Source organism: Lissotriton vulgaris, chromosome 2_1, assembly GCF_964263255.1.
Source record: "Lissotriton vulgaris chromosome 2_1, aLisVul1.2, whole genome shotgun sequence".
Taxonomy (NCBI): Eukaryota; Metazoa; Chordata; class Amphibia; order Caudata; family Salamandridae; genus Lissotriton; species Lissotriton vulgaris.
In genome coordinates, this window is record NC_141687.1 from 1,747,237,090 (window position 1) to 1,747,381,268 (window position 144,179).

At 45.5% G+C, this 144,179-nt stretch overlaps 1 protein-coding gene across 1 annotated transcript; it reads right to left on the reverse strand.

Moving 5' to 3' along the window:
- Positions 1-12,421: 12,421 nt before the first annotated feature.
- Positions 12,422-71,887, reverse strand: PNPLA2 (patatin like domain 2, triacylglycerol lipase). Its single transcript, XM_086957756.1, has 8 exons — positions 71,108-71,887; positions 42,964-43,262; positions 30,560-30,769; positions 28,414-28,474; positions 21,777-21,956; positions 20,510-20,642; positions 18,373-18,495; positions 12,422-17,495 (listed from the first exon to the last, which is right to left on the reverse strand). Exons 1-8 carry the CDS (start codon positions 71,292-71,294, stop codon positions 17,156-17,158), a joined length of 1,533 nt encoding a protein of 510 aa, XP_086813882.1. The 5' UTR covers positions 71,295-71,887; the 3' UTR covers positions 12,422-17,155.
- Between the last annotated feature and the right edge of the window lie 72,292 nt (positions 71,888-144,179).

Below are 144,179 nucleotides of genomic sequence, written 5' to 3' on the forward strand. Positions count from 1 at the left end.
CTTCCCAAGTCCACTACTGCCAATGTTTGTGAATCCCAAAAATAATTTACACTCATTCAAGGAGTATTTCGATGGATGCAGATTTACAATTTTTTGGGTAAACCAGTCACTATTCACAAAAGTAATTTACACTTTTGAGTATGTTTACTACTTTTAGGCTATTCTTGAAATCCTATTGTGAATTTACTCCAAAAGTGTAACTTACATGTCTCCACTAAGTTGAAGAGCCTGGGGACTATTAACAAACTGCATTTTGCAAGTATGTTTTGTAAAACTACAAGCATCTTACAAAAGCCTATTCAAAAACTGCAGTACTAAAATACTACTGTGAAAAACAGAAGAACTTTAGAAGGGCACTTTATTAATAGCATGTTGTAGTATGTTTGTACAGCTATTGCAGTACAATAAAATGTGCTGCACTATGCAGTTTGTGAATAGTCCTCAGGCCCTTCACGTATCCCCTAAAGTCATGTGAACCCTAAAAATGGCCTCGATTCTTTTTGTAGATGGAGCAACATTACAGTATATTAAATCAAAAATAAGAGGTGCATGTATGGTGGACATCCTGAACTTAAGTATATAAAAGTGCTCTCATGTTTGATAATAAAGTAAACTGAGGCTCTGAAATAAAATGTTTGCCTAGGATCACACAATTTAAACATGCAGGGGAGCCAGTATTGAATCCAAGTAATCTGGTTTCACATTTTGACATTCAGGAGCCATATTACAAACAGTGCCCTGGGGAACAACAGGTGTTTTCTCCCGCTTTGTGTGCATTCAGGTGACTTTGGTATTACAAAAGGAGTCGCATACGATTGTGCTGGCTCTTCTGTAATAGTGATTTCACAAGTGCACATGTAGCATCAAATGAGGGAATCTATTTACCTCTGCACCCTTGCCATACTATGGATGAGGGTGCAACGGCAAACAAGCTATCAGGAGACGCACTAACAGTGCACCATATAAAGGTGGCACACTGTCAAAGCACTCTCTGAGAGCAACCCTCTGGATGAGCAAAAGGAGTCCCATGGACCGACCAGACATCCCCTGCAAGAGAGTGCAGTCATACACTGCACCTGCCTGCCGGGAGATCTCTGTCCCTCCCTAAGTGCAGGTGGGTGCCTCCCGCACATTGAAACACTGAGTGGCTGATTAAAGCAGCCGCTCTGCATCCCACTTATTGTTCTGCCCCCAGGACAGACCCAAGTTCATTGTAATTGGGTGCACTTCACAGGTTTGCACCCTGTGCACCTGTTTAAAGGTGCATCATGGTGCAAACATTACCAGTGCGCATGACACATAATAAAGGCCCAGATGTATACCTGTCTCTCTTTCGTGTTTTCAGCAGAGGTCACTGTTTTGTATTTTATTCTTGACCCAGGGTGAAAAACCGAAACAGACATAGCAAACCTGATTCAGGGCCTCCCTACCCCCACTACAAGGCCAAAAACGCATTGTATGTTGGGTATGTATAGTTTTGGCTACTTTAGTACTTTTACCCTAATCTAAACATATATGCAGTAAGTATTTGGTACAGGGAGTTAGGAGCTAGTGGGAATGTTTTTAGTGAGATGTTTATGTATGTTCAGGGCCAGCTTTAACGCTGGTGGCGCCCTGCAGGACAATGTTTATTGGTGCCCCACATGGCACATTGACCCTCTGTGCTACCATAAAATGAATTAAAACTTACACTAGACAAACCTCCTCCTCTCTCCAGGAAGAACATTCATCACCAGAGTTATCCTGACATTTTATTGCTGTATGAAAATTGCCAGAGGCCAACAATGGAGTAGCAGGCGCTTTTAAAACCTTAAAATACTTCCAAACAGGTGCCCCCTGGAAAATTCAGCACCTGTTGCGGTGGCACCAGTCGCACAGCCCTGCGTATGTTAGATATTTTTATAGCAGGCGTTCCTGAATCATATTCTGCAATTATGTTTTTTCAGTCAATGTTTTTATGTGCTATCCTGGCGAAGCTGTCCTCTCCTGCTAAAACTTAGTAAGTGCTCAGTTGTTGCCACGCCTGAGCAAGCTTCTCTTTCAAAGTATTGTGGCAAAGAATCTGCATTTCTCACTACTTAATTGGGCAACTCACACCCGTGCAGAAACTAAAAGGGGTGCTGGACTTTAGAATAGTTTAAAGTATTATTTCAACTCCAGTCGTGTATTAGTATTGAAGGTGTTGGACTTAGAATCCAATACCTTATTGCCTAAACCAAGTCGTAATGACTTGCGTTGTAATGGAACTTGTGGTAATGTCGTTGTTCTGACTGCGTCGTATAGGCACTACGATGTAATGCCTGCATTGTAAGGAAACAACTACATACCCAGTAGGAGCGACCCCTGACCCTCCTGGTAGGTCGCTCCCCCTCCACGCAGCTCCGCCTGTGTGCCCCTGCTGCCGCTGCCGAGTACCCGCTGGTAAGTGTGCTCTACCCCCGTTTCTGTGACCCGTTTGTACCCTCTGTGCCAGTTTTTTCCCCCTCTGTGTGCTCCATTTTTGCTTCTGTGTCACTCGTTTTCCCCCTCTGTTGTGCCCCATTTTTGACCTCTGTGCCACTGTTTCCCCATCTGTGTGCCCCATTTTCACTTTCTGTGCCACTGTTTCTCCCCCTCTGTGTGCCCCGTTTTTACTTCTGTGCCACTCATTTTCCCTCTCGGTTGTGCCCCGTTCTTGACCTCTGTGCCACTGTTTTCCCCCTCTGCGCCACATTCTGCTTTCTGTCCCACTGTTTACTCACCCCCCTGCCCACTCGCTGGTCCCACCTCCCAGCTGCTCCTCCCTCCCACCTCACCATATATGCCGGACGCTGCGCGGTGAGATGAGCGACCCCTGACCCTCCTGGTAGGTCGCTCCCCCTCCACGCAGCTCCGCCTGTGTGCCCCTGCTGCCGCTGCCGAGTACCCGCTGGTAAGTGTGCTCTACCCCCGTTTCTGTGCCCCATTTGTGCCCTCTGTGCCAGTTTTTCCCCCTCTGTGTGCCCCATTTTTGCTTCTGTGCCACTCACTTTTCCCCTCTGTTGTGCCCCATTTTTGACCTCTGTGCCACTGTTTTCCCTCTCTGTGTGCCCCGTTTTCACTCTCTGTGCCACTGTTTCTCCCCCTCTGTGTGCCCCGTTTCTGCTTCTGTGCCACTCGTTTTTCCTCTTGGTTGTGCCTCGTTCTTGACCTCTGTGCCACTGTTTTCCCCCTCTTTGCGCCCCATTCTGCTTTCTGTCCCACTGTTTCCCCACCCCCCTGCCCACTCGCTGCTCCCGCCTCCCGCCTTCCCGCTGCTCCTTTCTCCTACCTCCCCATATATGCCGGATCCTGCGCGGCTGCGCGGCCGCGCGGAGCGGGTGCGCCTTTGGCGTGCCTAAGGCAAGCCCGTCTGCGCCCGTCCGTGCCTGGACCGCACCCAGCGCCAGAACCCCTGGACCCCACGAACGCCGCAACACCAGACTCCGCTACGACGCCAGCACCCTCCACGCACTCAACGCCGGCCAAAACCACACCTGCTTCCAGGCCGCCCTGAAACGGACCCACGGACCCTTCTTCTGCCGCACCTGCAGCTTCACCTGCGACAGAGCCACCAAACCTCCAAGGACTGGACCCAACCACCTCCGCTGCATACTCCTCAACACCCGCCCCGCACGCAAACACGTCGTCGAGCTCTGGGAACTGCTCGACACCTCCGCCCCAGACGTGGCCTTCCTAACCGAGACCTGGTGGAACGACTCCTCGGCACCCGATATCGCCATAGCCATCCCAGACGGCTACAAGATCACCTGCCGGGATCGCCCCAACAGAATCGGAGGAGGAATAGCCATCGTCCACAAGTTCACCCTCAAGGTCGCCACCCATGCAGACGACACCCTCAACACCGCCGAACACCTGCACATCCGGATCCACACCGACCCCAACACCACCCTCAGAGGAACACTCGTCTACAGACCCCCCCGGACCCCGGGCTCAGTTCAGCGACTCCTTCGCCGACCTCGCCAGCACCCACACACTCGCCTCCACGGACTACTTCCTCCTCGGGGACCTGAACTCCCACCTCGATAACAACAACAACACCAACTCCGCCACGATGACTGCCAACCTCGGCCTCAGACAACTCGTCACCGCACTCACCCATGCTGCCGGCCATACGCTGGAACCCATCTTCTCCACAAGCACCCACGTCGCCTTCGACCACACCACCGAACTCCACTGGACCGACCACCGCTGCATCCATTTCACCTTCAAGAAATCAACCACCGCACCCAACAGCTGCCTCACCGCTGCTGGAGCAAAGTCACCGAAGACCAGCTGATCACCACCCTCGCCCAGAACCCACCCACCGACCCTACCAACCCAGACGCCGCAGCCCCCAACCTCAGACAGTGGATCGACGACTGCGCCAACACCCTCGCCCCACTCAAGAAATCCTCCAACAGCCATGACAACAAGAGAGCCACCGACGAGCTCCAGACCTCCAAACAAACATGCCGGAAACTGGAGAAGAAATGGCTCCACGAACGCACACCGGATAACCACGCAGCCCACAAGGACGCCACCCACAGACATCACCACCTCATTAGATAAGCCAAGAGATCCTCCTTTAAAGACCGCCTAGATAACAACGCACACGACAGCAAAGAGCTCTTCAGCATCGTAAAAGAACTCTCCAACACCAGCGCCAACGCCAATGACATGCCACCCTCACAAGAACTGTGCGACTCACTGGCCCCCTTCTTCCACCGCAAGATCACTGACATCCACGACAGCTTCATCACCACGACTGCCCCGACTACGCCAGACTCTACTTCCCCTGCGAACATCACCAGCGCCAACCGCCTGACCTCCTGGTCCAACGCCAATGACGACGAGACACGCAAGGTCATGAACTCTATCCACTCAGGATCTCTGTCAGACCCGTGCCCACACCACGTATTAAACATGCAGCCATCGCACCCAAACTACGGAAGGTCATCAACATCTCCTTCGAAACAGCGACATTCCCAGAAAGCTGGAAGCCTGCCGAAATCAATGCCCTCCTCAAGAAGCCCAAGGCGGACCCAAAGGACCCCAAGAACTTCCGCCCCATCTCCCTGCTCCCATTCCCGGCGAAGGTCATCAAGAAAATCGTCAACATGCAATTGGCCCGCCACCTTGAAGACAACAACATCTTGGACCCGTCCCAGTCCGGATACAGACGAAACCACAGCACAGAGACAGCCCTCATTGCCGCCACAGACGACATCAGGCGTCAACGGGACAACGGCGAAACATCAGCCCTCATCCTCTTGGACCTCTCAGCCGCCTTCGACATGGTCTGTCATCGCACTCTAAAGACACGCCTCCATGAAGCCGGAATCCAAGAGAAGGCCCTTGACTGGACCACGTCCTTCCTCTCCGGCAGAACCCAGAGCGTCCGCCTCCCACCGTTCTGATCCGAAGCCACCAACATTATCAGCGGCGTCCCCCAGGGCTCATCCCTAAGCCCTCCGCTGTTCAATGTCTACATGGCCCCCCTTGCACAAGTGGCCCGTCATCACAACCTCAACATCATCTCCAACGCCGACGACACCCAGCTCATCTTCTCCCTCACCAAGAACCCACACACCGCCAAAACAAACCTCCATGAGAGAATGAAGGCCGTCGCCGACTGGATGAGGAGCAGCCGTCTGAAACTGAACTCGGACAAGACGGAGGTCCTCATCCTCTGACCCACCCCCTCAGCCTGGGACGACTCCTGGTGGCTGACCACACTGGGAACAGCACCGACACCCACCGATCATGCACGCAACCTAGGATTCATCCTCGACTCTTCCCTCTCCATGTCTAAGCAGGTGAACGCCATCTTCTCCTCCTGCTACAACACCCTCCGCACGCTCCGCAGGATCTACAAGTGGATCCCGACCGAAACAAGAAAAACTGTGACACAGGCCCTCGTCAGCAGCAGACTGGACTACGGCAACGCACTCTACGCAGGAATCCCAGCCAAACACCTACAACGACTACAATGCATCCAAAACGCCTCCGCCCGACTTATCGTTAATGTCCCCCACTACAGCAACATCACCCCCTACCTGAGAGACCTACACTGGCTCCCAGTCAACAAGAGGATCACCTTCAAGCACCTCACCCACGCACACAAAGCACTCCACGCCGGACCGGCCTACCTGAACAGCAGACTCAGCTTCTACACCACCACCCGCCAGCTCCGCTCCGCCAGACTCACCCTCGCCGCTGTCCCCCACATCCAACGAACGACCTCCGGCGGCAGATCCTTCTCCTACCTCGCTGCCAAGACCTGGAACACCCTCCCTACCCACCTACGGCAGACCCAAGACCTACTGGCCATCAGAAGACTCCTCAAGACCTGGCTCTTCAAGCAGTAGCGGCACCCCCTCCCCTCAGCGCCTAGAGACCCTCACAGGTGAGTAGTGCGCTTTACAAGTACTCTGATTGATTGATTGATTGATTGATTGATTGATTGATTGTTCTTGGCATGTAGAGCTGTTGAGTCACATGCTGTGCATAGTTCGCCATCTAGTGTTGGGCCCGGATGTTTACACTTTGTTTTTCTTCTAAGACGTCTGGCAAGTCACAAGATAGGTGACTCTTCCTTTCGGGGATAGTGCGCATGGGCATCAACACCATCTTCAGATTGTTTTCCCGGAGAGGGTGAGAATGGAGTAGTAGTAGGAAAGAATAGAGATGTCCATGCATCTGTATGTATAGTAAAGCGAGAACTACATCAGCTACAGGTACCCAGGGAGGTGAGTGGGCGCATGTGACTCTACAGCCCTACATGCCAAAAACACATGTATACTGGGTAAGTAGCATTTTCCGTTTGAGGCAAGTGAGATGCAGATCACATGCTGTGCAGACTATAGAGCAGTATCCCCCAACAGCGGTGGCTATCCTGTGGCTGTTGGAGTGGTGTGAAACAGTGTTTAAGTACTGCTTGGCCCACATTAGCTTGCTGTCTTGCTAACACATCTACACAATACTGCTTTGTGAATGTGTGCAGTGTAGACCATGTTGCAGCTTTGCAAATGTCAGCTATAGGAATGTTTCCTAAAAACGCCTTAATGGCCCCTAGCGTGCACGTGGAATTTGAATACATTTAACAATCCACCTTGCAATACCTGATTTAGAGATAGGATTACCCTTGTGAGGCAGTGCAAAAGCAACAAAGAGTTATTCAGTCTTAGGAAATGATTTTGTTCTTTCAAGTAGTACAAAAGGGCTCTTCTGACATCCAAGGTGCGTAGAGCTCGTTCTGCAACAGAATGAGGTTGAGGGAAGAATACAGGTAATTCTACTGACTGATTTATGTGAAATGCAGATACTAACTTAGGTAGAAATTTGGGATTGGTACGAAGAACCACTTTATCTTTGTGTAGTTGAAAAAAAGGTTCTTCTATGGTTAGTGCCTGTAGTTCACCCACTCTCCTCAATGAAGTGATCGCAATGAGCAAAGCTGTTTTCCAAGAGAGGAACTTTGGTTCACATTTGTGCCTGGGTTCAAAGGGTGGGCCCATTAATCTTGTGAGGAATATGTTAATATTGCACACTGGGGCAGTTGGAATTCTTGGTGGTATGACTTGTTTTAGTCCTTCCATAAAAGCTTTAATTACAGGCACTCTAAATAGCGATGAATGTTCTCTATTCAGAAGATACGCATCTATTGCAGCAATATGCAGTCTGATGGAGGTATAAGCCTATGCTGACTGCAACTGCTACAAGTGTAACAGATAACAGATAATATTTTGTATTGAAGCATCAAGAGGGTTGATATGATTATTGCAATAAGAAAATGCTTCCATTTAGCTGCAAAACAAGCTCTTGAGGTAGGTTTTCTAGCCTCTCTAATGATGTTCATAAAGTCTGGTGGAAGATTCAGATAACCAAACTCGATGACTTCAGGAGCCAGATCGCAAGTCAGTTGTTTGAGATCTGGGTGCTTGATTTATCCATGGCTCTGTGTGAGGAGACTGGAGGTTAAATGCAATTTTTTATGTGGGACCAGAGAGAGCTCCAACAGGTTTGGGAACCAAGGCTGACGTCCCCATGTAGGAGCTACTAGGATTAATGTGAGAGATACTTGTCTGAGTTTCCGAACCACTGATGGAATGAGTGGGAGAGATGGAAAAGCATAGGCAAATATCCCTGACCAGTTCATCCATAGTGCATTGTCCTTGGATAACGGGTGTAGGTACCTGGAGGCGAAGCTTGGCATTTAGCATTTTGGTGTGTGGCAAACAGATCTATCTGAGGGACTTCCCAAGCTTGGAAGTATGGGAGAACCTGAGGGTGAAGTACCCATTTGTGTATTTGGTGACTCTGCCTCATGAGGAGGTCCGCAATCTGGGAGGTGTTCCACTAGAAGATAGATCTTGTGGTGAATAGCCCACCTCCAGATGTCCTGGGTTAAGTGGGACAGTTCGAGAGAGTGTGTCCCCGCCCCCGTTTTTGTATGTAATGCATAGCTGTCATGTTGTCGGTACGAACCAAGACAGTTTTGCCTGCTAGATGGGTCTGAAAAGTCTTGATAGAAATATTGCCATCAACTCTAAATGGTTGATGTGGAATAACTTTTGTTGTTGGCTCCACAGGCCTTGTACAGTGTGTTTTACCGAAGATGAGATCCCCCCACCCCCCGACAGTTAGGGATGCGTCTGCTGTTAGTACTATCTGTGGAACCGGGTCTATAAAGGGCTGTCCTTTTGATACATTTTGTGTGTTCCATCACTACAGAGAGCGATGAGTACGGCTGCTTACCAACACTTGATCTGTTAATAGACCATATGACTGGTTACACTGACTGGCTAAGTATTCTTGAAGTTGACTCATGTGCAGACTGGCATGGGGAACGATCATGATGAAAGATGCCATCATTCCCAGCGGCTGCATATAAACCCGAGCTGGAAGTGATTGATTGGGTTGAAACTGGAGAACTAAAGCCTGAATGTTGCAAATTCTGGCTGTGTTGTGAAACGCGAGAGCCTTTTGAGTATCTAAGGTGGCTCCTAGATAGTTTTGAGTATTGGTTGGCTGAAGATGTGATTTTGTCACATTGATTGTAAACCCTAGTTGATGCAGTAACTGAATAGTTATGGAAGTATGCTTGAGACATTGTTGGTATGTGTTGGCTTTGAGGAGCCAGTCGTCCAAGTATGGGAAGGCATGGATGCTTTGTCTTCTTAGATGAGCAGCTACTACCGCCAGACACTTTGTGAAGACTCTAGGGGCAGTGGTGACTCCGAATAGGAGTACCTTGAATTGTTTATGTTGACCCGCTAACACAAACCTGAGAAATTTGCGATGAGCAGGGTGGATTGAATATGAAAGTAAGCGTCATGTAAATCTAGAGTAGACAGAAAGTCGTCTTTTTGCAAACGAGGTAGTACTTGTTGAAGTGTTACCATGTGGAAATGGTCTGACTGTATGTAAATATTTAGTTCCCCGAGATCTAATATTGGTCTGAGAGAATCGTCTTTTTTGGGTATTAGGAAGTAAAATGAGTACACGCCTGATCCTTGGTGTTGTAGCGGTACTAGTTCTATAGCTCCTTTTAGAAATAGAGACTGTACCTCTTGTTGGAGGAGGTGTAGGTGGTCCTGTGAAAGTTTGTCTGCCTTTAGAGGAATGTTTGGAGGAGTGTTGATGAACTCCAGGCAGTAACCAGAAAGGATAATCTATAGAACCCACTTATCTGTTGTTATTGACTGCCAAGTTCGTAAGAAATGTGACAGTCTTCCCCCGACAGGTGTTAAATGGTCGGGAGGAAGTTTAGGTAAGTCAGTCTTTTGTATTAGAGGGGGAGGTAAGTTTGTTTGACCCTCTACCTCTGCTGTTGTTCCCTCTGCAACCCCCTCTGGTTGGTTATTGCCCTTGTAGGTGGTTGTAGTCTCTGAGGAAGTATTTTTTTGGACCCTGCTCAATAGAATGAGCGCCGAAAGGAACCACGGCCTTCTGTTGACTGAAGGGCCACTTCAGTGTCTTTCTTCATCTTTTCCAGTGAAGAATCTACCATTGGACCAAAGAGGTGTTCCTTATCTAAGGGTGTGTTTAGTATGGAAGTCTGGACCTCAGGTATGAACCCAGATATGCGAAGACAGGCGTGCCTTCGTAACAGGACACTGGTGTTTACCGCTCTGGAAGCTGTGTCAGCAGCATCTAGTGAGCATCTGATTTGATTATTTGATATAAGTTGTTCCTATCTCACTAGGTCTTGAGCTTTAGCTCTATGTTCTTGGGGTAGAAACTGGAGTAATTGTTCCATTTCATCCCAGTGTGCACGGTCGTATCTAGCTAACAATGCTTGTGTGTTAGATATGCACCCGAAGTTTGCTGCCTGAGAGGCTACCCTTTTCACAGGAGCATCAAGAAGCTTAGATTCTTTATATGCGGGTGGAGGATCTCCTGTAGTTTGGGAGTTGGCCCTTTTGCGTGCATCGGACACGACCAATGAGTCCAATGGTAATTGTCCCTTTATGTAGACTGGGTCGGATGGTGCTGACTTATATTTCTTATCTACCCTAGGGGTAAGGATACGTGCCCTGACAGGATCATTAAAGATATTGTCTACATGCCTAATCATCCCTTTGATCATGGGTAACGTGTGTGATGATTTTTGTGTACTGCTAAGGGTTTCAAAGAGAAAATTCTCTTCGAGAGACTCTTTGTGGAGCTGCACCCCATGGTAATTAGCTGCCCTACCCATCAATTCAATGTGGCCTACACTTTCGTCCGGTGGAGAGGGCTTGGTGGGGTATAAGTCAGGATCATTGCCTGGGGGCGAGTTAGTGTTGTAGTCGTCCCATAGGTCTGTCGGTATATGCTGAGTTTCATCATCATCCCCATCATCCTGACTGTCAGGTGTAAGTGGTGAATTTTCAAGTGAAGTTTGCACAGGTAGAAACTGAGAAGGGGGTGATAGAAGAGTAGTAGGTAGAGGAGGTGGGGAAGGGTTAGTTCCAACAATTCTCTTCTTCAAGGGAATGTGATATTCCTCTTCTGCATCAGTCCTCCTATTTAGAGTCACTTTTGTAGTAATATGTCCAGTCTGAGGATTAATAAACAACACCATCTGTTTCGGGTCCGGTTTATCGAGTGGATCGTCAAAACAGTGCTTTTTTGGTGACTTCGGTGCATCAGTCGGCGCCGAAGGTTTCGATGCCGAAAATTTCAGAGTTGGTGTCTTTGAATCCGAAGTATGTTTCTGTACCAAATAATGTGTTTCGGAGACTGAATTTTTGGCTTCGATCCCGAAGGTTTTGGCTCTGTGCCCAATTTAGAGTGGGGCTTTTCGGATCCGGAAAGGTTTTTTGCAGGCTTCGGTGACGAGCCAGAAGGGGGGCTTCAGAAGCGTAATCTCGGGGCCGACGGGGCCAGAGGGCGTGGGTTGGTCCAGAGAATTATTTTCGGTTGAGATGAATGTCGGGCAAGGGAGATTCCGTGTTTACAGTACGCTGTCCATGCGGGATCCTGGCAGGAGCTGTACTCGGAAACTGAGATCGGTTTCTGTTCCTCCTCGGCCCTGATAGCGTTGCTGGCTTCTTCATCCGATTCTGGTCCGAAGAGGTCTGGAATAGAGCTTGTGTGTTGACTCTGTATGTCACGATGTCGAACCTGACGGTCGTGAAGCGTCTTCTTGGAGCAGAAAGCCTCGAACTCGTCGCAGTCTTGTTCTCTGTGCTCAGGCGAAAAGCACAGGTTACACACTTTGTGTGAGTCAGTGTGCAGTACTTCACGTGGCACCGAGGGCAGAATTAGAAGGGAGTTCCTTCCATCTACTGCGAGTCAACCCGACGCGGGTAGGCCCGACAGCCTACCACAAGCTCTCCAATCGAAAGAGGGGTTTTATAATTAAACACAACACACAAAGAATGGTATAAGCGATCGGAAACAATACCGCTGAGGGGGAGTGTCTTGCGTACCGCGGGAAACCGAACAAATGGCTTTGTACCGGAGCGCAGCGGCTAACATCCGAACCCGATGGCGGAAAAAATTAATCTGAAGATGGAGTTGATGCCCATGCGCACTATCACCAAAAGGAGGAGTCACCTATCTTGTGACTGGAAAGACTTCTTCGAAGAAAAACAAAGTGTAAACATCCTGACCCAACACTAGATGGCAATCCATGCACAGTATGTGATCTACAGCTCTCATGCCTCAAACTATAGGTTTCCCCTTCCTTGCTCAGCTGGGTTTTGCAAGTAATAAAAAAACTGCAAACTCGAGCACACACAGTATTTTGCTTAGCTTAAACCGAGATATCCACATTCAACCTACTTTCTAACAAAAGTGCGAAGAGAGTAGGAGGCAGAGGGACTAGTCCTAACTGCTAAGCAGCTTGCACTACATATTGGGAAGTATTTTTTCAGTGATCAACAAAATATGCATTTTTCATGACTCACTTTACATAAAATTAAAAGATAAATTGTATCACATAATTGTTTATTGGAAATTTTGATGTTTCTTTAGTCAATTACATTGACGCCGTTTTGTTGTGTCCTGTTAGGACGATCATGACATTCAATTTTGTTTCCCCCTTATTTATTTTATTGCACGTCATATTTTACTTTTTCGTTGCAGTGCCAGTAAATAGCCCTACCACTGCACAGGTACAGCATTCATAACATAGCACCCACAAACCACAAAAGGCTACTCAACCATCTCCACGCTTTTTTGGAAACACAAAGCTGTTGTCACTTTTGAGGTAAAACGCTGTTACACAGGCGCTCCATGTTTGAATGCGTACAGTAATTATTAAAACATAACTACTCTGCTGCAAGAAAGCCAAGTGTTATCTTGCATTTACAGACCTCTCACACAATGCAATGGGAACAGAGGGATGACACAAAGCAAATTACAAGTCATAACCAGGTCACCTGAAATTCAAGCCCCTTCCTTGAGGTATTTTACAGTTGATTACGGCTTTGAAAATAAAACGAAAGTCTAATTACACGTGGGATTTGGTAAACTATTCCTTTTAACTTAATGGTAACCCCGTTCAAACATAGGTGATCGTAAAGTAATTTGTGATAGATTGTTTTCATAAATTTGACCAGTAAGTGTGTAACTCATAATATTTACCATTTTGAAAGCAATTTCAAATGAAGATATGTTCTGGGAACTGGTGAATACAATGGGGATCTGTGAAGATCGCAACAACATCTGTGGCGGTTCAGTCTGACCCTGGTGGAAGATGGCACACTGGTCCTCACTTGCCAACATACAATTGTTGCATTGCACACAGCTTACAGACCTGCTTGTGCCAAGAAGCAAGACTCCGACCTCTGCCGTCTCCTTCGGTTGCCTTTACAAATATACAGTTCGCAATCAGAGGCTGCAAGTGGCCTCTGCCTGTTTCAGCAAGGGTCAGACAGGAAAGCATAAAGCACCCTTGGCAAAAACTTTCAAACCAGCCCTGCTCTTGATGTCTTCTCGCACAAGCTCCCTCTCTCTCTCACTCCCTCCTTTTCACCCTCTCTCACTCCCTCCCTTCGTCCATCATCCTTTCCCCTCTCTATGATCACTTTCTCTCTACCTTCCCCCTGCATCCCTCTCTCTTGATGCCTTTCCGTGTCTGCTGTGGGAAAGTGGCAGATACCAGGATGGCCCCTGGGCTTTCAAAGCCAGCCTCCAAATGCTCCAGCCCACCGGGGAAATGGCCAGTGGAATAAAAGGCCCGTCCAGCCCTGGTTTCAACATGACCCTAAATTCACATACTGTAAGCGCTCTATCAGATCTGAAACACAACCAATGTGTGACAAGCTCAGAGTTAACCAATCAACTGCAGTGCTAACCAGCCCACTGCATGTCTTTAAGGACTTATATGGGCTTATCACGTAAGCAATAAATAATATGTGACACAATGCAGTTAGAGCAATACTACAGGCCATTAATGGGGAAGCCTATTCGTCAAATAATGTACCCATATTCCCGGATACGTCTGCCCATGGTTCAGTCTGGATTTTTGGTCCACTTTCCACAGCTTTAATTTTTTTCATCTCAAATATTGTAATATTTGAGTTTGGGCTCAACGGCTACCAGTCTAAATATGCATAACAGGGCAAACTGGCTAGGTGATAATCGCAGGTGCTAGAAACACAATGGCAAAAGTCAAAGCAAACCATAATGAAAAACCTTCAAATTAAGCATATCAAAAGGTTTTTACAATGCCAGGCCAGACTCACTTAGGAGATATTGGCCCTATCCAATATGCCTCTCCAGCCATGAGGGCGCCAGACTACTCCCACCTCGTCACTGAAGAGGCCTGCATAATTCCATGTGGCAGTGACATTACATCTGGGGTTCCCAACCTTTTCTATGTACCGCGCCACTAGGAAATGTTTGATTAATGTTTGCACACCCTACAAAAGTCTCGCCAGATTCCTATTATGCATACAGTACACACTTTCCCTCTTTGTCGTACCCACTAGAATGACATCTCGCACCCCCTGGGTGTACAGGCACCCCAGGTTAGGAACCCCTCCATTACATACATCAACACCTATGAAGGTAACTCGTGTGCTGAACCTCAAAGCTGAAAAAGAAGAACCCAGGAAGATGGCTAGAGTAAGGCAGGTGATGAGAACCTTAACATCTTGACTCAGGTTAACTCTATAAGGATTTTGTTATTAAAGAGTAAAACTACAAGCATGGCATGTTCAATGGAGCTGGAGTTTGGTGTGTAGGAATCTTAAGTATTCACTGTGCCTGCATGCCCCACATAAATGTCAAGGGTTCTTGAACGGCCAGGCCCACAGTGTTTGCCCTAGAAGCATCTAAGAGTTTCAAAAACAGAGAAGTTTTGTTTCACAGTGGCATCGCCAATAAAAAAAGAGGTGCTATTCAACTCACAGCAGTTTTCCATGAGTACCGAATATACTCGGAACTGAAAATGTTTGCAGTGATTTTTTGTTATTTGCAGTGCTGTTGTAATTCACAGCAAAGCGTTGGCGGATATCCCTGGACACTGTGGCACACAAACGCAGCAAGTGGTGTGGAATGTTCCCACCCTGAATGCGGGAACTATTTCTGTCAACAACAGTCAAATGTGCCAGAAGACGTCAGCAAATTTACTGCATGAATCAACCAGATGAATTGGCTAATTTTGGCAGCAAAAACGCTGACATCTGACGACGAACAGAAGCTGGAGGCCTGTGATGAATCCTACTGATGAACAACACAGTTTGCAATTTTACCCCCAAAAAATTCTCCTTTATGGTGCTATTCTTTTATTAAAAGTTTTTTACATGTACAAAAACTGTACTTTAAGTAATCTCCTTGTTTGGTTCGACGGAGCACAGCTACTTACCAGTGGTGCCTGCCAAGAGTGAATCCAATTAGATTGTATGTTCAATGTTTTTTTTTTTCAATTAAAGAAAAATTCAGTACTACCTCTGAGTGATGGGTTTTCTTTAATATAGGGACTCTGAACATTTTAGAAGAATAATGTGTACATTTCGCATTCAATCAATAGATTTTTAGATTTGACTCCCCATCACCAATTCTGTATAGTTCTCTGGATGAGGTAGTCCATTTCTTTCAATGAGATCACTGCATAGCAATATAAGTTTGTCCTTCTCACCTGCAACCATGGTCTTTGGTTACGTGATGGGCAATTTAGGGAGGAAACACAAGTCCTGCTGTAAGAGGTCATCTCTTACTCAGATTAATATTAATGAAGAGGATCTGTTTTTACAAAGGCCACCTCTCAGCCTAATGCATGAGCTGAACACATTTAGTTTGCATTTTTAATCCATCTCATATAATCAATCCGTGGACTTGGTGGAAAAGTGCAGGTGGTAGGGGTCCATGATTGGCACTCTCACTATGATGTCCGATATATTATTCAGTCAACTGAAAACAAATACAGAGCTACAAGTGCACACTCATTGCAAAATTATACTTTCACTTCAGTATAGAGTGTAAAATCCTCATCCACTCTTCAAGAAAAACTATCAAGGGAAAATCCACTTACAAACGTGGTGTACTCTGCTGACCTTCACAAGGCTATGGGAGGATTTCACAATCGTAAAGGAAGAAATTGCATTTGCCATTAAGCCATGCTGGGTGGTTATTCACAGGTGAGCCACCCTATAAGAAGGTGACAAAAATCCAGCACAAAAAAGTGGGGAGGGTGTGCTACATTTTCAGAAAATACTGTAAAGTGAGACAATTTTGAAAAATGTTTCAAAATTTGAGCGCTATTATTCTCAAACTACTTCTATTGATGTGAACAATGTAGAAAAAATAAATTTGAAGACTAGCTCTATTTGTATATATATTTTTTTTTTAGAAACCCAACAGTGATTTTGTACTGGAATAATAGTTTCCTGATCCTTTAGGGCTCTGGGTCATAGTTGTGGGAAGTTAAGGGGAAGAGTAATATAGCTTTACTATATAATTAAAACACCTTTTTGATGATATATAAATACGCACACATAAATATTTAAACTATATTGGCAGCAATATTTTTGCCACGGTAGTCTGCAAAAGAATTTAACTGTCCCAGTTTGAAATGCTTTAACACATCGCTGCCTAGGAGTGCACCAGTCGGCGCAGTGATACGAGCATCATTTTCACAGTTGATGGATGTTCTGTCTGGAAGGGCATTTGCCCCCTCTCACTCAGGAGTGAGAACATTATTTGCTACAACACTGCCCACTCGTGCATATTTGAATATATGCGGTATAACATACATATATTTAGGTATATACACACAATAGAACAAGGAAATGAAAAGAAGTGCTTTTCCTATGAGACTTTTGCCATATTCTTAATATGGAGTCGCGAGGGACTCAAGTATAAAGATATGCAAGTATACGCATGTATTTGCACATATGCATATATATACACACATATATATATATATATATATATATATATACATATACATACACACACGCACACATACATACACACTATTAGAAGTAATAACCACCTGCAAAGTGCTTCCTGATAAAATAATGTAGCAAACACAGGCATAAGTACTTTCAATTCTAGTCGTCCTTACAAAAGACTTCTCTGCCCAGTCCACTGTAGATCAGCGTCATTACAAACAGACCAAACCCGTAGGGGTCTGTGAGCGGACGATGGCTGAGAAACAAGCTACTGAGATGTCTTTGGGTCTGTAGCATAGAGGCGGACTGCTCTCGCTGCATCCTCAGCAGGGCTCCAGACTCTCCAGCTGCTGGCCTTCCGCCTCCTGCCTGATCTGTAGGCACTCCTGCTCATTCAGCTGCCTCATCTGAAGGCACTCCTGCTCAGTCACTTGCCTCATCTGAAGGCCCTGCTGGTCCTGCTGGTGAAAGAGGGAGGCCTGCATGTCCAGGTTGATGCTGAAGAGTCCAGGCATGAGCTGCCTCTGGTAGTCCTCCCACTTGACCATCACGTCCATCAGGGAGGTGTTGCTCCTCACCCACTTGGGCAGCGCCTCGCTGTAGTTCAGAACCATGGGCACCGGCAGGCTCTGGGTTCTCCTCAGCTCCAGGTGGTAATAAAGCCTGGTAAACAAAAAGAGTAGATGTTAACACCAAGGCTAAATCAGCCTACCAGCTGGTCAGGGAATACTCTAGAGAGTCCCACAGGCCAGTCATCCTATATCAATGTAACTGCTTCATGCAAGGACACCGGCTTGTGGCGCTATCTTATGAGCTGGTATACGAGTTCAGCTCTATTAGGTATTGAGTAAGCATAAACCTCTTCGAAAGGACCAATAACTGTTGCATTCTATAATTCACTGCATAATATGGACCCTCCTACTCAGTCACCTTGACCACAAATGTTGTAACATGATCCCGCTGAGGGACTGTTTCTTTCTTTGTTCCAATTCTCCGCCTCCCACCGCTTTCCTCCACAGCGGCGGACTATGAATAACGATGTCTACTTCTAACATATACGGTTCTCTGTACCTCTGCCATCATTGTACTCCTTGATTGCTGTATTCTCTAGAACTATGCTTGGTTTGGAAATTAATAAACAGAATTTTAAAATAGGTATATTGTGTGGCGTCTTCAAAATCACTCATTTCAACAAAGTAATAGAGTTCTTTGTCTTCTCTTACACCACAGCCAACTGTTCCTTGTCATACTGTTGACAAATGGAAAACAGCAATCAAGCGCTATTGATTCAGCGCTGTCAATAAGCACCACAACCTCAAAGATGGGAGAAAAAAGGTGGAACGGCTCTTGGGAAGATCAGGAGTATTCCTGACCCACAGGAGCTGGGAAAAATCACAGCCTGTCTGATATCGATTACGCCTATTACATAATGGCCTGAGCCAAGCCCTAGCGGCATTTCAGTGAGACGATCCCTTAATCAAACCTCCCATTGACCCCCAAAGAGGAGTCAACTGCAGAAGGAAATAGGGGGAAGTCTTACCTGGCAGTGATCTGACTGCCCAGCTTATTCTTGGCTTTCGTCAGGACACAGTGGCAGATGTTCCTTGTTTGTTCCTTCATCCACCTGATGTCTTCAGGGACATCCGGCAGCCACTCAAGGAGCCTGATGTGGGGAATAGAGGTGGGAAGAAAAAAATCGAAATTGTAAGGGATCAGTGCACACACACAGAGAGAGAGCATGTCAATAGATAAGCAAACACATATAAATGATTCCACAACGGTGGACAATCCAGGTCGACTGGAAAACAGGAAAGCACTCACTGGAATTTAGTAAAGTGATGTTTTAATGTGCAGAACCTCCCCTGCACTAAATATAAATATATATGAATTTACATTGGGGAAGTGAAATGGAGATATATATATATATATATATACATATATATATACATACATATATATATATATACATATATATATATATATAATAAGGGAAAGTGTCCCGTAATAAATGCCTGCCACGTCGTCTACGCGGGTCTGGTGCGGTTTCACGGGTATGCGCTATTATTTAAAAATTCTGTCGTACTTATATTGAATTGACTAGGCTGAATGAAAGTAAGCCATCCAATCATATTCAAACGTACAAACTGAAGGGTGGACTCTACATTGGTCACTAAACTCAATAAGATACCTAACTGGAGATGGTTCGACCAGTTTTGAAACACAATAACAGAAACCATACTTTCTTGTTTTACTCATAGCTTTTACCACACCTGGCTTGTAGCAGCCACATTACATAAAGGCCGCAGATGCTAACTCTGAAGCTTCTCAAGAGTTTAACAAGGCCACCCAGCAATCTGTTACCACCCAACTGGCTAACACTCACCCTGGTCAGCTAGAAGTCTGCCAGATCACTGAGCATTCTCCTTACTCAAAGATAAAAAAAAGTCTCTGAATGGCTGAAAATATCCTAATTGTTAATAAGGCATTTTCCCAGGTGTACCAAGTTGCAGTTAAGACTGCTTGTATTCCCCACTAAGTGAATACTGGGAACTTGGTGGGAGATTTAAAGTTGATTTACCAAAGCCTTTCTGACTCCCTAAGCAGCGTGGACGAGCAGTCGAGATCAGTTTCACGGAGAAGGTGTGACGTCTGAATTAGAACAGAATACTACAAGAATAACTTACTCCATACCTATAAATGGTTAGTACTTAAAGTATATGTCACTTTAATAAACCTCCTAAAATAATAGTACAGGAAAAATGTTAATAATCTCATGTCTTTACCTCTGCCTTCATACAGCAGAGCTCACAATCCCCGTCAACAAGCTCTGATTTCAGGGTTCTGTGGTCAGCAGAGCACTAGACCTCTGCACAACCCTGCAGGTTCAGGGGGACCCCTTGTGGGGCTCAAGTAAACTTTCTCAGCAACAATGTCCCTACAAAGTGGATAAACCACCTTTCCTCATGGACATATCTGCCATATTCACACACAATCACGGAGTATCGTGCTCATCAGGGATAGCAAACACTATATAAATGGAAATACTTCACACTTCTATTCCTCCACTAACCTTTTTTAATCCGAATAACAGATTAACATGTCCACCGCTCAAATTAATTTCATATTTCTCTGTATTAAATCACCACTAATAATTTTTGGGTTCCGGAGTAGCGTGCTACCCGCTGAAAAGCGCTTCAACACCACATCAGTGGTAGCAAGCGCTATGTAAATGTAAACCCATCCCTCTTCTATCCCTCCATTATCCTTTTCAATCCAAGTAACAGACTAACATGTTCACAGCTCAAATTAATTTCGCCTTTCCCTATATTAATTCACCACTGATTCTTTTTGGGTTCCGGAGTAGCATGCTCCTTTACGAAAAAGAGCTTCAACGTCTCATCAGGGGTAGTAAGCACTATATAAATGCAATTACAATCAACATTCACAGTATTGCCACACATTTGGTATCAGCAGAAAAGATTGACAGTTACAGTGGGCCACTGAGCTTTGCATAGGGTATGCTAAGTAGATCTTGCCCTTGGGTTACAACCATGCAACACCGAAACAAATGTTACATTCACTGACACCCTGCAGTACGATGTACAATGGTTTTTTGTGTCTCTAATTGGCTGCCCTGCTGGTGTCAACTGTACAGGCTGACGAAGGCGCCGACTCACCTGACAGTGAAGGAGACAGCAGACTCCAGAGGCAGCGTGTATGGCAACATCATGGCGGAGGCCAGTCGCATCGGAAGAAGGTTAGAGATGGACCCCAGGATGCTTCTACGCTCCAAACAGGCTTCGGCCAGGGCTGAACGGCGTGAAGGAGAAAAAGGGAGTGGAAATAGGCTTAAAATATAGCATGGCATACAATCATAAAAGGAAATTCAATCAGGCCTAATAAGGTTTAAAAGTTGAAAAACAGAAAGACGGAATGAGAGAAAAGAAAGAGAGCAGTGTGACCAGTGCTTAATTTGAGCTGGTGCTTTCCGGTGCTCGGCACCAACACTCAATTATCAACACCGGCGCTTGCGACGGTCTGCCATAAGGTGGCGCTGTCTGGCTAATTTAGAGATGTCCACAACAGTTAATTATTAATTTAATATACATTAAAAATGGCTATTACCTAACGCCCAAGCCATTTTTCTAGCTTTGGAGGCCTTTAATAGTCCAAATTGTCACACTTGTAGGAGTGCGATGGTTAGTAGTCGTGTTGTTACTATCACTGGCAGCGATGGCAGTAGCAATGTGTAGTGCAAGCTGCAGTCGTCTCCGGACGAGAGCCCTGGCACTTCTTTTTTTTTTCTACTGGTGAGATGGTAAAGTGATCAAACAGTAAAAGGGATAACGAGTGGAAGACCAAATGAAGTTAGCACATATGATCTACAACACAAACCAGCCCATCTGGCTCGGCCTTAGGGTTCGCGTATTCTACACACGGCCAGTGAGTGCCTGGCCTGGAGAGAAACTGGGGTGCTTGCCCTAAGGGTAATTTGGCTAAAGAATAGTCAATTTTATCTAAGGCCTGTGTCTATCAAAGGCAAGATCATCTAAGGTTTGAACAACCCACCTCAACTCTACAGGTATATAAATGCAAGACTAGAGGGCTTTGGCGTTAGACAGATAGATAATGTTATGAGCAAGACAATTAGAAATGTGAAGCAGAAGAATATCAATGTGATAGTAGAGGATATGAAACAAAGACTAGAGAACATATATGCTGGACTAGAACTTCACATTCAATTTCTGGCCTTTCCCAGACAGTCATTTGGCAGTAAGGCTAGTAAAGAGGCGGCCAGGTCAAGAGCACAAGACTTCGCAAACAGGACTTCAGGCTAAAAGGAAACCTGTACCCTGCACCAAATCGTATTTTGCTTATCATGAATTTACGCTTGAGGCTGCTAAACTCTTACTACAGGAATCGTGTGCAGGCACAATGTTATACCTTGGTTCAGCCTCTGAGGGAGGTGCTCAAAGATGTGCTCTTCCGCAGCCACCAGGGCTGCATTATCCGCCTCGGCATCTTCAGCGACCACGTTCTTTTCTTCCTGGTTGTCTGCTCTGTCCGGGTCTTCTGGGGCTGGGAGGGCAACACCACTTGTGGGCCGGGGTGGGTGAAGGAGGCCTGGAGTAAAAAGAAGGAAAGGTGGGTAAGGAGGCGTTATCATACAATGGAAACAGGGTTTGTTCAAGCAACAGACAGTTTTCTAATTCACACCTTCTCTAAGCATAATTGTTCTGCTCTGGCCGAGACTGAATGCACCCCATTACACCAGGCCCCTTTGGATGAATGTTGGTCAAAAATGTATTTCAGAAAGGCGGTGTAGACTGCGCATCATGGGTGGTGACTAGCTTCCAGGGGGGTGTAGGGCAAAACAGCCTTTCTGTCATTCCGCTGATTCGATCTAGGGCACTGGGATGCTCTGGACACCAGACCTATGAACCCCAATACTATAGTTCGTCTGACCCATACCAAAGGCCTGAAGCATTCTGTGACTTTCAAAACAGTAATTTCTGCCAGCAACAGATTATTGCACGCTCTAGTGAAAAGTGACTGATGGGAATGAAAACTGGATACATGAATATCTTCCTCGGAATCCTGACTCCGTCCTGGAGGGCCATGTGAGGTCGGGGCTCTGGCCTCAAAGACCACAGGACGCTGCCTAAAGGGCACCACTGACACCAAGCTATCGGAAACCCCGCTAAACCTATTTTATTAACCAGCTGACGTCACGTAAACCGCAAACATTGACCTGCAACGGTAGGTAGAAAAACACTTGTGCCTTTTCCAATTCCTCCTATCAACGGGGTACACTCCTTTCACTCAGGGAGTGCCCTGGCAAATATTGTATCTCTACACACCCACATCAGAATAACAAACATAACTGCTTATATTTCTAAACTCTGCCCCCCACCACCACCCGTGCTGCTCACACAATAGTCTTTCAGCCTTGGGGACATGCTGGGTTGCTTCTGAGCAGGTATTGTTGTCGTAGCTCTCGGAGGTACCCGGTCCCGCTCCTTAGCATTGACCATCTCGCCTCCGTTGGCCAGTGCTTGTTAAGTGACTTCACGAGCCCTCTCTCTTGGCCTCTACCTCTCTCTGATCTTTGACTAAGACTGCATCCCCAACCTGATTGGCTGTCGTTTGGGCCCCTCTCTGTCTCCTGACCTGGGCATTCCGTTGCTTGCTCTGATGGAAGAAGGCGTGGTCGTCTATGTGGCCTGACTGTAGGGGATTGCATCTTGAACTACCCTGCTCATACACCTTGTCATGGCATGGGGCGTATGCCTGCACTCTCACAGAAATTAGTATATGTCCAGTTTGTGGGGTTGACCACTAGCCTGAGCGATTCAAACAAACTTACTCAATGTACGTATGCAGCATTCAACTTCCCCCAATAGTCTGGGGCCATCACGGAGGTTCTTTCTTGTAGTGTGCTTCTAGCGACTTGAGGTATCTTGACAGTTATTGGCTGGTTAATGGGGGACCACTGTATGGGGGACCACTGTCTGTCTCTAACTCTTGAATGATTCCATGGGTGGCAATGATCTTCTCTATACTACGTAGGTCATCACTCACTGCCAACATATCGATCAATACAACCTCTGGGTATTTTGGGACATCCTCGATCATTATTAATGTGTGGCATCCATCAGGATGGCTGCCGAAATTCAAAATGGCGCACACCAAATGCCGCCGGGGTTCCTTCTCTGTTATGATGGGGAATGGTGAATTTGATCGCCTAGAAGCCTGGCACAGGATGCAACCGCGAAGTTCCACCTCCAACAATCCATTAGCCCAGGAAGCAGACTTTACTCCAGAGCCTGCTCTTTGTCTTACTCATACCATGGAGGCGAGTTGCACCATGTGGGGAACAAGGCTGTCCAATACCACCAGTCGTCCTTCTCTCAAAAGACACCCTTCTGCTCCTTCAGCGAGCTCATGAGTTACATTGCAGAGAGCCTTCAGCATATGTTGGGCCGGAGGCATTCATCTGGCCCACTGCAAGTCCCACAACCGCCAGACGAGGAGCCGAGGCGGAACGCTACTACGTCCAGTGCCACTAAGAGCATCCTACTGCATACTTGTCCCCTAACTAAACTAATGACACCACAGGAACCGACGTGAGTGTTAGTTTTCAGGAATACCGGGAAATCAGGAGTCGCAACCCTTCAACTATTTCCTGCCCTAATAACGGCGGACCACAGTATCATAGTTTCAAACAGCCCTGAGGAAGTCGTGGGTTACACATCCCAGATGACGAACCACGTGTTGGCTGGATCTCCTATGGAAAGGAAATTAAAACCTAAAGAATGTGCATATCAAACTTTACTGTGCTATGTCTATTACTATGAATAATGTATACTGATAACTACTATGTGTGCTAGGACGTGCAAGTAACTGATGGACAGATCTCTAGGGATTTCAACTTTGGGGAATTGGATGATCACATGAGCACCATAACGATATAGCAGAATAGAAACTTTACCGGTACCAGTGAGTGCCACAACCACACAAGGCACGTTCCTCCAAGACAGTTTTTAGCATTGGCCCACTGCACCTTGATGACTACCTAGCACGCTGTGGAGATCCCTTGTAGTGCCAGTAGCTGGCCGTCATCATAACTGGTCGTTTCTCTGATGGCTTTCAGCGTAATTGGTAGTATCCGAGGCTTTCACCTCATACGGTCGTATTCCACTGTGTCTGCTGCATCCTGTTCCTCTCGCGGTGTGGCCAACCTGGGGTGTTACGACAGGTAGTCAGCTGGATTGGATGACCCCTGCCTGCACTCATGACACAAGTCAACCTGAAGCTGCAGCACCCACTCTTCAAGTACTTTATTATGCAGTGAAGCTTCGCACCTCTGAGGCATTCGTCGGGGCTGGTGCCATCTTTACGCCCTGCACCTTTCCAGGGGCAGGGCCAACTCCGGGTGACATGAATTGATATCAGAAGAAGCTGATGCCATTCCGCATGATCTCACATTTGACTCTGTGGAGTGTCACTCCTTCCTCCTTCAGGAGTTGTAGCACGCACCTCATGTGAGCGTGGTGTTCTTTAATGGTTTTGGCGTATACAAGGATGTAATTGCTGACATTGATAACACTGGCTAGGCCTGCTAGTACTTCCCTGATTGCATTCTGGATAACCTCCGCGAAGCTGATTATGCCGAAATTAAGTCTTTTGTAGTGGCAGAGTCTCAAATGAGTGGAAAATATTTGGACATGCCTTGAGTCAGGGTAGAGTAATAGTTGGTGGTATCCCAAACACAGGTCCTTTCCCTAATGATGTTTTAGACTGTGGCCTCGAGGTACCTCTCCCGTTTGATGGTAGCATTGGGGAGGCGCATGTCAATACACAATCTTACTTGCCTTGGCTGCTTTGACTTTCTGGTGATCACTAACAGGGAGACCCTGGGCCCTCCACCATTTCTATGATATCGACTGTTCTGGTTTGAGTGAGCTCAACTTCCATCTTGGGTGGGAGGTGAAACACAATGCGTCCGTGCCTAAGGGCAACTGGCTTGATCACGGGGTCGATATGGAGCTACACTATTTTGTCCTTCAAGCACCCAAAGGTCTCAAACAGGTCTTGGAAGTTGGCCAATAGGTCGTCAATGGCCGGTAGGTGCACTTGAAAGGTGATTTGTGACAGGGCTAGTTGCTCCACCATGCAGCAACTCAGTAGCATTCCGACCACATCCTGGGTGATGGAGACTGGGGTGGGCATCTGATGGGTCCCGTGGGAGTTGACAGTCGTAAATTATTTCTGTCTGTATGCAAACACCTTGACCTTGGCCGGGCTGAGTGCTGGTCGGTGTGTCAGCATCACATGCACCGCCTTGATCATTGTATTGATTGCCGCCTGTTTATTAAGCAGCTGACGTCACATCAGCAGCAACCACTGACCTGCAAAAGCAGGCAGAAAACACTTGTGTCTCTACCCAGTTCCTCCGGAGAAATTGGTGCAATCCCTTCACTCTGGGAGAGCCCTTGCAAATATTACAAGCCACAATGGTCCAAAACCTAGGAACAGTCCAGCAACATACCCCACAGAACACAGCACAGCCACAATGGCAGGCTCCAGAGGGATTCGCTGCAAAAGCCCGCAGGCAGCACAGCTCCCCCGCCTCTTCCCCGTCCCGAAGGAAGAAAAGAAATAAACTGCCCTGGTGAAAGAAAGGACTTCATTTCTGTTGGCGGTGCTTCAGAGTGGCCACAGGGTGGCGATACAGACCATCAAAAGAGCAAGCATCTTCTATACTGACAGCGTGTAGCGTTCCTTAATTCATTTTTCTTCTCGTTTTATATGCAGCATATTACTACAGTTGCTTGATGTTGGTTACTCTTAAGCTTCATTCACAGGCTTCAACAGTCGTTATTTAATATCCCCGTGCCATGTCCATCTTGGAACGACAGCCAGGTGACACCGCGTATATAAAAGAACACTTCTTTAATTTAAATTAATAATGATTTCCAAGCATTTGAAGTTGCGGTTATTGTTCCTATTTTAAGAAACGTAATGTAACTTATTGCGATAATCTAATTACAGAAACACGTTAACGTAATATTTACCACCATTTGCGTTCCTTTTTGGATTTCATTTAATACAACCGGTGTTAGGATTGGCGATAATGGTTGGGGTAGTTGTGAGCATTAGGATTAGGGATAGTTTTAGGCTCATCATTAAGGCAAATGACAGCGTTAGGGTGATATGTCACTGTGGGTTGAGGATTGGTCTCGGAGCACTGTGCAGCCCAGGCTGATGTGTGTGATGCACTAAAGTATACAAAAAGGGATGGACGGAATGCTTGAATTAATCTCAGCCACTGGTAATTACTCTGGGCCGCATACGAATCCATTGCTATTTTGCACATCTGGTCACGTCAGTTTGGACCCAGACAGGTCCTCCCTGACCGGGACACAGGCAACCCAGGGCCGGTTTCAACCTAATTATGGGCTCATCAGATGATACAGTGGTGCATCTTAATGTATCCGCAAAAATGCCATGGAGTGCAGGCTGTTTGATGCTAGAAAACACTGGTGAGCTGTGTCCTGATCCTCACCAGTGTTGTAAACGGAGTCTAAAAGCCATCGTGTAGGGTGTATGAAGGTATATCCCATCTCAGTTTCAAGTAGGTAAGCTGTTAAGTGTGCCCACCAGGAGAAGCCTCCTTGCTGTTCAGCCCATACCTTCAACTGACCCTCCTTCCCCCACAAGCACTCAACAATCTACGTGACCTCACACACTGGCTGAGCAGCAGGGCCTTGGAACGCTGAGGAGGATGCATTGATACAACACATCTCCCTTCTTTAAAAATATACAATAAAGAAAGTTTACAATAGACAATATAACAGGACCGAAGATGGTAAACAATGAAACAGATCCATGAAATTGGATACACTAAAAAATGAACGTACTTAAAAACCACAACAATATAATCCTGCAATTAAAATCACAACACTAGAACAGAGCACTATGGAAGAATGCATTGTAGCAGGGCCAAATCGGATTAGCATATAGCTGGGTCCAAACTGAGGAGGCATGGTATGCAAAATAACAATGGATTGGAAAGAGGCCCAAGTGATTACCAGCGGCTGCAAGTAATTCAAGCATTTCATTCATCGCTGTTCTGTATACTTGGTGTGCGCAGACGAGCATTCTAACAGGGAATAGAAATCTAAGTGATGGGGGATTAGTGATGGTCATTTCAATGTCTCTGTTAGGAAGTTGAGGTGCTGGGAGGATGCCATAAAGGGGTGTCAGTAATGATACGGTTTAGTAATGATGATCAAAGTAATGTCTTATCTGGTATCAATACCTCCGACCCAATTTTTTTAAATATTTTAACACAGCTCAAAAGTACCCAATTAATTCCTCCTCCCATCCCCCGCAGAGAGGCACGTGTTAGCAAAGACATCCGAGAAAGAGTCTACAGAGCCTTTGACCACCACCAGAGGCAGCCGAGGAGCACGCAGGCGTTAGATCCAGGGAAACGACATAGTAAAGGGATTTCTGCTTCTTCATTCTGGGAAATGTGCTGTACAAAGGACTCAAGCCTTACCAACCCCACCCCACCCCACTGCAACATTAGCTACTACATACAGAGCAGTAAGACCCTTCTTCCAGTGAACTGTGGAAGTTATTCGGCTCACCGACCTGCCAACTCACACCGTGCCACCATGTGGCACATAATATTGGCTCCCTTTACCCTTCACACAGTAACCCAGAGAGAAGCCGATAGCACACAGTGGCAGGGAAAACAAGCTGGAAACCAGGTTTTTCTTGTGGGGGGACAGGAGGGGGTTTGGTGGTAGGGAGGGGGCAAAAGTTTGGATCTCCTAGGTGCTTCTCTGCATGAGGCCACATTCCCCACCCCTTATACACAGATTGATTTTTTTAATTGGCAGGTCTGGGCTCACATCCTGCTGTAAGGGGCACGTATGCAACAGTAAGGCCACGGTCTCTACTCAGATCTTTGAAAGCTCTTGTGCTTAGACCAGGGTGCCGGGGGCGTAAGCGCAGTGCTAGAAGTCAGGTCGCTATGGACCATCGGATGGACCAGGCAAGCACATACCATTTCTCTTCAGGAAGTGTAGGGCGTCCCGATATCCTTGTCGGCACATATCCTTCATCACCTGTGGGAGGAAACAATACAAAAGAAAATCACTACTGAGATCAGTAAGCTAAGAAAGAACACACAGGAGGAGCACACGTCATCAGGGCTTCTGAGAAAGGCTTTCTTCTGGTGTGATTACAGACGCCACCCATCATCCATCCCAAAGCAACAAACTGACAAGGGACTCGCTGTAAACTCCGAGACTACTCAGACGTACCTTATCAACTTAGGGATCACACATTGAATAACTCCTGTAATGGATCATCTGGGCTATGCACGTGGCCTCCACCTCACTTTCACTACAAACCAACTAACTGGCAAGCTACAAAGAATCCAGAATTTGTCAGACACAGTCCTTAACTTAAACAGAATTGACAATGATATGACTATTTCAAAGACTTAACCTGGCTACCAGTGCCAATGAGAATATATTTCAAAACCCTATGCACAGCACACTGGAGGAGTGGTGTGGCTCACTGGTTAGAGGCGGCAGACCCTTAAGCAGAGAACGGCCCAGGACCAGGGTTCATTTCCCGACGCGGCAGGGGCGTGGACCAGGGTCAAAACTGACTCGATAATTCTCACCTCGGTGCCTACTCTAACCAGGGAACACAATCGGCAACTCTGGGCATTAAGCTTGCCTCATCTCTACAACGGCCCCTCACAGACGCCAGGGATGCCTGGTTTCACCTTGGAGATACCCAGAAAGGGACCATCTCACAGGGAAAACCAAGACGGGTTCCCCAGCGGTCTTCAGAGCCAGAATACTCCATGGAGTCGCAGTGCGCTTTACAAGTACACCCACATTTACATTTTACATTTACTAGGCAATTCATGGGATGGGGCCAAAGTTCACAATCCAAACTTCGGCTGTAAATCAAAGTGGAAACCTTGGGTAAAGAAAGGCCCCACAACGATTAATGTTGCCTTGCAAAATATCCACATTGATGGAAGTTCCTTCTCTGTACAGACATGCAAACTTTGGAATATGCTCCCAGAGAAGATAAGGCCCGTCAACAGCTACTGAGACTTAAGAGAAATAAAGGCTTGACTCTTCCCGAACTCTGGACCCAGCGGAGTTCGAGACCCAGCCCTGACTGGTGTGTATGTTCACCTTGCAATACTGAGCTCGCATTCCTATCACCTAAAGCAGCATGAATAAGACACATGTACATGCTGCCTGGCTAAGCCTTGAGCACACTCTCCATGCCTCATGCATAGCACCAAAACACAACATGAAGACTTCTTACTTCAACCACCACCCTTGGTCCACCCATGGACTACACTTGTAGTAATTAGTCATCTGACTGCCTCGACAGCGCTTTGAGTCCCTGTAGAGCTCATTAACAAGCCATCTTACATTCATAGTCCCAGACACACTGCCACGGACCTCTACCAACAGTATAGAATATATCTATTTACAAGTGAAATGGTCTCAGGTACATGGCAGCGTACACCATGGTAGTATTAAAAAATTCTATGGAAATGAACTTTACTGAACTGTCTTACTGTGCGCTCTCCTCTACACATCCTGGCTTTTCTATGCAAGCACCGAAAAGCCACTTTTAGCCCATTTGATGCCCCCACTGTACAGTACTTCTGCTTCAACAATTTACAAATAAACTAATCCTGAGGCATACTAAAAATTCTTTATAGGGGACTCAACGCACCTCTCAAACGACGTAAACCTCAGTGACTGCTGGCGCATCAAGGTGAATGGGACGGGGCTAAAGGTGGCAGGCACCGTTATTATAGATGCTTGCACCATGACAAGCACTCTTTCTATGGATACTAGCGGATCATGATGAACAGGACTGGGTTAAACGTGGCAAGCACCCTTTCTATAGATGCTGGCAGATCCCCTGCCTACAGAAATCCTATATAAATACCAAAATGATCCCCTAAAACTGTGCAAGCAAGGAATACAATATGGGGTGAGCTATAGGTACAGCCCGTAACTGTGACAACGAAAACACTGCAAGATTGGACTTGAGCAGGGCGAGGACAGGGTCACGAGGCAGCAGTACACCTTATTACTTTAGCCTCACACACAATGGGTATAGGAGTTCTGTTGAGGGATGAAGGCCCTGGCATGACTTGTTACCTGTGGCTCTGGTGGGAAGAGGGCTTTCGAGAGCCGGTACAAGTTGCTGAGGTTGAACTGGATACTCGTGTTGGTGACGCGCAGTTCATGGAGGTTGGTGCAGCTGTCCCGGGGGCAGATATCACTTTCCCCTGAGAATGGAGATACTGTGATGGTGTTCTTCAACTCATATTGAGGCAGATTGTCTGAAATTCCTCCATCGACGTACCTCTGGAAAGAGAATGGCAATGAATGGTCAGGGACTGAAAGCATTTCAACACCTTCTTTACAAAGCACTGGATCATTCTACCTTAGCCTTCTGCCCACTAAGGGGACTGAAGACATAAACCAATAAAACACAAATCCCATCATTGTATTTCACCCCAAAAAGAAACATGCAGGCCCCATGTACTATATATTAATTGTGGACTGTATTTGAGGTACACAGTATACGTCATGGGACCCGCGTTCATATACTCTGAAACGCCAGGGCAAGGGATATATCAGCACCATCACCTCCAAGGAGTCCCTAGATGTACACTGTATACCCAAAAACTGCAGTTCATATTTTATATATAAAACCCGACAATGAACACTTTCCAGGCCAAAATACTTTCACTTTAAAGTACAAGCATTATAGAATAGTAAATGCCGACTTCTTGAAAGTTAACAAGTGGTGAACATGAATAGGTGCTGGATGGAGTTGTTTGTTGTGTTGCTTGCTTCAGTTGTTATTTTGTGTTGGGTCTGTGTTGTAATATTTTTTCGTGTTGTGTTACTATGATCTTTTTTGTGCGTTGTAATGTTATGTTGTTGAGTTGGTGTCGGTATTTTGTGGTGTTTTTTTTCTCCATGAAGCAGGGGGTAGGGAGTGGGGAGGGGTCGCGAAAAAAGGAGGCAGTGGCCCAAAAATCTTTTTCCACATGCAATTTCCCATAGGAATTTTGAACAGTGCAACAATCAGATTTGTCAGAAAGCTAGATCTTTACCCAGAGAGCATGCTTTTTTGTGATTTGCTGTAAATCTGTTCAATAGTTTTTGTAAAATGAAGGTTCAAAATGTATTGACATTTAAGTCCACAGTACTTTCGCGGTATTACCGAGGAGTACCATGGCGCTGCGAGGTCAAACACATGGTCTGACTGGTTGGCCACAAAATGAAGAGAAATGTTCCAGTCCCCATTACCCATATCATCAAAAACACATACAAATAGAGCATACTGGGCAAGGAAGGAGTACCCAGACACTTTGGGTGTGGGTGGATCGCAGAGGGACCACTCCATTCCCCCAACCCCCCCCGTCAAATGAAGATTCTTTTTTTTGCATGTATTTTTCGCAGAGGTACGGTGGGGAACGTGTCCATGGGACTGTCTGTTGACCACACACACATTACACCTAACACCGTGAAACACAACTACACCCGCACATTGAACGCCCCCATACCCACAACCACAAACTTGAGCAGCAGGTGAATTCTCACCCTCCCCCCCTTCAAAACCTGTGCCGGCTTTACCCAACAGTTGGAAAGAATGTTTCACAGATTTGCTTCGCAAAGTTTCGATGTCTTTTCCATTCTACAACTGGTACAAAATTACTAAATCAGTGAGCCACACATTTTAGTCTTCTGTGCTCTTTAAGTAGCTCGGTTAACAACACCTATTCTCATATGTGCCTACAGGCATTTCAGTTTCTAGAGAAAAGGATATTCTTTTATGAACCACCATTTTATTCTAGGCCTCAAATCTATTCCGGCTGAAGAGGAAAAGTGCGGCAGAATGGAGTAAACAGAGTTAATTAAGGGCAGAATTCTCAGAAGAGGCTGCAACATTGATGTTTTGTTTTGTTTTACACCCTCGCCCGATTAAAGGAAACTCAAGTTACCACACTTGAAGGCCCGTTCTACCATGACTCTTACTTTGGGATAAGATACAGGGTAAAGTCTTATTTCATGTTTTACTAATGATACCCTTTTTTGTGATATTGTGACAATGTCCCCTTCCAGCTGCTGTATCTGAGAAGTGGTCTTCTGCTTGTGCCATCTTGTTGATAACTCATCTTGGGAAAATACAGTGTTATGGATATTGTGTTACCTGCTTAGCAGTTTTGCAAAGAAGTAGAGTTACTATATTTGATGATAATTAGTAGGAGGATTTCCACACTTGATTCCAATCAATTAACTTAATTGAAATATCTGTTCGATCTGTTACTGTAGGGTAGCATGAAAGTATGTCACCTGCAGAGGGAAGCAGACTGGTCTAAGCTGAAATCAAGAGGTTTCATTGAAAGGCCAATAGCCATTAACCTAATCACACCAAGTCCACCCAACGAGAGGGTGGCTCTGTCCCGGCGCGGGAGATTTTCAGAACCTCTCAAGTCACAGCCACCCCCCAGCTCTAAATGCAGTTTTAGATGAGCAGGCCTGCCAGCAAACCTCTGAATTTCCCATCACGTCAGCTTGTTGAAGAGACAGTCATTTTATCTGAAGCTGTATTGTACACATGTATGAACATTCTGTACGTACCTAGTTGTGAACAAGTCTCACTTCAGTGCCAGATCACATACTGTATCAGCTGTACACAGCCCGAAAAGATTTTATCAAGGATACAAAACGTTTTGGAGGCCAGCCGACAGCATGTACTCAAACAAGTTACAATGTAGTTTTAATTTGAAATTCCACGATATCTTTATTTAAATGCAATCTCCCCATTACGTTCAGCCCCTGTATGAGGCATCACCTAACCTGCACCCTGCCCAGGAGTTGAAGAGAAAAATGTAGTCCCACGCTACCGGGGGGCCTGGATGTTATGTAATGTTATGTTTAAATGATTTATAAAAGCGCACGTCTACATGAGGGTGTCTTGGCACTAGGTGTAACTGAGAACAAGGAGGGCTTGGAAGAGAGAGCCTAGGTGTTAAAAAGCCATGTTTTGAGCTCCTTTCTGAATGAGATCAGGGTGGGCAGAGCTCGAATGCGAGGGGGGAGTTAGTTCCAAACCTTGCAGGTGGAGATGGTGATGCTCCTACCTCCCCAATTGGACTTGCAGACTCTAGCAACCTTCACAAACTTGGCTCCAGAGGAGCAAATCTGTCGGCTGGGGACAAAGCACTCAAGAGTGTTTCCGAAAAGCAGGGAATGAGTTGTGCAGTAGCGCCTTGAACTTAATCCGGCTTTTCACTGGGAACCAGTGCAAACGTCTAATTTTCTAGGAGGCTGATATAAATTTGGCAAATTCTAGCAAGAGTCTAGCTGTGGCGTCTGAACCATTTGCAGTTGATTAAGAGTTTTTCATGCATATTGATATAGAGACCATTACAGTAATCTTATTTGAAGAGGATTAAACCTGCGACCAGGGTCTTTCTTGTATGTAACAGGATAAAGGGAGGATTTTCTTAATTACCCTGAGAAGAAAAAAGCAAGAGTAGACCTCCGCACTGACTTGTCGGTTAAAGGAAAGATTTGCGCCATTAAGGATACCCAGATTTCTGGCCTTAGTCACTGGTATCAGGGAATCCTACTTCGTCTGGCCACCATGTGGGGGATGAGTGGGGAGGGGAGGCGGGGTGGGGGGGGGAGAGATTTTCAAACAGTACAACCTCTGTCTCGTTAGAATTGAATTTCAGGCAGTGTCTGCTCTCAAGAGCTGATTGCTAGCATACAGTTGTGGAAATGAGCAGCTACCTCGGACCTGGATTAAAAACTGAACAATGTGTATGTCATCAGCGTAGAAGTAAAGGAGAGGCCAAAGGATTAGACTAGTGAAGCTAACTCTGTCACATAAATATTAAAAAGGATTTGGCTAATAGAGGATCCCTGTGTGACCCCGTCAGGGAAAGAGAAAGCAGAGGATTCAGACTGACTGAGAGCTACAGATTGAAGTCTGTCTGAAAGAAAAGAGAAGATTAAAGCCAGAGCATTTCCTCTGATTCCCAGTAGCCTGAGACAGTCGATCAATAACCAATGATCGACCGACCATATTGAATGCTGCCGACAGGTTCAAAAGGATGAGTTCAGCAGCCCCGCCTTTGTCCAGAGCAACTCTGATTCCCTCTGTGGCTTTAACTCCGTGCTATGATCAGACCTGAACCCAAACTGGGTCTCATCTAGCAAATGGGTTTCTAGGAGATACCTGAACCTGGGAACGTCCTTCGAAATTTCAGCAAAGGAGCATTGTCTCCAGCAGTACAGTCATGGTAACGCCAGACTAACTATTAAAGGAATGTTTCCAATCTCAGTCTAAATGTGCGGTGTCCCTTCATGCCCCAACAGGATTCATGACTGCCACAAGGGATTTTTCTTGGAGACTTTAAACCCTGGTCACTGGAGAGGTGGTGAGAGATTGGACACCCACCCTCAGGCTCCTATTTCTGGTCCACACTTCACTCCACACACACACTGTAGCCATGAAGAGTGTTATGAACCAATTTATGAAGGCCAACAAGAACACATTGCTTCAGCCACTGCCTAAGTTGGGGAAGAGATCAGAGAGGCAGGCAACCCGAAGACACACAAATTGCAGAGGCTCTGCCCAGACCTCTTTCACTGGCAGTCTGGCATACTCTAGAGCTTTTATCATAAACCATGTTGGTGACTGACAGGTCTATTTCAGTGCAAGGACCCCTGCGTCTCACGTATGTTAATGGCCAATACACATCAAGATCATAAACAGCCCATGTGACAGACAAGATTTACTTTAAAATCTTAATGTGTTAGTAATTTATGTTTTGAAAAATATAATCTCACCATCTACAACCAATATTTTAATATAGGTCAATGCACGTCATGTTTTTTGAACAGCAAGGTTCCCAGTACTGGAATCTCATCCGCCCCACACCCCATTGGGTTTACTGAAGTTATATGCCTCGAGCCTGCCAGATGGGATCTGCATATGGCAGGCTTATGAGACAAATCCTTCCTTTATTACTTTTTAATACCCTTGGCATTTCAGCTTTGAATGAAAAGCTGGTGCGCCAATAGCCTCAGCAGCCAGGCATCAGTAGAAAAGCTTCCAGAGAAGAAATACTAACATTTTAATAATTGCCTTCCCTGCCACAAAACAGGTACTTTGCTTCTAGAGTCAATCCAGTGTGGAGTTGGATCTGAAGTCATGCAGGCAGCGGTACCCATCAATTATCAACTTTTTGTGACGAAACAAATGGTATCCTGAGCTCTGCTCTCCAGCCATAGATCACATTGTGCGTGCCTTCGCCCCACTCCTTGTCAGCTGCATTTATATCCCAGTTATTTATTTATCTCTAATTATCTTCTCTCCATCCCTTTTCCCGTCCTATACAAGTAGAGGACCTTGTATTCGTCAACAAATGATTGCTGGTGCAGAATTTGCATCACCTTGCGAGCCTCTCCCCATACTTTGTTCAATGCTTTAAATGCATAATCTGGAACTGAACGCTGTACTCCCGATTACCCTCCAAAACTGGATGCAATGCTGCAGAGGATGCCTCGAAAGCAGGAAATGTACTGTAAAGGAATAGTCTAGAAGTGGCTACAATATTACTACCTAGAATAACGCTCCAGGTGAGGCTTGCCAAAAATCAGCAGCTGTATAAAACATTGTCCTTTGTAGGTTTTGCCTATTGTATTAAATACATCACAAAAGGGGCTTACACCCGCCTTCCCTTCTTATTGGTCTGTGTGCTTGTCAATTTTCTTTTCCTCCTTTCTATTGGTTGTAGTTGTAGGCGTTCTTTTCCTGTGTTCCTTGTGTGTTTTTCCACTTATCAGGCTCCGGGGCCCAGGTGGTCCAGGTCTCTTCCACACGCCTTGATGGGGACAATTTTATTAGGTTATGGCTGCACAGCATTTATTTGCTGGGTCTGCAAGTATTTGAAGCATTTGTTGTTGATTTCACCTTGTGTCAGCACGCATCTCAACGGTCCTTAACAGCTGTATTATTTTTTTCCTTCCTTCTTGATGTTCCATGATTAAGCATTTACAGTGCTGTGAAGCCGTAATCCTACCTGTGGTATTGCTGCATTTTCATCCCATTGCAATCCTATGACAGGGAGGCTAGTTTGTAGCAAACTGGGTTTAATCTGAGCGAGCTGATGCGTTTTTCCCAGACAAGCCGCTTGAAAATACAGCCATACCTTTTCTTTCCTTTGTTCTGCCTGGATGCGCAGGCCGTGAGTGTGCCAGTGATTCACGAGTGGCTCGCCAGCTGATCGCCGTCAGCTGGTAGCTTTACACACAAGCGAGAACAGAATCTACATGTTTCCAACTGGCCTCGTTATTTTTAAAGGTTGTGCTAGCACACTTTAAACTTGCTGCAAATATGCCACATTGTCGCTGCAAAAGCGGAGCCATCAGCCAGGTGTGAAAACTGCAGACTCGTACACTAGGCAAAAACACTGAATGTGCGTGCGTAGGGCGGGTGCCATGTCAAAGCTGGCACTGAACTGTCCTGGGCTGTTTTTTTTTTACAATATCACGGGCACCGTAATTACATGTTCCTTTTGTGAATTCATGCCACTGTTCTTATTTCCTACTATAGGGTTTTAACTCAATTGTCTTAAAGCTATTCCATTCATATTCCTGTCACTGATGCCAGCTGAGTGCCAGCCCACTGCCACTATTGGGTGGGACTACATCCGTCTTTCTTGGTGTTCAGGACCGGTCCCTGCAAGACCAAATACATTGTTTATGGTGCTTCTTAGTGTTCTTCAAGATTATTTTAATATTAAAGGATCTGTCCTGCTTCTCTTCTTTTCTCTGGTTTGGTAGCTGGGCAGCTATTGCTAACAGCTCTCTCTCTGTGAACCTCAGTCCTGACTTGCGGCAGGGCCCACCCTGCAAGGAACAGAGTGGGCCCTTCCCACTCTGCCAGGAAGAGAGTGGGCCCTGCCAACTAAGGCACCGCCATTCTGATCTGCAGCATCCGGAGCTGGGCGAGCCACCAGATTAACGCAGAGAGCTCATCCGTCGGCCTCACTTCGTCGTTTAGCGCTGGGACGCTCAAGGGCATCCATGCGCTTTATAAATCTAATTTCATTTCATTTCATTTCAAGCAACACAATACATGCAGAATTTCATGTAACAATCTAATAAAGTTTCTTCAACATTCAAATGTTTTACCTGCGGGTGGTTTCACTTCATTCAGTACATTGGACTGTTTCACCGCACTGAGTGACCTTTTACAATAAGTATATTTCTAAACATGAATGTGAAACCTTAATTGCGCCCCTTCCCCACCCACAAAGCTCTGAAGAGGAGGCCATCAATGAACCAAGTGACGAGACAGATGTCATGTACCTTACATGTAGTGTCTGTTGCTATTTCAAGTGGAGTAACACGAAAGTCTGTTAAAACATATTCTAGAGAGGGTGTGTACAGCGCACATCCTAAAATGATGTTTTCAGGACTCTCTCAAACGTGAACTTAAAGGAACAGAAGGTACATGAAATAAAGCACCTGCCTACAATCACACATTTTGGTCAGGCAGGGAAGCTGGGATCGATCCTAAGTTTCCTGATGTGAAATCATGGCAGATTGGCCTTACTGGTAACGGGCAATTTCCCGGTGGGCTGGTGTCGTTTTTTCCTTGATCTGGGGCAGCTTCTTTGGCTCTCTTGCTAAAGGCCCGCTTAGCATTTGGTGCAGACCGTTACTTTGTTGCTGTTGTTTAGTGGGTCGGACCTGGCAATGTGAAGGGCACAGTCTCAGCCCCTCTGAATATCCGCTTCAAGCAGAAATCCAAACAGAATCGGCCTGCGGGCCGAAATGTGCAGTTTGTACATTTATAGCGCTGACGGCAGAATGTTACGGGAGTATGTCCACGATGTCCCTCTTACGCTCTAGCCTTCTGCAGTGCCTCCTAAAATTTAGCCCTCAGCTGGCGTTCTATGTGCTTGTGTTAGTAATCAATACTGAAAACCTCAGCAGACGGAGCCGTTTACCTGTTGCTGCCAAGAGGGTAGGTTGTGCCTTTCAGCCATCCGCTGTCTATTGTTACTTGCCGCCTGTCTCAGCAGCACAGATCACTGTTGGCACTGGCCCCGAGGATGCCAGGGATTGTGGTAGAAATCAACATTATAGAATTATGTAAACTGCATTACATTGTTTTTTGGGTGACGGGGGATAGTTGACCCATCAAGCTCTGAGCCAGTTGCAATGAGGGTCGTGAAATCCTGATCCACATACTACTTTCTACTAAAATGTATTTTTAATATTGCTATATTTGACTACTAAACAGACAGTCACAATTGCAGTTACCTTGGAGTTCACAGGTGCATGATTTCAATAGTGCAGCAGGTGCAGTGACACCTGGTCCAAAAGCTCTAGGCACCCTACTAAACACATAATATTGCTATATTTTAATATTAAACAGGCAGGCATAAGTGCAGTTATCTTTCAGGCACAAGGGTCATAATTTGAATTGTGCAGCATGTGTAGTAGCAACGGGCCTAACAGTTGTCAGAACTCCTTTAAACACCTTATATTGCTATATTTTACTGCTATACAGGCAGTCACATTTGTAGTTACCTTGCAGTTAAAAGGAGCTTGCCTTGAATGATTCAGCAGGTGCAGTGGCACCGGGGCCAAAAGCTCTAGAGTCTTAACACAGAATATTGCTAAATTGTACTACTAAACAGGAAACTCACAAGTGCCGTTACCTAGGAGGCACAGTTGTCATGATTTCAATGGTGCTTCAGGTGCAGTGGCACCGGGGGTAAAAGTTGCAAGAACTCCTCTAAACAACACATTTTGTAATATTTTACTATTACACAGCCACTTACAAATGTAGTTATCTTGCAGGCACGAGGGGCATGATTTGAGTGGTGCAGCAGGTACGGAGGCACAAGGCCCAAAAGTTGTCAGACTCCTCAAACACATAATATTGCTATTACATCAATGAATTCTATTATTTCCCTCTTTGTTATTTCAAAATGTTGCTTTACTTACCCGCACATACCACTTCTAACAACACAAAACATTGCCTTTTGTACATAAAACAAGCCATAATACTTTACCAGACTGTATTTAAATTATATTGTACAATTAGTCATAAATCTACAACTTACAACAAAAAAACTGTTTATTATTAATCACAAGGGCGAAACCTAATGCATTTAGCAGTGCGTGTTCTCTTTTCTGCTGGCTGTACAACATGGCTCTCAGAAGTGCTCTGCTACACTCTTAAATCGCCACTTAGACTGAGAGGCTAATCGCTAGCCTCCAGTACACAACAGTCTTGTGAACCACTGCCATATTTCGGATGAAATGCACAACACAGTGAGAAAAAGAGATGGTGCCGAATTGTCCCATCAGGATTAGAACAATTAAAGGATTTATAAAAAGAGAAGCATGCTTTACTGCCTGAAATTGGACCACTCCAACCTGCAGGCCAAGGTTGCTATACATATCTGTACCCACAACACACCCTTGAACCAGGGAAGTCCGGGGTCAGGAACACGTCCAACAAACGTGTCCTCACGAGCAAGCCTCACTTGCTTTAACATCAATTACTTGAAGGTCTCCTCTCCCCGTGCACAAGCCTCTTGTGCAGCACGGTGTCCCCAAAGGGAGGGGCCAGTTCGGTGCCAATGGATCACCAAGGTGGTGCAGAACGAAAGGTGAAACATTTTAAAGAGGGCTTCATTCTCTTGTGTCAATTGGAAATTGGAATTGTCAACACTCCACAAAAAATGGTTTAGCATGTCTGCAATAGTCTGCCAACACGGTATAACCGCAGATACACCAAGGCGTAAACATTTTAATTTCACAAAAATGCCCAGCTGCGCCGAAGTGGCATGCAGCACTACAAAAACACTGAGTGACACAACACGCCTGGCTGCGTGTTGTGGAAGCAGCTGGAAGCATCCCGCCGTCATGAACTCCCCTGTCAGCACCCTGCTCTGCACTGTCTACATATTATTAACCAGGCGGTTCTGAAAATAACTCTCGCCCGGTGGCCTTTCACCTATTTCTACTCACACGAGGCTGCCATCCGCGTGGAAGGCACGTGAGCCTCTTACCGGGAAAGCTGTAAAACTCCATGCGCGCGACTCTCCCGCCTCCACCGCTGCCATTTTCAATTGTGTCTGCTCTCGGCCCCAGCAAACACAAGCCAGCACTCAAGGGGAAAGCTTGTACAAATTAAGACATTTTTTTCCGGATCGTTAGAGCAGCTAGCACCTAAGCTTACAATGCCGACTAAGTTTGATTAATGTCATTATTTTCAGCATGAAACAAATCGGTGAGGCAGCAGGCCCAAACACACATTTTGGATGCTGAAATGCAAGTACAGCTCACAGTTGAACATGACAAGTAAGGATGCAGTTTGTTGCACACTCCAACTGCCTACTGACTCGGTTTTAGCGGGAAAATCCACGATGTGCAGAACACAAAACAGGGTGCCCTGGAGTGTCCTAAGGAGCATTCGATTGGCCTTTGAATCAAGCAGGCTTAAGAGATCGCTGCTTACATTTTCAGGCATTTAAAAAAATGTTCTTCAAAAAGGCACCAAAGACGAAATGGCAATTGTGTGTTCAACTCAAGATAATGAGGTAAGAGACACCTATCAAGAGCCGAGCCCAGAGGACTCCATTGTTAGAATCAGGAGTTACCTCATGTGTCAAGCCCAGCAGAGGCAGGGGTACAAAGGACCACATGAGATGTGAGCAGAACTATTAAGCTCCAATGATTTACTCATCTCCCTCTGCACGTTGGGCATTACCCCTTCCACAACTCGTTCACCTAGCTGCACCTTTTTTTTTTGCAGTTTTTTTCTTTTTTGTAGATCAATATAGAGCGAACTCGACCCAAAGGAATCAGTGCGCTTTACATGACCACCAGTTGCATTACAGACAGACACATTCATTTTTAGGCACAAGGAGATTCAGTGATTTGCAGTAAATCACAGGATGTTTGAGCCTGCCGCCAGACTCGAACTTGGTTCCCCATTTGCCCTCTCTGACCGTTAAACCACATCCTCTCTCCAACTGCTTACCCAATTATACCACTCTCCACACTAGTTACCATTGAGGTTAGTTTTAGAATGATGTTTATTTAACATAAGGCACCTCACAAATGGACTGGCCTAAATGTGACAGATATCCACACTGTTCGGTTACAGTGGAAGGTTGGCAGGGCTGGTGGGCAGTCGCACCTCAGGAAATAAGATGGACTGTCCGAAGCCTTAGGGCTTTTTATGTTATGAGTACTTGTAAAGTGAGCTATCACCTGCGGGGGTATCCTGGTGCTAAGTAGGTGTAAGAGCCTCGCCTTGAAGGGTGGGATAAGGTAACTCGAAGAGCCAAGTCTTTCGCTTTTTGCAGAACTAAAAAGAGGAAGAGACTCTGATGGGCTGCGGGAAATCGTTCCACACTTTAGGAGCGATGTATGAGAAGGCTTGACCTCCGGCTTTGTCTCTGTGTACACATGGGATTTTTGTGTGAGTAGGAGTCCAGATGAGCGGAGGGGTCTCCGCTGTAAGGAGATGCAACTCTTTAGGCCGGTTGGGCCTGTGTTGTGTAGTGCTTTTCTGGGTGAGGAGCTTGAACAGAGCATGCTTGTGGCTTTCACTCATTCCTCAACTACAGCTGTGCTGTATGCACTCAATGGGTCTCAATGATCCAGCTATCAGTGACCTCACTTGCTTCAGTGGTTCTCATCTAGTCCCACCCCACTGTCAGCCGAATCCTGTCATCTTCCCCCGTGCGAAGCACACAATTCAGTGCGGTGTCACTAGCCTTGCATTTCCTTGTAACTGACTTTTCACAATCTCCCCCTCCACTTCGAACCCTTTCAGAGACACCCTATACAACATTAGGCTGAAGATTTGACCTATGAGGTTACTATCACGATATATCATAACTCAATAGAAGCATGATATGGGATGTATGACGTAGAGTTACAGGCACATGTTTTTCATTATCTTTCATGCAAATTAAATCATTACAGAATTAAGGACTTCGCCCTCCATCCATGGACTGTAATTCTCAAGTTTACATCAACTTGGCCTTTGGACTCTGACAACGATCTTGCCTTGTCCACGTTGACCTGCCTGGCACAGCTCTGCCCTTCCTTCCTGTCCCACTCATGCCAGCTGCGCCCAGCCACGGAATGTATGGTGTCATCTGGATTCCTGTCCAAACTCCATGTCCCCAGCGGAGTGGTGTTGTGGCGCAAGGCCTGAGTAATGGCAAGCAGCAGTGGGGGGAAGGGAGCAGGCAGCCTCCACAGCTCACATCAGGAAGCTAACCTAGGCCAAGCTGACAGCAGCCGTCAACTCGCATCAGCTCATGGGGTGCACTAAGCCCACGCGGGCGCATTCTGGGAAAGTAGTTCCACTTCACAGAGGCAAGAACTCCCTGGGGCCACTTCCTCGGCATGCTGCTGCCCTAGAAATAACCCACGCATGACCAAACATAGCATAACATACATTGGTAGCTCAACAAACGAGCACTTACCACTCCCTGTAGAGTTGGAGGAATCAGTCCACAGTACACAGGTATGAACGTGCTGCAGACACAGGCCTGTATCAGCTCCTCCTTGGTATTGAATTCTGACAGGAGCACGTTCTCGCCATCAGACACGCGGGTCAGTGAGATGCCCAAGCGCCCCGTGGCCAGTAGGTGGCTGTCGTCGGGCAGGGTCTTGTACATGCATTTGCGGATGATCTTGACCAGGTTGAAGGAGGGATGGAGGGGGCCGAGGAACCGCTTCCTGGCTTCCTTGGAAACATCTATGATGTTGGCACCAGCTTCACCTGAAACAAAAAGAAAATGTCACTTGTGTTACAGGATTGAATCTGTCCGGCCAAATGTGATGCAAGATAGGCCGTCAGGTCTTTTTACACCTCCGAGACCATCATTCATGAAGCACTGAATCTGCTGTCATAATTTTCTTCAAATCACATAGTGCCTATTCCAATGAAACCCTAACCCGGGTGCTTCTCCTTTAAGTTATGCAGATAGTGGACCAGAAGTTTCTGTACCATGCTAGAAGGCACCCCGTATCTGAGTTGGTGGCTCAACCTGGCCCAGTTAAAGAGTGTGCAAAATGTCATTTATATTTAATATTGTGCCGAGTGCTATTTATGGAACAGCTTGGAGGTTTCCATCAAGTTGTTGCTGTGAAGTGCTCCCCATAAAATTACTTTACACTTTAACTCTTGCTGGGAGATTCAGAAGAGGACAAACTATAGATGGGTATGGTGACTAACATCTGTCAATTCAGAGTCAGGCAGAAGAGAGCAGTTCAGTGCCTGGTTTTGGGATACACTGGTTCTGTTAAATTCCAGCATCGAGATCTACTAATATTATAAGTGTTGTAATAGTGACCACATTAAACAATATTACATTACTGGGCACTATATGCAAGATACCGGAAGTGATCCCCTCCGTGCAGCAGGTACGGTTGCCAGCTTTAATGTAAAAACAAGCACTGGCAATGCCAATAGGTCTAGCTTTAAAGAAATATTGTATGGTAACGTGAGGCACTACAATTGATAGCAAGGGAATGGATATGTATATGTGTGGAAGCAAAGTAATACTGGTGTGGGTTAAAAGGTCAGATGACAAGTCAATTGTCAATCCAGACCTAAACATCCACGTAAATTCTATGATTGTCCTTCTCCCACCTGTGGTGCTGCCAGAGAAAAACATCATCAATTCTATATCTACCTATCACCCTTAAATAGTATTACAATGTCACGTGTGTGTCCATGAAAGTTCAAGCTCAGGCAGCTGGATAAACAAACAAAATGATCACAGCTGCGTGGAGGGCAAGCACTTTTTTTGTAGAAGCACACAACTTCTGCCCAAATCAAAGACATGTACTCCTGGCTCCCAACATGTGGGCGGCACCTAAGTCCCTTTCTTGTGATGCTCACATAATTGTATGGCAACAGTTGTGCTGTAAAGCCAGACCATAAGATGGTAATAATACTAGTAATAAGTCTCCCCAACGCTGTATGATTTGTCACTCAAATATATATATTTTTTTTATTCTGCAGTTTTTTCAAAAAAATAGCTTATGATTTCTGCAAACATACACATTTTCATCTTGTATACACACTCGTCAATGTTGCCATACAAATATTAATTCAATCAATCAAAAGCTATTGATTTAGTAGGCTAGGCTGCACATAGAAGAGCTACTACAGGTAGCTGGAGAGTTACTGGTAGCTCACGAGCTACTCGTTGGAGAAACCTAGAGAAACGTGCAAAGCAAGTACCAATTGCTGGTGTCTCTGAAGACAACCAGGAAATAGATACCTCAGAGGGATGTATTAGGGCAGAGGGTGAGGGTGTGTTCTACTTCAAAAGGCCTATTATCACACATTGTGTCATAGTTTCTTCTTCTGATGTATCGTTGATCAAGTAATAAGACATGTATGGGCTTGTCCCACATACACCTCTATTTGCTCTCAGAGGCCCAACGCAGAGTCAGATCTTCGGCCTGTGGAGTTGCCGAAATAGTCTAAGGACAACCTCAAATTTAGCCACTGTATCCACTCTCAGCCCAGTACATACACAAATCCCTGGTCCAGTCTAGGTAGGTTTATGTTGTGACATGATTTCCTTAATGACCCAAGTGTAAAGTGAGATCAGGAAAAATGTGAGGTCCTGTTTCTTGCAGAAAGTCCTTAAACACGAATACTTAAATTAGGGTATAAGGTTCTTCATTTATATTTTACTTGATTTAACTTATAAGCAACATGATAAAGCAGCTTTATAAGGCCTTCCTGACTTGTTGCTGCCTTAGGTTGTTGATTCACATCCTGGAGGTCCCACCTTGCTTGGGTTGATTTGATTCATATTCCATAAGAAAAGAGTGGCTTTTAACACTCCAGTCCCCATGAAAGAGATGTTTCGTTCAGCAGAACATATCACGACTGGAAGAAATTGCTTCTATATTCGGTACCTCTGCAGAGGAGGCAGGTACTGAATGCTCGTGGACTATGAACTGCCCACTCACCCTCCTAAGCATGGAGTGCACTGGTGGGTATTTGGAGGGTCGCCCAGCTCACATCTGTTAATGACATTGGAAGAGAAACGTGCACCCCTGGAAATCTCCTGCACTTTGAAAGCTGTGCAATACCCAGGCCCATTTACAACCTACATCCACATCCATCCCATATCTGTACTGTCAGGACTGCCACTGCCTGCACTGCAAACAACGGAGAACATGTGAACACTCAGAGAAATGCATGGACTGAGGCCCTTCCAAGCACATGGACTATCTGCACTCACCTGACGGGCCAGATGAAGACTTCCCCGCAGACCTATCTGCCGAGTAAGAGCTGAGGTCCACACAAATGCATGGACTGTCAACAATGGGGCAGATGAGGACTGACCCAGAGTTCCCTGCGGTCAGAGCCGAGGCCCATCCAAGCACATGATGGGGCAGATGAACACTACCACAGCGATACCTGCATAGGAAGAGCGGAGGCCCATCCAAAAACATGAACTGCCTGCCCTCCGAACTATGGAGCACATCCAAGGTCGCCAGCAGAGATACATGCCGTGTTAGAGCGGGGACACGTGCTACTAAAATTACAAGCGCCAGCCTGCACTGGGCTGTGAAGAGAATATTCCACATCCAAACGCAGGAATTAGATTCCCACGGCAGCTCGCAACAAGCGTTCTTTGGACGAGCTCCAAGTGTGTGTAAAGGGCGACGCCGCCTTGTACTGCTTTCCTTAACCCTGTACTGGGCCCAGTGCTGCTCTGATATTGCTGCATAAAACAAACATAATCCCCCCCTGTAGCCCCAAAAATACAGCATACACCACATGTGGAGAAAACCTGCACCCTCATGGGCTGGGCTCACCCAGAGATACACCCCAAGATGACTGCACTACATGACGGGGCAGGCGGATATCCAAAGATATACATGGGCCGCCAGCATGTCCGACGGGTTCTTCCTTCCCAGCAACGTCACTCTTCCAAGAAGCCGAACTGCTTCCTGGTTGAGCCAAGAGCAATCCAACACCACCCTCCCGACAGATCGCACACTTCACTTCTATAAATCAGCCTCGCAGACTTCACCCAGATCAACCTCCCAGCATCACACTTCAAGCTGCTTGGAAGGTCAGCAGGTGGAGATGCCCTCTGAGTTGTGCCAGTGCCAAAACTAGGATCTCTGCACTTAAGCTTGTAAAGAGATACAGCAACACACCCCACAACGAGGTTTTAGATTGCTCTGGCAGTTCGCGAAGCATTTATTTGGGTGAGCGCCATGCCTGTACAGAGGGCAAGGGCCTGCTCCAGGGACATTCCCACTTCAATTCAAACCCTGAATTATGGAGCTAGAATTCCAAAGTGAAGTGACTCTTCAGCCAATAGAGTGAGGTTAGCGATGACACACCAGGGCGGTTACAGCTCACACAGGAGAATTCCTCTATGGGATTGGCTTTCCATAAACAAAATGCAGGCCTATGACTTGGCATGTTTATTTTTGTTCATGGCGATGCTCATTCTATTTTTAGTTCTGCACTTTTGTAGCCCTCATTTGCAGCAATATGAGGGACGCAACATACGGACAGCGTCTCACGCAGACATATTCTAGCCCCAGTGCAGGGTAAACCCTACCCTAGGCCTCCTAGTATTCTTCAGTTGATTTTTCTACCACTCCTGCTCCATCAATACTAGTGTCACTGAAGGATGGGTCAAAATAACATCAAACTAAAATCTAGCAACACAGATATACTAATTTGACTGGAAGCAGTGTCAATCAGGTGGAGCCCCAGGGCCTAATGGAATACCTAGTACATTGCGAAAAGCCAATCTAGACTACTGGGCAACTTGGACACTACCGTTGTACAAATAATTATTTCAACAAGCTTCCGTCCGAGAATACTGCCATGGCTCAGTCTTATGTTCCTCTTTAAAAAAGGCAATGACTCGGGTCAGACTTGTTACCGGCTCTTTTCACTACTGGATGTAGAAGGCAAAGCATAGGCAATAATTCTCCTTAAAGAACTAGAGGCATGGCTAGAGGAAAACTAAATCATGGGGAGAGGAATGGCCTAACGGCTAGGGCGCTCGACCTCGGACCTGGAGATCTGAGTTAGAGTCTCTGTAACGACACCAAACATCCTGTGATTCAGGGAAAATCACTTAATCTCCCCGTGCCTAACAAAAATGAATGTGTATCCTCATGTAACGTAACTGGTGCTATATAAAGCGCTCTGAATCCCGATTCGGTTCGGGTCAAGTTCGCGCTATATAAAACTCTGCTAAAAAAAAAATTATAATCACATTTTCCAAACTGGATTAAAGCACGATTGCAGAACAATAGACAATATTGTGAACATATCGTACTTGGCATGGCATGCACATCACACAAAATGGGGGTCCTCTTTGTGCCCGCTTTATTGATTAATCTACAGCCTTGAACAAAGTAGACAGACATATTTTGGGGAAAAAAACTATTCGCACTGGGAATTCCAACTGCTCTTCTGAGGGACATTAGGAGGATACTATATTCTGATACCTGGATAAAAGCTAAAACTGGTAAAGGTCATGGTGTCTCCAAATAATAGTCACTAGAGGCCTCAAACAAGTATTCGGCCTGGATCCAGTGGTTTTTAACTTGTACACTGCTGATAATGGTAAAGCAATATCATTCCCTCCCAGTACACAATCATTGGATCCAAATCCTGCTGTACATTGATGACATTGTAATAATGGATCCAACCTATATTGTCTTAAGCAAACTGCAAGTTCAACTTTGAGGATACGTTAAACCTCAATGAGTTAAAAAAAATCGTAGGTAGGGAAATATACGCACAAACCCAAGAAAAAAATGGCACTCTGGTCTATTGATTCTGTGCCACTTCCAATTATCTTAAGGGACACCAAGACGCCATCTGGTAAATATAGGACACAGAAGTGCTACTCTCACTTTAGGCTGAAGTATACTTCAGACCAAAGATATAGCCCGACAGCTAGTTCACTTTAATGTGCAACAAGAGCATAGCTCCTGCCAGCACTGGCCTACAGACGTCAAGGATTCTCTGACTGAACTGCATCCGCCTAGGATCTGATCCAATGTAGCACATACAGAAAACTTTTCCATTTGCCAGAGAGTACCACAAGAGTGCAATGGTGTCTCGAGTTTGGTATACTCAGACAAGATCATGCATGCATAGCCAACTTTCTAAAGGACTGCTACTTAGTCATTAACTCATAAAAGGCAGTCGGACCCACAGAAGGAGTAGAAAACAATATCAATCCATGGGCACGTTATCTAGGAGAGAAATTGGGAACACCTTGGACAACAAACCGTTAAGACTAACCCTCAAAACCACAATTAAAATCCCAAACAATGATTTTCATCCTTAATTATTGGGCTCTGAATCATACACAAACCAAAGTTGCAAGCTTTGCGGCTACGCATGAGTTGTTAGCGTATCCCTATGTAGCCAATTTATAAAAAACAGATCATGCTTGTTAACAAACTAACAGAGTTGTAATAATGCATTAAGAAAGTTCCTAAACACAAAGAGCATATCTGAGCATTGCTGCTACACAAACATTTTAGAAATTGATATCAATCTTCTATAAACTTTTAGGAAAGACTTAAACAAATGCTATTCGATTATGAGCATTTATAACTTTTTACTTTTACCATGCCCCCAGAAAACAAAACTAAGGATATTAGTCAAGCTTTTTGTAGTTCAATAGCCTTGTTTTTTTCAAGATAAGGTGAATTATAACAGTTTTTTCAGCCAATCACAGGCATACCAAGGCCTCTGCTGCGGAGGTCCTGCCAGTCGATCTAAGACTGCACATTGTTCTTGGACCATCAGGACTCATTGCCAATTCTACAGATTAGTCAATTGGACTCCAGCGCACTGTGAATGATGACCTGGTCACTATCCACATTCTCCTCACTCTCCCCAGTATATGTCTTGACCTTACTCACCCAAATTAAACCAGGCTTCCCTCTCGACCCCTGCCCCCACCCCAAATAAGAATTCATCTTGCACCCAAGATTATCTCTGTACATCTCACATACATTTTCAATCAGATGTTTGGCACATGATACTTCCTAATGAAGTGGAAGATGGCATCCATCCTCCCCCTTTCTCAAGAAGCAAAATTTAGACCCTTCGAATCCTAATAACTACCGCCCATCTCATGTCTCCCATTTACCTGCAAAAATCACTGAGAAAGCCATTAATTCTCAACTACCATCCTTTATTGAGGAGCAAGGTCACCTTGACAACTCCCAGTTTGGCTTTAGACGCCTTCACAGCATGGAACTGGTTCCAATTACTGCATCAGACCAAATTAGACAGAGAATAATGCAGGAGGCAATGTTGCCTTGATCCTTTTAGGATGACAACATACTTCTTGGCCGTCTTTCATCTAAAGGCATCAAGGGTCAAGCACTTACTCTTATTAAATCTTTTGTCACTAACTGGAAACAATTTGTCGCTCATCGTTAAACCTGACCCTTTTTAATATTCATGTCACCCCACTGGTCAAACTGATCACGTCGTTTACGGCAGTATCTTACTTCGATGATACCCAAATTTTGGTCTCAGTGACCCTGTACACACGGCCATGCGTTTCCACAACTTCATGCTTCAGGTTGGAAAATGGATGTCCCACAATTGTCTGAAGCTAAACTCTGGTAAAATTAAGGTTCTGCTTTTCGGAAGTAACACCTCCTTTTGGTCCCCCAAGTGGCGGCCTCCAGAATGTGGCACAATACGCACCACAGTAACAAAGGTCAAAAACCTTGGAGTTGTATTTGACAATAAACTTTCCTTTGGAGGCCACATCAATTCAGTCACTTCCGGCTCATTCTTTACAATGAAACCTTCCCCTTTATCCCGAGGGAATTACAGAAACTGTGATAGCATTCTTTATTCTTTCAAGAATCGATTATTGCAATGCCCTGTTTGTCAACATCTGCAAGAAATGCTTTAATAAATTACAGATCCTGCAAAACGCTGCCATCCGACTACGTCTGGGCATTGCCAAACGTAATCTGCTTCCTCCGCCCTTATTCACCTTGACTGGCTCCCCATCAAGAAGCACATAGATTCTAAAGCCCTCTGTGTTGCCTTTAGGACGCTTCATGTTAGTGGACGCCCTTACTTCAGGCAAAGTTTTTGTTGGTACATCCCATCGAGAATGCTCCGCTCTGCTGCGACCCACACTCTGGTTGCCCCTAAATGTAAAAAAGCTGAACGGGGTGGAAGGAGCTTGGTGGGCAGCACTACATGACTCTGGAACTCCCTACCCCTTGAACTGAAAAAGAAAAAGTATCTACTAGCTTTCCGGAAAGCCCTCAAGACCTGGCTTTGTAAGCATGGCTTTCTCTCTCGCATCCTGCTTCAGTTCAGCCGGCTATTCTTTCCCTGAGTCTAGCGCCTAGTCACCCCAGGATAGTAGTGCACTCTACAAATTTTATTTTCATTTCAGTATCTGTATCTCGACCGTAGTTACATATAAAGGGGTTTCTCTCAATCAGTATCTGCTCATCTCACGATGGTCCTGCTCCATCAACTGAAAGCCTTATAAGGTCACCTTGACTCAGTACAGGCCACTGCACTTTTAAAGTAAACCTCAATGTTAATTTCGCACCATATACAGACATCTGTCCTTCCAGGAATCCTACAAAACCTGAATTTTCCCCAGATGAACACCACAATACTATTACAGACTTTAAACACTCCCTATTCTTAGGTCCTATCCGCAGGTGCTGTCTTGTCGATTAGTGCCGGGACACTCTAGGGAGTAGGTGTGCGCTGTATAAATATATAGCATAAAATACTTCTCACGTGCTCAGTACTTCCCACTCAGTGTCAAACACTACACCCATCGGCCTCAGACTCACACCTCCTGTTACCACACCCAATAGAATATTGGCACATTAAATACTCATATCTCTGCCGCTTGAATCAGTGCATCCACTTTTCCTGCATGTCTTATCATAATACTGCCTTCACACTGGATTACATTTTCACAAATCTATTTACACCCAGATGCGAGTGAACCAACATGTGCAAAGTGGCAAGAGATCGCGCACAGCCCAGATTCAGGTAGAAGTGCACCCTTGAAACAGACCAGTCCTCCAGACAGTCTCCAGCACCAACAGGCTACACCAGTGGCACACGAGCAAGACTTAAATACAGGTAACATTGCAGAAGATGTGTTGAGTGCAGACAGATACTACAGTTTTTGCATCATGTGCTTACTGTTGGGTTACACAGACTGCAACCATTTTATTACGTTCATCATGTACTTAGTGCAAGCATTCTAACACACTGCACTGATTTTTATGAGGGCTGACACACAGCTTGTAAACAGTGCATAGGCTCCGCTTTTGGGCAGAAAGATACAAATTCACAGATGAAGATGCACTACATCCAAGCACCTGCATTTTGAGAAAACGCTGCCTTTCATAACTTCTCGCGAAGTGACCAGGCTTTCACTCTGAGTATAATTCCGTTTAAGAGGGTCCATGTGTGTCTAAGAGGGTCTTCGAGAAAACATTCTAAAACTTTGATAGTGTTCAGGCGTGCACATTTTCATGTGTGTTTCTCAAGCCCTTAGCCAGTGTTGCTGGTACGCTTGGATCCTACAGGTAGCTGCGTGTAATCTATTTCGTAACATTGCAAGGGCCTGGCACGCAAAGAGTTAAGGAAGCATAGGAAATGGGGAAGCAGCTAAAGGGGTTTCTTGCATCACTACCTTGCTGTGCATAAAAAGGAAGTGGAACTTGCTGAGCCCCGGGTACCACTCCTTGCTCTTCGCACGTGAACAAGGGGAGCCTAGAAGAAATAACGGAGAAACACCTAGCCTTGCAGCTGTTTACAAGCACAAAGGGTGGGCATTTCAAGAGAATCCATAAGGGGAGGTGTGGGGCCCAATGTTAAAAAAAGAACAAAATAGGATTTCTGGAAATGCTTTAGCATGCAGGATTGGGTTCTGGAGCATGGAAGCTCACGCAGGTTGCCTAGACTTAGGACATTAGGTACTCTCCCAAGCTACCAGTAGGCCAATAATCAGGATCTTTGTGAGACTTTGCGTAATTAAAGTCCCTTATGACCCCCTATTTGCAAGACATGCAGACGAAAGGACATACTTTCTCCCCTTACAACCTCTCAGAACTCTTTTCTGAAGAGGAAATAAAAAACGTTCTCCCAAAAAAAAAGACTTGCTTCTCTTTGTAACACTAATTCCCGCTCTTCCCATTCACACACTCCCCTTCAAGTTTTTGGTCTTGTTTTGGAACTGGGATTTTTATGTTTTTATCGCTATTGTTCTTGTATTAAATGTGTGAGAAACTGAAAGTGTAAAATGAAAACTATTGGGCTACATAACTCAACGAGCGTCGAGAAAACCAGTAGAATTGTCATGACTAATAGAACTTCCCATTCATTTCACATGTCGTCTCCGTGCGTGGGGTTCTGTTAAATGCAAGCAAGATGCCGTTATTATCATGTACTGCAGATTCGGCCTTCGCATTTCCGAGGTCAGACTGAATTGTGCAGCGGTACTTCCAGTGCTACGAAACCTGAACGGTTTGGCAAAAAGCCCATCATTGAAGTAAATAGTCTAAGTAAGAAGTCCGCGGTCAAGTTGCCAACCTTGCCAGTCCACCTTGGAGGGCACCTTCGGTCACCACCCCTACCTACACGCTCCTCTCTCGCGTGCAACTGGCACTGATTGCTTTTGCTGTTTTCTTCGGCTGGGGCCGCGCGAGCGCAGATATCGGACTGGCTGTGCAAACAATTCCTGGAACCCATGTTTCTTGAGAAGCACCTGGCGCCGCGCCAGGCCGCAACGTGCCCAGCATACCGTATCTTCCCTTACCGGGCCTCTGGGCAGCTGCCTGCATCCCAACTGTACTGAGGCCAAAATACGTCAATTAAAGGGGGCGCCAAGCTGCAGGGTTTTGTGTTTTTCTCTTGCTTGCTCCGGGTCAATGTCTGATGAGGTCTACAAAAACGAGTCCTCGTGGCCCCAGCTAAAACCACTGGCTTAAATTAAGTACTGCTTAAGCTCAAGTTCGATCATGAACAAATGGATGGAAAATATAATACAATGGATTGTGTGTTTTTCTTACTTTGTGGTTTTCGAAGGATTGGATGTTTTGACTTTTTTCAAAATAATATATTATATTTTCATTATGTATGCTATCAAGTATTGCATTCGCCTGTATTTGTTTACATTGCACAGCAAATATGGAGTCCCAGGCACTACCAATGTGCATGCGAAATACCTGTTACCGCAGGTTCTGCGAGGCAAACACAATCACATAAAATGTACCAGTTTAAAAAATGCCTGGGTACGCTGCATTGTGTGAAGACGGTATCATTCTGGCAAGACCGCTAACTAATAAAACACCAGATGCTAGTTTATTGTGGTGAGAAACCTAAACTCCAACCCTAAATTATAAAAAAGTAAATGAAAGGTTACTTCCTCCTTTTCTAGGTCAATCAAAGATTATGGAAAATGCGTCTAAGGCAAGGCTGCTGTTCTTTCTTCTATCTCTAAAAGGAGATGTCACAGTGAGCCTCGTGTTATAAAGACAAACCCAAAGGGCTGAAAATAAACGAAAAAGATAAATTGTAAGTTGAACAAAAATATAGGCCAACCCATCAGATACAGTGAAAAATGTAGCTTTTTCTCTCGCTGTAATCAATGGAAGTCCGACGTGTAAACGGAAAATATTCAAGAGGAATATGGACATTAATTATGCAGCAATGGCACTTGCTAGGGAGCAGGGCACACTCTGCAAACCTAATTCTCTTTTCGAATTTAAGTGATAGGTATTATTAGAAAAGCAACTCAACTATTATCGACCTCTCAATGATAAAAGGGTGAGCTGCCTCTCCGAGATTCGACTCGCCCTCTGCTGCACAGGCTCAACACTCACTGAGCTACGACATGGAAACGTGACAAACGTCAATGTCCCCGAACTTCTGTGCCCGTCTGCCCCAGACGGACCTTTCTGTGCAGGATATCACCAGGCTGTCCTAACCTGGTTTTAACATCACACTGCGGAATGTCCAACGATTTCCGTGTTCATGTACAAGAAGGAGGCCGCAACGCTGTTGTACACTGAGCACTGCAAACTGCTGCCTCCGACAACCTAACAGAAGCCCTGCAGACCCGCAATGGAGGGGACAGCTCCTAACCGATGCCAGTACACAGTAACGAGGACCCTGCAGGGCGGGTGGTGGGGGCTGGTCAGCCTAAGGCCTATGAAAGTCTGTAAATTTGGGGAGTGCCCTCTGCAGTGTACCCCCTCCCCTACATTCTGGAGGGGGGGGCGGGTTCATCAATTTGTGTATCGCCACTGGACAGATACAGTCCTCACTGGCCATGCTTGTATTCTGAGAGAAAAGTAGCAGAAAATGGGAGGGTGAACACTCTAGTAATGAGACAGATGCACACTTACACAATACACTGACATTTGGAGAATAAGTAAACGGAGACTGCTAGCGCTAGCACACTCACAGACTACACAAACAAGAGGCAAGGGAGAACACACTATTACCGAGGCACTGAATACACAGGCCCTTGGGCAATGAATGCACCAACGGGAATTCACAAACAATAGGCTAGGGAAACATGACACTGGACCCTGCACCACGTGTTTTGGGCGCACAGTTATTTTCTTCATTATTGGTGAGCAAGATTAACCAGAAAATTAAAGTAACCCCCACTTTGAACCAAACCTCTAATGAAACCGAACAAACACACAAAGTGAGCCTGGCCCTTCACATGATACTTCCTTTCACACTCACATCCGCTCATCTGTCCATCCATCCTGCCAGCCATCATCCTTTCAACTTTCCATCCACAGTTTCACTATTTTAAACAGCTACTGAAATTACATCCACCCATTCACATATTGATCAATCATGTTACATAACCGTCCATCCATCTTTTCGTCCATCCATCGCTGAACCATTCACTTCGCATGTAGAGCTATCATCCTTTTACACTTCCAGCCATTCATACTTTCACTCGTGTCCATCTTCGCCTATTCCACCATCCATCCATAGACAAACTGATCGCTTCTCTCTTCTATCCATCCTTTCAGCCATCCATCCTTGCTCTCATTCTTCCTTTTCGACCACCATTCCTTTCACTTTGCTAGTTCTTTCCTTCTTTGCAACTTTTATTACTTTCACCTTCTGACTTCTACTGTTTCTCCTGTCCAGTTTCCACCTGCCGCAATTCTTTTCTCAGGTTTATTTTTCTTACTTGCCTGTCTAAAACACATTTTTTGTTCACTTTATTACTTTTTTCTTTGTATAATTTAATGTCCTCTCTTTTGTTGCACGTGTCGCACAGCCTCCACTTTTTTAGTCATGCCTGGCTTTTGTCTACAGCCCCACAGAGGCCAATGTAAACTATAAAACTTTTAGTAGTTACCCCCCACTTAAGCTGCTAAATTGGAGGGGGTTCACGAGGCCCTGCAGCGCTGGTACCAGTGAAGGGTTCAACAAGGTCACCGTACCAGACTCCTGCTCCCTTCTCCAGCTGTACTCAGACCCCCCCCCCCCCCCCCCCCCCCACTACAGCGCCTACAATCGAACTGTGAAAAGGATGCTAATTACGTGTGGCCAGCAGAGGCCGTGGTTTTTCCTTTTCGGCATATAAACATTTAAAAGCAAACGCAAGGAAAAATCAGATAAGGTATATTTTAGACCGGTCTAAACGATTCCTAAACAATTATTAAATGACCAAGAAACAAAAGAGTATTGTCAAACACAACTGCATAGTATTTAATGCAAATTATGTACCAACCCATGGCCATTCTCAAATAAAAAAACATGGAAATATGACCAATATTTTGCTTTGAGATACACATCAACCCTAGGGACAGATACACTGGAACAGAGAGATGCCGAGACACACACTGCAAGTGAAATACAAGCCTTGCTCATCACACTGAGCAACTTTGGTAGACAGCTGCAAAACCTAGCATTCCCCACCTCCCCCTGGAGATCAACCATAGGGGCAAAACACAAGCAGCAGGCCAGGGTATCCATACAAAGATGGCTCGGAAGATTAGGATTAGATGCAAGTGGTGCGACACAGAAACAGCAGAGCAAAACCCCCTACAAGGGTTTTTAGGCTAGGCGCTCACAAAGACATTTTGCTTTCATTAAAATTATATATAGAATGCACGTGAAAGCCACTGCTCTGTCGTTGACATTTTACTTCTACTCACTACAGCAAAGAGCAAAGTGTCAGCCCACTGTGAGTGACCATATTCTAGACTACAGCAACACACTCTACTCCGGCATTACAAATCAACTCATACAGACGCCAGACCACAGAAGAGCTAGGGGCTCGATGTAACCAATATTCAATCATTGTATTTGTACTCCTGTTTCTCGTTCACAGTTTATTAAAATTGTGAGTAACCTTTTTTGGGAAAAAGTAGAACGTTTTAGTGTTAGGCGTAGTAGTAAGGAATAGACTCTATTAATTAGCACAAGAAAGTGTAGTTTAATGATACCGTGGGGTTGAATCCTGCAGACATCAGTTTACTGTGCACAAGCATACAGCTTGGATTGTAAAATCTCTTTCTCTGTACGTCCACTCCCACTGTCCGCCCATGCCCTTCCCTCTATTGGCCTAGTTCCCATGTCCACACTATGGTTGGAAAATGTGCTCCTTCTGGCGCCCTTTCTCTGTCCCTTGCCACAGGACTGGCTTGGCATGGGCAGCTGCCCAGGGACCCTCCCTCACCCCACCAACATGGCGATACAGCCATTCACAGAAGTCCTCTGGTGCTCCTTGCCAATCCAATTAAGAGGAAAAAAAAGTGTCTCGCCCATTCAGAGGCACCACCGGACACCCATTCTACATAACATGTGCTTGACGTAACGTGTATTGGTAAAGCACACCCAGAAGGGTATCTTGGCCTGAACAACAGAAGTTTATTGTTTCCCAACTCAATGGTACTCATTTTATCGACCACAGCAGGATGAAAGGCTGAGTGGACTCGACGGAATTAGAACCTACGACCATGTGGTTGAACACAGGCCCCTACAGTGGAAGCATTAGTCAACTAATCCATCAGACCCAGATAGCTCTCCTAGCTAGTAGCCCTTGCAGTTTAGCTCTCTTAGATGAAAAGCAACTCTCACGTCATCAGCCCTTTACGGCAAGGGAGGGGCTGCAGCCCAGGAAGGGCCTGCACCAAGCAGCTTCAGGACAGGCTCGTCGACCGAGGAGCAATCATCACAGAATATGCCACTTTGAATGCTAATTAGAGGAGCCTTGCACATTCCATATCTGTCCATGCCCCAAAAATAATAGATTCATGCCTGGCGTCCACAGGGTGTTCCAGCGGCCCACGAGCCATTGATGCAGACAAAGGCACCGCGCTGCCCATGCTTGGCTCCCGGGAAATGTCCGAGTTGGCTTTCCGTACACGGTGTACTGTAAACAATCGCGTTGGGAGGGGGAGCCGCCTCGTGACGACTCTGTCACCCCCCCCCCCCCTGTTCTTTGGAGCCGTCCCTTGACTTATGGAAAGAACTCGACCTTCAGCGGCAGAAGGACACCCCCGCTGCTGTACATGCAGCCGCAGTGCTGCGCGCCCCCCGACACACAAACCAGGGGGGACCTTGCGTACTGTATTTAACAACGACAGACAGTACCAACCAGCCGCAGCAGGGAAAGGTCCCCTCACCCACGGCGAGGCACATGAAGGCTGGCATTATAGCGTCAGGTGCAGCGGTGCAAGATCTCCTGGCGTGTGCAGCACGGCAAATGTTGCTGCAGAAACACTGAAAATATTCAGGACAAACAGCAGCGCCAAACGAAGGAAGTCAGCATTTCATTTGTTCAAAGGGACAGGGTTTGGTATAACAATAACAAACTGCCAATTTGGGTAATGGGATTTTATGATTGATTCTATTTACATTTGCCAATGAACTTCCGATGCTGGCTGATGTGCAATGTTATGGAGCTGGTTCTAACAATAAAAATAAATAAATAACGAACTGCACCCCAGGGCAACTCCTAAATTGCACAGCAGATGCGATTCTGCACACCATCTCATCCTTGTTTAAAACAGCAAACTCATGCTTGGCGCTTTCAGTTCTGAGCTTCCATTGAAGCCGTGGTACAAATAGCCATGAAGTTGCTAGGGTAGAAGTAATCTGCCAGCCCTGGTTTTCGGTTCGCATAATCTGCATCGCATAGCATCGCGGTACGAGCCTGACTGCATTTCTAGTGAGGAGGTAAAGGTACAAGTACCGAATACAAAGTGATGCGACTTAAAGGTCCAGGCTGGCAGAATGTGCGCGCCTCACAGGGGCACCTTGGAATCTCTCAATACAACACATTTGCAGGCTGTGGGTGCATTTTGTTGGTGAATGCAGGTATAGATCTGGGTATTTGATCTTACCTCACAGACACATACACGCGTGAGGGTGACTTAAATTGTGGCCTTTAATTCAACAGCACCACGAAACTGAGGACTTGCAATTTTTTTTGTGTTCCATTCAATCTCAAAAATCTTAGTGCTTTTGTCTGAAGGAACGAGACTGACATGAAGTCCACATAAATGAGGTGTTGCCACTTGACGTCTAGTTATGACATTTCGGTGACCTTTCGGAGCTATGTGCAAAGGTCGCAAAACGACACATTTAATAAAAAGATTAGAGACTTAGAACAGTCTGCCACCCGTTGAGGGTATCGATACGGCCTCGGTTAAGACGTACGGTTGAATGAATATATATGCCCTTTATTTCTGGAGCGGGCAGGGGCCCTGCAGAGGTGTGCGCTTGCTGAGTGCGCATGCGGGCGTTTCATCTACAGGGGCCTTCGGCTTGTTTGCTTAAAGTGCCTCCGAGCCGTGTGTGCACTGCACACCTCCGGCCCGGAGGAGGGGAGGGGACTTGGGTTCATTGACCGCCAGTACCCTCGGCGGAGACAGTCTTCGCGGCACATGTTCTTCAAAGCGCACACTGGAGACCTCACGCCTGAGGGGCGCACCCGACTCCCTGCCTATGGTCGAGGTAACGAATTAAAATGATAGACCACATAAACAAACAATGAACAGCTATATGCTAGCTACACATTCGCTTCAAGCACAGCCTGCCATAGCCGGCACCGTTATCTTGTTACTCGGGCCTTTTCCACGTCGGCTGCAGGCTAGGGCCTGGTTAACTTTTTGCGTTAAACACTAGTAAGCGTTTGGACATCCAAATGCTGTTGGGTAAAAAACTAGGACTGGCCGAATGGATCTACGCACTGGTGCTTAATTTGTTTTGTTTTTTTAAATGCCAGTGCCTCTCTCGGGAGCCCCCTGCAGCTTGCACCACTCCTTGCCCAGACCAGAGAACCCAAATCCAACATTCATTCATTCATTCAATGACAGTGCCAACATAACTAATAACAATCTCACGTCTACAGGTGTGACAATCCTTAGATCTCCAGGCCACACAAAGGTATAAGAATGCTTTGGTGGCAGATTTGATCAATTTTTAATATATATACACACATTATTAAACACAGCCTGTCCGCTCATCTCATAATTTGATAGAACCACCATGTAGACTTTCATTAGAGCCGGTGTTGAGAATAAAGTGCCAATGCTGAGCACATGAACCCACCGGCACAAATTGAGCACTGCAGGTACGCACACCATGGAACCACTTGGCAACTAAGCAGGTTGACCTTCATTTTGATACAGAGTGAAAGGTTTTATGCTCCCGCTCCCCAAAACATTCCCAGTACAATGCATTGCAATGGGAAGTTGGTGTGGAACCAGCATCTCAATGTCAGAGGACACTCCTTACAACCTCATCACATGTAGATGAGCAATGTGAATGACTGTCCTACCCCTTGTTTGTGTCTAGCTAGCTATCATGTAGTGGTACCAGGTGCCAGAGCTGTGACCCACTGTACCCCAATTATGCGGTCTTTTACTACAAAGCCATGGGTTGGCTGGAGTTCTTTTGCCTGTTCATGTTAGGGCCCATGGCACAGTCACTGCAACATTGGCCCTATCTTTAATAGCGTCTGCCTATGATTCCAGTAGAAAATATCACCATACACCATACTCCTGCAGTCCTTATCAAAGGATTTCACGTTTTATCTTGGTAGTAGGGCCTGGCCATAGGCAGGGCTGGATTTACCAAGTGCCACTTGGCCACCCAACTCAGAGCCATGTCCTCTTCTGGAGTCCCACCTCAGGCAGAATTATCACTGCTGGCCAGAGGGTAAACTGTGTGAAGAAAATGAAAAGAAGAGGGGGGCCTTTTTCAAATGATGTTAGGCCTTTAATGCATTTCTGCCATTTTTTTACTGCTGTTCTCTTTTGTTTTTCTGTTTTGAAAAAACATGAACAATTGTCCAGTTAATGAAACATTCATCTCACACCGTTGTCTGTTTTGGCTTCTATGCACCTTACACAAATGGAGTAGTAGTTGAGGCTTTAGACAGTACCGGGGTTATGTGTGCTAAGGACAGCACATGTTAATTAATTAATTGTGTGCTTATATAGCGCTGGAATCACTCCCGAAGCGGTACCTCCGCGCTTCGACCGCTGCGAAACCCTTCCTGGCTTCCCTGAGAGATGGTCCCTTAATGGGTATCTCCAGGGTGAGACCAGGCATCCCCGGCGGTCTGGTGGGGCCGTTAGTGAAGATGAGGCAAGCTAGTGCCCAGAGTTGCCGAGTGTGATCGCTGATCAGAGTGGGCACTGAGGCGAGAGAATTATCGAGTCCGCTGACCCTGGTCCAGAAACCTGCCGCGTCGGGAATCGAACCCTGGTCCCGGGCCGTCCTCTGCTCTCGGGTCTGCCGCCTCTAACCAGTGAGCCACACTACTTCAATTTGAGATGCCAAGTAGTCGAAAGTCGCATATGACAGATTCAGCCAGCACTGTCCATAATGTAGACCCCGTAGTTTGCCACCATGTAAAGCGCTGCGAGCCAGTGATGAAGTACTTGATGAAGAAGCCATGAGGGACACTTGTGAGTTGTGGACCTAATAAAAGCCGCAGGTGTGGGGGAGGAGGGTAAAAAAGGGTCCTAAAGAAGGCTGCGATGTGTAGGAACATCATTTGTCTAGGAATACAGCTGGGTAGAAATGTTCAGGCTCCTAGATGTCTTATGTCACAGGGAACCTAATAACTCAGTATAATTGGTTAAGTTTAATCGACTTCTACAGTTCAATTGCTTGTTAAACGAAAGCCCAGGATTTCCCCCCAAAAAGTGAAGGGTGCAGCTCAAGGAATAATCTGTTAAAGAAGTGATTTGATTTGCAAGAGGGGACTATGCACACTAACACACCACGCCTCTGATGGGTGTTCAGGACTTCCCCATTTCTAAGAACTCAACCCTTAGAAAAACACATTACTGAGGGCCCTGCAGCCCGATCTGGAACAAAGTTCAGGCCTTCCCGCTCTGCAGCATTCCTGAGGCTCCAGCGAAGTTCAGAGCCAGGGGGCACCTGCCGGGGTGTTACTCGGTAGCCATGGCTATCTTATCTGGAAGAACATAAAAGCTCAGGCTTCCGTGACTGCCTCAATCTCAACGATCAAAGATGGCAAGAAAAAACAGATTAGAGGCAGGCCTAGGTTGACCATTATACCTAGGGTAGAGGCCAGGCCAAGCAAGGCCTCAGAGGACAAACAGAAGAGAGGCCTGCAGATCAGACAGAAACGGGTTAGCAAGTTTCATTTCCTTCTGCACACTCTGGTACTTGCAGTTTTGATTTTCCTATGATGAACACACTACTACAGGTACCCGTTTTCTAAGAAATTACTAGTTTCTAATTTTACCTGGTGCTGGAAGAGACCAGAGCACTTTACAATGGAGTTATTATTAATTAAATTAAACACCTCCATCGCGCGACTCCCCCCGCCCATCGCACGACTACACCCTGCCCACAAGACATGCCAGCCGCGACTGTCACTCCTACTGGTCACTACATGATACGCTGCCACCACCGCACTCGTGCTGCTTTTATCCTGGTAAAAGGCAGTAGCCATCCACCACTTCGAGGTAAGCACTTTGGGCACCCTTCCCCGTCCAACAAGAACGGAATTCTTGAGACAGGCCTATGTCATGTCGCACACGCATGATCAGTGTTTACCTAGGACAACCAAAATCAGAATTAGGGATCCAGACATCAGTAAAGTTGGGGCACTCAGGGCGGGGGTACATGTCCATTACTTTACAGAGGACTTTTCGGTCCCGCCAGAAAGCAAGTGATGGAGCAAGGATTCGCATATGAAGCGACTTGCTCGTACTCATGAACCTCGAATAATCCTAACTGTATAACCAACCTGTTTGTCTTACAAATTTGTCCCATATTCTTATACCATTTGGGTGTCCGAGAGAAGCTTGCTTATGTGTTTTCTAATTCTAATACGCTTGCATATAAAATGGCTGCTGGTACGCGGGAATTTCTACTGCAATTACGTCTGTCATACCCACGTGACATGACGTACTCGCAGCTTTGGAGGGAAACTGTTGCTTCTGCGCACTAGTGCTAAAATGGCTGTTCTGTGTTCTCAGATGCGAGAAGCTTGCATTGCTGCCTTCGCTAAGCTGTTCGTTCTGCTTAATACTAATACTATAATTTATATTGAAGTAATGGCTGTAGTATAGAGATTCATGGTATACAGTGTATTCATTTTATTCTGTGTTCTAAAACTGTTTCCTTTACTTTTCATGAATCGTAATCTTTGGGTCTGGGAGGTGCTTACTACTTCATTTTGGAAGTCCCTTCTGCGCAAGTCGCCTTGTGGAGGAAAAGTGAACTCTGCAGTATTGGAACCCAGCCAGATGGCAGCCACAGCCAAGATGCGCCTGGGAACCCGACCTGCGACCTAGCAAGAAGGAGCTGAACTGTACTAGAAGTTGTTACAATAGTATTCAATGTTATATTCACTATTGTTAACCGAAAGCATATGTCATGAGAACCTGGATTTCAATGGGCGTTAACGGAATTTACATAAAGAGTCTGAGAAAGTCTAAAATTTAGGTGGTGGGATGACCTGTCCTCCTCCTTTGTCCAATCAAAATTGGGGATCCTTACACTTGCAACATTGGGGGTGGTACACCGACCTGAAAAACAGTATAACTAGCGTAGGTTTAGCTAGAGAAATTGTCAGACTTGTCCGAATAGCTGACCTGTCACTGACCCAACGCACTCAATAGGTGACTGAAAGCAGAGAGCTGCGATCACTCAGTTGGGAGGTTCGAGAACCCAATCGGGGTTTTGGGAAGTGAAAGCGCTGGCGAAGCACTTTGTCGATCAAAGTTATAACCCAATTGGGGTTCTGGCAGATTCCTTGCAGAGAGGGAGTAGCGCAGGCGTTGCAACCGAAGCTGCGGGTGTTGGTCTTAACCTTTGGTGAACCGGTCCTGGTCCAAATTCTGGGGTATCCTGTCCAGATTGTCTATGAGCTGCACCTGCTCGCCTACTGGCATTGAAGTCCTTGGGGTTCCTCCTGTCTTTTCCAACTGACCCGTGGCCAGGGTTGGTCTTCACTCTATCCTAGGTAAATATAAGTCTGTGTGGGTGATGGTAAATTACTTACCATTGCCAATACTGGTTATGGTCTGGTTTAACAGTACAGCTGTCCCCAGACAATTATATGTGAATCACCAAGAGAGTGGATTTGGCTCCACCCACATGTTGGGAGTCAGGAGAACATATATTACACGGTTTATATTCTACGTTTTATTCACTTTATCTATAATTGTATATAACATACAACACTACCACTAGCACTCTACACCTTGTTGTCCAGCAGTCATGCAAAAACTCATTGCAATTTACATACCCTCGGTCTGGTCGACTTTCCCCAACATAAACACACTTGTGCATAACGGTCTCAGGCCTGCCCTTTTCTAATCTCTAGAATCCATTTATATGAGGCCTGCAGTTTATTGTCCTTCAATATTTGCACACAGTAAGAACGATGAGGAAGACTGCCTGACTACAGAAAATGTTTGTTTCCAGAGTGAAGACTGTTCTATAAACACTTGAGTCATACGTGCTCAGTCCTAATGCGCTGTGGCATTCATTATTTATGTCACATGTTTTCAAAGGAAAAAAGATCACGGTTAGATTAACAACATTCAATACACCGATTCTCATCAATTTGACAACCATATTTGACCATTTGTTTGCGAAGACTATTTCTGGCGAGGTGCCAATGTGGAGTAAAGCAGGGAACTCATGTTCAGCTGGAGGAAAGGAGGCCTATGCGTACACTGGCACAGCTAACTTAAAGAGAGGAGAAGCCGGACCTGCAGATGAGAGCCATGTACCGGACGTGAAGGCGAAAGGAAGAAAAAACTTTTCAGTGTCTTGTCCAACCACATGAAAGGAGGTAGTTAGCAAGCAGAAAACCATTCACGCAATAATATATATGTCAAAAGAACATGAATTTCAGAATGCGATTTAACAGGCCCGGTCCGTGATTTATTATCACAGCGATTCTACACGGTTTACTTCAGAAAGTTGGGGATAGGGAGGGGTTGAAATGCACCAAGTAGGCCAAGCAGAACGACCCGGATTATGTAATAATATATAGAATGTATGGACAAGCTGAGTAGCGGTGCCATGCTCAGAGGAATATATGCGTTGACAGTGCTCTGGCACAGAATCCCTCCACAGGGACATGGAAGACATGCAGACAAGCCTGATGGGGAAGTCCAATGGGCGAACATAACGCAGAGACATTAAGTTCAACAAGGAGGAGAGGTGATGGTCTACTCACAATACCCAGATTGTTCCAAATCTTAAAACAGACAGACTACATTTCATTTAAAGTCTCAAACTTGCCAGTCCGCCTCAACATCTGGTATTTTGTTTCCCAGTGGAAGCCATTTATAAAGAAATTAAGCACATACAGGCCCATGGAAGGTGTTTGGCCCATGCACCTTAACTGCACAGAACAGAGCAATGGGGGAGGGAAGGGGCGAGACTAGGGTTAGGGCAGCCGCTACATTACCGAGTACGACTCAACCACGAAAGGGTTGCTTGAATAGCTGGATTCAAAATGGTCTTCAATTTAATCAGCTGCTCTCTGAATGACCAACGGAGCTCATATTTGGGCCTGTGCCGTACTTAAGGACCCTGCCCAAGTGTTTGATGTTCTCTGTTGCTGAACTGACTATTCCTCAAACAAAGATTCCTAGTCGGTAGGTAATGTACAAAGCTAGCCAGCTTCTGTAGGTATTGCAGCCTTTAGGCATGGTGCCAAGCATTTTCAACAATATACCGACTGTACCGGAAGTGAGGCGTGCTTCCAAGAGTTGCTCTTTGAGAGAGTGCCCGGACGGGCATTTGCTGTGCCCGGATGTCGTGTTTTTCGCCAAAGAGATGCTCGAAAGGCCTTTTGATACAATATATTTGTTCGAAAATGTAACCTTTACAAAACGGATGAGCACAGGGTCAGTTGCGCGTCACTTCTAAACCCGCAGGCGCGATGGCCGGGGGTATTCAGGTCAGCCTACCCTTGACCTCCCCTCTTCCATCCAGTCCATCGCGGAGGCGGCTTCCTTGCGCCGAGGACAGACAAGGAGACAGGCGGGCAGAGACAACCAGTGTGTCATAGGCCCCTCGTCTGAATGTATCCGAGACCCACTCGGTGCCTGCCTCGTGATAAGCTTTTAGCTCTGCAGGGTGACGGAACAATGAAGGACTCCTGTGCGTGCGTAGAGAAGCTTAGGAAGAAAGTAAAGCCCTCACATTTTTGCCCTATCAGAACTTTCAACAGTTTTATACTTTTCTTAGTATACTTTTGTGAACATTGTATTCCTGACACCAATAAATATGATTTATAATTATAACAAATAATAATAAGAAAGCCTATATTTTATTATACTTTAAATGTGAATGTTTGTTAACAAAGGTCCCTATTTTAAAGTGCCCAATTAATTATGTACTACAGCAGCCAATCACAGTACTCCAACACCAGTCTGCACTGAAGAGGATCAGTACACCAGGCTTTGAATGTAGAGGCAACATTTGAAGCATTCTGTACCTGCATTCCACCAGTCTTCTTGGGGAGCACCACAATGTAATTACATTTTGCATCTATAGCTCACTAGTTTTTAGGTTGAGCCTGGGCAGCACATGCCCTGCTCTGCGAGGCATGCTGTATTGAGGAATGGCATAGAAGCTCCACCCATTTGCTCCACCAATTGATGGCCACAAAAAGATCTCTGCAGCAGGTGTCTTAACCCTGTAAGATATTTTAAAATGCAGCTTTTTCGAGACCAATTAAGTAAACCAGAACAGATTGAATGTCCCATGTCTCCCTGTTGGCAATTTCATTCCATACATTGTTTTTAAAAAAATGTATAAATTGCCTGTCAGACTGATTTTCAAGCTCCACTGATGGTGACACCACCCCTTTTCCTCTGCCACACCTTGATCCCCAATTTATGGGCTCATTAAGTAAATGTTTTCCAATTACAGCATTGATTGCTAAGCCCTTGATGCCATCAGATAGCCTATCAATACTGCCACAAAGTGAATTGTCTTAGGTGGCACCACTAAACCCTCTGATCTAGTGGGCAATACAGATGGTCTTGCGTAATACACCAGTGTGTTTCATCTAAAGGGGTGGATAAACATGTGTACATCAGAGGACTCCATGTTCAACCTGACTGTAGCACCCATTTCTAGGGCTTCAATAATGGGTTGGATGATGGTTGTGGGCGCCCCGCCAAAAAACACCCTAGAAAGCGTGGAGCTAACAACAATGGATAGGTTATGTGATATAGCTTTCAGTGCTCGCAAACCGAAAAGGTTCCTTAGAACACACACCACCGAAAAGATAAAGGTAAGAGCCAAAACATTAAGTGTTATCCACCTACGCAGGACTCGAAGAGATGGCACAGCATCTTCGTATATTTCACAGGAGCTAATTCTTGACTTGCCATTGGGGCTCTATGTATTTGCTCTTCACCCATGTGTTTATGTAAAGAATGCTTGTCCCACAACAGCGATTCACAGGACATTCATGTGCCACGTATTTATAAATTCTCCAGCAAGACCAGGAGGCGGACAAAAGGACATGCTCTCGCTCCGGGGGAGGTCTTTTCTTCAGGGAGCAGGTTTTGCCCCTTTATTGAGGCCACGCTCAATAAAAGACATTGCATCTGGATGTTCTCTTGGGAGGAAAGAGGGCACAAAGCTCCTGAACAGACACCCTATAACGAGAATATGGGCCAAGAAAGGAGTTCAAGAACTCTCGCACCTGCGGGATAACGCTTTCGTCTTGATTTCTATTTTTTACAGCATGCATGCTGATTATTGCTTGTAAGATTTCCGCCGCATGCCAGGATGTGTGTAAATCTACATACAAAATAAAAGTGAAAGATAGTTGCCTTCAGCCAATAGCTGATGCTTGTGGACTGATCAAAATCTTAACGATGCTTAAAACAACCAATTGTTGAGGTGGGGTTGGCTGACCTTTCTCTGTTGTAAACACTCTTGTGACACTACTGAATCACTCTCTGCCAGACCTAAAAATACCTGCAACAGCAGGTTGGAAAAATTACCACGAAAGTGAAGGACTTACACAATGGGTCAGAGTACGACAGAATGATTAACAACAGACTGAACGGAGAGATGAGGATCCGACAGGGCGCACAGCGGTGGCACTTATCATTACAGGCTTCCATCTTATGGGGCCCATATATTGTCAAGCACTGGTCAAAGCCCCCCCCCCCCCATGAACGACCCAAACAATGGAGAATCCAGAATGAAGAGTACCTACTTCCGTAATGGACGAGCGAGTCTGGAAAACAGACCCTTGCCAGAGTGGAACAAGTCACAAGATGGGCAGCATTTTGGGTGGGACGTGCACAGGGGCATCTGGCAAGTCTTGACACTCTTCATTAAAGACTGGCCCACAACTTCTGTGCCACAAATCCAAAAATATATAGCACCAAGAAAGTAGCAGCATCTTGCTAGGACTAGACTGGTCAAGTCGCCAAACGGTTTTATACATGCAGATGAAACTGTACTGGTTACACACACTCAGCGTTCACCAGTCAGAGTGAAAAGGCCGCACCATCCCAGCTTATTAAACTGCTCTGAAAGATACAGAAATGTTGTCTAGAAAGTACTGTTGGCTAGGATGCCAAGACAAACTGAAGTGTCATTGATGCCATGGAACTACTTGGCATCTTTGAGACTACCCTGATGTACTCCTCTACGACAACCCACCAAACCCGCATCACCCATTAAGCTAAAAGGGCAACAGCCCCCCACGTTGTTCATAGCTTTAGCTTGTATCTTCACGGGTACTTGGCCCAGGTAAATAGCTGCATCGAAGACATTTAATTTTCTTTGAAAAGACAAGTTTGGCGTCTTCTGCTGCTACGGAATGTTTTATTTATTCCACTTTGAGAATGCACCTTGGTGACTCATCCTCATTTTGTGACAGGCAGATATAAGCCTCATAAATGTATTCATCCCAGAACATGATCCATATCATTAATGGGATTCATATAAATCTAGTTCTCTTTGTCTGTGGGAACACATTCGTGTGCTCATTGGGAGATCCTTCCAGAAAATCTTGTTCCTTGGAAGTAATTGTTTATTAAGTGCCTCATGTTGCTTATAGTAAGAAAATACACCTTTCCAAAAAGGATTCAGTGTTTTCATTTCTGTGTGTCAGACATGAAGACTGGACACTGGGCTCACCTGGTACCATCTTGCAGACATCTGATGCTCGCAGCTCTGGTGGGCACTCTTGAACTCCAGCAATGCTACATGTCTCAGGGGAAAGCATGGCAAAAGCCAATAGATCTGGCATAAGTGCCAGGGCCTTCGTCAGGAGGCCCCTGCGGCTTGCACTACCCACTTCCCCCACCAGTGTAGTCAGTAACATCACAACTATTAACCATCACATTCGCACAGGTGTAACTATTCCAGGCCCCCAAAGCGCTGAGATTGACTTGGGAGGCATGCATTAGTCCTTTTTAATGTATACTGAACTAATAAATAACTGTTGTTCTGCTCATCTCCAAATTACACAAAGAGCGCCACCATGTGGCAGGCTGTCACAGTGCCGGCGTTGACAAATAAGTGCCAGTGTTGAGCACTGCAAACTACCGACTCAAATTAAGCACTGGATCGGACTTTAAAGAAAAAACAGTCATGTAAAAATGCTTTAGGCATGTGTTAGCACATGAAAGGCAAACCTGTTGGCTTTGCTAATCTGTGTTCTCATTCTGGCTCTAAGGATGCCTCCGCCTTGATTGTGTGAAGTGGTAGCCCAACTACCATGGCTTGAACTACTAGCCCCCTCTCCCCAAAGTTCAAGTCAATTTGCGCACCTGCAACCCACCATGCACCTCAAAACACATATAATTAGGTTATTCAGCCATACACCTCTAAATACCCGAACATAAAACCCCAAAACCTCCTCAACCCTTCAGGTACCTGTTGTACATAAAGAAGTTCTTGAGTCAGGTATATAACAAGCTGAATTTAATAAAGCTTAGTTCCAAGTTAACAGTACCCCATAAACATATTAAGTGCACTCTGATATACACAGCCAGACGCTGCCATTACTGCCCCTCACAATATAAATAGCTAGTGCCAAATTTGAAGATAGATAGATAGATAGATAGATAGATAGATAGATAGATAGATAGATAGATAGATAGATAGATAGATAGATAGATAGATAGATAGATAGATAGATAGATAGATAGATAGATGTACAGGGGAGCAAAATTCTTCGGAGGCTCTCACTATTGGAGAAACCCAAGGTTGGCTGCCTTGATTCCACCTCCTACCCCTTTTTCCCACCTCTCAACGCTCTGTCACTGTTTTCCTATCTTTCTCTAACTCATTCCTCTTCTTCTGCTGCCTTTCCATCTCTAATAATGAGCCAGGGTCTGGTGATAGGAAACAAGTCCCTGTTCCACATCCCGCAACCACCAACACAAAAAAAGTTCAGCTGGCACATCAAAAAAAGCATTCTGCTGTGGTGAATGGAAACTCAGGAGAACAGTTTCCAAGGCACTCGTCTCAGGAACTACGCTTTCAGTAACGTGTGGCTCTGGGAGTGCGTCTATGTCCATAAAGTATCATTAAAACAAGTAATAGTTACACCTGTTATTGTCAGCGCTGAAATGGCAGAAGTGCGATGGTCAGCACTATATGCAAACGACTCATTAATATTATGGAAGGTAGAGTTCGTGAAATACACCTACAACCCTTAAGTACCACTAGATCACAGACCTGTTATTTAGAGTTCTTAGAACCGGCAGCAGTGCGCGGTGCAACACTATATGAAAACTCACGATTATAGAAATTAGGGCTCAAAGAGTACGCACAGAACCATTAAGTTCTATTAAACCTACAATAGTAACCGCTAATATTTACACTTAAAAATGGTTGAAGTGCATTGTGAAATTCTATATAAAATGTACTTACTATTTTATTGGTAGTAAAATTCGTGTTGTGCACGTATCATCAGACTGGACAATAGTGACACCTGTTATATGGTCCCCCTAGGGAACCGCGCATAGAAACTGCATTCATGCGTCATGTATAATAATGTAAAGTCACGACAGAAAGTTAAAAGACACATTGAGTAAAGTTAAGCTTACCCAGGCAGGCTCCGCTGACAAGGGCGGTGGCGGTCAGTGCGCCGGCCGATGCCCCGTAGATGTTCTTGGCATTGCCCACCAGGAAGGGGGCATGCTCTTGCAGGCAGCTTGCTACCCCTATGTGGTAAATGCCCAGGAAGCCGCAGCCGGCGAAGGAAATGTTCCAGGTTGAGTCAAGCGGGAACATCTCCCCACACTCACAAGAGAATCGCAGTGTCGCTCGGTGAGGAGGACCCAATCTGTGAGGCCGAATACACAATTATTTATCTGTGAAGCAGGAAGCAAGAGTCAGCAGGATCAGGGAATGTCTAGTGTGCGCTGATCACAGGCTCGGCACCTGCAGCCTTGACTAAGAATAAGCGGAGTGAAATCGACCAGTCTCTCAAATGAAACAGATCAGCTGGTCTTGGAGAAAAATGACCAGCTCTTCTTAAGTCAGCGGTGGGTTTCTTGGCGCTGTGTTTCCTTTCTGACTTCACGTGCTGAGGTAGCCTCATAAATGGCACTTGCTTCCAAAGCTGTCCTGGTCGGCTCCTCTCGTGTACTGTCGGATTCTCCCGCCCCTGCTCGACCAGGGAGTTTTATTGCTGAGAGAGATATTGAAATTCCTGCAGCACCCTGCCCTTCCTTCCTCTTTCTCCGCCTCCTCGCCCTCTGTCGGCCTGTGCTGTGGGTGTTGTTCGGGGGCGCTCTCCTGGGCTGGGTCAGATGTTCTGTGAGGTGCAAGAGGCCCCCCTTAACCCAGGCTTCCTCAGACCGTTTACCCCCAATCCTTTCTCTGGTGCTGAAGGGGGAGATTGAGAGTTGATAAGCTCTTCGGCGGACCAATGGCAGCGCTGCTTTGGACTACACCTCCAAACTGCGTCATAGGGCGGAGCCACGAAGGGCCGCAGGGAGCGTAGCTTGTCAACATCCTCCCGGGGAGAGCGCGCGGCGCGGCGCGGCGCTGTGTGTCAGAAACCAAAGGAGGGGCCGCGCGCGATCCCACCCAGCCCTGACTCCCAACCCAGCTCCCCTTAATAGAATATTAGCAAAGGGTAGCACCTCTCAGGCCTCTTTGCAGCTGTGTTCTGGTACGAAAATTATTAGAACTTGATAGATAGCTACTATAGAAATTGAGACCCATAGCTGTCACTCTCAATATAGATCAGATAATGCACACGTTTCATCACGAAACTACTTTAACTCGCCCATGTGAAAAATACGGTTGACACGCAACGAGGACACAAGGAATTTGGGTAGGAAAAGTAGAAGTGCGCCGTTCGAGGCAGCAAACAACAAAACTTGTTAAACCACCACCGCGACCCAATATCATATGTAACAGGTCAATGCGCCTGCTGTAGAGAGTTGTATGCATCCATAATACGGCGTGTTTCGTTTATGGTTTTATTGTTAATTCGGACTTGCAGAGAGAACGAGCTACCATTAGAATGGTTACGCAGTGCCCTATAATTTAATTCACAGATATGTTAGATTCGTTTTTTTCATATTTCTGTGTAAAAAAAAGCACCATATAGGTGGGTAACCGCATGGGCGTAGGAACTGTGGGGGACGCGGGGGACATATCCCCCCAGATTTTGGAGTGGGGGGGACACAGGGAACAAGGGTGGGGAAGACGAGGGGTCAAACTAATTTCCCCTCTACCTCCTGAGAGGGAGATTGGCAGGCCATCAGTGCTGAGAGAGTTCAAAAGGGCAGTGGCAGGGGGGCGAGTGGCCTCTGACGTCACCTTATGCTGTGACCTGGCGCCTCTCCAGTTACCTGTCATTGAGCCGCCAATGATCCGAAAGTCACAGCATGAGGTGACGTCAGAGGCCACTCGCCCCCCTGCCTCTGCCCTTTTGAACTCTTTGTGTGGCACAGCACCCCTGAATTCATTTTTATTTGTTCAACTCATTTGACGTCACATGCTAGCGTATCTAGCATCAGAATGTGAGATTTGAGGACTTTTCCATCCGTTTTATCATACGTTTGAACTAGCTCGCACAGATTTATTAGTGCATCACCCGCCATTCTTTTTTTTAGTACGTAATTGTCACACATTGTTATTGTCTTTTTTCATATTGAGAGGGGGCATTTTTTCGAACTATCTTCGTTTTGCTTTTTTCGATCGTCCTACCTGACAGGTGAGATTCATCACGTACTCACTTTGGTAACGGGTCAGGGTTAACATTGGATCATGTGTCAGTTTCAGACCGCACTTATTATTTTTGTGACAGGATATATCAGTACTGTTTCCGCCTTTCGATGGCTGACAGTGACTCATCTGGCCGTTTGACACATGCGAAGCTCTTTGTAAACACGGCAGGTGGGCCGAGTCTTGTTCAGCGAGGTTTTTCTTATCCAGCACTTAGTTCTATCCAGATTGTTACATCTCTGATATTTATTTCAGATTTTCCATTTAGATTCTCATAGGTATTGTTGGAATACTAGCATATGAGCCTCAACCTAGAGCAGAGGTCTTCAAACTTTTGGATGCCGAGACCCCCCTGTCAAACTTTCCAGGGGTGAGGACCCCCTCCTGAAAAAAAATTCTAGAACTTGGGACTCTTCATCACCGACAACCACAAACTCATCCAGTGCCCATGCCAAATCATTTTTACGGTGGGGAAATATTATTAAACTGTGTTTAGCAAATTTAAGGTTTTTGGGTGACTCAACTTTGGAGTCACAGGCTTACTACACATTTCAAACCAAAAATCTCTAAAAATTAATTTATCTCCGTTTAGCACTTCCTCCGTCACCCTTTCTCTGCGCCTGTTTATCTCTTTATACTCTTCCTCTCACCATTTCCCCTTGTCTCTTTGCTGCTCCTTTTTTATCTCTGTATCTAGTCTTCTGTCATCTCTCTTTCTTTGTCTAGCCATCATCCAGGCACTCATCCTCTATTTCTTTTCATCCCTCCTGTGGTCATTCTGTTCCTATCACGCGCTATCTATTCCCCTCTTCCACCCCTCCTCTCTCTCGTTTCTTCTATCGCTCTCTCTCTCTTACACACACGCACACACATACACACTCTTGTTCTTTCTCTCTCTCTCACACACTCACTCTCTCTCTCTATCTCTGGCTAAACACGTATAAGGTCCCAAAGTCGAGATCTATTGGCTATGCCAATGCTTGTTCAGGTATTCAAAGGCTAACAGACTACAGTCAATTAAAATACATACCCTGTAAGCCTACGGTAGATGGGGGAAGCAAAGGCTGCCCACTTTCCTAGGTGCTGCTCAACCTTATGGGCAGTAAAGGGCACCAGTGTTAATAGAAAGTTGTGCACAGGGTGCTGAAAAATCTAGCAGTGCAGCGTTGGCTAACCTTTTAGAGCCCAGGCACTCACACGAGGATGCCTCACCACCTGATGATAACAACACTCCATATTTATGGCACCTAAATCATCAAGCCAGTGTCAGTAAGCCCCCTGCAAACATTTTAATTTTATTGAAGTTTACTCCTATAAGTAATTTTGCCTCAAGCTTACTTCCAGAAGGGTACTTTATTTCATGTTGCTGTCGAAAGCAACAGGACGTCAGACACCAAACAAGCATTAGAAATGCAATAGGTCTCGCAGCATTAGAGTTAGTGCTTTTAGAATTGTTTATGGGTTTTTTTGTAAATCTTTAGCATTTTTGTTTCCTGTAGCCAATGCTAAAGAATTACAAATAAAAAAAGCCATAAACAATTGTAAAAGCTCTAACTCAAATGCTCCGAGACCTATTGCACTGGGTGAGGGGTTTGAGGGTGAGTGAGGGTGAGTGAGAGTGAGGGTGAGTGAGGGTGAGGGTGAGTGAGGGGTTGAGGGTGAGTCAGAGTGAGGGTGAGTGAGGGTGAGTGAGAGTGAGGGTGAGTGAGGGTGAGTGAGGGTGAGTGTGATTTAGGGTGAGTGTGAGTTAGGGTGAGTGAGTTAGGGTGAGGGGTTGAGGGTGGGTGAGGGTGAGGGGGTGAGTGAGAGTGAGGGTGAGTGAGGGTGGGTGAGGGTGAGTGAGGGTGGGTGAGGGTGAGGGGTTGAGGTGTTGAGGGTGAGTGAGGGTGAGGGCGAGTGAGGTGTTGAGGGTGAGTGAGGGTGAGGGTGAGGGGTTGAGGGTGAGGGTAGGTGAGGGGTTGAGGGTGCGTAGGAGTAAGTAGAAAGGAAAAATAAAAAGGAAATACAAGCTTTGCACTACAAGTGAAGTGCTTCAAGTAGCCAAAACCGCAGACCTCCCACCTACATCTCCCAATGGGACACGGTTGCCATCTTACCCCTGACAGGACAATATATTTCAAGTTCGGGGCTTTTCTATTACAAATCTTTACTGTCGAGTTATCTTAATTGGTCACTGTAATTGCCAAATAAAAATAACACAAATTGAACTAATAATACAAATTCGATAATGCAATAAATTACCAAATGTACGCCCGGGCCTGTAAGCTGTTTAGCAAGGTGTCAACATCAAGAGAAGATGTGCACAAGGAATTGTAAAATCCTCTGGAGTGTTCAGAATGACCAATAAACCAGCAAATAACCTCTAATGGAATGAACTGTCTGCGAATCGGCCTCATGCATATTCATAAGGAATATGCTTGAAACATGACTGGACCTCCCTATTCAGTGGCTGGCCAATCCTGGCCCTGTTTACGCTGGAGAGAAACATGCCTAACACATGGTGAACGAGTAAGAACCGGGGTGGCACAAGAGAGAAGTTACATCAACAGAAGGCCTAGCTAGGGCCCAGAGACATGCGACATTAAGCAAGCCCACAAGCTGGAAGCGGGTTCTACAAGCGACCCTGGTTCCTCACGGAGTCATGGACAAACTGATCCTGTTTATAAGAGAATTAAGGGGAGGGTGATCGTGTGTGTGACCATGTATTAGAAGGAATACAGTAGTCCTTACTGTACAATGCGCAATGATAACGCTGTGTATACAAGTCTCACACTACGGCACGTGACGCAGCACCATGACGAATGCATGCCTTCTGCTGAGTGCTGTGACGCAGTGTGATCCTTCAGTGTAAGTACATCCTATGACATGTGTGAGTCCATATGGGCATGATTACATGAAGTCAAGAGTGAGACGTCACCCAGCACTGTCGCGTCCATGAATTAATGCAGGATGCGGCTCAGCAGCAGCATGAGGTATTTGCGCATTGTCTGCATGATGTAATAAGGCGCTTATTCTACTGGTGACGGAACTAGGAACAAACATCTGTTGCACGTGCATCTTCCGCATGATGTGACGCAGCACGAATGGAGTCCATTAAGGGTTTTAAATGACTGACGCACTTCAGCACTCACATCATAAACGGGATTCTTTTGAAACAAGAAAAACCTTTCCCGTTAGGCAAAGCCTCATCTGCTGCACTTTTAAGAGGACGGAAGGGAAGGCACGCTTTCCTGAAAATCATGTTTTACTTACTTGACCGTCGGGTTGAATTGTGTGGGAAAGCTGCGCTGGCAAAGTTCCTTGCCGAAAACGTGCAGGCGAGGTGCGACACGGCAGGACGGAAGGAAGAGAGGGGAGGGGGAGGAGAAATGCGACACGGCGGGAGGGGGCGGGCAGGGGAGGGGGCGGAGAGGGGAGAGGTGCGACACGACGGAACGAAGAGAGGGGAGGGGGAGGAGAAATGCGACACGGCGGGAGGGGGCGGAGGGGTAAACAAAGACGGACGTGCACGCGCCCGTGACTTTTAAGGTCAATGCGCATGCGCATAAGCTTAATGCGCATGCGCATTGACCTTGAAAGTCACGGGCACTGCAAGGAATCGCCACGATTCCTTGCAGTGCAGATAAAGTGTGGATAACTCGCAATAGTCTCGCTTTGCTCGATGCGCATGCGCATCGGCAACAGGCGAGACCTAAAAACTATTGTGAAGACGTATGTGCAAACTTTATTATACTTATTGCATGAATCCAACATCTGTTAAAGGAGTTTACATACATTAACGCAACAGCGATACATGGTGACACTTAGGATATACAAACACATCAGACAATTCGCCCGTTCCAAGAAACCCAATTATCTTTTAATTATTTTTTTAGGAAAAAGGGCAAGGCTCAAACCCACGTTAGGTTGTGTTACCACTTCCAGCAGGCCCCTGCCTCCACGCCACCCCACCCCACCCCACCCCACCCCTCCCATCGCTCTCCGGCAGAACTCCGTACTCCAGTTTCTCTGTTCGGGACTCTCAGGCACTAACACTTCTCAGCTTGTCCCTTTAACCTACAATCTCTTGTCCCTAATTACTATCTCAGCCTTCTGTCAGCAACCCGGGAGTTTGGCTCCTCACCTCACGCCGCAGCTCGGCCTAAGAACTGAGTTTTTATTAATGAATGCGCTGGCTTTTACTGTATGAGCATCTCATCAAGGCAGAGTTGTGTATCCTGCTGGCCGGAGGTGCCCAAACGCTGTTCAGCATCTAAATAAGGCACAGTCCAATCATCACTCCCAAAAATGAAAAGTGGACAGGGTCAGAAAAATGCTCTGGGGCTGGTCCCAAACAAGAGGGGACATAAGTACTGCTGGGCGGTACTGGCTCGGAGGCATCCAGACAGAATCCGAGTTTAAATTACAATAAAGCCCCTCAGCTTGCACCTTTACGAACCACTGCTCCAGAACCTTCCACATTCCAAAGGTGCATATGTAAGGCGGAGGCCCCAGTTCCCGGTGTTCAGAGCATTCTGCAGTTTCTCTGATTGGAGGACAGTCGTCAATGACGTTATATTCTTGTACAACGTCCTCCAATCAGAGAGGTTCGTAACATGCACTGCTCGGAATCCAAAACGAAGAGTAAACGTTTTGGATTCCAGATTCAGGCAGAAGTGCGACAGGAATGCGCGACCCCCTTTCGGCGACTACACGCCCCCCTTGGGGGTCGCGCCCCACAGATTGAAGACCCCTGACCTAGAGTGACAAGGTGCTTTTGGGTCTGTTCCACCGTGTTTTTTTTAGGTCGAGGTATATCCGGTTTGCCGAAGGCAAAACCGGATGTACAGAGATCTTATGTTGTATAGTAGGGCAGTTTAGACCCGCCTCTCAGCTCCGTTCGCTTCCATTGGCTGGCTTCCTAAACAGAGGCCAGCCATTGGAAGAGAAGGGAGTCACTCAAAACAAGCCCCGTCTTTTTCGGATTTGGGGGCGTAAGTTTTGCTGTTCTTTAGCTCGTGACGTCGTCCGTCACTCAGGACAGCAAAACACGCCCCCAAATCCGAAAAATTTCGGAAGCTCTGAGGCAGCCATTGTTGCCCAGCAGGCGCTGAGTAAAGTGATGTTGCTGCTTTCCACCCACACTAGAGCCGCTTCCTCTGCTCTGACGAGGACACGGGCAGTCAGGTAAGTTTTCTTTTTTTTTTAAATGTATTTTTTAACCCCCCCCCGCGCCAGTCCCACACCCCCTGCGTCAGTCCCATCCCTCCCGCGTCAGTCCCGTCCACCCCAACCCCCCCGTCAGTCCCGTCCCACCCGCGTGTCCCGTCCCCCTGCGCGAGTCTTGTTTAAATACTTTTTAAAAATATGTTGTATCATATCCTATAAGTCCTTCCTTGTTTGAGGCTAGGCTGGGAGTGAAACAGAAAATCGTATTAGTTTTGATGAAGGAGGAAGCCGTTACTCTCAAGGGGACAGACGCCAGATGTAATTATTCTGAAACGGAGGTCGCTGCTGCCTGTTTTCTTTTTCGCCACCCGAAGCCCCTCTGAATATAAGGGGGGCGGGGGCCCTGGGGTAGTTGGGGCGGGAGGGCCGGCGTTGACGGCTAATGCAGAGCAGTGACGGTTGCTTTCTGCTCTCGGTGTGGAGGCAAAGGACTAGCACCAACACACACGCATTCATCAGCGGCTGGGTGTGATTTAAAAAAAAAAGGAATCCTTTATTTTATGTACAGTGTTTTCATACATGCAATTGAGAGCAGAGGTGAGGGCGCAGGCTTAATTTAGGTCCATAAAATAACGGGGCGGGGAAACAAAATGTTCCTTTCATGACCTTTTGAGTCAATATGGCAAGTTCATGAAGACGTCGGAGAATTCAGCGGAACCCGAGTCTGAGGGTGAGAGACGTGAAGAGAGTTTATATCTGGGAATCCGGGAGCGAGACACGCCGTCAGAATCACTTTTCGCCCTGGACGTGGTGCTTTTTAGCCCCCTTGGGGATTCTGTAAAAGAAAACTGAGCGTTTTACTTCTCTGGTGAATGAATCAGAAGCCGTGTGCTCCTGCCACTTAATGAAGGTTTACATCTGAATCTGCAGATGCGTACCAGACAAGCGGACAACTGGTACGACATCTCCGGGGTATCTGCGGGACCCTGAGCGGATCTGTCTCCTCTGGCACCTCTAGCGCTATATGAGGCGAGGCGGCACCCAGCTTTCGCTAATACTGCTCTCTTCTCTGCCCAGCAGTCCTTCTATCTGCCCCTACTTCTCGTTTTCCTCATTCTCTCCTTAGCTACCTCTTTTCTTCATTCCCCCATGTTTCATCTTCTGCCCGCTTCTTGCATTTCCTCCCTCTCTCTTTTCGTTCCGTTCCTACTTGTCCCCCTCTTCCTTCCCTCTCCCCTTCTTTCTCTCCCTTCCTTCTACTTTACGGTATTTCTCTTCCTTCCCTTCTCTCTCTGAATACTCCTGTTCTTTGTTATCTTCACCAGACACAGCTGAGACACAAGCGGTCCTGTGTCTTGCTGGATTCAGCCATTCATCCTTCTGAGGCCAATAGAATCAGCATACTGGGCTGGCTGATAGAGTGGCACATTGCCAGCCCATGTGGGCTGTTGGCTGTGAGAGCTGTGGGCTGTGTGTGTGTGTAGTCTGTGTGTGCGTGTAGTCTGTGTGTGCGTGTAGTCTGTGTGTGCGTGTAGTGTGCATGTAGTCTGTGTGTGCGTGTAGTCTGTGTGTGCGTGTAGTCTGTGTGTGCGTGTAGTGTGTGCATGTAGTCTGTGTGTGCGTGTAGTCTGTGTGTGCGTGTAGTCTGTGTGTAGCGTGTCTGTGTAGTCTGTGTGTGGGTGTGGGGGTGGGCGTAAATGCAATAGGTCATGCATTTGCGAGCTATTAAGCTATTGGCATTGTAAATGAAAATGCCATTTATTTAACGATTAAACTATTGGCAATGTAAATGACAATGCCATTTATTTATGATTAAAAAAAAGTCATGGGCAATGCCAATAGCTCTACATTTAATAATGCCGAGACCATTGCATTGTAAATGCTTGTTGTAATACCGGGCACGTCTTCACTTCTAATCAGCATGTTGTGACTTCCTTCGTACTAATGCACTGAAAGCTCCATTGACTTCACAAGAGGGATAATAAGGTCGAATACAACAGAAGTAGTGGAACGTGTCACGTGGGGGCACTTGGCAGCTATTAATAATGTTTTTAGGACAATAGGGAGTTTCGCTTTAATCCACCCCTTTTCCCAGATGTCTCTTCTAATATGGGCGGGACCACTGACTGCAGGGAAGGAATTGTTTTCCTGTGGCCATTGATGGCTGCCCTTAGGCCTGAGTGGCAGCCTTGAAAGACATTCGCAGGAACGTGGCAGCGCCTACTTCCCATTTCATCTGCCAAAAGTCCCGCCTGCAGACTTCCTGCAGCAGAGAATTCAAATTACATGGGGGAGTCAAAAGTTTGGAAAGCGGCCCTGATCGCCAGTGGAACGATTAATAGACCCTTGGCCTGGGCTGGGTGGCACGTGTGTCTAATCTGTGAGTTCCTGCACATTTAAAAGTATCCGAGGTGTGGCAAAGTACCCATTCAGAACCCAAGGCTAAGAAACCCTACTCAGAAAATGTGAATTTTACATACATGCCAACATTTCAGGAGAGCAAAGTGGGAGATTAAAAAAAAAAATCGTGAGAATGGGTCTTCGAATCGGGTTACTGGCATGTCTGGGCTTTAGAAGTGGCTGCTGTAGGATCGGACATTTGAAACGTAAATGCACGTTTTTAGGGCTCGCCTTTCCTATTCCTCAGGAATAGGAAAAGAGCCCTAATGCAGCTAAACCAAACTTCAGGCCCCAGAGGATTTTGAACTGTTCACGTGAATCATAATCACGTGACCTGCTCTCATGCACAAGCCTTCCCCCTGGCAGCAGCATTTGGCACATCAAAGGCTTCGCTGCCCCGCCGTCACTTATTCACGGCCGCAGGCCGTGCCTCCCTTCTACTTCCCCTGCTCTCTCCCCCCAGTGCTTGTTTTAAATGTTTTTCTTGGTTACATGTAACAGAAAAAAAGTGCAATTTCAGCCTCTTTAAAAGGACGTATTCATATACTGAGCACTCTTCGTCTGCTCCAGTATGTTAAGCAATACTCCATCTGCAGCGCACCTTTTGATCTGTGGGTGTGCAAAAGTTATGGATAATGTGCTGCATGTATTATTGTAAGGTGATACCTTACAAGCTATTCTTGCTGCCATTGTAAAAATAAATACACTGAAAATAGGGTGTCTTACTGGTGTCAGCACTACGCATTCATTAAGCACACTCTTCCCGCTCCGGCCCACAACTTCCCCCAGTGTGCGCTCTGCCTTAGCAGCACTTCAAAGGCCGCTCTCCCTGCTCCACCCCCTGCTGCGGCCGTGTCGCACTTCTCCTCCCCCTCCCCACAGCAATGCCCTCCGTCACTGTCTCCTGCCCTTGCCTCCTAATACTGTTGCTGTTGTCGTCTCATCTCGCTCTCCTCTGGGGGGTCTTGTATTGGCAGTCTGAAGCTTATATCTGCTTTCTTCCGGTCTTTCATAAAGATATTACACTTTCTGTCTCCTGTGCGTCTCGCCTGTGCTGTAGCATCCCTCTCTTGCAGGTAATGCAGCTCTAATCTCCTCCCAGACTCGTCGTTCGATGCTGCAGCTTTGCCCACCTTTCTTCCAGAAGCCCTCACTACAGGAACTTTGGACGTCTCTTCTCTAGCTACTGAGACCGCTTTAACACACCGTGGTACCCTGGCGTCTGTCTTCTGCAGTCGCTTTCTATGGCGCTTGCCTCAATGGGAGCGACGCTTTGATTGTGGACTAGATCATCTAACTTTTCGGTTTGTCTATTTCGGATTCTTCCTCGACTCTGCTACCTAAAATCGGAAGATTTGATGCTCCGCGGTCTCTGGACTCTCTCTTTCGAAAGCAGCCTGAAGTTAAATCGTTCAACTCTGTCTGTAGCTGCTGTAGTGCGCTCTTTCTGTAGTCGCAGTCTCGGCCAGGCTCCCCGCACTCTCTCCCCTGTCTCTTTTTCCCTCGCTGCCGGCGGACTCTGCCTCGGTTCAGACTGATCATCCACAGGGCTGATCTATATCAAAGGCTTTCACGGTCGGCCTGCCGTGCTTTCAGTTTCACGGCCGGCCGGCCGTGTCTCCTTTTCTTTTTACTTGTTTTTTGTAGGGGGTTAGCGGGTTCTTGACTTTTCTTGACTGGGCATTTTATGTGAAACGCGCTTCTTGAACGCTGAAGAATCTTCTATCTGTGGTTGCTGTTAAAGGCATTTCAGCTTTTTATCCGCAGTGCACTGCTCACATTTGGGGTACGCATGTGTCTGTATTCAGTATGAGAAATGGCTAGTGTGTGCGCGCCGGGGATAAAAGGGGGTGGGGTGAACGGGGGCTGCCTCGGATTAAACATGCTCTATCTTTTTATACTCTTCTCTCTCCGCCATGGGCTTGGTTTCTCGTCTCCCTGTCCCTCCTTTCATCCTATGCTCTGTCCCCTCATACTCTTCCTCTGTCCGTGGCGGGCTCGATCTCTCCTCTCCCTGTTTCCTCCCTTCATCACATGCGCTATCTTCTCATACTCTTCCTCTCTCCATAGCACCCTCTGTCTCTCAGCTTCCTATCCCTCCTTTCATCACATGCTCTGTCTCCTCGTACTCTTCCTCTCTCCGTCGTGGGATCTGTCTCCTCTAGCCCTGTCTCCTCCTTTCATCACATGCTCTATCTTCTCATGCTCTTCCTCTGTCCATAGGGCCCTCTGTCTCTTGTCCCTCATGTTCACGAGCTGTCTGTCGTGTCGCTCTCTGTCCAACCACTCCTCGCAGGATCTGTAATGCCTGGCTGTATAGCGCCTAGATAGCTCGAGCTATATTAGTGGCTCTCCACACCTACACACATTGTAGAAGGGTGAGAGGGGGGGGTCTGCAGCTCAGTGAGGAGCCTAATACATGTAGCAGACTGCGGGAGGGGGGATCATGTGACAGGCAGATAGGGGTTCCAGTGTGTAATTCTGCAAGGTGCTACAGAGCCAGTCCTCATCAGATGTCCAGACTGACTGCTGCGAACCGTCAGTAGGCTGGTGGGGCTTTTGGTATTGTAAATAACAATGCCTTTTCATTTTTGTAAAGTAAACATTGATCAGCATGAAGGGAACTATCATAGCATTTTCTACCCGTTCACAACTTTTTTTTTTCTTTTGGTTTTCGATTTTCATTAGGCTGATTTTGATATTTTTGCAGCAGATTACTAACTGCTTTTTGATGTATTTAATTGTGTACTACAGATCAAAATTTTAATCTTCATGCCTGCATCCATACTATCTCTTTATCTTTATCCGACAACACAAGACAACAAGGATGTATGCGGTTTATGGGAAGTGTGATGGTATGACTTTGTATTATCTATACTACTATTATAAAGAGAAAACTTGCACCTTTGAGCCAGGTAAACTCAAAAACTACACCACCAATCTGAACACCCAAGACATCTTAGAAAACCTCAGGGCAAGCAGAAGGACATAGGCTACATAAAAATAAAAAATAAACGTTGTTTAAAATATTTACAAATAAAAATAAAGTAGTCCCTTGCAAGTAGCGCCGGCCGCGACGTATGCGTGAGGGGAGTAGTGTCGTTCACGAGCAACAGGAAGAGCGAGACATGAGGAGCGTATGCGTGAGGGGAGGAGCGGAGTTCACCAGCAACAGCAATACGGGAGAAACATGAGCGCCGGGAGGAGCTGCGGAGCGTTGAGAAGCGGAGGAGCAGTGGCAGCTCGGGGAGGTAAGTCAGGAGGGGGGGGTTACAAAGCAGGGGCAGGAGGCGGGATGCGGGCGGGAGGCTCGAGGCGTGAGGTGCGAGGTGCGAGGCGGTAGGCGCTATGCTCAATGTCGGGGCGGCGGGCTCAAGGCGGGAGGCGGGAGGCGGTATAGCCAATGTCGGGGTGGAAGGCGGGATGCGGACTGGGCAATGTCGGAGGGGGGGGACAGAGGCTTAAAATGCTGCCCCCAGCCCCTTTCTGCCCCAGGCAACGCTGGGGCGGGCTGCTAGTAAGCTATAAAATACCTTCTGCCATACATTAAAAGGGTATTAAAAGTCACCTCTGAGTTTCATGCTCTTATAAAGGAACTTGGCCTTCCGTATCGCTCATATGCACAGAATATGCCTGAAACAAATGTCTGTATAAAAATTATAAATTATGGACAATACTAATTAGATTTTAGGTCAGCTTTTCGACATACTTCTGCTGTTTCTATGCCTTGTAATTGAAAGTTACTACCAAAACCAGTTTAATGGTACGGAACTCACTGACCTCAGAAGGATGAAAGGCTAAATTGGCCTTACCAGGATTCAAAAGTGTAAACTGCTTGCTATCTACAAGTCATGAATGGACATCTAGGGAGACACAAGCATACGTTTCATTTTTGCACACCATAATTCCACAAGTTTTTTTGTCCCTATGGTCCAAAGTTGTTTTTCTCATTAAGAACAAGGCAAGATATGCATTAACCACAGCAATGACATCTGCAAAGGAAGTCCATTTACTACCTTGAAAAGAGGAACTCCTAGGGTGAACATTCCAATTAACCAGTTACATACAGTCCCTACTGGGTCCAAATGCAGACCCATCGAGATTTGGACAGACACTGAACAGAAAGGGATAAAATTCCAAGTGATCTGACACAACCGATAGTTGGTGTCTAATTGTTCAGTTCTAATTCCAGCTGGGTGTTTGATTTAACCAGTAGAATTTAATGTTGTTTTTTCTGTGCATGAGAATTTCAGATCACCTTGTGGGTAACGAGTTTTGGAGTGTTCAAAACATTTTTGTGCGTTGTGATAATTTTGGCTGATTTTTGCCCGAGCTCTAACTGGCTTAGTTGTCACCCCTCAATCCAGGGCCTTAAACAACTAGGACAAGCATTTGCAATGCAATAGGTCTTGCATTTACGCAAGTTTAAGCTATTGGCATTGTAAAATGGTAATGCCGTTTATTTATGTTTTAAAAACCAAAACATAAAAAAAGGCGTTGTCATTTACAGTGCCAATAGCCAATAGCTTTTTTGTTACGGCTTTTTGGACAAGTGGCTCTCTTTCATCAGAAATGTGTCAGTCAGTCTCTTGGTCAACAGGATGTTATGGTTCCTATGTTTTCGAAATTTGAAAGAGAAGTCCGGTTCTCACAACTGTGACGATTTTAGAAAATGGACATGCGTTTCTGAGAAGCAACTTGCTGCGAATCTTTCAGTAGTTTGTCATGGAAGACAGATGGTCTTAAGGCAAATATGGGTGTCGCCTGTTGCTCAAACCTTGCATTCTATATCCAGAAGCTCCCCTACATTGTGTTTAAAGCCCAAAATTACCACCACCGGTGTTTGTCTTTAGACTGTCTCTTTATGAACAAAACACTATATAGTTGGGAACAAACTGTTTAGTTTAGTACTTTACTGAATAGGTTAGTAGTCTATATTGAAATCCTATCTTTCTTACTCGTTTGTGAGGCTCCATATTATTATTTCCTCTTGATAGAAGGTGGGGTCGAGGACATTCTGTGGGGGGGGGGTTGCTAAGGTCTCTTGAGATCACTTAATTGGGAATTCAGAATTGTTTGAACTTTATCAGTTGACTTATGGACTGTTATAACTCTGGATATTTGACTTTACGATATCAGGCTTCGATTCCTCTGAACAATTAGGTAAGGAACACACCATCTAATTGACCAGAAGATGCTTCCAAAGACATTGAAAATTAACAATGTTAAGTCAACCCTGCAAACACATATTCTATCCATCCCTTCGAAAATGCAGTCTACATGCGTTCTGCAGTGCCCTTGTTCTGGTTTGATTGATGTGAAATATAACCTGATTAGTTGTCTTTTGGTTACTTATTTTAAACTCATTGCTGTGCCAGCCCTGAAGTTTATATTGTTCTCCAGTCCATTTGCACATGCTCATAACAAACAGTATAGGGTATTTTCTCTAACTTATTACTTCCAATAAGAGCTGTTTATTCTACTCAGCACCACCACTGCACCACTCAGCGCCACCACAGCATCACTCAGCGCTACCACAGCATCACTCAGCTCCACTCCAGCACCACTCAGCATCACCACATTACTCAGCGCTACCCCAGCATCACTCAGCACCACCACATTATCAATCAGCACCACCACATTATCACTCAGCACCACCACAGAACCACTCAGCACCACCACAGCATCACTCAGCACCACCACAGCATCACTCAGCACCACCACAGCATCACTCAGCACCACCACAACATCACTCCGCGCCTTCACAGCATCAATCTGTGCAGCCACTCAACAACAACTGGTTCAAATATGTTCTCTCAATGTTTCAAGCTTTATTACAAATGTCACAAAAATATGTTAATATTTCACTTCTGTTCTTGGATTTTCATCGCAATTAAATACACTGAACATAATCTTCCCAAAAGTTATTTACAAAAGTTTAAGCTATTGCCATTATAAATTACAATCACTTTTATTTAAGTATTAATTATTAAAAAAATTAAAAGCCATTGTTATTTGTAATATCAATACATCTAAGTCACGTAAATACAAAACATGTAGCATTACAAATGCTATAGGTGTCACATTTGCGAAAGTTATAACTATTGGCATTGTAAATGACAAAGCTATTAATTTAGCTATTTTCAAAACCAACACATAAATAAAAAAATTGTCATTTACAAGACCAATAGCTCAAACTTTCATAATGCGAGACCTATTGCATTGCAAATGCCTGTTTTCTTACCTTTCAGAAGCATGGAGCATAATGGCAGAGAGGGTGATGCAAGTGTTGGGCACTGGCCTGGCAGGCTGTTGGAAGTGCATGCATCCCCCACCCCCCTGTGGCAGCCGGGCTGAAACAGCTTCGTCCCCCCTCCCCGCCCCCCCCCCCCCAGTACATCGCAGGTCTTTAAAAGACGATTCTCTTGTTAATTACGCTTTGTTGTTTTTTCACCCTTCGAGAGCCCCTGCATCGCCACTCTTTGCTGGAAGAATTAGCACTTTACACAATACCAAGCCCAGTCGCTGACACCCCAGAGGAATCGGGTTTTTGCTTGTAGGAATCGGGAGGCGGAAGACTATCCTTCAAATCGCTAGTCTCATGCCTGAATCAGGAGGGTTGGCATGTCTGATTTTAGGCGAGCTGCATTTGAAGCAGTGAATGGGCGCCTTTCTTTGGCGGTGGGGGAGCTTGAAAAAGCACCACTCGCTCCCCGCAACCATCTTCGCCTTTGTGCGGGCCTCTCCTGGGAGCCTCGGCCGGGCCCTGTGGCTGCTGGAGCAGAGCGCACATCACGAGGCAGGGGCTCTCCCTGGTGAACGGCGGTTAATGCTGCTCAAGCAGGAGTAGCGTTTGCCGCTGGATATTGAAAGCGCATGCGTGCAATCACACGCATGCGCACTAAACGGGCTGAAGAGTGGGTAGCTTAAAAACACATGCAGCCAAGACATGGGGTTTCCACGCATGCGCATAATTATGCGCTTGCGTGGAAACGCTGGGGGTGTAAAGACAAATGGGGTGGGTCTATTGATAGTACACTGGTTTGAAGACGTAAGGACTGCAGCAGCAGCGCGCTCCGATGAAGTGTGAGGTACCTTCTGCGTGAGTACCTATCCCATTGAAGTGACTGACGTAGGGGCAAGGGCTGTTACACTGCATTGCCTGAGGCGCCTGGTGACATTTGAAAGTGGTGGGGGTGTGGGGTGTACAGGGAGTGCACTATGGCGGGCGAGCACAGCAAGCGAACCTTACTTGCCCTGCTAATGGCTGAAGGGAATAACAAAATGTGCATATAACATTACCGTGCAAAAATAACTGCTCATTTTCCCCACGGGCTGCTTAATGCTGGATAGAGTCAAAACACAATTATCTTCATGTAAGCCCCGGAGTGCAATCATTTGGTAGGATGCACAGAAATGCTTTTCAGTACGCATTCATGAGGCCTGCCTTTTCATATAGAGTAGGCGAAACAGAGATTTGTCAGGAAAAGAGCACTATTGATTTATGGCTCAATCTTCAAAGTACCACAAGCCTGATCCCTCACCAGCACGCTAGTCCTTTTTTCACCTCCTCAGAGCCCAGTTGTGTTCTCTTCACACCTCCTTGTGATTTCTCTTTCTGAACGCAGCTACCCCACACTACTTTCCATCCTCTTGAATTCTGTCTCCAAACTCTGCTTGCCCTTTGATCTACAAAGATCCTTCGCTTGGTCCTCTAGTCTTTCTATTCAGCTATGCCTCGCTTCTTTCGGTGATGCGGATCCCTCGGCCCTTCTGTAACTCAAGAGTACCTATCCGTCTACACACATCTGTGCCCAACCTACGAGTCAAAAGCTGTGACCTTGGATTTCACAGAGGGTCAATGATTGTAAATATCCTTAAATCATTTTGCTAACAGCAGAAAAGGGGCTAGTGCTCTGTTTGCATCAGATCCCCCCATTCCAAATAGGCCTCACGAAAACCTTTGCCATCTGCCAAATTTCAGGGCTGCCATGACAGCCCTTTCGAAAAATATAAATGCACACACAGATACATGCATATACACGCAGAAACGAACGTCAATAGCATTTGTTTGCATATGTATTATTCATTCTAGGCCCGATTGCATTTTATTAATCAGTGGTCCGACAAGTGTAAATTATTAGTTAACACAAAGTTGTGATAATCGTAAAATGTCCCGTAATCATCCCTGGCCAATAATTTATTCCACACATTACAGACACCTCTCAAACACACGTTTAGCAAGGACTGGGGGTGGGTGGGACGAGGGGTAGCAGGGAAGGGTGGGGATTGGGGAATTACCAGTTATCACTAGTAATAATGACGACCATAATAAAGTAAGGTAATTCCAGACATTGCAGTACCGTCCGCGTGCCACCTCTCATTGGGGGACTGAGGCTGGTGCAGGCTTTGTGGTCACGTGCCTGGGTTGGTGAAATATTGTAGACGCGCAGCGGCCGCTTCAACTCTCCCCTCCGGTTCAGCAGCACCAATATTTTCACAATAATCACTCAGAGCCCATTTAAGTATTCCTGCTTTCAAAATATTCAGTGCAGACAATACCTTCAGAGTTCAGGATATCTTTAGCTTTGTTAAATCAGAACTTGGGATGCAGTTTAGAAAAGTATGCAGTCACGGCCGGCATTACGGGCGCAGGCGGGTGGGGGGATAGAGGTGGAAATGGGGTCTTCACAGGTGTATGGGGGGCTCCAGTGAGCTGTCCAGCAATGACATTACACAACATAACACAATAATGCAATGCAACCAGTACGCTGCTGAAAGGAGGAGCTGGGTCGGTTTAGATGTTCTCATCATGTCACAATCTCAGTGCTGTTTAACTGGGTGCGCACTCATGTATTATGGGCTTAAAATAAATGACAAAAGAATTACTGCTGCCATCTAAGTTATATATGTGCTGATGTACATATCACTGCTGACTCAGCATTTCATCCTTCTGAAGTCGCCATACTGAACACCAGGCGCTGGATGTTGTGCAATAAAATTCGATTCATAGTTTCTGGTGCCATTTACATATAATTTGGTATATTGATTTAAGAGATTAATAGACTCTATCCACAGACTGACATGCACAAGCATAACCTCTCCCCCCTCCCTCCAATCCCATAGGTTACAACATTACAGTTGCATCGAGGCCAGGTGGAGGGTGTAAATATCACCGGAACCCCAAGGCCGCTTCATTGGAGAGTAACACAAGTTATCCAATAGCCAGCTTTCTATTATTTGTTTGAAGCAAGTTGCACTCAAAAAATGTTTCCCCAGAAGAAAAGCATTTTTTTTTAAAACAATGCAACATACATAAAGAGATGATGGTTTCAGTTGACCTGCATAGAATAGCGAAATAATTTGTCCTCTGCAATGAACAGCGTAAGAAATGATTTGGCTTTTCAAAATAAAGTTCATGATTTTAAAACAGATTCCTGCAGCAAGAAAAACAATTTCTAATTTGTCCGATTGCATTTTGAGATGTAGGAATGTCGCTAAGAGCGTTTAGTTTATTATTTCTTTTTTTGTCCCGCCTTTGTTTTCTTGGTGCATAAAGATTCAAGATTCATATACATATTTTTTTCCCGTTTGGTCTTTATTGTGAATGTAAATAAAAATAAAGCATACTTGCAGACCGTGACTACTTGCCTGCCTTTCTCAATATTTCTCTTCATAACTATGCGATTGTATACGTTTAACACTCGTACGGTCTCCCACAATGGGCAATTTGTATAGGGTCACTGGAAAGTCCACAAGGTTGTCCCTGTCCCCCCCAGAAATGTAGTGTCTCCTACGCCCATGGGTAACCGCTTGGTTACCATGTGGAGTTTCTGAGCTATTAACTAGTAGAGAATAAAAAATGCTGCACTACACAGATTTTAATGTCTTTGCCCATGGGGGGCATGGGGGGGCAGCCGACCGAAGAGAGGCCCCCCCCCCGCCCCCCCCGCACTCCTCCCCCAGGCGATTTGGGAGGGGCTGTAGGGGCGGGCCGGAGGGGGGGGGTTACATGCAGGAGCATCGGCCATTTTAGGTTTGGCCTTTTCCTAGTAGGTAGCCCAAAAGGAGCCCAAGCATAAATGCTTTGGGCTCCTGCTCCCAGCCACCATTTTAGGTTCAGTGACCTGGTGGCTGGGAGCTTAGGCAGGATTTTTTTGGTGGTAGTCATTTATTGTTAATACAGTTAGGTTTAGATAGCTGATTTTTCGTTTCTTTACCTGAAGTATGGAGGATTATAGAGTTTTGGAGGCTCTTCGCTTGTTGAGCGAAGCTGGCAGAATGGATCTTGTTGTTGGTGGGGGGCCGGTGCGCCCTCCTCGTCAGGCCTCGGCTGGCGTCGCTGCTGCTGTAGCGGCTTGCACCACCCCTAAACGGAGGCGGGCGTCCCCGGTAAGTGAAAGGGGCCGGTCCCGTACTAGGAAACCGGCCCTTTCATGTGCGGTTCAGGGAGGGGGCGGGGATGCTGCTGATGCGTCGATCGGGCCTGCGCAGAGTTCGGGTGAGGCTTCTTCAGCGCGCCCGGTCAATGTTTTGAGCCTGGTGGAGGCGGCCCGGCCTCGTGCACAGGGAGAGTGGGCGGGCGCTTCTTTGGTTAATATTAAGAAGCACGGAGGTCGGCCGGGGAGTAGACAGCGTGCCGCTTCCCTCTCGGCCGTCCGGCTTGTGTCAGAGTCTGTTTCTGGTGGTACGAGTAGGAGCGCGCAGCGTAATTCATTATCGTTGGAGGGAGGGCGTGGTGAAGAGGAGGTGGGAGGGGAGCAGAGCCTTTCTTGTCGGCCTATTGTATTCGAGGAGCAAGGGGCTGCTTTGACCGAGACAGATAAAGGCATGCATTCTAGAAAGCTGGTAAATGTTTCGAATGTGATGCCGGCCCAGCCTTTGAATGTTGGGGAAGTTGTTTCTCTTGATATTGAAGGGGTTGGTAATCAATGGGAGGATGAGGGTAACTTGAACAGCCCTTTATTGTTTTCCCCAGCAGCATCTTTGAGGGGCGGTGTTTTGTCAGTTGGGGGGAGTTCTAGGGGAGATGGGGAGTTGGCTCAGGTAGTGGGGGGACGGATTGTTAAGAAGAGGTTTTCTGGTTTTGGTGCAGGCCAGGTTGGGGAGAGTTTTTCTTGTGGTTATGGTGCTTTTATGGTGTCACCTGTGAGGGCACGTGTAATGTCTCCTGTTGAGAGTGTTGGGAGTGTTATTCCTATTTCTTTGGTGGGGGTGCAAGGGGATTTGGAGCCAGCAGGTGGTGGGCAAGCTTGGGAGGGGCTGGATATTTTTCCTACTTGGTCAGCAGGCGTAAGGGGCCCTGGTGGGGTGGAACAGTATGACCGGGATTATTATATGGGGGGCAGGTTGGATTTTGGTGGTCCAGTTGGGAGACAGCAAGGGGATAGTGTTGTTTCTAGGGTCGGCAGGAGTTGGTGTCCAGCTTTATCCGAAGTTGGGTCTAGGTTGGAATGGAGTGATGTTGATGAAAGGGGGTCGTATTTCCCAGTGGGGGGTACGGGTAGGATTGTACAGTCAGGGCGGTTAAGAAGGTGGTCAGCTGGTCAGGTGGTGTCTAGTTGGCAGGGGCCTGTGTCAGTTTTTTCTATTAGGGGTCCCACCACATCAGTCCAAACTTTTTCTTTTCAGGATACGGAGCAGCGTGGCGCAGCAGACTCGGTAGGCCACGGTTCGGCCCAACTGCACCGAGGTGAAGGGAGGGTAGAGCCTTGCGCTTCACTTTCCGTACCACCGAGGGATCCCATCGCGGTCAGCACACGCAGGTCCGGCGCGACCTCGCTGGCCCTAACGAAATGACAGGTCTAGGTGGTCTACCTTACCATCGGTTATGGAGCTTCAGAGTCAACGCTTAGGGGGGTACGGCGGGTACAGTCGGCTCCCCTGCCAGGAGGACGCCCAGAGGCCATGAGGGCCAGTGTTGGTAATACAGGATCTGGTAGGACCCGTGAGGTTGAATTTGACAATGAAGGGCTTCAGGTGGTGGAGACGATTTTGCTTGATTATGATGATGACAGCCCTGAGGAAGGGGAATTGCAGGATATGGAGGGGGGTGGGCCCTCTCACGTATCGCAAAGTGTTTTACAGGTTTCAGGAGTGGTACAGCAGCCAAAGAACAGACACGAGTATGGCATGGGAACCATAAGCAAAGTGGGGGGAGTTAGATACAGATTTATGGCAGCATACCATGGGAGCCCCTGCAGGTGGCAAGACCATTTTTACAGCTAGCGGATTGCCGTTATTTTACCGGCCCTTTCAGGGGAAGCCCACCCAGGGTGGGGTGGGAAGCGGAGCGGCTACACAGTCTGGATTTGGAGCATGCTGGGACTTCAATAAAGGATTATGCACTAGGGAGTATTGCAAATATAGACACTAATGCTCCAACTGTGGTAAGCGCCATCCCCTGGTTAAATGCTGGGGGCCTAAATCGCAAGGTAGTCAGCAAAGGAATTAGACAGGGGCAGGTACATCTGGCACCCCACAGCAGTTTCAAGGGGATCAGGGAGGTAGAGGGGCACAGGGCTCTGGGCCAAAGGGCTCCTACGCCAGTTAGGCTGGCAAAGCTAGAACAGGCACTTCAGGGGTATGAGGATGTAGGAGTGAAACAGAAGCTCTTGGAAGATAGATTTTCAATTTGGATTTCATTTAGGTTATTTGGGACCGAGGCAGAGAAGGTGGGCAGATAACTTGAAGTCAGTGTCCGAACATAGCGGGGTGGTGCGAGAAAAACTGAACAAAGAAGTGCATGAAGGTAGGATGGCGTGCCCCTTTGATGATTGGCCGATCCAGAACTTGATAATATCACTAATTGGAGTTGTGCCCAAAAAAGAACAAGGACAATAAAGGCTTGTTCAGCATTTGTCGTGGCCTGAGGTGTCTTCGGTGAATGATTTCATTGATGAGGAGGCTGCCTCGGTTTCATATTCTTTAGTTGACGCAGCCTTGTCACTTCTAGGGACCGCCGGCGCAACTGCAGAGATGGCAAAATGTGACATTAAGTCTGCGTTTCGGTTGCTTCCAGTCCATCCAGATGATTGGGATCTTCTGGGTATCCATTTTGAGGGTAAATGGTACGTGGACAAGGCATTACCGATGGGTTGCTCCATGTCATGTTCTCTTTTTGAATGTTTCAGCACCTTTTTGCAGTGGCATTTCACGCACCACTCAGGTCATACTTTGGTAACACACTATTTGGATGATTTTTTCTTTGTTGGTTCCCCGTGTTCCGCGGAGTGCCAGACAGCTCTGGACACTTTCCATGAGCTCCTGGAGGATATGGGTGTGCCTTTGGCTCCTGAAAAAACAATGGGACCTGCTACAGTTTTATCCTTTTTGGGTATTGAAATTGCTTTGGTGGCAATGCGGGCTCGCTTGCCGGATGACAAAAAGTTGAAAATACTAGAATTACTGGTCAGCATGCTGTCAAAACAAAAGGTGAAGGTGAAGTAGATTCAGGAGTTGCTGGGACATCTTAACTTCGCTTGCAGGGTGGTTAGGGCAGGGAGAACTTTTTGTAGGAGATTGGGCAGAGCCTTGGCTGGTCAGCATTTGCCTCACCACTGTGTCCGCTTGTCAGCGGGAGTGAAGGAGGATTTGCGGATGTGGTCCTTTTTTCTCAATTCATTGAATGGTGTGCCACTAGTCAGGGAGGAAGATGTGCAGTTAGAGGTGCAAATGTTTTCGCATGCAGCTGGCAGTGACGGTTTTGGCTTATATTGGCGAGGCAGGTGGTGTGCAGAAAAGTGGCCACAGGACTGGAGAGATGGAGGGAGGAGCATAACATTTCTTGAGCTTTTACCACTGTTAGTGGCATTGACCCTTTGGGGGGAGGAACTGGCACACAAGAAGGTACTTTCTCGTGTGGACAACATGGCAGTGGTTGAGATCGTCAACAGGCAGTCAGCTAGAGATGAATAGATCTTGAAGTTAATGAGGGTTTTTGTGCTAGGCTGCCTGAAGCATGACATTACATTTCGTGCGTTGCACATTCCTGGTGTGGACAATGACATAGCTGATGCTTAGTCTCGTTTACAGTGGGGGAGATTCCGTGGGCTGGCCAAGGAGGCAGACAGGACACCGACCCAAATGCCGGAACATCTGTGGTATGTAGGCAACGTAGGGTATTACAACTGGTGGTAGGTTCTTTGTCTGCGTCCGTCCACGCGAACGGCATATTCCCTGGCATGGAAGGAATTTTTGGCGTCTGGGGCTTGTAGACGTGAAGAAGCTGGGCGTCGTTTTGAAGACATCGTACAGTTCATTTAGGATCTTATAGAGAGAGGCCTTTCACGGGTGACCATAGCAGGGAAGTTAGCAGGTATTTCTTTTATGGGGAAACTCTTTTGGGGTTATTCTCCTTCGGCGGGCGAGGTCGGGAAGAGAATGCTTGAATGTCGGGCCAGGGAGTGGGGAGGTGTTCAGTTGTCCCATGCCCCCATATCATGGCAGAACTTGGCTCGTTTGTTGGAAGTTTTACCTTTAGTTTACAGGGATGACTTTGAAGCTTGTTTGTTTGCCGTGTTGATGGCATTCATGTTTTTTGGGTTTTTTTGAGTCTCGGAGCTATTGGGTTCCAAATCAAAAAAGGCTAGCTACTGAGACCGCTTTAACACACCGTGGTACCCTGGCGTCTGTCTTCTGCAGTCGCTTTCTATGGCGCTTGCCTCAATGGGAGCAACGCTTTGATTGTGGACTAGATCATCTAACTTTTCGGTTTGTCTATTTCGGATTCTTCCTCGACTCTGCTACCTAAAATCGGAAGATTTGATGCTCCGCGGTCTCTGGACTCTCTCTTTCGAAAGCAGCCTGAAGTTAAATCGTTCAACTCTGTCTGTAGCTGCTGTAGTGCGCTCTTTCTGTAGTCGCAGTCTCGGCCAGGCTCCCCGCACTCTCTCCCCTGTCTCTTTTTCCCTCGCTGCCGGCGGACTCTGCCTCGGTTCAGACGGATCATCCACGGGGCTGATCTATATCAAAGGCTTTCACGGTCGGCCTGCCGTGCTTTCAGTTTCACGGCCGGCCGGCCGTGTCTCCTTTTCTTTTTACTTGTTTTTTGTAGGGGGTTAGCGGGTTCTTGACTTTTCTTGACTGGGCATTTTATGTGAAACGCGCTTCTTGAACGCTGAAAAATCTTCTATCTGTGGTTGCTGTTAAAGGCATTTCAGCTTTTTATCCGCAGTGTACTGCTCACATTTGGGGTACGCATGTGTCTGTATTCAGTATGAGAAATGGCTAGTGTGTGCGCGCCGGGGATAAAAGGGGGTGGGGTAAACGGGGGCTGCCTCGGATTAAACATGCTCTATCTTTTTACACTCTTCTCTCTCCGCCATGGGCTTGGTCTCTCGTCTCCCTGTCCCTCCTTTCATCCTATGCTCTGTCCCCTCATACTCTTCCTCTGTCCGTGGCGGGCTCGATCTCTCCTCTCCCTGTTTCCTCCCTTCATCACATGCGCTATCTTCTCATACGCTTCCTCTCTCCATAGCACCCTCTGTCTCTCAACTTCCTATCCCTCCTTTCATCACATGCTCTGTCTCCTCGTACTCTTCCTCTCTCCGTCGTGGGATCTGTCTCCTCTAGCCCTGTCTCCTCCTTTCATCACATGCTCTATCTTCTCATGCTCTTCCTCTGTCCATAGGGCCCTCTGTCTCTTGTCCCTCATGTTCACGAGCTGTCTGTCGTGTCGCTCTCTGTCCAACCACTCCTCGCAGGATCTGTAATGCCTGGCTGTATAGCGCCTAGATAGCTCGAGCTAAATTAGTGGCTCTCCACACCTACACACATTGTAGAAGGGTGAGGTGGGGGGGGGGTCTGCAGCTCAGTGAGGAGCCTAATACATGTAGCAGACTGCGGAAGGGGGGATCACGTGACAGGCAGATAGGGGTTCCAGTGTGTAATTCTGCAAGGTGCTACAGAGCCAGTCCTCATCAGATGTCCAGACTGACTGCTGCGAACCGTCAGTAGGCTGGTGGGGCTTTTGGTATTGTAAATAACAATGCCTTTTCATTTTTGTAAAGTAAACATTGATCAGCATGAAGGGAACTATCATAGCATTTTCTACCCGTTCACAACTTTTTTTTTTCTTTTGGTTTTCGATTTTCATTAGGCTGATTTTGATATTTTTGCAGCAGATTACTAACTGCTTTTTGATGTATTTAATTGTGTACTACAGATCAAAATTTTAATCTTCATGCCTGCATCCATACTATCTCTTTATCTTTATCCGACAACACAAGACAACAAGGATGTATGCGGTTTATGGGAAGTGTGATGGTATGACTTTGTATTATCTATACTACTATTATAAAGAGAAAACTTGCACCTTTGAGCCAGGTAAACTCGAAAACTACACCACCAATCTGAACACCCAAGACATCTTAGAAAACCTCAGGGCAAGCAGAAGGACATAGGCTACATAAAATAAACGTTGTTTAAAATATTTACAAATAAAAATAAAGTAGTCCCTTGCAAGTAGCGCCGGCCGCGACGTATGCGTGAGGGGAGTAGCGTCATTCACGAGCAACAGGAAGAGCGAGACATGAGGAGCGTCTGCGTGAGGGGAGGAGTGGAGTTCACCAGCAACACCGATACGGGAGAAACATGAGCGCCGGGAGGAGCTGCGGAGCGTTGAGAAGCGGAGGAGCAGTGGCAGAGCGGGGAGGTAAGTCAGGACGGGGGGGGGGTTACAAAGCAGGGGCAGGAGGCGGGATGCGGGCAGGAGGCTCGAGGCGTGAGGTGCGAGGCGGGAGGCGGTAGGCGCTATGCTCAATGTCCGGGCGGCGGGCGGCGGGCTCAAGGCGGGAGGCGGTATAGCCAATGTCGGGGTGGAAGGCGGGAGGCGGGAGGGATGCAGACTGGGCAATGTCGGGGGGGGGACAGAGGCTTAAAATGCTGCCCCCAGCCCCTTTCTGCCCCAGGCAACGCTGGGGCGGGCTGCTAGTAAGCTATAAAATACCTTCTGCGATACATTAAAAGGGTATTAAAAGTCACCTCTGAGTTTCATGCTCTTATAAAGGAACTTGGCCTTCCGCATCTCTCATATGCACAGAATATGCCTGAAACAAATGTCTGTATAAAAATTATAAATTATGGACAATACTAATTAGACTTTAGGTCAGCTTTTCAACATACTTCTGCTGTTTCTATGCCTTGTAATTGAAAGTTACTACCAAAACCAGTTTAATGGTACGGAACTCACTGACCTCAGAAGGATGAAAGGCTAAATTGGCCTTACCAGGATTCAAAAGTGTAAACTGCTTGCTATCTACAAGTCATGAATGGACATCTAGGGAGACACAAGCATACGTTTCATTTTTGCACACCATAATTTCACAAGTTTTTTTGTCCCTATGGTCCAAAGTTGTTTTTCTCATTAAGAACAAGGCAAGATATGCATTAACCACAGCAATGACATCTGCAAAGGAAGTCCATTTACTACCTTGAAAAGAGGTGCTCCTAGGGTGAACATTCCAATTAACCAGTTACATACAGTCCCTACTGGGTCCAAAAGCAGACCCATCGAGATTTGGACAGACACTGTACAGAAAGGGATAAAATTCCAAGTGATCTGACACAACCGATAGTTGGTGTCTAATTGTTCAGTTCTAATTCCAGCTGGGTGTTTGATTTAACCAGTAGAATTTAATGTTGTTTTTTCTGTGCATGAGAATTTCAGATCACCTTGTGGGTAACGAGTTTTGGAGTGTTCAAAACATTTTTGTGCGTTGTGATAATTTTGGCTGATTTTTGCCCGAGCTCTAACTGGCTTAGTTGTCACCCCTCAATCCAGGGCCTTAAACAACAAGGACAAGCATTTGCAATGCAATAGGTCTCGCATTTACGCTAGTTTAAGCTATTGGCATTGTAAATGGTAATGCCATTTATTTATGTTTTAAAAACCAAATCATAAAAAAAGGCGTTGTCATTTACAGTGCCAATAGCCAATAGCTTTTTTGTTACGGCTTTTTGGACAAGTGGTTCTCTTTCATCAGAAATGTGTCAGTCAGTCTCTTGGTCAACAGGATGTTATGGTTCCTATGTTTTCGAAATTTGAAAGAGAAGTCCGGTTCTCACAACTGTGACGATTTTAGAAAATGGACATGCGTTTCTGAGAAGCAACTTGCTGCGAATCGTTCAGTAGTTTGTCATGGAAGACAGATGGTCTTAAGGCAAATATGGGTGTCGCCTGTTGCTCAAACCTTGCATTCTATATCCAGAAGCTCCCCTACATTGTGTTTAAAGCCCAAAATTACCACCACCGGTGTTTGTCTTTAGACTGTCTCTTTATGAACAAAACACTATATAGTTGGGAACAAACTGTTTTGTTTAGTACTTTACTGAATAGGTCAGTAGTCTATATTGAAATCCTATCTTTCTTACTCGTTTGTGAGGCTCCATATTATTATTTCCTCTTGATAGAAGGTGGGGTCGAGGACATTCTGTGGGGGGGGGGGTTGCTAAGGTCTCTTGAGATCACTTAATTGGGAATTCAGAATTGTATGAACTTTATCAGTTGACTTATGGACTGTTATAACTCTGGATATTTGACTTTTCTATATCAGGCTTCGATTCCTCTGAACAATTGGGTAAGGAACACACCATCTAATTGACCAGAAGATGCTTCCAAAGACATTGAAAATTAACAATGTTAAGTCAACCCTGCAAACACATATTCTATCCATCCCTTCGAAAATGCAGTCTACATGCGTTCTGCAGTTCCCTTGTTCTGGTTGATTGATGTGAAATATAACCTGTTTAGTTGTCTTTTGGTTACTTATTTTAAACTCATTGCTGTGCCAGCCCCGAAGTTTATATTGTTCTCCAGTCCATTTGCACATGCTCATAACAAACAGTATAGGGTATTTTCTCTAACTTATTACTACTAATAAGAGCTGTTTATTCTACTCAGCACCACCACTGCACCACTGAGCAGCACCACAGCATCACCACAGCATCACTGAGCACCACTCAGCACCACCACAGCACCACTCAGCAGCACCACTCAACACCACCACAGCACCACAACAGCATCACTCAGCACCACCACAGCATCACTCAGCACCAGCACAGCACTACTCAGCGTTACCACAGCACCACTCAGCACCACCACAGTACCACTCAGCACCACCACATTATCACTCAACACTACTACAGTACCACTAAGAACCACCACAGCACTACTAAGCACCACCACAGCATTACTCAGCACCACCACAGCATCACTCAGCACCACCACAGCATCACTCAGCACCACCACAGCATCACTCAGCACCACCACAGCATCACCCAGCACCACCACAGCATCACTCAGCACTACCACAGCATCACTCAGCACCACCACAGCATCACTCAGCACCACCACAGCATCACTCAGCACCACCACAGCACCACCACAGCTTCACTCAGCACTACCACAGCATCACTCAGCACCCCCACAGCATCACTCAGCACCACCACAGCATCACTCAGCATCACCACAGCATCACTGAGCACCACTCAGCACCACCACAGCACCACTCAGCAGCACCACTCAACACCACCACAGCACCACAACAGCATCACTCAGCACCACCACAGCATCACTCAGCACCAGCACAGCACTACTCAGCGTCACCACAGCACCACTTAGCACCACCACAGCACCACTCAGCACCACCACATTATCACTCAACACTACTACAGCACCACTAAGCACCACCACAGCATCACTCAGCACCACCACAGCACTACTCAGCACCACCACAGCATCACTCAGCACCACCACAGCATCACTCAGCACCACCACAGCATCACTCAGCATCACTACAGCATCACTCAGCACCACCACAGCATCACTCAGCACCACCACAGCATCACCCAGCACCACCACAGCATCACTCAGCACCACCACAGCATCACTCCGCACCACCACAGCACCACTCAGCACCACCACAGCACCACTCAGCACCACCATAGCACCACTCAGCACCACCAAGCACCACCACAGCACCAGTCAGCACCACCACAGCACCACTCAGCGCCACCACAGCACTACTCAGCGTCACCACAGAATCACTCAGCGCCACCACAGCATCACTCAGTGCCACCACAGCATCACTCAGTGCCACCACAGCATCACTCAGTACCACCACAGCATCACTCAGCACCACCACAGCATCACTCAGCACCACCACAGCATCACCCAGCACCACAACAGCATCACTCAGCACCACCACAGCATCACCCAGCACCACCACAGCATCACTCAGCACTACCACAGCATCACTCAGCACCCCCACAGCATCACTCAGCACCACCACAGCATCACTCAGCACCACCACAGCACCACCACAGCACCACTCAGCACCACCAAAGCACCACTCAGCACCACCACAGCATCACGCAGCACCACCACAGCATCACTCAGCACCACCACAGCATCACTCAGCACCACTCAGCATCACCACATCACTCAACGCTACCCCAGCATCACTCAGCACCACCACATTATCAATCAGCACCACCACATTATCACTCAGCACCACCACAGCACCACTCAGCACCACCACCGCATCACTCAGCACCACCACAGCATCACTCAGCACCACCACAGCATCACTCAGCAACACCACAGCATCACTCAGCACCACTACAACATCACTCCGCGCCTTCACAGCATCAATCTGTGCAGCCATTCAACAACAACTGGTTCAAATATGTTCTCTCAATGTTTCAAGCTTTATTACAAATGTCACAAAAATATGTTAATATTTCACTTCTGTTCTTGGATTTTCATCGCAATAAAATACACTGAACATAATCTTCCCAAAAGTTATTTACAAAAGTTTAAGCTATTGCCATTATAAATTACAATCACTTTTATGTAAGTATTAATTATTAAAAAAATTAAAAGCCATTGTTATTTGTAATATCAATACATCTAAGTCACGTAAATACAAAACATGTAGCATTACAAATGCTATAGGTGTCACATTTGCGAAAGTTATAACTATTGGCATTGTAAATGACAAAGCTATTAATTTAGCTATTTTCTAAACCAACACATAAATAAAAAAATTGTCATTTACAAGACCAATAGCTCAAACTTTCATAATGCGAGACCTATTGCATTGCAAATGCCTGTTTTCTTACCTTTCAGAAGCATGGAGCATAATGGCAGAGAGGGTGATGCAAGTGTTGGGCACTGGCCTGGCAGTCTGTTGGAAGTGCATGCATCCCCCACCCCCCTGTGGCAGCCGGGCTGAAACAGCTTCGTCCCCCCTCCCCGCCCCCCCCCCCTGTACTTCGCAGGTCTTTAAAAGACGATTCTCTTGTTAATTTCGCTTTTTTGTTTTTTCACCCCTTCGAGAGCCCCTGCATCGCCACTCTTTGCTGGAAGAATTAGCACTTTACACAATACCAAGCCCAGTCGCTGACACCCCTGAGGAATCGGGTTTTTGCTTGTAGGAATCGGGAGGCGGGAGACTATCCTTCAAATCGGTAGTCTCACGCCTGAATCAGGAGGGTTGGCATGTCTGATTTTAGGAGAGCTGCATCTGAAGCAGTGAATGGGCGCCTTTCTTTGGCGGTGGGGGAGCTTGAAAAAGCACCACTCGCTCCCCGCAACCATCCTCGCCTTTGTGCGGGCCTCTCCTGGGAGCCTCGGCCGGGCCCTGTGGCTGCTGGAGCAGAGCGCGAGGCAGGGGCTCTCCCTGGTGAACGGCGGTTAATGCTGCTCAAGCAGGAGTAGCGTTTGCCGCTGGATCTTGAAAGCACATGCGTGCAATCACACGCATGCGCACTAAACGGGCTGAAGAGTGGGTAGCATAAAAACACATGCAGCCAAGACATGGGGTTTCCACGCATGCGCATAATTATGCGCTTGCGTGGAAACGCTGGGGGTGTAAAGACAGATGGGGTGGGTCTATTGATAGTACACTGGTTTGAAGACGGAAGGACTGCAGCAGCAGCGCGCTCCGACGAAGTGTGAGGTACCTCCTGCGTGAGTACCTATCCCATTGAATTGACTGACGTAGGGGCAAGGGCTGTTACACTGCATTGCCTGAGGCGCCTGGTGACATTTGAAAGTGGTGGGGGTGTGGGGTGCACAGGGAGTGCACTATGGCGGGCGAGCACAGCAAGCGAACCTTACTTGCCCTGCTAATGGCTGAATGGAATAACAAAATGTGCATATAACATTACCGTGCAAAAATAACTGCTCATTTTCCCCACGGCTGCTTAATGCTGGATAGAGTCAAAACACAATTTATTTATTTATTTATTTATTTATTTATAGTGTTTTGTATAGCGCGAACAAGACCCATGGGTATCAGAGTGCTGAACATAAAAAGATTACAGAATTGACAATTATCACATCAATTATAACAACAAACCGTTATGAGGTAGAAGCGGTATGGTAAAAGGGTGACTAGATAAAAGGCATTGAGAGGTGCATTAGTCTCAGCTTGTGTCATAGTCATATCTTCAAGCTCGTTGAGGTAAGGTTATATAACATTATCAATACAATTACCTATATAGTTAGCCATTAAGAGTTGCGTAGGTTTAGCTTGTCATAGTAGTCATAAACATAATAAAGTGAGGTAGAGGTTATATAGTTCGAGCTGTGAGATACAGTGTATAAGCTCCCAAATATATGAGGTAGCAGTACAGTGTGTAGCCGAGGCTTGGACGGGAGTCTTTCATTTGTTTGATATTGAACTTCAAATTATTCATGATGAGTACCTCCTCTTTGGCGTAGATGTTCATATCAATAGTCTGTAGTTTCTCTACGTAGGGTATTTACTCATCAAGTGGCTCTTTAGTTCCCGTTTGAAAGTTTCCGTATTTTGAATCTTCCTGATGTTTGGAGGGAGTGAATTCCAGACTCTGGGTGCAGCTCCGGAGAAGGCCCGATCGTAGGTCCTTTTCTTGCGGAAGAAGGCCGGTCGCAATAGCAGCTCTTTGGCACTTCTGCTTGGTCTGTTGCCTCCCGAAAGTTAAATTTTCTTGGCTAGGTATCTAGGCATGTTGTAGTGAACCGCTTTGTGGGTAATACAGGCCATTTTCATTTGAATTCTGGCCTCGTAAGGTAGCCAGTTTAGGGCTTTCAGGTGGGGCGATATATGATCGAATTATCTTCATGTAAGCCCCGGAGTGCAATCATTTGGTAGGATGCACAGAAATGCTTTTCAGTACGCATTCATGAGGCCTGCCTTTACATATAGAGTAGGCGAAACAGAGATTTGTCAGGAAAAGAGCACTATTGATTTATGGCTCCCTCTTCAAAGTACCACAAGCCTGATCCCTCACCAGCACGCTAGTCCTTTTTTCACCTCCTCAGAGCCCAGTTGTGTTCTCTTCACACCTCCTTGTGATTTCTCTTTCTGAACGCAGCTACCCCACACTACTTTCCATCCTCTTGAATTCTGTCTCCAAACTCTACTTGCCCTTTGATCTACAAAGATCCTTCGCTTGGTCCTCTAGTCTTTCTATTCAGCTATGCCTCGCTTCTTTCGGTGATGCGGATCCCTCGGCCCTTCTGTAACTCAAGAGTACCTATCCGTCTGCACACATCTGTGCCCAACCTACGAGTCAAAAGCTGTGACCTTGGATTTCACAGAGGGTCAATGATTGTAAATATCCTTAAATCATTTTGCTAACAGCAGAAAAGGGGCTAGTGCTCTGTTTGCATCAGATCCCCCCATTTCAAATAGGCCTTACGAAAACCTTTGCCATCTGCCAAATTTCAGGGCTGCCATGACAGCCCTTTCGAAAAATATAAATGCACACACAGATACATGCATATACACGCAGAAACGAACGTCAATAGCATTTGTTTGCATATGTATTATTCATCCTAGGCCCGATTGCATTTTATTAATCAGTGGTCCGACAAGTGTAAATTATTAGTTAACACAAAGTTGTGATAATCGTAAAATGTCCCGTAATCATCCCTGGCCAATAATTTATTCCACACATTACAGACACCTCTCAAACACACGTTTAGCAAGGACTGGGGGTGGGTGGGACGAGGGGTAGCAGGGAAGGGTGGGGATTGGGGAATTACCAGTTATCACTAGTAATAATGACGACCATAATAAAGTAAGGTAATTCCAGACATTGCAGTACCGTCCGCGTGCCACCTCTCATTGGGGGACTGAGGCTGGTGCAGGCTTTGTGGTCACGTGCCTGGGTTGGTGAAATATTGTAGGCGCGCAGCGGCCGCTTCAACTCTCCCCTCCGGTTCAGCAGCACCAATATTTTCACAATAATCACTCAGAGCCCGTTTCAGTATTCCTGCTTTCAAAATATTCAGTGCAGACAATACCTTCAGAGTTCAGGATATCTTTAGCTTTGTTAAATAAGAACTTGAGATGCAGTTTAGAAAAATATGCAGTCACGGCCGGCATTACGGGCGCAGGCGGGTGGGGGGGAGAGGTGGAAATGGGGTCTTCACGGGTGTATGGGGGGCTCCAGTGAGCTGTCCAGCAATGACATTACACAACATAACACAATAATGCAATGCAACCATTGCGCTGCTGAAAGGACGAGCTGGGTCGGTTTAGATGTTCTCATCATGTCACAATCTCAGTGCTGTTTAACTGGGTGCGCACTCATGTATTATGGGCTTAAAATAAACGACAAAAGAATTGCTGCTGCCATCTAAGTTATATATGTGCTGATGTACATATCACTGCTGACTCAGCATTTCATCCTTCTGAAGTCGCCATACTGAACACCAGGCGCTGGATGTTGTGTAATAACATTCGATTCATAGTTTCTGGTGCCATTTCCATATAATTTGGTATATTGATTTAAGAGATTAATAGACTCTATCCACAGACTGACATGCACAAGCATAACCTCTCCCCCCTCCCTCCAATCCCATAGGTTACAACATTACAGTTGCATCGAGGCCAGGTGGAGGGTGTAAATATCACCGGAACCCCAAGGCCGCTTCATTGGAGAGTAACACAAGTTATCCAATAGCCAGCTTTCTATTATTTGTTTGAAGCAAGTTGCACTCAAAAAATGTTTCCCCAGAAGAAAAGCATTTTTTAAAAAAACAATGCAACATACATAAAGAGATGATGGTTTCAGTTGACCTGCATAGAATAGCGAAATAATTTGTCCTCTGCAATGAACGGCGTAAGAAATGATTTGGCTTTTCAAAATAAAGTTCATAATTTTAAAACAGATTCCTGCAGCAAGAAAAACAATTTCTAATTTGTCCGATTGCATTTTGAGATGTAGGAATGTCGCTAAGAGCGTTTAGTTTATTATTTCTTTTTTTGTCCCGCCTTTGTTTTCTTGGTGCATAAAGATTCAAGATTCATATACATATTTTTTCCCGTTTGGTCTTTATTGTGAATGTAAATAAAAATAAAGCATACTTGCAGACCGTGACTACTTGCCTGCCTTTCTCAATACGTTAAACACTCGTACGGTCTCCCACAATGGGCAATTTGTATAGGGTCACTGGAAAGTCCACAAGGTTGTCCCTGTCCCCCCCAGAAATTTAGTGTCTCCCACGCCCATGGGTAACCGCTTGGTTACCATGTGGAGTTTCTGAGCTATTAACTAGTAGAGAATAAAAAATGCTGCACTACACAGATTTTATTGTCTTTGCCCATGGGGGGCATGGGGGGGCAGCCGACCGAAGAGAGGTCCCCCCCCTGCACTCCTCCCCAGGCGATTTGGGAGGGGCTGTGGGGGCGGGCTGGAGGGGGGGGGGGGTTACATGCAGGAGCATCGGCCATTTTAGGTTTGGCCTTTTCCTAGTAGGTAGCCCAAAAGGAGCCCAAGCATAAATGCTTTGGGCTCCTGCTCCCAGCCACCATTTTAGGTTCGGTGACCTGGTGGCTGGGAGCTTAGGCAGGATTTTTTTGGTGGTAGTCATTTATTGTTAATACAGTTAGGTTTAGATAGCTGATTTTTCGTTTCTTTACCTGAAGTATGGAGGATTATAGAGTTTTGGAGGCTCTTCGCTTGTTGAGCGAAGCTGGCAGAATGGATCTTGTTGTTGGTGGGGGGCCGGTGCGCCCTCCTCGTCAGGCCTCGGCTGGCGTCGCTGCTGCTGTAGCGGCTTGCACCACCCCTAAACAGAGGCGGGCGTCCCCGGTAAGTGAAAGGGGCCGGTCCCGTACTAGGAAACTGGCCCTTTCATGTGCGGTTCAGGGAGGGGGCGGGGATGCTGCTGGTGCGTCGATCGGGCCTGCGCAGAGTTCGGGTGAGGCTTCTTCAGCGCGCCCGGTCAATGTTTTGAGCCTGGTGGAGGCGGCCCGGCCTCGTGCACAGGGAGAGTGGGCGGGTGCTTCTTTGGTTAATATTAAGAAGCGCGGAGGTCGGCCGGGGAGTAGACAGCGTGCCGCTTCCCTCTCGGCCGTCCGGCTTGTGTCAGGGTCTGTTTCTGGTGGTACGAGTAGGAGCGCGCAGCGTAATTCATTATCGTTGGAGGGAGGGCGTGGTGAAGAGGAGGTGGGAGGGGAGCAGAGCCTTTCTTGTCGGCCTATTGTATTCGAGGAGCAAGGGGCTGCTTTGACAGAGACAGATAAAGGCATGCATTCTAGAAAGCTGGTAAATGTTTCGAATGTGATGCCGGCCCAGCCTTTGAATGTTGGGGAAGTTGTTTCTCTTGATATTGAAGGGGTTGGTAATCAATGGGAGGATGAGGGTAACTTGAACAGCCCTTTATTGTTTTCCCCAGCAGCATTTTGAGGGGCGGTGTTTTGTCAGTTGGGGGGAGTTCTAGGGGAGATGGGGAGTTGGCTCAGGTAGTGGGGGGACGGATTGTTAAGAAGAGGTTTTCTGGTTTTGGTGCAGGCCAGGTTGGGGAGAGTTTTTCTTGTGGTTATGGTGCTTTTATGGTGTCACCTGTGAGGGCACGTGTAATGTCTCCTGTTGAGAGTGTTGGGAGTGTTATTCCTAGTTCTTTGGTGGGGGTGCAAGGGGATTTGGAGCCAGCAGGTGGTGGGCAAGCTTGGGAGGGGCTGGATATTTTTCCTACTTGGTCAGCAGGCGTAAGGGGCCCTGGTGGGGTGGAACAGTATGACCGGGATTATTATATGGGGGGCAGGTTGGATTTTGGTGGTCCAGTTGGGAGACAGCAAGGGGATAGTGTTGTTTCTAGGGTCGGCAGGAGTTGGTGTCCAGCTTTATCCGCAGTTGGGTCTAGGTTGGAATGGAGTGATGTTGATGAAAGGGGGTCGTATTTCCCAGTGGGGGGTACGGGTAGGATTGTACAGTCAGGGCGGTTAAGAAGGCGGTCGGCTGGTCAGGTGGTGTCTAGTTGGCAGGGGCCTGTGTCAGTTTTTTTCTATTAGGGGTCCCACCACATCAGTCCAAACTTTTTCTTTTCAGGATACGGAGCAGCGCGGCGCAGCAGACTCGGTATGCCCCGGTTCGGCCCAACTGCACCGAGGTGAAGGGAGGGTAGAGCCTTGCGCTTCACTTTCCGTACCACCGAGGGATCCCGTTGCGGTCAGCACACGCAGGTCCGGCGCAACCTCGCTGGCCCCAACGAAATGACAGGTCTAGGTGGTCTACCTTACCATCGGTTATGGAGCTTCAGAGTCAACGCTTAGGGGGGTTCGGCGGGTACAGTCGGCTCCCCTGCCAGGAGGATGCCCAGAGGCCATGAGGGCCAGTGTTGGTAATACAGGATCTGGTAGGACCCGTGAGGTTGAATTTGACAATGAAGGGCTTCAGGTGGTGGAGACGATTTTGCTTGATTATGATGATGACAGCCCTGAGGAAGGGGAATTGCAGGATATGGAGGGGGCCCACTCTCATGTATCGCAAAGTGTTTTACAGGTTTCAGGAGTGGTACAGCAGCCAAAGAACAGACACGAGTATGGCATGGGATCCATAAGCAAAGTGGGGGGAGTTAGATGCAGATTTATGGCAGCATACCATGGGAGCCCCTGCAGGCGGCAAGACCATTTTTACAGCTAGCGGATTGCCGTTAATTTACCGGCCCTTTTAGGGGAAGCCCACCCAGGGTGGGGTGGGAAGCGGAGCGGCTACACAGTCTGGATTTGGAGCATGCTGGGACTTCAATAAAGGATTATGCACTAGGGAGTATTGCAAGTATAGACACGAATGCTCCAACTGTGGTAAGCGCCATCCCCTGGTTAAATGCTGGGGGCCTAAATCGCAAGGTAGTCAGCAAAGGAATTAGACAGGGGCAGGTACATCTGGCACCCCACAGCAGTTTCAAGGGGATCAGGGAGGTAGAGGGGCGCAGGGCTCTGGGCCAAAGGGCTCCTACGCCAGTTAGGCTGGCAAAGCTAGAACAGGCACTTCAGGGGTATGAGGATGTAGGAGTGAAACAGAAGCTCTTGGAAGATAGATTTTCAATTTGGATTTCATTTAGGTTATTTGGGACCGAGGCAGAGAAGGTGGGCAGATAACTTGAAGTCAGTGTCCGAACATAGCGGGGTGGTGCGAGAAAAACTGAACAAAGAAGTGCATGAAGGTAGGATGGCGTGCCCTTTTGATGATTGGCCGATCCAGAACTTGATAATATCATTGATTGGAGTTGTGCCCAAAAAAGAACAAGGACAATAAAGGCTTGTTCAGCATTTGTCGTGGCCTGAGGTGTCTTCGGTGAATGATTTAATTGATGAGGAGGCTGCCTCGGTTTCATATTCTTTAGTTGACGTGGCCTTGTCACTTCTAGGGACCGCCGGTGCAACTGCAGAGATGGCAAAATGTGACATTAAGTCTGCGTTTCGGTTGCTTCCAGTCCATCCAGATGATTGGGATCTTCTGGGTATCCATTTTGAGGGTAAATGGTACGTGGACAAGGCATTACCATGGGTTGCTCCATGTCATGTTCTCTTTTTGAATGTTTCAGCACCTTTTTGCAGTGGCATTTCACGCACCACTCAGGTCATACTTTGGTAACACACTATTTGGATGATTTTTTCTTTGTTGGTTCCCCGTGTTCCGCGGAGTGCCAGACAGCTCTGGACACTTTCCATGAGCTCCTGGAGGATATGGGTGTGCCTTTGGCTCCTGAAAAAACAATGGGACCTGCTACAGTTTTATCCTTTTTGGGTATTGAAATTGCTTCGGTGGCAATGCGGGCTCGCTTGCCGGATGACAAAACGTTGAAAATACTAGAATTACTGGTCAGCATGCTGTCAAAACAAAAGGTGAAGGTGAAGTAGATTCAGGTGTTGCTGGGACATCTTAACTTCGCTTGCAGGGTGGTTAGGGCAGGGAGAACTTTTTGTAGGAGATTGGGCAGAGCCTTGGCTGGTCAGCATTTGCCTCACCACTGTGTCCGCTTGTCAGCGGGAGTGAAGGAGGATTTGCGGATGTGGTCCTTTTTTCTCAATTCATTTAATGGTGTGCCACTAGTCAGGGAGGAAGATGTGCAGTTAGAGGTGCAAATGTTTTCGCATGCAGCTGGCAGTGACGGTTTTGGCTTATATTGGCGAGGCAGGTGGTGTGCAGAAAAGTGGCCACAGGACTGGAGAGATGGAGGGAGGAGCATAACATTTCTTGAGCTTTTACCATTGTTAGTGGCATTGACCCTTTGGGGGGAGGAACTGGCACACAAGAAGGTACTTTCTCGTGTGGACAACATGGCAGTGGTTGAGATCGTCAACAGGCAGTCAGCTAGAGATGAATAGATCTTGAAGTTAATGAGGGTTTTTGTGCTAGGCTGCCTGAAGCATGACATTACATTTCGTGCGTTGCACATTCCTGGTGTGGACAATGACATAGCTGATGCTTTGTCTCGTTTACAGTGGGGGAGATTCCGTGGGCTGGCCAAGGAGGCAGACAGGACACCGACCCCAATGCCGGAACATCTGTGGTATGTAGGCAACGTAGGGTATTACAACTGGTGGTAGGTTCTTTGTCTGCGTCCACGCGAACAGCATATTCCCTGGCATGGAAGGAATTTTTGGCGTCTGGGGCTTGTAGACGTGAAGAAGCTGGGCGTCGTTTTGAAGACATCGTACAGTTCATTTTGGATCTTATAGAGAGAGGCCTTTCACGGGTGACCATAGCAGGGAAGTTAGCAGGTATTTCTTTTATGGGGAAACTCTTTTGGGGTTATTCTCCTTCGGCGGGCGAGGTCGGGAAGAGAATGCTTGAATGTCGGGCCAGGGAGTGGGGAGGTGTTCAGTTGTCCCATGCCCCCATATCATGGCAGAACTTGGCTCGTTTGTTGGAAGTAAAAGGGGTCTGGTTGGAAGCAAGACTCCTAAGGTTTCTTGCCCATCGCGTTTGGCCCGCCGCTGGAAGACATTGTCAGGAACGTCAGACTGCGATCCTGTTTTTCAGCACATTAATGGGGCGCCAGTAACAGCATATCAACTGCGCATGGGGTTGCGAAAAGCTTTGCGGAAGATTGGGTTGGATGGGGAGCAATATGGAACGCACTCTTTTAGGATTGGAGCAGCAACTGAAGCACATAATAGGAGATGGTCTCAGGGGGAAATCATGCAGTTAGGGCACTGGTCGTCAAATTGTTTTCAGCGTTATGTGAGGGGCAACGCGTGGAGGGGCATGCGTCATCCTCTTTGCTTTGAGATTCATTGTATTTTTTTCTTTACAGGTTCTGTGCCTGGGCCCTAGTCTAAAGAAGTGACGGTTTGGATAGTGGGGCATTCGTTCATCAAATGGACCCAGGTTCAGGCGGCCCAAAGTTATTTTGGAAAACTGTTGGGTTTTAATGACCAAATGTTCAATATTGTGTGGAAGAGAAAAGGGGTTATGCTTTGGAGGGAACTCATTCCATGTTTGAATAAGGCGATGGTGAGGGGACTATGTCCAGATATTTTATTGATACACTTGGGAGAGAACGATCTTTGTGGCGTAAAAGGAGTGGTCTTTCTGCGGGCTATGAAGAAGGATTTATCTTTAATTAGAGGGCGATGGTCTGGTTGCCATGTGTTATGGACTGAATTGGTTCCGCGAAGGATCTGGAGAGGGGCGGTGAACTCTAGAGCCATTGAGAGGGCCAGGAAGAAGGTGAATTCAAAGATTTTTAGGTTTTGCCGTCAATTGGGTTTCGGGAGAGTGTCACACAGGGATATCCGCTTTGAGTCAGTTGAGTTCTTTCGTGATGATGGAGTTCATTTATCCAGGTTGGGAATGGATCTTTATTTGCTGGAGATCAGAGAGGTTTTGTCTAGATGCTTGAATGTTCAGAAGTGAGGAGTGTAAGAATTTTTTCCTACTGGGGGGCAGAAAGGGGGGTAGTGTCCCTCCCCCGCCTTTCTGGGTGGCGGGGTCTATTTTTTTTGGGGCAGTTTTGGCAGAGGTTTGTTGATTAATGGGTAAGTTGTGTTCTCAACAGGGAAAGGATAGGTTGGTCATTTTTAGCTCGGTTACACGTTTTGGGGGATTGACAGATGTCAAGGGGCAGGCATGGGAGTTGGTTAACGGAGGGCTTGTATTTATAGGTTATAATGGTTGATATGGTGATGTAATGTTTTTGTAATAGTTGAAATGTTGTATTGTATGGATGGGGGCGGGGTCATGACATTTTAGGGGAGGAGCAGGGGGCGGGGTTAGGGATGTTACGTATTTAGTGAGGCTTAGTTTTGGAAGGATTTTGCCAAGGATTATTTAATATGTGATGCACACCTGTTCCAATAAAAGTGGCCTTTTCCACATATTCCTTGTCGTGGTCTGCTTCACCCCCCCTCACCCCTCCCTCCCAAAAGAGGGCAGTGTACTCCACTCAGACACAGTTTGGAACGCAGACTTTCATTCTCGGAGAATTGAAGGCCTGTCCTAATTATATTAAAGACACAGAAGCGAATATCATGCTTTCTCAACGTGCTACGTTTATTATAGCAGCCACAAATCTCAGAAAACTAAATTTCCCGGAAAACCCTGGCCACACAAACAACAGGTTGAGGAAAAGTGAAATCACCAATCAATCACAAGCTTAGTCCATGTATAACAGTCACCATGAAATCGATTCTTTTCTTTATGTGCAGACAAATTAAAGTCAATGAATGAAATAGAAGAACACATTTAAACGAAACCCAACAGATACAGCAGAACAACTTCTTTCGAACCCACAAACAACTCGCCAGGAATATCCATAAGCCTTGGCGCATAAGTTTCATATATGTCCTGTTTAGATTAAGCCTTACAAATAATCTGGAGTTGTAGCAATTGAAGCTAAAAGAATGAAGAACTTCTGTACTACGCAAAATTAAATGGAAGGGAAAAAACATCTGAAAAGATAGACACGGGGAGGGGGATAATAGTCACCCAGTGTCTTTAATAAAGTCAGAACTTTCCTTCACTCTTCTGGCAAGGAAAATCTGTATTTTATTGCAAGGCCAGAGGCTTATATTATGCTTGTTAAAAGCTCATTCACTACTGCCAAATAGACATGATCCAGTAGTTAGCGATAACTTCCTGAATTGCGATACTCTGTACAAATCACTGATCTAAGATTCTCCTCTAATCTTGTTCCAGCCAAAAAGGCTGTTGATGCTAAGTCTCTTCTAGTGCAATGATCCCCAAAGGTCTTTGTATCTTTCAGCCAAAGACATAGCCTTAGCCCATCTGGCTAAAGCAGGAGGAACTACAAAAACATGTTTTTTTTAGAAAGAGGAACAAATGAGGAGAGGGTGTTCTTAAATCAGTAGTATTTAATTCACATTATTTAAGGCCAGTACACACAACTTTGAATGAGAAGGAAAATGAGGATACTCATCCCTTGTGGAGGCATTCTTCATACTTCTGGTAACAGGAAAGAACACCCTAAAGGAGAATATTGTCTTGTAGAACACCTGGAACTCTCTCATTTGAGACTCTTTCAGAAGGAAATCACATAAATGAGTCAGGTTAGTTATGAAATGATAATGATTCATTCTCAGGCCATGTTTTGAACAATTGCAGAATTAGTTTAACGTCCCACATTGAGGAATAACAGACCCTCATCTCCACAGACTTTCATGAAACTAAGACTATGATGATGATAGACAAAGTTTATTTAGACAGTCTATAAACCATACATAGAACAATGGATCCACATAGCAATAAGATTATTAAACCATAATTCATTTTAAACACTCTATACACGTTTAAAACCATAAAAACACTATATTGGGATACTCCGTATTTTTAAAATCTTAAACTTTCCCATCCCCCTTAATTGCCTCCATTACAGATTCTCTTGTTGCTTTAAAAAATTTCCCCAACGCAATTGTAATATCCAAGAAGGACATTTCTATAAGGAGAACAACAGCATCTGCACGTGTATTCACCTTGTACTTTAAAAATATTGGGCGTAAAAACATTTTTTTCGAACAACTAAAATCAATGTACAGTCAAGCAATATTTGTAAAATATCATTTTTTACTCCTATGCCACATTTACAAATACCATCTGGTTGGATCAGGGCCGCTTTTATTTTACTATCAATCTTCCATGGATTTAAGCCCACCCGAACCTTCATGATTTCGTATCTTAACCATTTATTGGGCAACACATCCAAATATGGGAACCGGACCTCCTTTTCCCATTCATTCCTTACCCAATTAACTGTTTTTTTTTGCTTCAGGTACTCTAAATCTTGTGATCTAGAATATTCGAGCCCTAGGTCTCTAAGCATTTTCTTGGTAAAGACTAAATCCAATGAAGGTTGTTCGAGGTTCAATTTTAAGTGCGCAGCAACTAACTGGAGGGTTTTCCTCACTTCCCGTGCCCAATGTAAGCTGCTTGCTTGTATTTCCTCTCTGCACCAAATTGAGACCTTCTGTTCCCCAGCAGGTGCCTGACGGTTCCAGAATCTTCACAAGGACATTTGTGACTTTACATCCCATGCCGTCAGTCCTACCTCCAATCTGATTGCTTGCAACATGGAACCGTTAGGTAAAGACAACAGCATTTGAAGTATCTTTCCTTCTTCCCGGTCCCACCCCCTTTTACCACTCAGATAGAGCACTTCTGCCCCATAAAGAACTTGTGGGGGGATCATAGCTTCAAATGCCCTAAATATCGGTCTGTGTGACATGTTGCCATAATCTTTATTACAATTTTTCAATGCACAGACTGATGAAAACGCCTTTGAAGTTTGTGCCACCACGTGGGTATTCCACTTTAATGCACTGTCAAACCAAATGCCTAGATATTACTAAGACTAGATCTGGGGATCTGTTTAAGATGGTATGACCATTCCAAGCAACAAAATGGCCTTGCTACCAAGTCATCTCGTCCCGAGTATCTTTCTCTAAGGGGAGTTGTCTCTATAGAGAGACCCTTCCATAAATGTCCGGTCTTGAAACACTAATGTAAATGTAGTGTATTTTGTAAAGCACACAGCTGCCCCAACAAGGCATCCCGGTGCTGTATAACGCTGTGGAACTCTTCCTGGCTCTCCCTGTGAGATGCACCTCCTGGGCACCCCCAAGGTGAAGCCAGGCATCCCAGTCTTGTAGGGGCCGTTCTGGAGATTAAGTAAGCTATTGCCCAGAGTTGCAGCGTGGGACCCATGATTAGAGTAGGCGCTGAGACGAGAATTATCGAGTCCGCGGACATTGAGCCCAACCAAGATCCTGCCACATTGGGTCTTTAACCCTGGTCCCGGGCCCGATCTCTGCTTCAGAGTCTGCCGCTCTAACCAGTGAGCCACACTTCTCTTAACTTCTATGGTAATGAAGGGGTCATGGAAATGGGGTTTAAATAGATGAATGTTAGTCAAAGGGGGATCCCTGGAGTCAGCTCATTAAACGATGATTCCTAACCTATCTTATTAGGGAAGAAAGTCGCACAGTGCAATATGTATTAAAAATATAAAAAAGGGTTTCCACAGAGAAATAGAGTCGTTAACAATCTATTATTTATTAAAAGCCAAAATCAAGCAAAATAAGGAAACAATAAAAAGGGCAAAGCAATTTCATACAATTTTAACAATACAGTTTAAAATCCAAGGAAAAATACCTTGAAAAGATAAAAGTTAAATAAGGACAGTGTTATACAAGCATAATCACATTATACCGACACAATAATAAAATACACGACCAATAGAGACATATCTAAAACATATTGACAATGGATAGACAGAAAACGAAACTACATATAATCACAAAACCCCTTGTATCGATGTGGCTCCCAGATATCTCTGCCACTGAATAAAACCAGATCCAATGGCCTGAACCACTTTAACTACTGTAAAGCTTTAGTGAAGAGGTTGGATGTCCATCTAAAGTTTTACCCGGCCCTGACTGGATTCTTTTAAACAAAAAACAATGCGTCGACGCGTTTCGGTGCAGTACAATTGATTCTGTGGCACCTTCCTCAGGACTTCTCTTGCTGGGGTTTCAAGAAGTGGATAGTTACACCGTATCTGTAGGTATATGAGGAGAAATGTACGGAGTCATTTATCGTACATAATGCCAGTTTCTCTTTCTCATGAATCAATATATCTTGGCTTCTCTTATCTTAAATGACTGTTACTTCTTAACTCACTATAGATACATCAGATAGCTTAACTTTGCTTGCATTGTACACTGCTTTTGAGACAAGGCCCTGCCACATTTACAGTAAAATTATTAAGCAGCTAGCGTGACATCCCCTCCGAATCGTTTTCAGTGTGGAAAACCTGTTTGTCTTTACTTTGAACTAGGGAGGGATTCTATAGGAAGGAACCTGTCTAAAGTAGATAAAGTATGATCTCACCCCCAAATGATGTAGGAGACGTTCCAAAATAGGGTCTGCTTTGCGTCACACTTTGGTTCTGCAAGCTCTACTGTGGATATTTTCTGTCAAATAAAATCCTACTGTTAAAGGATCGTTTTCTAGCATTTTATAAACTCTATAGGACAACAGGTTTTTATAGTTACCTCTCTCCTGATCTAGGAGCTCCTTCTCTTGGGGTGTCTTCTTTAACCCCTTCGAGGCTGATGACGAGCTGGGCTCGTCATGGTGTAGCCTCCTCAAACACTGATGACGAGCCCAGCTCGTCATGAACAATGGGTTTTTTAAAAAGCAAGCACAGCAGCAGAATAAGAGCAGCGCGCATGTGGTTAAGTATTGTCAGGCTATTTCACTATTTTTCCATATATCTATGGGGGTAATGAACATGGTATCTTTACTGTGTCTTGCCTGTGTGCCTGTTTCTAATCTAATACTTTATTATATCTTTCTCTTACCTCTTGGTATATTAAAACATTCCTTGAACGGGCATAAAATGTCGCCGGTACTTCCAAGAACTGGATATGTTCTGTTAGTCAAAGAAAATGTATAAATAAGAAGGAGCCGTTACTATTTATACTCCCATCATATCATGGTTTTCCTACTGCTAAGCTTATTACTGTAAAAAAAGGGGACTCCCTTCTCTTCTCTTGTGCCACTCTTATGTGTTTGCTGCTGTTATCCACCCATGGTAGTTGGCCCAACACCATCCATTTACAGAGCAGGTCTTGCATTTCTATATATTCCTGCTATTGTCAGTGGTAGTTTGACATGGCCTAGATGGGGTACTTAACTACTTAGTGTAATCCCCCTACATACCGGTTTAGGTGGAGGTTTAGGTGGGGGTTTACATCTTGGTTCTAGTTACCACTCGAAGGATTCAGAAGTAAATGCTAAATCTGCTCCCTCCCACATGACATTTAAATGTAAGGGATTTAGGGTGTAAAACCTTCCCTCTCCTTATTCCACCTAGGACCCTTTAATCCTCTAGTTACAACGAACTAATTGGAATCACCCATTGTGGTGGACCCCTCTCATAGGGAGACGTGGACTGACGAGTCACTTACCCGGAATATGCCGTAACCGCGCTTCTGCCTCGTTCCTTCACTCGTTCTGATGTGTGTTTGTGGTGCCTGTATTTATATGTGTTAGAGGATGTCTGATTGAGAACACCTGGCTGGGCTCGCCGGATACCGGCTCCGAATACCGGCGCTAACGTGGCCGCCATCTTTAAATGGTAAAAAGATGCAGGGATTGTGATGTGTATCCTCCCCACATATTATTTATGGCTAAGAACAACGCCTTTCATGTGTTATCCTTTAGTTTACTGGCGCTGTAAGGGTATGCCCGAGGAGTGTTTATTTTATTTATGCAATCGGGCCGCCCTGATGTACAAGCTAACTGTGGGCGCCATCTTGGAATGGTGATTCTTGAAGCTCGGTTAATACGCTCTCAAAGTGTAGCTCAATGCAAGTGAAGTGTACCAAACCCGAAGTTGTAACCTATTTAGCGGTTCAAGTCTAAAAAGGACTATTTTATTCTAAAAAAGACTATTCAGTGGTTTAAGTCTAAAAAAGACTATTTTATTCGCATCATCGGGCCGCCCTAATGTACAAGGTAACTGTGGGCGCCATATTTAAATAGTGGTTCTGGTGCAGAGTTGAAACATTTTTGGACTATTTTTTGATGCGATTGAACTCTACGCTACCTGTAGGCGAAACCTCATTCTTGGTTCATGTGTATATGTGTACATGTGTACCTATGCACTGTAAGCTACCCATAGGTAATACCTATTTCGTGGTTCAGGTGTATATGTGTACATATGTAAGGAATGATGAATACACCTCATTTGGTATACTATGTGTCCACAGTTTTAGTTCTTGGGGCTATGATCTTTCGCAGAAAAAGGGTGTTTAGGGGTAGGGCTGAATACATGCAACTCAGTTCATTTACTTAGAATGGGTAATGGGTTCAGTCATTCAAGATTAGATTACCTAAATAAGAGCCTCCCACTATTCCCTGGAGTTTAATCCTTTCCTGATGGTGTTGAACTTGACCATATACCATTGTTCTTGTTGTTTGTGTCTCCTTGTGCTGTCGCCTGATCTAGTAAGTTCCCTTACTCTTTCTAGGATGACCCATCGGAGGTCTTTTACTGTGTGTCCATTTTCCTTCCAATGAGACACTAGAGGGGCATTTTCTTTGTTGTTCTTGATAGCGGATTTGTGTTCCCCTATCCTGAGCCTGACTTCTCTACCCGTTTCACCTATATATGCCTGGTCGCACGGACACAGGATCATATATATAGCATTCTTTGTTTTGCAGTTATTGAGGGTGGTGATTGCGTGTGTGGTTCCATTGTGTGCCACTATCTTAGTTACTATACATAGTTCGCAGATACAACAGTTTCCACACTTGTTGTTCCCAACTGCCTTATGTCCACTCAGGGTAGTTTGGGTCTCTATCCTGTCCTCCCTATATGTGTGTACAAGATTGGATCTCAGATTCTTGTTCTTCCTGTATGCATACAGGGGACGCTCAAGGGGAGTTACATCAGGACCGTTATTTAGGATCTTCCAATTGTGATTGATGATATTCTTAACTTGGTTCGCTATGACTGAGTGTTGACTCACCATCACTATTTTGTCCTGTGTCTTCTTATTGTCGGCTTTTTTAATCAGACAGTCCCTGTCGTAGTATTGTGCTCTTTTAAGCGAATGGTTAATGAGTTTTTTGGGATACCCTCGGTCCTTGAATTTCTTTTTCATGTCTTGAGCATGTTTGTGGAAATCTGCTAGATCAGTACAGTTTCTTCTGGGCCGTAGGAACTCTCCAAATGGTATCGAGTCTTTCTGGCTCTTTGGATGGTAACTGGAGTAATGTAAAATTTTGTTCCGGTCAGATTCCTTCTTATACAGTTCTACTTTCAATTGTTGATCTTGGCTCTTAATGCAGATGTCCAAGAAATTGACCCTGGACCTGCTGTATGCTGCTGTGAATCTGAGGTTAGGATCCCCTAGATTAAGCCAGGTGAGGAATTCTTCTAATAGCTCTTCAGTACCTAGCCATATAAAGAAAATGTCATCAATAAAGCGAGCCCAATTTCGAATATTTTCGAAGAATGGGCTCACTTCATTGTATATGTGCCTATTTTCGAATAGGCTGACATATATACAAGCCAGGCTGGGCGCACATGTTGCGCCCATGCTGGTCCCCTTCTTTTGGATATAGAGGTCTTTTTTAAAGAGGAAAATATTATTAAGGAGAACCATCGAGACACACTGGACAATGAACTCTTTGTTTCCCCCTGTTTTGTGGACTTTTGGTAGTCCATAAAATGCATTTTATGGACTACCAAAAGTCCACAAAAGTCTCAATGACCCCCCTCTAAGACCAATAGTGGCGTCCATTGACTCCTTGCTGGAACCTTTGAGTCAGTATGCGGACAGATTTCTTAAGCCTTTAGTAGCTGAGCAAAAATCATATATCCGAGACACTGCGGATATGATAGCTAAAGTGGAAGGAATCCCGTTCAATGAAGAAATGGAATTGATGGTGACTCTCGATGTAGAGTCACTCTACACAAACATACCGCAAAAAGACACCATTGTGGCAGTCAGGAACCTCCTGGAAGAGACCGACATAACAGGGGGAAACAAAGAGTTCATTGTCTAGTGTGTCTCGATGGTTCTCCTTAATAATATTTTCCTCTTTAAAAAAGACCTCTATATCCAAAAGAAGGCGACCAGCATGGGCGCAACATGTGCGCCCAGCCTGGCTTGTATATATGTCAGCCTATTCGAAAATAGGCACATATACAATGAAGTGAGCCCATTCTTCGAAAATATTCGAAATTGGGCTTGCTTTATTGATGACATTTTCTTTATATGGCTAGGTACTGAAGAGCTATTAGAAGAATTCCTCACCTGGCTTAATCTAGGGGATCCTAACCTCAGATTCACAGCAGCATACAGCAGGTCCAGGGTCAATTTCTTGGACATCTGCATTAAGAGCCAAGATCAACAATTGAAAGTAGAACTGTATAAGAAGGAATCTGACCGGAACACAATTTTACATTACTCCAGTTACCATCCAAAGAGCCAGAAAGACTCAATACCATTTGGAGAGTTCCTACGGCTCAGAAGAAACTGTACTGATCTAGCAGATTTCCACAAACATGCTCAAGACATGAAAAAGAAATTCAAGGACCGAGGGTATCCCAAAAAACTCATTAACCATTCGCTTAAAAGAGCACAATACTACGACAGGGACTGTCTGATTAAAAAAGCCGACAATAAGAAGACACAGGACAAAATAGTGATGGTGAGTCAACACTCAGTCATAGCGAACCAAGTTAAGAATATCATCAATCACAATTGGAAGATCCTAAATAACGGTCCTGATGTAACTCCCCTTGAGCGTCCCCTGTATGCATACAGGAAGAACAAGAATCTGAGATCCAATCTTGTACACACATATAGGGAGGACAGGATAGAGACCCAAACTACCCTGAGTGGACATAAGGCAGTTGGGAACAACAAGTGTGGAAACTGTTGTATCTGCGAACTATGTATAGTAACTAAGATAGTGGCACACAATGGAACCACACACGCAATCACCACCCTCAATAACTGCAAAACAAAGAATGCTATATATATGATCCTGTGTCCGTGCGACCAGGCATATATAGGTGAAACGGGTAGAGAAGTCAGGCTCAGGATAGGGGAACACAAATCCGCTATCAAGAACAACAAAGAAAATGCCCCTCTAGTGTCTCATTGGAAGGAAAATGGACACACAGTAAAAGACCTCCGATGGGTCATCCTAGAAAGAGTAAGGGAACTTACTAGATCAGGCGACAGCACAAGGAGACGCAAACAACAAGAACAATGGTATATGGTCAAGTTCAACACCATCAGGAAAGGATTAAACTCCAGGGAAGAGTGGGAGGCTCTTATTTAGGTAATCTAATCTTGAATGACTGAACCCATTACCCATTCTAAGTAAATGAACTGAGTTGCATGTATTCAGCCCTACCCCTAAACACCCTTTTTCTGCGAAAGATCATAGCCCCAAGAACTAAAACTGTGGACACATAGTATACCAAATGAGGTGTATTCATCATTTCTTACATATGTACACATATACACCTGAACCACGAAATAGGTATTACCTATGGGTAGCTTACAGTGCATAGGTACACATGTACACATATACACATGAACCAAGAATGAGGTTTCGCCTACAGGTAGCGTAGAGTTCAATCGCATCAAAAAATAGTCCAAAAATGTTTCAACTCTGCACCAGAACCACTATTTAAATATGGCGCCCACAGTTACCTTGTACATTAGGGCGGCCCGATGATGCGAATAAAATAGTCTTTTTTAGACTTAAACCACTGAATAGTCTTTTTTAGAATAAAATAGTCCTTTTTAGACTTGAACCGCTAAATAGGTTACAACTTCGGGTTTGGTACACTTCACTTGCATTGAGCTACACTTTGAGAGCGTATTAACCGAGCTTCAAGAATCACCATTCCAAGATGGCGCCCACAGTTAGCTTGTACATCAGGGCGGCCCGATTGCATAATTAAATAAACACTCCTCGGGCATACCCTTACAGCGCCAGTAAACTAAAGGATAACACATGAAAGGCGTTGTTCTTAGCCATAAATAATATGTGGGGAGGATACACATCACAATCCCTGCATCTTTTAACCATTTAAAGATGGCGGCCACGTTAGCGCCGGTATTCGGAGCCGGTATCCGGCGCGCCCAGCCAGGCGTTCTCAATCAGACATCCTCTAACACATATAAATACAGGCACCACAAACACACATCAGAACGAGTGAAGGAACGAGGCAGAAGCGCGGTTACAGCATATTCCGGGTAAGTGACTCGTCAGTCCACGTCTCCCTATGAGAGGGGTCCACCACAATGGGTGATTCCAATTAGTTCGTTGTAACTAGAGGATTAAAGAGTCCTAGGTGGAATAAGGAGAGGGAAGATTTTACACCCTAAATCCCTTACATTTAAATGTCATGTGGGAGGGAGCAGATTTAGCATTTACTTCTGAATCCTTCGAGTGGTAACTAGAACCAAGATGTAAACCCCCACCTAAACCTCCACCTAAACCGGTATGTAGGGGGATTACACTAAGTAGTTAAGTACCCCATCTAGGCCATGTCAAACTACCACTGACAATAGCAGGAATATATAGAAATGCAAGACCTGCTCTGTAAATGGATGGTGTTGGGCCAACTACCATGGGTGGATAACAGCAGCAAACACATAAGAGTGGCACAAGAGAAGAGAAGGGAGTCCCCTTTTTTTTACAGTAATAAGCTTAGCAGTAGGAAAACCATGATATGATGGGAGTATAAACAGTAACGGCTGCTTCTTATTTATACATTTTCTTTGACTAACAGAACATATCCAGTTCTTGGAAGTACCGGCGACATTTTATGCCCGTTCAAGGAATGTTTTAATATACCAAGAGGTAAGAGAAAGATATAATAAAGTATTAGATTAGAAACAGGCACACAGGCAAGACACAGTAAAGATACCATGTTCATTACCCCCATAGATATATGGAAAAATAGTGAAATAGCCTGACAATACTTAAAGAAGACACCCCAAGAGAAGGAGCTCCTAGATCAGGAGAGAGGTAACTATAAAAACCTGTTGTCCTATAGAGTTTATAAAATGCTAGAACACGATCCTTTAACAGTAGGATTTTATTTGACAGAAAATATCCACAGTAGAGCTTGCAGAACCAAAGTGTGACGCAAAGCAGACCCTATTTTGGAACGTCTCCTACATCATTTGGGGGTGAGATCATACTTTATCTACTTTAGACAGGTTCCTTCCTATAGAATCCCTCCCTAGTTCAAAGTAAAGACAAACAGGTTTTCCACACTGAAAACGATTCGGAGGGGATGTCACGCTAGCTGCTTAATAATTTTACTGTAAATGTGGCAGGGCCTTGTCTCAAAAGCAGTGTACAATGCAAGCAAAGTTAAGCTATCTGATGTATCTATAGTGAGTTAAGAAGTAACAGTCATCTAAGATAAGAGAAGCCAAGATATATTGATTCATGAGAAAGAGAAACTGGCATTATGTACGATAAATGACTCCGTACATTTCTCCCCATATACCTACAGATACGGTGTAACTATCCACTTCTTGAAACCCCAGCAAGAGAAGTCCTGAGGAAGGTGCCACAGAATCAATTGTACTGCACCGAAACGCGTCGACGCATTGTTTTTTGTTTAAAAGAATCCAGTCAGGGCCGGGTAAAACTTTAGATGGACATCCAACCTCTTCACTAAAGCTTTACAGTAGTTAAAGTGGTTCAGGCCATTGGATCTGGTTTTATTCAGTGGCAGAGATATCTGGGAGCCACATCGATACAAGGGGTTTTGTGATTATATGTAGTTTCGTTTTCTGTCTATCCATTGTCAATATGTTTTAGATATGTCTCTATTGGTCGTGTATTTTATTATTGTGTCGGTATAATATGATTATGCTTGTATAACACTGTCCTTATTTAACTTTTATCTTTTCAAGGTATTTTTCCTTGGATTTTAAACTGTATTGTTAAAATTGTATGAAATTGCTTTGCCCTTTTTATTGTTTCCTTATTTTGCTTGATTTTGGCTTTTAATAAATAATAGATTGTTAACGACTCTATTTCTCTGTGGAAACACTTTTTTATATTCTTTAATACATATTGCACTGTGCGACTTTCTTCCCATATAAGATAGGTTAGGAGTCATCAATTAATGAGCTGACTCCAGGGATCCCCCTTTGACTAACTGTCTTCCTACCCTGTTCCCTGGTGAAAGTGGGGCACCCTCTCCTTTTGAAACCACTTAAATAGATGAATGTCAAAAGCTCAACCCTTCTGGCCAATAGCCCAAGAGATATGAGAGTGTGACATTATCTTATTTATTTTTGATAAGCGTTATCTTCGCCACTGGAATTTATAACAAAATCCTATTTGGGTTCTAAAAACGTAGTGAAATATGGGGCAGAAGAAAGAATCAAAGAGGTAAGGCATACATTGGTAAACCCTGGTGTGCCAGTGAAAGTAAGGAATTTTTTGGGTTCCAGATCAGTTGGAACAGAGAGGTAGGAGTCATTATAGTCTGGTTTCACCATTCATTTTTCTGAGAAAAAAAAATAAAGGGTATGAACAATGATATCCATTTTGAAGTGACTGTTCTTTTTTTGTTCTTTTCCTTTCCATTTATTTTGGTTAAAAAAACCTTTAGGCTGGAGTGAACTTGTTTCCATGGTTCTTGTGGAAAGAAGATTTCCTATGTAATATAGGAGTGCTAATTCTTCTACACATACATTATTGCCTCCTCCCAGGACCTCCTGCAACTAATCACCAAAGCCAGAAAAGACCTAAAAAGAGACATTTGGGCAGCAAAAATAGCATTCCAAGAACAACTCTGGGCCAAACTCCACCATTCCACCAAACAAAGGGACTCTAGGCTTTTCTGGGAAATAATCAACCAGATAGCAAACGGCAAGAACCGGCATTACAACTTTGACATCATGGAGGACTCCTGGAGAGCCCACATTGATTACTTATACAATGATATGTCAACGGTCTGTCCGGCAACTCGTGGTTCAGAACCAGGCGTGAACTCAACTGTAGCAGGCAGCGTCAAAATCACCCCCAACCCTGAAGCATCCGAATATTCTCTGCAAATCCGTAAGGAGCAAGTTCTAAAAATCATTATCTCACCGAGACCCGAGGGAGCTCCTGGACCCAACGGGTTGACAAACGCCCTGTTCTGGCACAATTCTTCAGTCTGGTCCGAACTCCTCACGCCACTTTTCTCTTCTATCCTTGCATCCTGTACCATCCTAGACTTCTGGAGGGGCAGTATTTTAAACCTAATATATAAGTCGGGTGCCCGTTCCGACCCCTCCAACTACTGTCTGATAGCCTTAATCGATGTGGAGGCAAAAATGTATGCATCAAACTTGTTGGCAGACTTGGAGGACTGGGTCAGAAGAAGTAACCCCATTCCCTACACTCAAACAGGATTCAGGGCAGGGATGGGCACACTTACGAGCATCTCCACGGTCACCCTGCTAGCCAACCAAGCTCTTGCAAAATCCAAGCGGTTGTACGCATGCTTCATAGACCTTAAAGCAGCCTTTGACAAAGTCCCGAGAGCCAAGCTATGGGTAAAAATGAACAACTGAGGTGTCTCAACCAAACTCTTGGACGCCATAATCAACTTGTACTCCCAGACGTGGGTTCAGGTCAGGAAAAGTGATGGGCACAGCATAACCAAAAAGTTACAAACCCATAATGGGTTAAAACAAGGGTGTGTGCTGGCACCCTGCCTCTTTAACATCTACATTGCCGACCTTGATAAACAACTACGGTCAATTCAATCGGAACCCCCTAAACTGGGCAACGTCCATACAACCAGTCTACAATACACGGATAACATTGTGCTCCCTGCACAAACACCTCTAGGTCTACAGCGACTCATCACCAAACTAGGAGCTTGCACCACCCTGGCCGAAATACCCATCAACCACCAAAAAACAAAAGTGATGTGTTTTGCCAGACGAGTTAAAACAAAGGCACACCGCAAATTCATCTGGTACATGGGTGGGCAACCTTTGTCCCTGGTAGACTCATACAAATATCTAGGTTTCCAAATAGACCGTAACCTCAACTTCAAATTACAATTGGGACAAGGCCGTACCAGAGCTAAACAACTGCAGTTTGCCTTCAGAGTTTTAAAGAAAAAACTCACAGGGTGTTCTACAGGCCATTTGCTTAAAGCCATTTCAGCAAAATTCCTACCCTCGATCTTATACGGCTCGGAAATCCTAAACCTGAAAGACGCCATCTCCCTAAACTCTGCACAATCAACCTTCTCTAAGGACTTGTTCTCAATCCCCCGACATATTTCACAATCCAAAATTCGTCTCGAGTATGGTCTAAGAAACCAGACCCCTGACAGACAAGGGGTATTAGCCAAATACTACTGGAAAATGAGGGATGCAGCGGACAACACCCTTGCGCATCACTGCTGGTAGGAAACCGAAACCCAAGCCAGGCTAAGTAACTCAACGTTCAGTGTTCTGAAGGACTCCCTTGCGGCATTGCAGCTAGAGGAGGCCTGGCTCACCCTCCCCACCTACTCCAGTTTTAAAACCGTAGTGAATAAGGCAATCAAAAGGACATCCTTATTAATGGACAAAACAGCTGTCTAAAAAAAAAAACACTTGGGCCGTAATTCAAGGCTATCAGCGGCTGAAACCTCAACCATATCTGCTAGACCACTTTTCCCAGGAGAAAAAGCACTGCCTAACGCTATTGCGGCTGGGGTCATTTCCATCAAAAGACCTGACACCAAAATGGAAATACCCCCGGCAATCCGAGGAATGTCGCTTATGCGGAGGATGGGACGAGTCTTTTTTACACTTACTATGCATCTGCCCTTCCCTGGCAGAGACCCGAAGAAGGGTCCTCCGGGAAGCCTTTAGGAAGGAACAAATAAGGTCATGTAGAGCAGCCATCATCCAATGCCTCGGGGGGCTATCAATCCACTGTCCTGTAGAGCAATAAAATTCCTCAAAACCGCAGCAACAGAACTGGAAAAAAAGTAAATCATTAACCAATTTAATAGGTTCCAGCATACTCACTAATGGTACTGTCTATATGTTTTATACTCACCTGCTTTTAACTTCAAAATGTGTATTTCACGAATAGTGGTTCCCCACCCTTTTATGATTTTTTTAATGAAATCAAATAAAAGTATTTATTCATTCCTTCATTCATTCATATCTGGCCTGAAAGAAAACCTCAGAGCAAACAAGAGAAAAAACTATTTGAAAAACCCTGTAAGATTTGAAGAACAGTGGAGTTCTTTGAATTTGCTTGCTAAATGTGAAGGTACATTTTGCAGCTAACTAACTATAAGGGAAGGAAATGGGATGCTGACCTTGTGAAAAAGCTCTCCTTTGAATTCTGTTTTCGGGAAACTATTGCTACATTCTCTTTAGAGGAAAGAAGGAGGGTTTCTGGTTTTGTGGAAACTGACCACAGCATAGGTACTGTTGTAACCGGTGTAGGAAATCTGTCTTTTCTGCGTGGTCAATGACAATTGTTTGCTTTTTGCTGGCTTTAGAACTCTGCACTTTACCCCTGCTAACTAGGAGTAAAAGTGTATGTGCTTCTCCTTTAAACAGGGCCAAGTTGGTTTATTCTTAATTGGCATATTTAACTTGGCTATAAGTCCCTAGTATAGGTTTAGAACGTGCACCCAGTCAAATGGCAGTTGTGAATTGCAGCACCTACTACGCCATCCCCTTTAGTAGCAGGGCACACATGATTTCAAGCCTACCCAGTGTAGCCTGACTACTGAAGTGTAAACCCTACAGTATGAACTGTCAAAATAACCCTTTTTAACAGAAGAAAACCTTATTTTTAAATATTAATAGGTCACCCCAATTTAGGCCTTGCAGCCTACTAGGTAGAGTGCTTGGTATTTAAATGTGGGACATGTAGAACATGAACATAACTGTAATCCTACAGTGACAGGGTCCTAAACGCTATTTTCACTGTGGCAGGCCTAACTGTCCTATGTAGAAAATGAAATGAAATGAAAAGGGCATTTATAGAGCACATGGCTACCCTGGGGCCTCCCAGCGCTAGGCTACCTACTGATCCGATGGACAGAACAAGAAATTGCTTTAGGGGAATAAGAAGGTTTTTAACTGTTTCCTAAAGGAACAGTGACTGGATTCGTTCTGGAGGTGGACAGGCAGTGCATTCCAAAGTCTGCCTGCATTCAAGGAGAAAAGTCTGCCGCCACTTCTAGAATGTTTTATTCTGGGGGTTGCGATGAGACGAAGGTCGCCCGAGCGCAGCTTTCTCCTAGCTTTGTAAGGCTGAACTATGACTGAGATCAGGGGCGGGCCTAGCCCCTGAAGCGATTTATGAACAATGCAAAGAGATTTAAAGCTAATACACTCTTTCACTGGCAGCCAGTGCAAGAGACGGAGAGTGGGTTTTGCGGAGGACAGTTTTGGGGTTCCCGTCAACAGTCTAGCTGCGTAGTTCTGGATAACCTGCAATCTATTGATTACCGAGGTGGGAGATCCCAGGTAGAGCATATTGCCATAGTCCAGTCTGGAGACCAGAATAGACTGGACCATGGTTTTCTTGGCTTGGGGAGGAAGCAGGGGGAGCACTTTCCTTGCCATTCTGATCAAGCCAAAGGGGGTTGCCACTGTCTTGCTGGATTGCACTTGGAACGTCAAATTATGATCCAGCCAGATGCCCCGTCTCTTTATTTCAGGCTTAGGGATTGGAACTGGACCCATACATGCTGGCCAGATGGTTCTAAGTGCAGAGTTATCAAAGTTGCCCAAGGTCATGACCTCGGTCTTTCCTCCGTTTAGTTTCAGATAGGAGGAACCCATCCAGTTTACCACTTCCGTAAGACAGGCTTTCAAGGTCGTGGAATATGGTGTGGATTGGTTTAGGGCTTCGACCAGTTGGTGTCGTTGGCGTAAGTGACCATATGGATCCCAAAATGGGCCACAATAGATGCCAAAGGAACCATATACACGTTGAAAAGTGTTGGGCTCAGCGACGGACCCTGAGGAACCCCGCACTGGAGGAGCCGAGGTTTGGAACTCATGCCATATTCAAAGACCTGGAACGTACGACCTTCCAAAAAGGAGCGCAGCCAGCTCAGGGCGGTACCAGATACTCCCAGCTTGCCGTGGCGGTGAATCAAGGCCTGGTGATTCACCGTGTTGAAGGCTGCGCTCAGATCTAATAGGATGATGGCTGCCGCGCCTCCGGCATCTAACAGTTTCCTGCTTTCCTCCACAACCACCAGCAAAGTAGTCTTTGTGCTCTGTCTAGGCCGGAAGCCAGTTTGGTAGGGTGGAGCAGGTTGGAGGTTTCCAGGAACTCAGAGAGGGTGTGGTTTACATATTTCTTAGTGTTTTTAGATATTCCCGGTAGAAGGGAGATGGGGAAGTAGTTGCCCAAATCTGTGGGATCGAGGTGTGGTTTCTTGAGAAGGGTTTTAACCATTGCTTCCTTCCTGAGTGGAGGGACTATGCCTGAGCCGAGTGAAGCATTGATCGTATGGGTGATTGTGGGGCCAATAGTGGAGGCATCTTTGGTTAAGATGTTCATAGGCACCGGATCTCTTGGAGATCCACTTTTTACTGTAGGCAAAAAGCGTCTCCAAGGAGAGGGGGGAATGTTCCAGGTGGTGGATGGCAGGGGGGGAGGACGGCTGTGGGGCTGGTCTCTGAAGGGTCGAGTGGAGGAAGAGTTTTTAAAATATTCAGGATTTTGTTATCGAAGAACTCAGCTTGATTTTCGCAGCGAGTTCCGTGGGGGTCACCCGGGACGGGGGCTAGACATTTAAGAAGTCTTTTTATTATAGCAAACGTCTCTCTAGGGGAGTTGGCAGCTAGTCAGATTTTTGCCTCGCAAAAGGTTACCTGAGCTTTCCTCATTTCCTCTCTATAGCTGCATATAGCATCCCTATAAGTGCGCTTGCTTTCATCTGCAAAGCCTTTCCTCCATCTTCTTTCTAAGATTTTGCAACTCTGTTTCATGATGCGCAACTCAGCTGAGTACCAAGGTGACCTGGTGGAGCTTTGAATCTTGGTGACCCGGACCTTAGGGAGGATGGTGTTCAAAGAGTCACCTAACCAGCTGCAGAAATTGTTGTACATTGTCACCGGGCAGGAGGTAGGCGGGGGTATGTTCTTTCCCAGTTCATGGATCCATTTCTCCTGGGGGAGCTTGGACCAGGGGCAGATGAGGGAACGAGGAGGAGCTGGGGGATAAAAGATTGGGGGTACCATTAGAGGGGCACCAAGTGGTGATCGGACCAGGGGATAGGGATCGGGTCGTTTCCATAGAGAGTTTCCAAATTGGAGAATACTGGGTCAAGGCAGTGTCCCTGAGAGTGTGTGGGAAGAAGAACTTTTTGCACCAGCTGGATGGACGCAAGGTCCTTTGCTAGTTCAACTGCTACTGTGGACCTAGGGTCATCAAAGTGAAGATTGAGATCACCGAGAAGCATAAAATTCGCGGAGGTGCTGACTAAGTGGATAGCATTTTCTATCAGGGAGTTGCAAAAGGTGCCTACTGTCCCCGGGGGCGGTAGATCAAAATGCCTGAAAGTGAGAGAAGAGGGGAGAATTGTACAGAGAAATGGACATTCTCGCAGTTCAGGAGAGGGCTGCCGAGAAGGCGACAAGTGAGGTGGTCCTTATAAACAATCGCAATTCCTCCACCTTTACCTGAGGTTCTATCTACTCTCTGGATCACGTACCCCTGGGGCAATGCTTGTACTATATCTGGATCACAACTATCATGGAGCCAGGTTTCAGTTAAAAAAAGCAACTCGGGGGAGCGGTCTTGTAGGAAAAACAAGATTTCCGTCGATACAGATCAAAGTACTAATACTGTATCTCAGGAGGGAGACCAGCTAAAAAATAATAAATACAACCATTTATAATAGTAATTAAAAATCCAGTTCAGTGTGAAGTTGGATTTTTACAAACTATTAAGGAAAAGTAACTTTTAGAAAGCAGACTTTTACCTGCTTGAACTGTCAGAAGACTATTTAGTATAAGCTTCGGCCACCTATTAACCTGAATTCAGCCTTGAATAGGTGTGAAACACCTCACAGTAGCAAACAATAGGGTGGCCTAAATTGGAAAGAGAAAACACTGGAGTCCTATTGCTCCAACCATTATCATTTCAGTAACTGGTAGTAAGAAAAATGATTATTATTTGTTGTAGGCCACTACCCACCTCAAGGAACAATCACAACCTGTGTCATGGTGAACCCTCAAAGTGATTAAATTAACCGGAGCTCAACTTCCCAGTAGCTATGCCACAGAACAGACAAGCTTAATGTGGAAAGTATGATGTAGTACCAAAGCAGTAATAAAGTCAGAATGCCAAACAATAAAAATTCCAAAGTGAATTCGGAATATAGAGTTAAACTCAGTAAATAAAACGACACCATGACCCGAACAATCTGATAAGAGGAACGAGAGAGATGAGTTTTGAAAGTTTAAAGTAAGACTATCACTAAGATTCACAAAGCATCAACGATAATGAATGGTCATAGTAGACTGGGACTTAGACATGGGCTAAGGCTGACTGCGAATAAAGGTGGGTAGGATATACCAACCAGGTTCTCAGGTTATTCCTGCTCAAAGATTTTACCTTCTGACTTTGGGCCTGATTTATATATTGGCGGAGAGGGTACTTTGTTGCAATGGCGTCAGAGTTCCCCACTAATATAGTGGTGCGCCCGCCAAATCTAATTGTGGGTGGACCTTAACTGGCCACAGCAAATAGTACTCTGTCTCCACCATGGCTAAACTTCTCACACAGCCCTGGGTAGTATGGGTCATTGGCGAAATGGCAACATGTTGTGATGGAGTACCCTCCCCACCAGTATATGTCAGTCCCAATCAAGAACAGTAGTACACTTCTAAAAGCCCGAGACCTTTGGGGAGGCATTGGTGACGCACAGGGTGTCAAGCAGAGGAAAACAGCAGGGTCCATTGAAGGTTCAGTTGCCATTAGCTATCTGGGTTCTTCAAGAAACAGGCCACTTCCAGCTTCTTGTTTCCCTGTAGCCACACAGGAAGTTGGCCAATTGATGCTTGGAGTCCAGTTCTTTGCCCTTGGTACAAGAGGGAGCAGGTCCAGTCCTTCAGGGTAGACAGCTGGTCCAGTTCTCTTCTGATCTGTCACAGCTCCTGAGTGTTCTGAAGAGGGTGCCTTGGAATGCCACATTTATGTTTGGCACTAACTAGCAAGTGGGGATGACTCCAAGGCATGCCCTAACCAATGGGGTAAAAGTTCCCAGGGACAACCCTACTGACTTTTTCAGTTGTTCCTGTTTGCCTTACTGTAAACAGGCCCAAAATGCAATGTGTAAGGGCATTTTTTAATATGGTGAAAGTCTTCAGTCACACTACACTTGAGATCTTAGAGCTGGGTGTTTGTGTGGGAAGTATACTGTGGTAACCCCATAGTCCCCCCACATTGAACACTAAAATTCAGTTTAAAACAGGCACTGTACCCACAATAGGACAAAAGCAGGGTCCTTCGGTAACCTGACGGGATCCACACACATTCTCTTATCCTCATGTTCTCTCTTTTTCAAGAACACCCCAAGTGTTACAGGTGACTGAGAATACCTCTCAAGGGCATTATCACAATAGTGTGTATTCTCCAAAACAATATTAGGTAATTTCTTCATATTTTATTCTCCAATCGTGAGGATCAAAGGAAAGACTGATTGTCATTATCTTTGGGCAGTTAAAAACCGCTTATCACAATACTAACAGAGTCAGAAATACATAGTATAGAAGGCTCTTGGACTTTATGAGAGTGCACGTTTAGATTTAGAGAACATTCACGTATTTCAGTTGAAGTCTGAATTTCACTGGCTACGGAGACAGAATCACCAAAAAAGTGCACACCTTCAGAATGGCATGGACGCAGCCTGCTACTATCAACTGGTGAAATTCAGGGTTACAGTAACTGCACAGACCCAGGAACCAATATCTTTAAACATGAACTTTAAAACAGATAGCAAGAGAAGAATATTGGTTATATGCTATCAATTCTTTCTCTTCAAATTTAGAATCATAAAAATACCAGACCCATCATAAATATTGTTATCATACTCTTAAATTTACTATGAAAACAACTGTAAAAGTATTCACATATATATATAAACAACTCATAGGTGTGGCTCATCTTTCAGAAACCGTGAAATCAAGGTTAGGAACACGGAGAATATGAGAACAGTTTGCCGCCTGCCGTCAGAGCCCCGGTGCGATGGCAGGCGGCAAACCGTTCTCCTATTCTCTCTGTTCCCAACCTTGATTTCACGGTTTCGGAAAGATGAGCCACACTACGAGTTGTTTTGCAAAGTATTTTTACTTGGAAGTAACGCAGAGAAATACAACACGATTCGACCGCACTCAGTCTTGACCACGTGACACATAGCTGCTATTATGTATTTTTAAAGGCATCCTTACATTTTGATTGAAATGGAAGACATCAAAAGTACATGAAAGAGCTTGGAAAATATATTAATTACCAAAACCTAAAACACTAAATTCAATTAAATTCAAAGACTTCTTCCCAAGAAATGTTAGAATTAAATTCAGAGGGATTACTCAAATGGAATGAGAATTCATTTTAATTCACATACTATACATAATTCATTTCTAGCGGAGAAACTTCTCAGATTCCAAGTGTGATATTCTTATCATACAAAAAAGTTCATCAAGTATCAACAATTTCATGCAATCTTTAGCTAAGTAACTATTACTAAAATTACAGTGTATCAATGACTTAATCGATTGATTCTATTTTATATTTATTTAATCACATCAACAAATTATTCTATAAGTACTAATTGTAGATTTCATAATGACCAGGAATCAAGCTGCAGGAGCTTTATTTTGCAATTCATAGTTTTTTCACTTCGATCCCGACATGCTTCTTATAAATCTTTAAAGAAGGTGCAATCGTGAATCCCCTGCAAAATATATATAATGAAAAAAATGTTTTGACTAACAAAAACAAGCCCATAGAAATCACCTAATTTTGTGCTAGTGTTAAAATAAGCGACTGTTACAAACACTCTGCTGAGGTCAAAAGGGTTATGAACTCCCTAATTCATCTCACATATCTATGGATAATTCTGCATCTGCATTCATCCCCACTGGAATCATACTGCCTGATTCTAATCTCCTCAAGATGACTTGTCGATTTTCCCCTCGGGGATTTTTTGGTATTGTGTCTAGGCCAAAGAATGTTCCTACTCTCCAGTCGCCTACATGGTATTTGTTAAAGTGCCTTGCTGTGCTGTATGTTTTATCATTATGAGTAATGGCTCGCCAATGTTTGAGGATGCGTTTCTTTATTGGGAAAATGGTGGACCCTATATACTGCTTTCCACAAGGACAAACAGTGGCATATACTACATAATATCAGTGCTGCAAGTTATACAGTTTTTTGATTTTCCATATTCACTGTGTATACTGCAGTGTTACAGATTCAATGTTATTACTTAATCTGCAGGCCTTGCAACAACCACAGATTTTGAATCCTTTTGGTGTTTGGAGCCATGTTCCTTCTTTAGGTTTTAAGAAACTGTGTACTAGCATTCCCTAAGTGAGGTTTATCTTTGTTAGGTAATCATAGGGCATTCAGCTATGGTATCCTACAAAATTGGATCATGTTTTTAATTGTCCCATCTATTAATTAGACCATTACGTAAATCATGTGCCACTTCAGTGTATTTGGTGGTGAAGCGTATTCCACTTTTATCACTAGTTTTAGATTTCGATTGTTCTAATAGAATTGTTTTCCCTGCTTTTTAGGTCAGCTTTTTTTCTTGCAATATCAAGATGTTTTTTGGAGTACCCTATCACTTTGAATCTGATAATCATTTCATCACAGGCTGTTGTATATTCCTTCCCTGAGCTACGATTTTGTTTTGCTGAGGGATTGTAAAGACATGTTGACTACTGTTAGTCTCAGATCAAGGAACTCTACAGTGCTATAGGGCATTGTGAAATGTAAATTTACACTGTTGGAGTTTAGGCCATGTAAAAAGTCTTGCAATTCGTTTTCCTGACCATTCAAAACCCAGAAGATGCCATTAATGTAACTGAGCCAGATTACTATCTGGTCAGACCACCTAGACATCTCTGTTTCCCAGAGTACCTGTTCCTCCCACCAGCTAACCAACTGGCATAACTGGAGACAAAACAGGTGCCCATAGCTGTTCCTTGTGTTTATTTGCAGAGGAGCTTATTGAATAGAATTGTATTTTCATTGAGGCAGATGTTAATCATGTCCACAAGCCTATGAGAATGTGTCAAAAGATTAATGCCTCTTGCTCTTACAAAAATATTTACAGGCAGTCAAACAGTCAAACCAGAGATAGATATGTAGATAGATAAATAGATAGATAGATAGATAGATAGATAGATAGATAGATAGATAGATAGATAGATAGATAGATAGATAGATAGATAGATAGATTGAAATTCAAGGTTTAGAAATCAGAAAGGCCACACTCATGTAAGCTATCATTTTAATTTTACAGTGCATGCCATTGCACCAGAGAATGTAACATCTATAGCGAATACCATTAACCATCACCCTTCAAATGTTTTCTCCAATCTTTCTCAGAAAGAAATAAACAGGCATCCCAGGTACAAGCCATAAATGCACGTGTGCTGTCATGGGACCTATAATAAATAGATTATTCTTGTGCTGAATCTATTCTACAATAGCAAAACATGTTGGTCATTATTGTATCCATGTCAAGTGTCAGTGCCTAAAATAAACTGTACCTGTACTTGGAGTCCAACTACCAGGAAAGGGAAATCAATATCCAAAATTCTAGATATATAAAAGCAAAGCAAATGATAAACACGACTGTGTGAAACACAGTCTGGTAAAGCCCAAATACATTATCAGATATATGACAAACATTTCATACACATTACAATAGACTGTTGAAAGGAGTGACATGGAGTACTTAACTCATTGCTGAGCAGCAAGTGGTTGCTATAATAAAAGTAGCAAGTTAAGAAAGCTTAATATGAGTGTCAGGTTATGTAATAATTTTGGCTTCTGTTAATCTTCACACCCCTCATTCTGTTGAATGTTTGTGGCATGCAATCCAATTTAATTCCATGGAGCTGGATTTTTTATTTGAGGGATGTGGTGTGCAGGTTTAGTGTCCTCAAGGAACTCTATGGAAAGTCTGTTGCTTGCTCAGAGGGTGAACACGATTACAGGGTTGATGACACCATCCAAAAGAGGATGAGTTATGAGGTAGTTTATTATGCAAGAAAAGAACCCTATTTAGCTATTTAATTATCTCCATGCCTTATGTACCACCATTGGCCCTTAAATTGCTGAGTCAAATATTTGTCATGCTGAATCCTGTTAGGAGCCTCTTTGGAAGCTAACATTGTTTCAGATGGCAAGTATTACTGCTGAAAAATGCAGCTAAAATGTCAGCTAGGGCCAAGGGACTAGCCAGAAAATTTAAATAGCCCCCACTTTGAACTCAAGAGCTGATGCCACCAAGCAAATGAAGCAGGTGAGCTGAACCCTCCATGCAACAGCTTCCTTTTTTCTTCTATACAAGCATCTATCCATTCATTCTTTCACCCTTCCATCGACCTACTGATATCGACTATTTCACCTTTACATTCTGTCAGCCATTCATTCTTTCATCATTCAATCTCTCAAAATTCCCGCCATCCAATCTGTTATTCATCCATCCACTCTGCCATCCATCAATCCACTGTGCCACCCATCAATCTATCCACTCTATTATCCATCTACTCTGCGATCCATCCATTTAGACTCTCTACTATCTATCCATCCTTACACTCTGCCAGTCATCCATCCATTCTGACATCCATTGATCTACTTTGACATCCATTGATCCACCTGACCATCCATCCATCCACCTATCCATCCATACCTTTACTCTGCCATCCATTTGCCAGTCCATCCATCCCTTCACTCTGCCATTCTTTCGCCTGTCGATCGACCTATCCATTCACTCCCATACATGCATCCATCCAGCCCTTTACTCTGCCATTCTTTCACATGCCTATCCACTATCCATCCATTCCATTACTCTGCCATCCTTTAACCTGTTCACCTATCCACCTATCCCTCCATCTGTTTACTCTGCCATCCTTTTATGTGTTCATTCAGCTATCCATGCTGATCCATTTACTCCTTTACTCTGCCATACTTGTCTATCCATACACTCACTCCTCATCAATCCACCCATCGTTTACTGTGCCATTCTCTCACCTGTCCATCCACCTATCATTCACTCATGCTTTCACCAACTCATTCATCGACATACTCATTTATCCACCTACTTATTCATCCATACTTCCTTCTTTTCCCCCTAACTTCTAAAATTCTTCCTTTCCCTGTTCTATGTACCCAGCTGTCACTTTTTCTTGCTCCCGCTTGCTCTATTATTGACCCTGTGTTCCAGCATTAATGATGAACTATTATCTGCTAAATTGCAGACAGAAGAGGCCCATAAAGGGTCCCTGCTGTATCTGCTAAAGCAGGGGATGCACGACACCCCTGGCTAGTGCAGAAGTGGACATGCTGCCACTCTGACATTCACCCACCAGAATCCCCATGCACCCACTCTAGTCATGGCCTGCTACAGCGTGAGCCTGGTTTGAACAATTTAGTTAGGGCTAGTTTTGGTTTCCAGGACAGCCCTGATGTCAGCCTGGTACTTCAATGAAGAAATAATTTACATGGTCAAACTTAATGTTGACTGTCAGGGTTACCAGACATCATCTGATTGCAAACAATATACTCCAGTCAAATTTTCCATTATACAACACCATTGTGATCTGGAATGTCAGTCTAATTAGTTCAAACTAAAGTTAATCTGGACTAAAACTCCCAGAATGCATTTTGTATTTAAATAGCCATAGCATATGTGCCTGGTGCCATGGAGTGATCTGGTAACCTTCCAGAAGAAAGACAGCATGCACCCAGTTCTCCATAGTATTGCTACTGACCACATTTGTAAAGTGCAGAATGCTAACCATTGATATCTTGGTGCCGTTGGATCCATCCCTTCAATAATGCTGTAGGAGGTTCTCCTCAATGCAATTTTGAAAAACGCTGAGAGCTTTAAAAAAAAGAAAAAAAGTGAATGTGTTAGAGGAGAAATTCTGACATTGCGTTCTTGTTTTTATTTCACAGAGAAAGGAGGCAACCAAATATCAACCAGACAGTGAAGATTATTTATTTTCTTTGTAATTGTTGTCGAGCTTTTAAACACACAATTATTAATTAAAACACATTTGATAACCATGTTTTCAACACTATTAGGTGCTGGTCCTTGACCTTTTTCATGCAGATATTTTCATGGGCAGCAGGAGAAATGTGCAGCCAAATCCTTTGCCCCAGAAATCTATTTCAACCCAGCATAATCACTTTATTGCCATGAGCCACGTTGCAAAAAGAACATGTAAAAGTGATCAGCACGCCGAAGACTGCCATAGAAACACATGCTGAAACATACTGGCTTTCAATACGATACTTGCTGCCAATGAGTAAATACAATATGCTGCATGTAGTTTAAAAAAAGGTAATTTTTTGTCTGATGCCTGATTCATTACACAATACGGAGCCGATTACGATATAGGTAGGAAACTCTTCAGACCGATTCCGTTCGGAATTGTTTCCGAACGAAGTGGGTTCTGCGAGTCCGACCGACCGATTACGATGCTTCCCAAGATCGTTTGGTCGGATTCCCATTGACTTCAATGGGAGCCTGTGTTCCGAATGTGAACACAGGCTCCCATTGACAAAAGGGGTGCTTGGGGAAAACCTTCCACCCTGTGGCGGGCACCCCTTGGTGCCTGCCACACTATACATGAATAGATGGGGGAACCATGGGTACCCCCTCAGGCCCGATTCGGAGGGCCCTGGGTGAAGGGGAGCCTGCTATGGACCCCCAAAGTCAGATTCCGACAGGTGATTTGTCTCGGAACAACTGATTCGGAAAGGCTGCCGAATCTGACATCCTAATCGCTCGGCTGGAAATGCAGTCCGTAGACTGCTCTGATTCGTCTCCGACCGACTTGGTTACTCCCAATGCCTTTCAGAACCGAGTCGGACAGTCTGAACGCTTTCCAGCCATTGCAATCGTTCACTGGGAAATGTGTCCGAGTTGGTCGGAAAGGCGGGTTCCGAATCGGATTCGGACAAATCCAATTCCATTCCAGATGACATCGTAATCAACACCTAAATAGGTACTTAGATTTTTTTTACAAAATTAAAGGACCCATTTAATTTACTCAGCAGCACTCCAAAATACATGTTTGTAATGTTCTAACCACATTAAGGTGCTTTCGACCGAGTTCAAGCTAAAATATTGCTTTAAGTGTAAAAGTGATATATGTGGTTTCAAATTGGCGAAACTGTCATTTGCTTGTGTACAGTGGAAGCTTATGCACAAGTCATAGGAAGAAACAGGTGTAGGAGATCCTACTTGAACATTTTTGCCTTGGGCAAGACAAAGGTATATGATCGACCTTGTATGCTTTTATGATATTGGTATGTTTATCATATGCTTGTATTGTCTCTCCATTGCTCTACTTCATAAGTACATTAAGTTAGTGTAGGGTAGTAATGATGTGCTCAGACTGAATAATTCAGGTGTGGGTGAACACAGGGAGCTGAGCATGGCCAAGAGAGCTGAGGTAGGAGGTGCATTAAGAAAATGTGCACAAGGATGAGCAGCAGAACCACAAAAGTTGAAATACTGGAGGCTGCGGGGGTAAACACAGGGCCACTGGAAATATGCAACATGAGAGGGCCAAATTATGCATCGGGTTGAATAAATTATGCAGCAAGAAATAATGCAGCACATTTGGTAATATTTTTACTTCACTATTTCATAATTTTTAAACTTGGCAACACTCTTTGGGCATTAGTTGTACCTCATTAGTAGCACTTTAACACTCAACTATAGCAATAAACTACAGAAAGGTGATCAGTCCAGCTCTGCAAAGGGCCTTCACTGAGCTGAAACACAAGTTGCTGCATTTTTAGTAACATTTTAATTGTTTCAGCTCGAAACAATTGTTTTTGTTAAAATCCGCAGATTATGCGGCAGATGATGGATTATGCGTCATATCTATAATTATGCAAAAAATGCCACGCCCACACAATTGCATCATTTCAGTGGCCCTGTGTAAACACTAGAACAAATACAGGTGGGACAAAGGTGGAGCTCTTTAAAGATGCTGCCATTGACCCATAGTCTCAGACGGACCCCGCAGGTGACTATTAGCTTGATCCAGTTCCTTGGCCAGTAGTCAGAACAAGCCTCACCCCATGACTCCATTCTTTTCTTCCAGCCTCATGAGGAAAGACAATCATGCAGGGTTGTGAGTTCATGTACTCTTACTCGTCATTGGATCACAACTCACCTGTACAAACACACTGCCCCTTTAATGAGGACGATGACTTTTTATTAGGAAGTACAGTCAGACAGGTGGAGTCAAGCTCAAAAGCCAATGATAGGAGACACTTTGTGTGTGTTCGAGTTCCCTGATGCACACCGCAAAGCGGGCGGACGGAGAAGAATACGGGGTTAAAGTGGCATGTGAGCGGCTGACGTGTAGAAGTGCAGGAGGCTCGACTCAGCCATAAGGAGACAAGGAGCTAAGGCGGAAAACAGATCAAGAAGGAGTTGTGGAGCGATCCCGGGCAAGACGACTAGTCCCACCACATCTGGGATGTGGCTTATAGCGAGGTACACAACTGTTTACTGGGAAGGTCTGGGAGGCGGATGGTGGGAGAGCTGACAGTAGAAGATGGGTCCGCGGTATAAACGGCCTCCGTTTTTTAAAAGAATTTCATAACACATTCTTTACACAAAATTTCAGGGGCGTGGCCAAGATGGCAGATGGGTAAGACGTCTTTCCCTGTCTCTCCGTTCCTGCCGCTGCCTCAGGAATACAACAGAGCACGATCAACTCAAAACAGCTTTAGGACGGTTCTGGCACTTTGGAAACATGAGTGCAGCCCAAAACACTGGCCGGAATCATATCCTCCCAGTGCTCCTGGTTGGCTCTGGGAACGGCCTCCGGCAGCTGGGAGTCCTACGGGGAATGACAACGGCTGGATGCTCTGATCTGAAACGGTTAAAAATAAAAATGGTTGGGGGCGTGGCTTTGGAGCCTTCGGAGATGGCCGCTGTTCTTGGGAGCTCCGCCGAGACGTGAGGGTTTGGAACGGCTCCAGGACTTATTTCTTCGGTCTGGACCGGAATTTTCTCCTTCCCGGACGTCGGAACCTGAGCAGCTCCTAATGCAGCGAAAATCTGCTCTCATGGTGAACTCAGCGACCTTATTTTCTTCACTTTGTTATTTCGCCATAGCGTAACGTCGCAGCCGCCATTTTGTTTTCGGCATTCCCGTGGACTTTCGCTCCTCTCTGTGTGCGATGATTATTTCACTCAGAATTTTTTTTCCTCTGCACCAAAAACTCTTTTCTTCTCCTATTGGGTTCTTTTGACCTTTATTTCACCACGTTGATTCCTTTATTTTGCTCTCTGCTGATTGACTAATTTTTTCGTTGTTACCTCACAACTTTGAGATTCTCCTCATAATTTTCCTGACAGACCTCTTTTTGTACATCTCGTCATGGCTACTGCTCGAATTCCTCGAGGCACGTCTCTTTCCTCTATACAAGCTGGTTTGGAAGACCTTAATCCGTTCAATGTTCTTCAGGAGTCTGTGGATGATTCCACTACAGATTCCCGTGTGTCTAGGGGTTCTGCATCTTCCTCTAGTTCTCACACCAGCTCAAAACAAAATGCTAAAGCACTCTCGACGTCAACAAATGCATCTGGCAAAAGAGTGAAAGTTAACCCGCCATCTCCCACTAATTCCTCTTCCTCAATATCTATGGAGCTCCTCCTTAAGCCACATATGGAAGAGACAAATACCCGCCTACGAAATTTGGAGTCCTCTTGGTTCCTTACTGAACAACGAGTTAGGGATTTGGAAAATCGTATGGACTCGGTTCAAGGGCTTGTCACCCAGGTTCCTCATATGTCTAAGGAGATATCTCAGCTTAAACAGCAGATTGAGCAATTGGAAAACCGCAATAGACGCAACAACCTACGTATTTATGGTCTGGTTGAAGGTCTTGAAGGTCCGAACCCAATATCCTTTTTTCAGACCTTCTTGCCAACTCTTTTGGGTCTTCCTGATACTCCCCCTTTGAATATTCAACGTGCTCATCGTCTTGGTTCAGCTTCGGCTTCTTCGAAACCCAGAGGTGTTATTCTTTATTTTTTGGAATACACGAAGTTACTCAAAGTACTACATGCTGCGAAACAACGTGGAAAACTGACTTGGAAGGGGTCTGCTCTCTTTTTTGCCCAAGACTACGCTAAAGTCACTGCAGATCGTCGAAAAAAGTTTTTGGACATGAGGCCTGCTCTGCACAGTTTGAATGCTAGATATGGCTTGTTCCATCCTTGCCTCTTCAGAGTGATTTATAATAATAAGATGACCTCTTACGAAGACCCTCCTCTTCTTCAGAAATTTTTGGACAATTGCAATGGAGAATCCATGGAAGTTCCTCGACCATGAAGACTTATTTTTTCTTCACTAACAATTTTCGTCATGTTTTATCATTGTTTCTCTCTCTTTGTTGTATTATGTGGTGATTTTTATACTGTTCGTTGTTGATTTTCCTGTCTTTCTCTACAATACGTGTTTTAATATTCCACTTTTTCTCCTCATATTTCTCTTTTTTAGGTACGATGTATTGTGGTCCCTCCTCAATTCCTACCGCACTTGTTTCTCCTGGCAGTTATCCGTTCCCTCATGATCCCGTTTTGGAGTCTCCTGTTCAGCGTTCCGTTTCCCTTATGTGGTTCCACCACCCCTATTCTCTCCGTTTCCTTGTGGTATGTCTTTTGTTACATCATTTATCCTTCACGTATATTCTACTTTCTCTTTGTGTATTTTCTTCTCCTTCGCCTGTTCTTCTGCATTCTTCTGTTATCTCCTCTCTCTCTTTCTCTCCTCTTTTCTTCGGTTTTCCTCTCTTCTCACTTTTCTTCCTATGCAGTCTTTTCTCATTTTTCTCCTCAATTTATTCTTTCCTTCTTGTTTATCATCTTTTCTTATCTCTTCTGCTTATATTATCTTCATGTATTGTGGTTAAATTGTTAGTATATGCTTATGTTCTTACTTCATTGTTCTTGCATTTTGGATATGTTTCATATTTTATTTTAAATGTCGATTAATATAGTTACGTGGAACGTTAGAGGTCTGGGGTCTCCTATTAAGAGACAACGGGCCAGATGTAGGCAAATCCGATTTACCGACTTTTAAATACCGAGTCATACCGATTCGGTATTTAAAAGTCGGTAAATTGGAAGGAGGCAGATGTAGGTAAAAAATTACCGAATCTGTAAGAGTCGGTATTTACCGATTCTGCAAATACCAAATCTGTATTTCCCATTGATTCCTATGGGCCTTGAAGCCCATAGGAATCAATGGGAAATACAGATTCGGTATTTACAGAATCGGTAAATACCGAATCCTGCAAGGGTGCAGGGGGTGTCACTTTGACACCCTCTAGCACCCCAATTCTGGACTTGTGTGCAATGTGACACACAGACATGCCTGTGTGCCACATTGCACAGGTGTGCATGCACAGATGTGCATGCACACCTGAATTCGGTATTTTACCACCCAATAGGATTGGGTGGTAAAATACCGATTTTTAAGGGCCTGTGGCACTCTTAGGAGTGCCACCTACATGTGGTTTTTCCGAATCGGTAAATATACCGATTCAGTATTTTACAGAATCTGTAAATTTACCGATTCGGTAACTTTACAGAATTCGGCCGTTACCGACCAGTATTAGGGCTCCTACATCTGGCCCTTAGTGTTTTGTCACATTTAGCTCATTTGAATGCAGATATAGCTTTGTTTCTAATTTCCGACCATGCTCCTGTCTCCCTAGGTCTTGATTTACCCCCTCCTGTTACAGGTACACGAAGATGGAGATTTAACAATTCTCTTCTTCTAGACCCTTCTTTTACTGCTGCTTTCCCGGATT

Excerpts from the sequence above, each read along its gene's own strand:
- PNPLA2 (XM_086957756.1), bottom strand. The coding sequence starts at position 71,294 with ATGTTCCCGCTTGACTCAACCTGGAACATTTCCTTCGCCGGCTGCGGC. Across the intron at positions 21,957-28,413 it reads ACACTTCCTGAAGAGAAATG|GCCTCCTTCACCCACCCCGG; the intron begins GTATGTGCTTGC and ends TTTTTACTCCAG. Across the intron at positions 18,496-20,509 it reads GCTGTCTCCTTCACTGTCAG|GCTCCTTGAGTGGCTGCCGG; the intron begins GTGAGTCGGCGC and ends TCCCCACATCAG.